This window comes from Dendrobates tinctorius, unplaced genomic scaffold (assembly GCF_039654945.1).
Source record: "Dendrobates tinctorius isolate UK_male_01 unplaced genomic scaffold, ASM3965494v1 ptg000004l, whole genome shotgun sequence".
Taxonomy (NCBI): Eukaryota; Metazoa; Chordata; class Amphibia; order Anura; family Dendrobatidae; genus Dendrobates; species Dendrobates tinctorius.
In genome coordinates, this window is record NW_027361672.1 from 13,584,600 (window position 1) to 13,728,778 (window position 144,179).

The 144,179-nt window shown below is 45.9% G+C and overlaps 3 protein-coding genes across 7 annotated transcripts in view; 1 reads left to right on the forward strand and 2 right to left on the reverse strand.

The window, feature by feature from the left end:
* The window catches only part of RBFA (ribosome binding factor A), a 55,593-nt gene extending 43,697 nt beyond the window's left edge, over positions 1 to 11,896 (reverse strand). Inside the window, exons 1-2 of the mRNA XM_073566169.1 lie at positions 11,561 to 11,896; positions 11,407 to 11,446 (exon numbers count right to left, since the gene is read on the reverse strand). Of these exons, the coding sequence (XP_073422270.1) occupies positions 11,407 to 11,446; positions 11,561 to 11,736 (216 nt within the window). The 5' untranslated portion in view covers positions 11,737 to 11,896. The remainder of the gene's footprint in view (positions 1 to 11,406; positions 11,447 to 11,560) is intronic.
* Positions 11,897 to 35,316: 23,420 nt separating this feature from the next.
* LOC141082238 (probable 2-ketogluconate reductase) lies at positions 35,317 to 117,489 on the forward strand. Of its 3 annotated transcripts, XM_073566180.1 has the most exons (8): positions 35,346 to 35,834; positions 59,378 to 59,453; positions 61,256 to 61,636; positions 74,911 to 75,082; positions 103,065 to 103,243; positions 115,483 to 115,638; positions 116,836 to 116,932; positions 117,150 to 117,489. In XM_073566180.1, exons 3-8 carry the CDS (start codon positions 61,261 to 61,263, stop codon positions 117,304 to 117,306), a joined length of 1,137 nt encoding a protein of 378 aa, XP_073422281.1. In that variant the 5' UTR covers positions 35,346 to 35,834; positions 59,378 to 59,453; positions 61,256 to 61,260; the 3' UTR covers positions 117,307 to 117,489. The 3 variants fall into 3 exon arrangements, with proteins under 3 accessions (XP_073422291.1, XP_073422281.1, XP_073422285.1); XM_073566190.1 differs by lacking the exons at positions 35,346 to 35,834; positions 115,483 to 115,638 and adding an exon at positions 35,317 to 35,338; XM_073566184.1 differs by lacking the exon at positions 59,378 to 59,453.
* Positions 117,490 to 134,039: 16,550 nt separating this feature from the next.
* LOC141082258 (glyoxylate/hydroxypyruvate reductase B-like) overlaps positions 134,040 to 144,179 on the reverse strand; it is a 32,508-nt gene continuing 22,368 nt past the window's right edge. For 2 of the 3 annotated variants that reach the window (XM_073566206.1, XM_073566200.1), the window contains exon 6: positions 134,040 to 134,518. In XM_073566206.1, the coding sequence (XP_073422307.1) occupies positions 134,362 to 134,518 (157 nt within the window). In that variant the 3' untranslated portion in view covers positions 134,040 to 134,361. Of the gene's footprint in view, positions 134,519 to 141,351; positions 143,276 to 144,179 lie in introns of those variants that run through there. The other variant, XM_073566211.1, reaches the window with a different exon arrangement.

Here is a 144,179-nt window from a genome sequence, read left to right on the forward strand (position 1 = left end):
GATTAAATCCAGGAGAAGGGAAGAGATATAGGGGAAAAAAGGTTATTTGGAAGACTTGATATCGAATTGGCAGCTGAAAGATGCGTGGAGAACGTCACACCCAAGAGATCGGGAAACTAACCATGGCCTGCGCCTTAAGGTACTGTCACACTTAGCGATGTACCAGCGATCCCGACCAGCGATATGACGCGGTCAGGATCGCTGGTACATCGCTAAGTAGTCGCTAGTGAGCTGCCACATAGGCAGATCTCACCAGCGACATCGCTGGGGACGGGGATCGCTACTTACCTGTCACACCAGGCGATCCTGCGTCCTCCCGCCCGGCTCCACGCGTCGCTCGTCGTCACAGCAGGAAGCGCCGCAGGCAGCTGACAACGAGAAACAGTCCTGAACGTTCTCGCGCGATCAGCGATAACCAGCGGGGGAGCGGGTCGTAGGTAAGTATCAGACACAGAGATATCGCTAGCAATATCGCTATAACGTCACAAGTTATAGCGATATTGCTAGCGATATCTCTTAGTGTGACATGCCCTTTAGTGTCTGGTAAAAAGCATTTCTGACTTACGGAGTCTACTTGAAGGCCCAGGAACGTCTGACAGGTTACTGGTTGCAGCCTGGACTTTTCCCAGTTGATCAGCCAGCCTAGTGTCTGTAGGGATGAGACAATATCAACTATTCTTTTTTCACATTGGGAGACAGCGTTTCCTACTATGAGCAGGTTGTCCAAGTAAGGGACCACTAGGGTGTCATTCAGCCTCATATATGGCATCACCTCCAACATCAATTTGGTAAACACTCGAGGAGCCATAGATAGTCCGAAAGGCATCGCCGTAAATTGGAAATGTTGAATTCGACCTCTGAACACGAATGCTACTCGCAGGAACTTCTGGTGCCCTTGGGGTATGGGGAGATGGTAATAGGCGTCTTTTAGGTCCAAGACTGCCATATAGCACCTGGGAAACAAAAGTTTTATTCCTGAACGTATTGACTCCATTTTAAACGGCCTCAGCCTCAAGAATGTATTAAGCTTTTTCAAATTAATTATTGTCCTAAAGGAACCATCTGGCTTAGGGATTAAAAACAGGGGAGAATAGAAGCCCATTCCTCTTTTGCCCTCTGGGACGTCTATCAGAACACGTTTGGTTAACAGTGCTGAAATCTCCATCTCCAATGCTTCCTGCTGTGTTTGGGACTTCATAGAAGTCAACAGGAAGGAGTTCGGTGGGTGCAGAACAAATTCTAGTTCTAGGCCTGATGAAACGATCTTAATGGCCCAGGGGTTGGATCTAATTTTTTCCGATTGGCGGCTGAATTTCAGCAGCCTGCTACCTACCGGTGAACTGGTGCTATCGAAATCTGTCCCCTGGTCTGAAGGGACGTTTCCCAAATAGGTTGCCCCTCTGTTTGGGGTCCTTACCGCCCCAGCGGTCCTGAGGTTTGAAATTCTTTTTTTTCCCCAAATGGAGGTTTCCTGAAGGCTCTCCTGTTGAAGGGAATATATGGGTTAGGGAAACCTTTCTTCCTCTCACCCGCCTTGGTAAGGATCTCGTCCAGCTCCGTGCCAAACAGGTACTTACCCTGGCAGGGTATAGCGCAAAGTTTAGTCTTTGTTGGTGTATCTCCTCTCCATCCTTTTAACCATAAGGCCCGCCGGCCTGAATTGGTTAGCCCTGCTGCTCTAGCAGATAATCGGAGTCCGCTGAGGAGTCGGACAGGAAGGCCGCTGCCCCTTTAATCAGGGGAATAGAGGAAAGGAGCTTATCTCTAGATGCACCGCTTTTAATCTTTCCTTCTAGGCCATCCAACCATATCAACATAGACCTTGCTGTGCATGTGGCTGCTATTGCTGGCTTAAAAGCTGCCGTGCACACCTCCCAAGATCGTTTAAGGAAGGTATCTGTCTTACGATCCAATGAATCAGCTAGCATCCCTGAATCTTCCACCGGCAAGGAAGATCTGCGAGAAGTAGAGGCCACTGCCGCGTCTACTTTGGGGGCTCTCGACCAAGACGTCAACTCCTCGTCATCAAATGGATATTTACGTTTCGACGTTAAAGGGAGGAAGGCTCTCTGACCCTGCTTCTCCCACTCCCTCCTCACCAGCTCCTTTATAGCTGGAACTACTGGGAAGGCCCGGATCTTTTTCCAGGAAATGCCCGCGAACATCATCTCTTGCGGAGTTTTGGGGTCCCTTAGTTTCAGGAAGCCCCATGGTATTTCGGACGGACTTCACCAAGTTATTAATACTGTCCGTAGGGAAACATGTTTGTTCCTCCTCCTCTGAGGACAAATATTCCTGGGATCTATCCGAGTCTAGCTCCCCAGTCTCTTGACGGCAATCCAGACGCCAGTGAAGCCATTCCTCTGACAAAGGAGTGGCCCCCCAGACTACCGGAGCTGCCTAAGGCACGTAGCTCCTCTCTAATTATAGCCCAGATATCCTCCTTTTTCCCCTGAGGATTCTTCCTGCAAGATCTTTTCGATACAAGACTGACACAATCTCTTGGGGTGGCCGTCTGGGAGGGGCTGAGAACATGAGGCACACTCTCTATTTTTCGCCTTCTCCGTTCTTTTGGCCTAAAGGGTATGGACCAGAAAAAAGGCCATCAGCTGTAAGTCTGACTAAAAACACCCACCCGTGAATCTCATCAGCAAAATACCAGCTGCGGGGTTCGTGACTCAGGCTGAAGCGAGGCGTGGGACGGTCTTTTGTCTTTCCGCTTCTTCTCCAAGGCTTCATTCTGCCTAGAATGCCCGCTGGACTCTCTTTTGGAGCTGCTGCTCCTTCTCGTAGTACCGCTCTTTCTGCTGCCATGTGGGGATTCCCCTGGCTGGCTTAACGGGAGCGAAACCGGGTCATTTGTGGACGACATGGCTGCGCACCGCTCTTCTTCCTCTTGCTTCTTCTATCCTCCACTGCGCATGCGCGGCCGCCTGCTCCCGCGATACCACCGCCTTCCTGCCTCATCTGACCTCGGAAGCTGTTGCTCCACCTCTGGGTCACCTCTGCCTGGGAGCGCCGGCATCCTGCCCGCTCTGCTCGTCGCTACCCCTTCCTCAACAGCACACATGCTGCCGCAAGGTATGTCGCCCTCTTAGCGCTGCTGGCATCATCACCGCGAGCTCAGGATCTCCTGCTTTCCCCCCGGCCTCGCTGTCTCGGGGGCTACCATCCCCGGTGCCGCGCTCACGTAATGCGTCTGTCCCGCTCCATGAAAACAGTGAGCCTCGGCACTCCTAACCGCGGCCTCAACTGCATTACCAGCCATGGGGGGAACCTTCTCTCCAGTCCTGGGGCCCCTGCTGCTCATATTATGCATGCGGGCGGCTACCAGACCAGGCATCCTCTTCTGCAGGTTCCCTTCTAGGAACAGGAAACCAAACTGAGGGAGACCGCCCTATTTATCTCTCTGTAGGTTTCCTGTTCCTAGGGGCGGATTCCCTCTCTCACTGGGTGCTGTCGTGGCGAAGAGGAAAAAACAGGTTTTGTGAAGGCAAGATCAGCCATTACTAATATAAGGAAAGCCATGTTATTGCTAGACAAGTTTTGAGGGAAGCATTTGGATAAGGGAGAGGATCCAGCTGTGGTCACACTGGACGCAGAAAAAGCGTTCGATAATGTGAAGTGGCCATGGTTGGGTCAAGTATTGGATAAAATAAATCTGGTAGGTCCGTTTAGACAATTTCTGGCGGTACTACTGTATATCAGAATCCCAAAGCAAGGGTATACACGCCGGGGTTTCTCTCAGATGCCTTCAAGCTGAAAAAGGGAACGAGGCAGGGGTGCCCGCTGTCCCCCTTACTGTTTAATTTGGCGATCGAACCTATGTCGAGATATTTAAGTGATTGCAGTTCCTACAAAGGTATAAAGGTGGGAAATGAGACAGTCAAAAAGCCCTATTTGCAGATGACATAATTCTGTTCATGAACAACCCAGAGGAATATCTCCCTATGTTGCAGCTTGAAATTGAAAAGTTTGGAAAATTCTCAGGCTTTCGTTTAAAGTCTAAATGTGAGATTCTGTTCATGAGGAGTGAGGTAAAACGTGGCCAGGAGAGTAATATAATGGGTATCCCGAAAGCGACAACATCTATAAAGTACTTGGGAATTTATTTGGGGTGAACGCCAAAACAGATGATCTCAATTATAAGCCTATCATAGACAAAATAGAGAAGGAGTTGGAGAGGTGGGGAAATCTACCCCTCTTGCTGCTGGGTCGCTGCCACCTAATCAAGATGACAAGCTTTGCGAGATTACTCTACCCTATGCAAACTATCCCAATGTTAATTCGTCACGCAGATGTTCTCAGATTAAACAGGGCCTTTTCTAAATTCATTTGGAGGGGTAAAAGAGCGAGATTGGCTATAAGAACTCTAATGCACACGAGGGAGGGGGGAGTGGGATTGCCAAATATTAGGGAATATAATTTATGATGTTTAATGAGGAACGTAATAGACTGGATTAAGAAAACGGGGCGATATAGTGACTACAAATTGGAAACTTCAATGATTTATACTGTAGGAACAAGAGGAGTGCAAATAAGGTCTTATCCGATAATAAAATACATATAAATATATACCGTATTTTTCGCTTTATAAGACGCTCCGGATTATAAGACGCACCCCAAATTTTGAGGAGAAAAATAGGGAAAAAACTTTTTTTTTAATAAAATGGTGGTGCATCTTATAATCCAGGCGTCTTATTGCTTACCAGGGGTGGTGATGGAGGAGGCCGGAGTGGAACATTGCTGCTGGGATGAGGGGGTGTTTTGATGTGCAGCGTGCCGCTGCCTGATACTGCCGCCGCCCTCTGTCCCCTGATGCTTGCCACCACCGCCACGCTCTGTCCCCCGGTTCCTGCTTGCCACCACCGCCACACTCTGTCCCCCAGTGCTTGCCACCACCGCCACACTCTGTCCCCCAGTTCCTGCTTGCCACCACCGCCACACTATGTCCCCCAGTGCTTGCCACCACTGCCACACTTTGTCCCCCGGTTCTTACCGCCACGCTCTCCCCCGGTTCTTACTGCCACCACCGCGCTCCTGTCCCCCGGTTCTTACTGCCACCACCGCGCTCCTGTCCCCCGGTTCTTACTGCCACCACCGCGCTCCTGTCCCCCGGTTCTTACTGCCACCACCGCGCTCCTGTCCCCCTGTGTTTGCCGCCATCGCCGCGCTCTGTCCCGTTCTGAGGGTACTTGCCGCGGCACTCTGTGCCCTGATGCTGCCGCTGCGCTCTCCGCCGGTTCTTACCGCCACGCTCCTGTCCCCCGGTGGTTTCTGCCGCCGCCGCGCTCTGTCCCGTTCAGCGTGGGGTGTCTCTGCCGCTCCATGCCTGCTTTCCTGTGGCTTTCTTCCTAGAAAATGGCCGCCGCGCATGCGCAGATGGACATCTCGGCACTGAAATCTCGGGAGATGAGATTTCAGCGCTGAAATCTCATCTCCCGAGATTTCAGTGCCGAGATGTCCATCTGCGCATGCGCGGCGGCCATTTTCCAGGAAGAAAGCCACAGGAAAGCAGGCATGGAGCGGCAGAGACACCCCACGCTGAACGGGACAGAGCGCGGCGGCAGAAACCACCGGGGGACAGGAGCGCGGCGGTGGCGGTAAGAACCGGCGGACAGCGCAGCGGCAGCATCAGGGCACAGAGTGCCGCGGCAAGTACCCTCAGCGGCAGCGCAAAGTTATATCCTCTTTGTAAGACGCACCCCCTTTTTCCCCCTCAATTTTGGGGGAAAAAAAGTGCGTCTTACAAAGCGGAAAATACGGTAGATCCACTCACCCCTTGCAGGAAAGATAAAGCATGTAAATGATCAGCTGCTGCACATCCAAGGGCCAGACCAGTGACCACCGATGTATAAAACCATATGGAACTTTTTTTTATGGACTTTGCACGCTGCCGAACAATAGACACAATTCCAGTTATAATGAAGGATCGTTTTATTCCCAACGCGTTTCGAAGTAATAGTTACTTCTTCCTCAGGGGATGTCTGTCATCCCCTGAGGAAGAAGTAACTATTACTTCGAAACGCGTTGGAAATAAAACAATAATCCTTCATTATAACTGGAATTGTGTCTATTGTTCGGCAGCGCACAAAGTCCATAAAAAAAGTTCCATATGGTTTTACAAATTGGAAATGGAATTTTGTGGTTTGTGGGACCTGACAGCGCTGCTACATACGCCGCTGTCACACATACCGCCAAACATTAAATATTAGGTAATATGTAAAGATACCATTGCCACATGGAAGGCAGTAAGAAAAAAAAACTAAAAATGTCATGGAGAGTGTCAAAACACCTGAATCCTTGGGCATTTCCTGCCTTTAGATTAGGAAAAGAAAATAAATTATACACAGAGTGGTTGGGGAAAGGTATACAGACGTTATGGGACTTACTACATCTACAAGAAGGCCGCTGGTTGATGGGATTGGAAGTGATAGACAAATTTGAGCTGTCGAGATTTCATTTGATGTTATATAGTCAATTAAAGCATTATGTATTAGACCTCCTTCAGGATGTGAGGAAGGAAATCGATTCAGAAATATGGGAAGGGCAGAATATTTCACAAATGGGAAAAACATACACATGATGAAGAACTTGAGCATAAGATTCTGCAGGGCTGGGAATTGGTAAGAAAGCATATCATCAATGAACAATGGAGAGAGAGTTAGTTCAGAATAATGCATAAAACAATATGTGGCTTCAATATCCCTCCGACTCCGCAGAATCCCGATAGGCAGACAAGTTGCCCAAAATGTACAATGCCCAAAACAGACACAGAACATGGATTGTGGTCATGTCCCAGGACACAAGAACTCTGGTTAAAAGTGCAGGATATGTATCTGAAGATATGTGGTATATGGATAGACGTAGATCCATTGTGTTGGCTGTTTCACTTTACGACGGGTAAAACAAGAGGGGGGACGGCTACATGACTTATTTCACACCATTGCAATGGTGACAAAACGTCTAATTCTGCAACACTGGCTAGCTAGAACACTCCCAGGGATAAAAGAGATCAAGGAAGGTTTAACATCGGTCTTATTTTTGGAAAAGAGAGAAGCAGAAAGAAATAAAGATAAAATAACAAAAAAAATTTTTTAAAAAAATGGAGAGTGTTTATAGAAACGTCACTGACCACCAGAGAAATTCAAGACTTAATGAGCGCCTTTGTGGATTCGGAGTGGTATCTATTAGAGGATTTGAGTGGTAATCTGGGTAAACTGAAATGTGTTATATGAGCTATATGGAGGATAAGGTGGAGCTGGAGATAAGGTGTCTGACTTCAGTCAATGTAATCTATAAAAATGTGGACGTAAGGGGGTCTGATAATTTTATATTTGTTAAGTTTATTTTTGCTTCTATCCAGGCTTAGGTGATAAGCATGTTTAAATATGTTCTTTGTAACAATTCAATGCAACGTTTATAACTTGTAATATGCAACTTCATTACAAAATCAATAAAAATGATGTTTAAAAAAAAAAAGCCAATTTTTTATCATGTAAAAAAATCCTTTCAGGATTTATTCCACCTTTAATGTCACCTATATTGTGAAATTCTGTCAGATTTAAAATTACATCCTACAACTTGGCGAGGTGAGGTCTCCACAGATTGGATTTGTTTGTCTGGCACAGTGTTCCCCAACTCCAGTCCTCAAGAGCCACCAACAAGTCAGGGTTTAAGGATTTCCTTAGTATCGCCCAGGTGGGGGAATTATTGCCTGTGCAGGTGAGCAGCTCCCACCTCTGTAATTTTAAGGGAAATTCTGAAAACATGACCTGTTGGTGGCTCTTGAGGACTGGAGTTGGGGAACAGTGGTCTAGCACATTGCACAGTTCACTCGAATTGAGATCTGAAGTTTGGAGGCCAAGTCCACGCCGTTACATTTTTGTCTTGTTTCTCAAATTATTCCAATGCAATTTTTGCAGTATAGAAGGAGCGTTATCTTTCTGAAATGTACCACTGCCATTAGAAAATACTACTGCCATAAAGGAGTGTACTTAACAGTTTATAGGTGGTTAGCATGTCAAAAATATCTATATGAACGTCAGGACCCAAAGGTTTCCCAATAAAATATTTCCCATAGTATCGCACTGCCCTACCTAGCTTGCATTCTTCGTATACCTCTCACCCGGTAAGTAACACACGCACCCAGTCATCCATCAGATGTTAAAAATATAAAAAGAAGGGTGACCTATCAAACTAGTCTGCCTTCTCCTATGGCGCCATGGTTTAGATCTTAAGCTAGGGGGTCCATTGTAGAAGCTTTCATCAGTACACTGTTATCAGCATGGGCAGTCTGATCAGTTTGTGTACTATATATTAGTAAGGCCTGTTTCACACACCCGTTTGTGTCCATCAGTCAAAATCTGCTGTTTTGCAAAAAAAACGGATCCGCCATTTTTCTTGGCGGATCCGTTTTTTTCCCCCATTGAGTTGCATTACAGGCGGATCTTGACGGATGGCCATCCGTTGGATCCGTTTTTTTGCGGATCCACCAAAATTATGACGTCCGCCGACATGCCCGAAAGGACCATGCAACGTTTTTTCGGTCGGCAGGATCCGCACTTCTCGCTGCGCATGCCCGAAAGACCTCACTCAGCCGGAAATTTAACCCTAAACTCTGTTCTGGCGGCTGAAAAATTCTCTCTCTCCCCCCAGGCAGCGGTTCCTTTAAAAATTCTTCCTTTGACAGATCGTTAAAATAACGGTCCAGTGCCAAACGTTGTGGTCAGTACAGGAACGGATGCGCTATCCGCCATATTAGCGGATTTTGACTGACCAAAAAAAAAAAAACTGATGTGTGAAAACAGGCCTTAAGGTGATCTTTGAAAATAGAAATAGAGTTAAAGGAACGTATATATAAATAAAACACCTAAATAATTTTACTAAGCAAATTATGAAACTTTCTAACCGCATTCTTGTTACACTGACCGAGACCTAGACTATTACTAGTAGGACATATGCTTGTGGGCATGTGCAGTAGGCCCACAGGATGGCCTGGCAGTTCATGGTATACGCCATCTCCTGGTCACAGCAGCAGAGCTTCTTCTGCACATGCTCATAGGCATTCAACTTAACATTCTAGGACAGGTTTCTGTCAGTGTCATGATGGCAGACAGTTAAAGGGAATCTGTCACCCCTTTTTTGAGATTTCATATAATGATATCATTCAATTGTGTCACATAAGGATTCTCTTAGTACTTTTTCTTCCCCCTGACCCCGCACCTTTCATGCATAAATACCTTTTTTATATCGGTTCAGATGTATGTAAACTGCCGCTGTCCGGTCCGATGGGCGGGGCTTATTCACCTGCTCCCCCCTCCCTGTCTTGCTCTACTCAAGAAGAAATGCGTAGAGCAAGACAGGGAGGGGGGAGCAGGTGAATAAGCCCCGCCCATCAGACCGGACCGCAGCAGTTTACATACATCTGAACCGATATAAAAAAGGTACCGTATTTTTCAGGACCATAAGACGCACTTTTTTCCCCAAAAATTTTGGGGGAAAGTGGGGGGTGCGTCTTATGGTCGCAATATACTTACATCCGACCATGGCTGGTGCGGGAGCCGCAGGGCTCTGTGGTGCGGTGGTGGCAGCAGGCTGTTCTCCGATGCAGGGGTAGCGGCTCTCTGTGCTCCGTGGGGGGCTCCGCCGGCACTTCTTCGAAGCCCGGAGGCCCCCGCACATCCGTAGCTGGCTGCTGCCATGTTGTGGTGGCCTCCAGGAACATGGACGCCGGGAAGATGGCCGCCGGTCCGGGGACGGCGCATGCGCAGGTTCAGATCTCGTCCCGAGATCTCGGGAGACGAGATTCAAATCTCGGCAACAAGATCTCGGGACGAGATCTGAACCTGCACATGCGCCGTCCCCGGACCGGCGGCCATCTTCCCGGCGTCCATGTTCCCGGAGGCCACCGCAACATGGCAGCAGCCAGCAACGGATGTGCGGGGGCCTCCGGGCTTCGAGAAAATGCCGGCGGAGCCGCTGCCCCTGCACTGGAGCACAGCCTGCCGCCACCCTCACCCTACAGAGCTCCGCTGCCCCAGCCCAGCACAGCTGCCCCAGCCTTGACCACTGAATGACCCCTGTGACCACTCCTCCACCTGTGCCGGATCCCTTTCCAGGTAAGCTGAATTGGGACTGTAAGACGGACCCCCATTTGACACATTTTTTTCCCTATTTTCCTTCTGAAAATTGGGGTGTATCTTATGGTCCGATGCGTCTTATACTCCGAAAAATACGGTATTTATGCATGAAAGGTGCGGGGTCAGGGGGAAGCAAAAGTACTAAGAGAATCCTTATGTGACACACAATTGAGTGATATCATTATATGATATCTCAAAAAAGGGGTGACAGATTACCTTTAATTCTACAGTGATTACTTCCTGAGAAAAAAAAAATGAATGTGTTTTGCTTATTGAAGATATTTAGGACTTTACTTATAATGCCATTTCCTTTAATTATTTTTTCCCTATTCCTAGAGAACCACGTTAATGGGAATCTGTCACCAGGGTTTTTTGCAACCTAACTTAGAGCAGCACGATATAGAGACCGAGAGCCTGATTCCAGTGATGTGTCACTTACTGGAGTTTTGATAATCTCCCGCTGATAAAACAGTGATTTTATCAATAGAGGACTAGTATACCTGACATGTAATACTTCATATTCACAAGCTCTGTATAACCCCAGCCCCACCACTGATAAGCAGATTTCTGCCTATGCACAGTGTGTACACAGAAAGCTGCCAGTCAGTGGTGTGGGCGGGTTTATACGAAGAACTGGTAGATCTGCAGCAGATAAATTAGTGATTTTGCCAGAATTGCAGTAAAAACCCAGTAAGCAATACATAGATGGAATCAGGGTCTCTGCCCCTACATCATGCTGACAGCAAAATCCTGGTATCAAATTCACTTTAAGTGGAATAACCTATCTGCATTCTGCTCACCCCGCATACATTTTGATTACATAAGATGGATACATTACAAACAGGGATGGCTTTTTTTTTTTTTTTTTTAGCGCATTCTCGAGACTTGTACCTAGGAAGCTCCCACACCTCAGGGTCACAGTCAACTTATAGTTTGAGCAATGGTCACTCTCCATCCATTGGTTCTATACCTGTGACGTCGCTATATACTGGCATGGAGAAATGTGATGCTGAATCCATCACCTTTAAGGAATGTTTGCCGCTGCTGCCCACCACCTTCATCCAGGTATATGCAGTCATAATCTGGCTTCAATGTACAGTGCAGCTTATTATTTATAGAGACCATTTTCAGTAGAACTTCATATAACCATGTACTGAATACAGAGGCTGGGGGCACAGGTGACTACTGAGGCAGCAGCCATGATGGGGCCAGGCTCAGAGCACTGTTCTGGAGGAACCTTTGGTAGCCTTGGTCCAATACTTACAGGCCTGCTTAGGGATGGACTGTCATACCAGGGCTTCTTTCTGTGGATACGAAAAGACCAAAAATCAGCAGATTACAATAATGACCCCTCTGCATTCGGTAAATAATGCCACCCGTAGTAACTCTCTGTCACCAGCAGGTGGCGCTCCGCTTACTTAGATTTGGCAGTGAATTTATGGAGCAGGGACTTGGCGGAGAGTGCTGGAGACACATGAACATATCTGTGCTGCTCCGGACTGGCGGCTAAGCGGGGGCACAGTGACCTGGCAACAATCGGAAACGTGGTGGCACGGAAGGACATAGACAAAACTGCGGCGGCGGACGTCCTCATGGCGCTGCAGCCTTCCTGTAGATAGGCAATCAGCTGCTATGGCTCCTCAGACCTAACTAGTAGATACAAAATAATATCGCTTGTGTCCAGCAGATGGAGCAATGAAGCGTCGCGTTATGTGGCCGCCCCCAGCGGGTCACGTGACAGCATGGGACTAGTTCCAGGGCAGAACAGAATAGTGATGGGAAGTTCGGCTCTTTTTAGTGATCCGGCTCATTCGGTTCCGCTCACCATAAAGAGCCGGCTCTTTTGGCGCTTTAAACGGCTCTTTTTAAAATAGAAATCCGTTTTCCACAGCCCTCGTTCTAGGTATTTGCCTGTAAAGTGAGGGTCTCATTCTCCACCTGTATAAGGATCTAGTGACGCAGTGTAGACTCTGTGTGCACACGCTGCGGATTCTGCTGCGTTTCCGCAGCGGTTTTGGCCGCTGCGGACCCGCAGCAGTTTTAGCTGCGGTGTACAGTACCATTCAAATGAATGGTAAAAAAAAAAAGCTGTGCTGACGTTGCGGAAAAATCCGCGCGGATTTGCTGCGGTTTTGAAACCGCAGAAAGAAGTGACATGTCAATTCTTTCTGCGGAATCCGCAGCGGGTTCCTATCTCCACCATTGTGGAGATGGTGAATCCGCAGGACCAAACCGCAGTCAAAACCGCAGATAATCCGCAGGTCTTTTGACCTGCGGATTATCTGCGGTTTTTGCAAAATCCGTGCGGATTAATCCGCAGCGGATTCCGCAGCGTGTGCACGTACCCTTAGGCTATGTGCCCACGCTAGCGTTTTTAAATGCTCAGGAAACTGATCCTCTTCCCAGAAAACGCGCTTTTTTTTTCCGCGCGATTCTTGGGCGTTTTTTGCACAAAAGAAGCGCGTTTTCTGGGAACATTGGGGAAGGCTAAAAACGCTCAGCAATGCGGAAAATAATGAGCATGCTGCATTTTTAGCTGCTAAGCGATCCCTGAGCGTTTAAAAACGCATGCATTGGCACAAAAAGCCAAAAAAGCATGCTAATTAATTTGAAGCATCTTTTAAGCGTTTCTGCAGCGTCTGATCCGGCTCAAACGCTGCAGAAACGATTAAAAAAACGCAACGTGGGCACACAGCCTCATTCAGAATTGCTGCTTCCTCAGATTGTCACCACTTGTGATCAGGCCCCGGCTCCTCGCTCCGGTCTCTCCTGTACAGTGAGGCCTCATTATACCACTGTATAAGGATCTAGTGACGCAGTGTAGACTGTTATCCAGCACTGCTGTGTCCTCAGATTGTCAGCTCTTGTGATCAGGCCTCTGCTCCTCGCTCCAGTCTCTCCTGTACAGTGAAGCCTCATTATACCCCTGTATAAGGATCTCGTGATGCAGTGTAGACTGTTATCCAGCACTGCTGTGTCCTCAGATTGTCAGCTCTTGTGATCAGGCCTCTGCTCCTCGCTCCGGTCTCTCCTGTACAGTGAGGGCTCATTATACCCCTGTATAAGGAGCTAGTGATGCAGTGTAGACTGTTGTTCAGCATTGCTGTGTCCTCAGATTGTCAGCTCTTGTGATCAGGCCCCGGCTCCTCGCTCCGGTCTCTCCTGTACAGTGAGGCCTCATTATACCCCTGTATAAGGATCTAGTGACGCAGTGTAGACTGTTATCCAGCACTGCTGTGTCCTCAGATTGTCAGCTCTTGTGATCAGGCCTCTGCTCCTCGCTCCAGTCTCTCCTGTACAGTGAAGCCTCATTATACCCCTGTATAAGGATCTAGTGATGCAGTGTAGACTGTTATCCAGCATTGTTGTGTCCTCAGATTGTCAGCTCTTGTGATCAGGCCTCTGCTCCTCGCTCCGGTCTCTCCTGTACAGTGAGGGCTCATTATACCCCTGTATAAGGATCTAGTGATGCAGTGTAGACTGTTATTCAGCATTGCTGTGTCCTCAGATTGTCAGCTCTTGTGATCAGGCCTCTGCTCCTCGCTCCGGTCTCTCCTGTACAGTGAGGGCTCATTATACCCCTGTATAAGGAGCTAGTGATGCAGTGTAGACTGTTGTTCAGCATTGCTGTGTCCTCAGATTGTCAGCTCTTGTGATCAGGCCCCGGCTCCTCGCTCCGGTCTCTCCTGTACAGTGAGGGCTCATTATACCCCTGTATAAGGATCTAGTGACGCAGTGTAGACTGTTATCCAGCATTGCTGTGTCCTCAGATTGTCAGCTCTTGTGATCAGGCCCCGTCTCCTCGCTCCGCTCTCTCCTGTACAGTGAGGCTTCATTATACCCCTGTATAAGGATCTAGTGATGCAGTGTAGACTGTTATCCAGCATTGCTGTGTCCTCAGATTGTCAGCTCTTGTGATCAGGCTCCTGCTCCTCGCTCCGGTCTCTCCTGTACAGTGAGGGCTCATTATACCCCTGTATAAGGATCTAGTGACGCAGTGTAGACTGTTATTCAGCATTGCTGTGTCCTCAGATTGTCAGCTCTTGTGATCAGGCCCCGGCTCCTCGCTCCGCTCTCTCCTGTACATTGAGGCTTCATTATACCCCTGTATAAGGATCTAGTGATGCAGTGTAGACTGTTATCCAGCATTGCTGTGTCCTCAGATTGTCAGCTCTTGTGATCAGGCTCCTGCTCCTCGCTCCGGTCTCTCCTGTACAGTGAGGGCTCATTCTCCACCTGTATAAGGATCTAGTGATGCAGTGTAGACTGTTATCCAGCATTGCTGTGTCCTCAGATTGTCAGCTCTTGTGATCAGGCCCCGGCTCCTCGCTCCGGTCTCTCCTGTACAGTGAGGGCTCATTATACCCCTGTATAAGGATCTAGTGACGCAGTGTAGACTGTTATCCAGCACTGCTGTGTCCTCAGATTGTCAGCTCTTGTGATCAGGCCTCTGCTCCTCGCTCCAGTCTCTCCTGTACAGTGAAGCCTCATTATAACCCTGTATAAGGATCTAGTGATGCAGTGTAGACTGTTATCCAGCATTGTTGTGTCCTCAGATTGTCAGCTCTTGTGATCAGGCCTCTGCTCCTCGCTCCGGTCTCTCCTGTACAGTGAGGGCTCATTATACCCCTGTATAAGGATCTAGTGATGCAGTGTAGACTGTTATTCAGCATTGCTGTGTCCTCAGATTGTCAGCTCTTGTGATCAGGCCTCTGCTCCTCGCTCCGGTCTCTCCTGTACAGTGAGGGCTCATTATACCCCTGTATAAGGAGCTAGTGATGCAGTGTAGACTGTTGTTCAGCATTGCTGTGTCCTCAGATTGTCAGCTCTTGTGATCAGGCCCCGGCTCCTCGCTCCGGTCTCTCCTGTACAGTGAGGCCTCATTATACCCCTGTATAAGGAGCTAGTGACGCAGTGTAGACTGTTATTCAGCATTGCTGTTTCCTCAGATTGTCAGCTCCTGTGATCAGGCACCTGCTCCTTGCTCCGGTCTCTCCTGTACAGTGAGGCCTCATTCTCCACCTGTATAAAGAGCTAGTGACGCAGTGTAGACTGTTATTCAGCATTGCTGTGTCCTCAGATTGTCAGCTCTTGTGATCAGGCCCCCGCTCCTCGCTCCGGTCTCTCCTGCACAGTGAGGCCTCATTATACCCCTGTATAAGGATCTAGTGACACAGTGTAGACTGTTATTCAGCATTGCTGTGTCCTCAGATTGTCAGCTCTTGTGATCAGGCCCCGGCTCCTCGCTCCGGTCTCTCCTGTACAGTGAGGCCTCATTATACCCCTGTATAAGGATCTAGTGACACAGTGTAGACTGTTATTCAGCATTGCTGTGTCCTCAGATTGTCAGCTCTTGTGATCAGGCCTCTGCTTCTCGCTCCGTGCTCTCCTGTACAGTGAGGCCTCGTTATACCCCTGTATAAGGATCTAGTGACGCAGTGTAGACAGTTATCCAGCATTGCTGTGTCCTCAGATTGTCAGCTCTTGTGATCAGACCCCTGCTCCTCGCTCTGGTCTCTCCTGTACAGTGAAGCCTCATTATACCCCTGTATAAGGATCTAATGATGCAGTGTAGACTGTTATCCAGCATTGCTGCTTCCTCAGATTGTCAGCTCTTGTGATCAGGCCTCTGCTCCTCGCTCCAGTCTCTCCTGTACAGTGAGGCCTCATTATACCCCTGTATAAGGATCTAGTGATGCAGTGTAGACTGTTATCCAGCACTGCTGTGTCCTCAGATTGTCAGCTCCTGTGATCAGACCCCTGCTCCTCGCTCCGGTCTCTCCTGTACAGTGAGGCCTCATTATACCCCTGTATAAGGATCTAATGACGTAGTGTAGACTGTTATCCAGCATTGTTGTGTCCTCAGATTGTCAGCTCCTCGCTCCGCTCTCTCCTGTACAGTGAGGCCTTATTATACCCCTGTATAAGGATCTAGTGACGCAGTGTAGACTCTCCTGTACAGTGAGGCCTCATTATACCCCTGTATAAGGATCTAGTGACGCAGTGTAGACTGTTATCCAGCATTGCTGTGTCCTCAGATTGTCAGCTCTTTTGATCAGGCTCCTGCTCCTCGCTCCACTCTCTCCTGTACAGTGAGGCCTCATTATACCCCTGTATAAGGATCTAGTGATGCAGTGCAGACTGTTATCCAGCATTGCTGTGTCCTCAGATTGTCAGCTCTTGTGATCAGGCTCCTGCTCCTCGCTCCACTCTCTCCTGTACAGTGAGGCCTCATTATACCCCTGTATAAGGATCTAGTGACGCAGTGTAGACTGTTATCCAGCATTGCTGTGTCCTCAGATTGTCAGCTCTTGTGATCAGGCTCCTGCTCCTCGCTCCACTCTCTCCTGTACAGTGAGGCCTCATTATACCCCTGTATAAGGATCTAGTGATGCAGTGCAGACTGTTATCCAGCATTGCTGTGTCCTCAGATTGTCAGCTCTTGTGATCAGGCTCCTGCTCCTCGCTCCACTCTCTCCTGTACAGTGAGGCCTCATTATACCCCTGTATAAGGATCTAGTGACGCAGTGTAGACTGTTATCCAGCATTGCTGTGTCCTCAGATTGTCAGCTCTTGTGATCAGGCTCCTGCTCCTCGCTCCACTCTCTCCTGTACAGTGAGGCCTCATTATACCCCTGTATAAGGATCTAGTGATACAGTGTAGACTGTTATCCAGCACTGCTGTGTCCTCAGATTGTCAGCTCTTGTGATCAGGCCCCTGCTCCTCGCTCCGGTCTCTCCTGTACAGTGAGGCCTCATTATACCCCTGTATAAGGATCTAGTGACGCAGTGTAGACTCTCCTGTACAGTGAGGCCTCATTATACCCCTGTATAAGGATCTAGTGACGCAGTGTAGACTGTTATCCAGCATTGCTGTGTCCTCAGATTGTCAGCTCTTGTGATCAGGCTCCTGCTCCTCGCTCCACTCTCTCCTGTACAGTGAGGCCTCATTATACCCCTGTATAAGGATCTAGTGATGCAGTGTAGACTGTTATCCAGCATTGCTGTGTCCTCAGATTGTCAGCTCTTGTGATCAGGCTCCTGCTCCTCGCTCTACTCTCTCCTGTACAGTGAGGCCTCATTATACCCCTGTATAAGGATCTAGTGACGCAGTGTAGACTGTTATCCAGCATTGCTGTGTCCTCAGATTGTCAGCTCTTGTGATCAGGCTCCTGCTCCTCGCTCCACTCTCTCCTGTACAGTGAGGCCTCATTATACCCCTGTATAAGGATCTAGTGACGCAGTGTAGACTGTTATCCAGCATTGCTGTTTCCTCAGATTGTCAGCTCCTGTGATCAGGCACCTGCTCCTTGCTCCGGTCTCTCCTGTACAGTGAGGCCTCATTCTCCACCTGTATAAGGAGCTAGTGACGCAGTGTAGACTGTTATTCAGCATTGCTGTGTCCTCAGATTGTCAGCTCTTCTGATCAGGCCCCCGCTCCTCGCTCCGGTCTCTCCTGCACAGTGAGGCCTCATTATACCCCTGTATAAGGATCTAGTGACACAGTGTAGACTGTTATTCAGCATTGCTGTGTCCTCAGATTGTCAGCTCTTGTGATCAGGCCCCGGCTCCTCGCTCCGCTCTCTCCTGTACAGTGAAGCCTCATTATACCCCTGTATAAGGATCTAGTGACGCAGTGTAGACTGTTATCCAGCATTGCTGTGTCCTCAGATTGTCAGCTCTTGTGATCAGACCCCTGCTCCTCGCTCCGGTCTCTCCTGTACAGTGAGGCCTCATTATACCCCTGTATAAGGATCTAGTGACGCAGTGTAGACTGTTATCCAGCATTGCTGTGTCCTCAGATTGTCAGCTCTTGTGATCAGGCCCCTGCTCCTCGCTCCACTCTCTCCTGTACAGTGAGGCCTCATTATACCCCTGTATAAGGATCTAGTGATACAGTGTAGACTGTTATCCAGCACTGCTGTGTCCTCAGATTGTCAGCTCTTGTGATCAGGCTCCTGCTCCTCGCTCCACTCTCTCCTGTACAGTGAGGCCTCATTATACCCCTGTATAAGGATCTAGTGATACAGTGTAGACTGTTATCCAGCACTGCTGTGTCCTCAGATTGTCAGCTCTTGTGATCAGGCCCCTGCTCCTCGCTCCGGTCTCTCCTGTACAGTGAGGCCTCATTATACCCCTGTATAAGGATCTAGTGACGCAGTGTAGACTCTCCTGTACAGTGAGGCCTCATTATACCCCTGTATAAGGATCTAGTGACGCAGTGTAGACTGTTATCCAGCATTGCTGTGTCCTCAGATTGTCAGCTCTTGTGATCAGGCTCCTGCTCCTCGCTCCACTCTCTCCTGTACAGTGAGGCCTCATTATACCCCTGTATAAGGATCTAGTGATGCAGTGTAGACTGTTATCCAGCATTGCTGTGTCCTCAGATTGTCAGCTCTTGTGATCAGGCTCCTGCTCCTCGCTCTACTCTCTCCTGTACAGTGAGGCCTCATTATACCCCTGTATAAGGATCTAGTGACGCAGTGTAGACTGTTATCCAGCATTGCTGTGTCCTCAGATTGTCAGCTCTTGTGATCAGGCTCCTGCTCCTCGCTCCACTCTCTCCTGTACAGTGAGGCCTCATTATACCCCTGTATAAGGATCTAGTGACGCAGTGTAGACTGTTATCCAGCATTGCTGTTTCCTCAGATTGTCAGCTCCTGTGATCAGGCACCTGCTCCTTGCTCCGGTCTCTCCTGTACAGTGAGGCCTCATTCTCCACCTGTATAAGGAGCTAGTGACGCAGTGTAGACTGTTATTCAGCATTGCTGTGTCCTCAGATTGTCAGCTCTTCTGATCAGGCCCCCGCTCCTCGCTCCGGTCTCTCCTGCACAGTGAGGCCTCATTATACCCCTGTATAAGGATCTAGTGACACAGTGTAGACTGTTATTCAGCATTGCTGTGTCCTCAGATTGTCAGCTCTTGTGATCAGGCCCCGGCTCCTCGCTCCGCTCTCTCCTGTACAGTGAAGCCTCATTATACCCCTGTATAAGGATCTAGTGACGCAGTGTAGACTGTTATCCAGCATTGCTGTGTCCTCAGATTGTCAGCTCTTGTGATCAGGCCCCGGCTCCTCGCTCCGCTCTCTCCTGTACAGTGAGGCCTCATTAAACCCCTGTATAAGGATCTAGTGATGCAGTGTAGACTGTTATCCAGCATTGCTGTGTCCTCAGATTGTCAGCTCTTGTGATCAGACCCCTGCTCCTCGCTCCGGTCTCTCCTGTACAGTGAGGCCTCATTATACCCCTGTATAAGGATCTAGTGATGCAGTGTAGACTGTTATCCAGCATTGCTGTGTCCTCAGATTGTCAGCTCTTGTGATCAGACCCCTGCTCCTCGCTCCGGTCTCTCCTGTACAGTGGGGCCTCATTATACCCCTGTATAAGGATCTAGTGACGTAGTGTAGACTGTTATCCAGCATTGTTGTGTCCTCAGATTGTCAGCTCCTCGCTCCGCTCTCTCCTGTACAGTGAGGCCTTATTATACCCCTGTATAAGGATCTAGTGATACAGTGTAGACTGTTATCCAGCATTGCTGTTTCCTCAGATTGTCACCTCTTGTGATCAGGCCCCGGCTCCTCGCTCCGGTCTCTCCTGTACAGTGAAGCCTCATTATACCCCTGTATAAGGATCTAGTGACGCAGTGTAGACTGTTATCCAGCATTGCTGTTTCCTCAGATTGTCAGCTCTTGTGATCAGGCTCCTGCTCCTCGCTCCACTCTCTCCTGTACAGTGAAGCCTCATTATACCCCTGTATAAGGATCTAGTGATGCAGTGTAGACTGTTATCCAGCATTGCTGTGTCCTCAGATTGTCAGCTCTTGTGATCACGCCCCTGCTCCTCGCTCCGGTCTCTCCTGTACAGTGAGGTCTCATTATACCCCTGTATAAGGAGCTAGTGACGCAGTGTAGACTGTTATTCAGCATTGTTGTGTCCTCAGATTGTCAGCTCTTGTGATCAGGCCCCTGCTCCTCGCTCCGGTCTCTCCTGTACTGTGAGGCCTCATTATACCCCTGTATAAGGAGCTAGTGACGCAGTGTAGACTGTTATTTAGCATTGTTGTGTCCTCAGATTGTCAGCTCTTGTGATCACGCCCCTGCTCCTCGCTCCTGTCTCTCCTGTACAGTGAGGCCTCATTATACCCCTGTATAAGGATCTAGTGACGTAGTGTAGACTGTTATCCAGCATTGCTGAGTCCTCAGATTGTCAGCTCTTGTGATCAGGCCCCGGCTCCTCGCTCCGCTCTCTCCTGTACAGTGAAGCCTCATTATACCCCTGTATAAGGATCTAGTGATGCAGTGTAGACTGTTATCCAGCATTGCTGTGTCCTCAGATTGTCAGCTCTTGTGATCAGGCCCCTGCTCCTCGCTCCGGTCTGCTGTACAGTGAGGCCTCATAATACCCCTGTATAAGGATCTAGTGATGCAGTGTAGACTCTCCTGTACAGTGAGGCCTCATTATACCCCTGTATAAGGATCTAGTGACGCAGTGTAGACTGTTATCCAGCATTGCTGTGTCCTCAGATTGTCAGCTCTTGTGATCAGGCTCCTGCTCCTCGCTCCACTCTCTCCTGTACAGTGAGGCCTCATTATACCCCTGTATAAGGATCTAGTGATGCAGTGTAGACTGTTATCCAGCATTGCTGTGTCCTCAGATTGTCAGCTCTTGTGATCAGGCCCCTGCTCCTCGCTCCCGTCTCTCCTGTACAGTGAGGCCTCATTATACCCCTGTATAAGGATCTAGTGACGCAGTGTAGACTGTTATTCAGCATTGCTGTTTCCTCAGATTGTCAGCTCCTGTGATCAGGCACCTGCTCCTTGCTCCGGTCTCTCCTGTACAGTGAGGCCTCATTCTCCACCTGTATAAGGAGCTAGTGACGCAGTGTAGACTGTTATTCAGCATTGCTGTGTCCTCAGATTGTCAGCTCTTGTGATCAGGCCCCCGCTCCTCGCTCCGGTCTCTCCTGCACAGTGAGGCCTCATTATACCCCTGTATAAGGATCTAGTGACACAGTGTAGACTGTTTTTCAGCATTGCTGTGTCCTCAGATTGTCAGCTCTTGTGATCAGGCCCCGGCTCCTCGCTCCGGTCTCTCCTGTACAGTGAGGCCTCATTATACCCCTGTATAAGGATCTAGTGACGCAGTGTAGACTGTTATTCAGCATTGCTGTGTCCTCAGATTGTCAGCTCTTGTGATCAGGCCCCGGCTCTTTGCTCCGCTCTCTCCTGTACAGTGAGGCTTCATTATACCCCTCTATAAGGATCTAGTGATGCAGTGTAGACTGTTATCCAGCATTGCTGTGTCCTCAGATTGTCAGCTCTTGTGATCAGACCCCTGCTCCTCGCTCTGGTCTCTCCTGTACAGTGAAGCCTCATTATACCCCTGTATAAGGATCTAGTGATGCAGTGTAGACTGTTATCCAGCATTGCTGTGTCCTCAGATTGTCAGCTCTTGTGATCAGGCCCCTGCTCCTCGCTCCGGTCTCTCCTGTACAGTGAGGCCTCAAAATACACCTGTGTAAGGATCTAGTGATGCAGTGTAGACTGTTATAAGCATTGCTGTGTCCTCAGATTGTCAGCTCTTGTGATCAGACCCCTGCTCCTCGCTCCGGTCTCTCCTGTACAGTGAGGCCTCATTATACCCCTGTATAAGGATCTAGTGACGTAGTGTAGACTGTTATCCAGCATTGCTGTGTCCTCAGATTGTCAGCTCTTGTGATCAGACCCCTGCTCCTCGCTCCGGTCTCTCCTGTACAGTGAGGCCTCATTATACCCCTGTATAAGGATCTAGTGATGCAGTGTAGACTGTTATCCAGCATTGCTGTGTCCTCAGATTGTCAGCTCTTGTGATCAGGCCCCTGCTCCTCGCTCCAGTCTCTCCTGTACAGTGAGGCCTCATAATACCCCTGTATAAGGATCTAGTGACGCAGTGTAGACTCTCCTGTACAGTGAGGCCTCATTATACCCCTGTATAAGGATCTAGTGACGCAGTGTAGACTGTTATTCAGCATTGCTGTGTCCTCAGATTATCAGCTCTTGTGATCAGGCCCCGGCTCCTTGCTCCGGTCTCTCCTGTACAGTGAGGCCTCGTTATACCCCTGTATAAGGATCTAGTGACACAGTGTAGACTGTTATTCAGCATTGTTGTCTCCTCAGATTGTCAGCTCTTGTGATCAGGCCCCGGCTCCTCGCTCCGGTCTCTCCTGTACAGTGAGGCCTCATTATACCCCTGTATAAGGAGCTAGTGACGCAGTGTAGACTGTTATTCAGCATTGCTGTGTCCTCAGATTGTCAGCTCTTGTGATCAGGCCCCGGCTCCTCGGTCCGGTCTCTACTGTACAGTGAGGCCTCATTATACCCCTGTATAAGGATCTAGTGACGCAATGTAGACTGTTATTCAGAATTGCTGTTTCCTCAGATTGTCAGCTCTTGTGATCAGGCCCCTGCTCCTCGCTCCGCTCTCTACTGTACAGTGAGGCCTCATTATACACCTGTATAAGGATCTAGTGACGCAGTGTAGACTGTTATTCAGCATTGCTGTTTCCTCAGATTGTCAGCTCTTGTGATCAGGCCCCTGCTCCTCGCTCCGGTCTCTCCTGTACAGTGAGGCCTCATTATACCCCTGTATAAGGATCTAGTGACGCAGTGTAGACTGTTATTCAGCATTGCTGTTTCCTCAGATTGTCAGCTCTTGTGATCAGGCCCCTGCTCCTCGCTCCGCTCTCTCCTGTACAGTGAGGCCTCATTCTCCACCTGTATAAGGATCTAGTGATGCAGTGTAGACTGTTACTCAGCATTGCTGTGTCCTCAGATTATCAGCTCTTGTGATCAGGCCCCTGCTCCTCGCTCCACTCTCTCCTGTACAGTGAGGCCTCGTTATACCCCTGTATAAGGATCTAGTGACGCAGTGTAGACTGTTATTCAGCATTGCTGTTTCCTCAGATTGTCAGCTCTTGTGATCAGGCCCCTGCTCCTCCTCGGTTGTTGTCTTAACATGTATTGTGGCATCTTTTGTTCATGTCCTTTGTGAACTAGTAAGTGCTATGATATGTGTTGGTGCACCTGATGCATCCTGACCCTGATGCAAGCGCAGGTCCGTGCGTCCACATGATCAGTATAGGGATCTAATCTGGATCAGGATGCATCAGGATTGCTACACATCACAACGCACCGTACCAAAACACTAGTGTGAGCGCAGCCCCACTCGTACAGCCCCTAACCAGGTGCCCCCATGTTATATACATGCCCTCAATACATTTTATTATCACTAACACACTGTAACACAGGTTACAAGCCCTTCTAGTGAGGCAGGAAAGATCTCTTTATGACAGATCAGCATGCAGACATAGTCTATATTATGGTTTCATCACTTTCCCATACAGCACATCCCTCGCTTCCGAGCATGCTCAGTGCCACAAAACGGATCCCTGCCCCGGAAGCACATGGATCCGTGTTGTCCTGGATCCGTGGTCCATAGAGCTCCATTTTAATTCCAGACGTGTAGCTGCGGATCCGTGCGTCTCCCTGTGCCTACGTATTTTTCAGATGACACAAAACTGCAACAAGTTGCGTTTTTGTGCATCTGATAAAATATGCAGACACAGCGATCCATGGGAAAACGGTGACTTCTGGATGCACAGTCCCATCCTCCACCACTGCAAGTCAATGGAGACGAAAACGGATCCGTGCGCATCCAAAATATGCAAGTGTGAAGCAATCTTAACCCTATATAATGATTGGGGCTGGCCTGAGATCTCTCCACAGGTTTTGCCTAAAATCACTTTATATTACTTACGCTACCCTTAGGGCTCATACTCACTAGTGAGAGACTCGGACGATTTTTGTGCGAGTCTCTCGCATGAAAACCTGGCACTGCCGCCGGCACTGGGACTGGATCGTGCGGCTGCATAGAAGTACATGTAGCCACACGCTCCGGTCCGAGTGCTGGTGGCAGTGCCAGGTTTTCATGCGTGAGACTCGCACGAGAATCACGTGCGTCTCTCACAAGTGAGTATGAGCCTTTAGCAGCAACAACTGACGTCGTCTATCCTCCTCCCTGTAGTGTTGTCCTGAATCCAAACGCATGCCAAAATCGGCATGATGCGTTACTTCATGACGCACCCTTGAACGCGGTCTGCAGCATTTGTGGGTGCGTCATGAAGTAACGCATCATGCCGATTTTGGCATGCGTTTGGATGCGTTAGTAGCATTGCAGCCAATGGGTGCGTTAACACATCCGTTACATAGCGTTAGTGCCACTATGTAACGATCCCGTTGAACGCAGGGCCATTAACGCAATGTGAACCTGGCCTAATACTATGAGAAAATGATATATCAAACAATGTGCGGAGTCTCTCCTCCTACACATACTTTCACATCTCCTCCCCCAGATGAGTCACAGTCAGGCTTCACTAAGGCCTGTTTCACGCATCCGCTTTCCTGGTCAGTCTAAATCCGCCAAAATAGCGGAAAACGGATCCGCAGGCGGACTGACAGGAACGGGTGTGACTGGATCGGCGGATGTACGGATCCGGCGAAGGTGAACATTTTAGGGAACCACGCCTGTGAATAAATACTACCGGCGATGTAGCGTTCTCCGGGAGCGGGCATGGTGACGTGGGACCTGTCATCGGGATGGCGCGGGGAGCTCGTGGTCACGGCAGGATCAGCTGTGAGGTCGCGGGATCAGCTGTGAGGGCGCGGGAGCAGCGGTGATGTCGCGGGAGCAGAGGTGATCTCGCGGGCACGGTGGGATCAGCTGTGAGGTCACGGGAGTAGCGGTGATCTCGCGGGCACGGCGGGATCAGCTGTGAGGTCGCGGGAGTAGGAGAGAGAGACTCAGAGGTGCCAGGATATAGGGTTAAATCACCAGAGAAAGTGAACATGCGGATCCGATCAAGAAAAAAACGTTGCAGGGTCCGTTCACTGCTGTCGGCGGATGCCAAAAATTTGGCGGATCCGCACAATATCGGAGCCAACGGATCACCATCCGTCAAGATCTGCCGATAATTAAAGTCTATGGGGAAAAAAACGGATCCGCCAACAAAAATGGCGGATCCGTTTTTTTTTCAAATCGGCGGATCTTGACTGATGGTAACAAACGGATGTATGAAACAGGCCTAAGCTGCCAGGCGCCAGAAAAAAAAAACTCGGCTCGTTCACCCTCAAAAGCTAAGTTTTCTGCTCTACTTTTTGCATTTGTGTTTTGGTTTTGTTTTGCCTTGTTTGGCTGGAGTCACACTAACCTGTGCAAAATACGCTCCGTATTTTACATGCGTAATACGGATCAATGACCACTAAATAGTGCTCCGTATGTCATCCGTAATCAAGGTGTGGTCGCGTATTTTGCGCATGTAAGCATCCGTATGTAATCCGTATGGCATCCGTATGGCGAGATTTTCTCGCAGGCTTGCAAAATGGACATATAATGGAGCCCTATGACAGGGTTTCTAAAAGACACCTGGTGTGTATTTCTCGCAAGTCACATGTGTGGTCCGTGTGTAATCCGTATTTTGTGCGCACCCATAGACTTGCATTGGCGTACTACGGGCGTAGTACGCTGACAATCGCAGCATGCTGCGATTGGCACGGACCGTAGAATACAGACGAGAAATATACAGCTGATGGGAACTGCCTCATAGAGAATCATTTGTCCGTGTCTAATGCGTGCTTTTTGCGCCTCTCACTCAGCCGCATTCCTCGCCAGTGTGACCCCGGCCTTTTTCTGGATTTCTGCCTTTCCCTGCTGGGTGAGCTGAATTCCTTTTTGCTCTGTCTTCAGATAATACCTGAGTACTGATATAGTCTTTTTGAAGCCTAGCGTCTTCAGGGCTTTTTTCCCTATCAGTCTGTTGGCTCTTGTTTTTGAGAGGGTTTTGGCGGATTGCAGACAGCAGCTTTTCTTTTCTGTCCTATTTAGTTAGCTTGGGCCCCATCATTTGCTCAGCCTATCTTTCTATCTGTGTGTGTTTTTCCATCTTGCTTCACCGTCATTATATGTTGGGGGCTGCCTATTGCTTTGGGGTCTGCTCTGGGGCAGTTTAGATTTCCCTTTCTGTCTTTAGGCTATGTAGTTCTCCGGCTGTGATCGAGGGGTCTAGGGCACCATAGGAACCCCCCACGGCTACTGCTAGTTGTTGTTGTTAGGTTCAGGGGTCTGCAATCCGATAGCTGCCAACTTCTCTGGTTTTCTGGACTTAGCTAGTATTTCTGTTTTTGCCTCCTACGGTGACTCATTCATAACACTGTACCTCATTTAGAAGCAGATAGCCGGGGATTTTGCATATGTATTACTCACACTACACACTTTTTTGCCATTTTTTGGTCAAAATGTGGGACACCTCTTAAAGGGAACCTGTTATGATTGAGTCACCGTAGGAGGCAAAAACAGAAATGCTAGCTAAGTCCAGGAAACCAGAGAAGTTGGCAGCTATCGGATTGCAGACCCCTGAACTTATCAACACAACTAGCAGTAGCCGTGGGGGGTTCCTACGATGCCCTAGCCCCCTCGATCACAGCCGGAGAAATAAATAGGCCTAAAGAAAGAAAGGGGAAATCTAAACTGCCCCAGAGCAGACCCCAAAGCAATAGGCAGCCCCCCACAAATAATGACGGGGAAGCAAGAAGAAAACACTAACACAGACAGAAAGATAGGCTGAGCAAAGACGGGGCCCAAACTAACTACATAGGAAAGGACAGGAAGGCTGCTGTCTGCAATCCGTGAAAAACCCTATGAAAAAGAGCCAACAGACTGACAGTGAAAAAGGTCCTGAAGACGCTAGGCTTCAAAAAGCTATGTCAGTACTCAGGCATATACTGAAGACAGAGCTATAGGCACAAGGGGAATCAGCTCACCCCAGCAGGGAATAGCAGAATCCAGAAAAGCAAGGAAAACAAAAACAAAACACAAATGCAACAGGCAAAGCAAAAAACTTAGCTTTAGGAGAGCAGGAATCAGACTGGTGTCCTAGAAGTCCACAGAGAAATCACCCGCAGGGCAGAAGGGCATTGTCCGCCTTATATCCAGTCAGAGACTCCACTCAGCCAGTCATCATCATTAGTCTCAGATGCCTGATAATCAGGCTCACTACCCTTCCTTACCAGAAGAGGGAGTTCCTCGGGCCTCAGTGTTGAAGGGAAAAATGAACTCACAACAGTACCTCCCCCTTGAGGAGGGGTCACCGAACCCTCAACCACGCCACCAGGGCGATCAGGGTGAGCCCGATGAAAGGCACGCACCAATCTTTTGGCATGAATATCAGAGGCAGGGACCCAGGAATTATCCTCCAGACCATAACCCTTCCACTTAACCAAATACTTGAGTCTCCGTCTAGCCAGACGGGAATCCAGTACTTTCTCTACCTCATATTCCATGTTACCTTCAACCAATACAGGATCTGGAGGTGCCACCCCCGGAAAAACAGGTTCAACAAACCACTTCAACAAAGACTTATGGAACACATTATGGATTTTAAATGTGACAGGAAGAGCCAAAAGAAAAGAGACCGGATTAATAATCTCCAAAATCTTGTAAGGTCCAATAAATCTAGGCTTAAACTTAGGAGAAGCCACCTTCATAGCAATATTTTTTGATGATAACCACACCAACCTTAAACTGGGGACCAATGGTCCTATGTCGATTGGAAAACCGCTGGGCCTTTTCCTGGGAGAGAGATAACTTATCCACCACTTGGTCCCAGATCTGGTGCATTCTCTCCACCACAGTGTCAACACCTGGGCAGGAAGAGGGCTCCACCTGCCCTGAAGTAAATCGAGGATGAAACCCAAAGTTACAAAAAAAAGGTGGCATCAAAGTGGCAGAACTAGCTCTATTATTTAAAGCAAATTCGGCCAAGGGCAAAAATGAAACCCAATCATCCTGATCAGCGAAAATAAAACATCTCAAATATGACTCCAAGGTCTGGTTTGTTCTCTCTGTCTGCCCATTGGTCTGAGGGTGAAACGCAGAGGAGAAGGACAACTGAATTCCCAGCTTGGAACAGAAAGTTCTCCAAAATCTAGACACAAACTGAACTCCTCTGTCAGATACAATGTTCTCAGGAATCCCGTGCAAGCGAACCACCTGTTGAAAAAACAGGGGCACCAACTCAGAAGAGGACGGCAACTTCGGGAGTGGTACAAGATGAACCATCTTAGAGAACCTATCACAAATCACCCAAATAACAGCCATCCTTTGAGAGACAGGCATATCAGAGATGAAATCCATTGAAATATGGGTCCATGGCCTCTTGGGGACAGGCAAAGGCATCAACAACCCACTAGAGCGAGAACACGATTTAGACCGGGAGCAAGTCCCACAGGACTGCACAAAATTCCTGACATCACGAGACAAGGAGGGCCACCAAAAGGACCGACTCACCAGATCTCTAGTACCAAAAATACCTGGATGACCAGCCAAAGCAGAGCAATGAACTTCAGACATCACTCTCTTCTTCCACTGGTCAGGAACATACAACTTTCCACTGGGACAACGCTCAGGTTTGCCCTCCTGGAACTCCTCCAGAGCACGTCTCAAATCGGGCGAGATGGCAGAAAGAACCACCCCTTCGCCTAAGATGGTAGCAGGCTTGGTCACCACAGGAGAATCAGCAAAGAAGCTCCTAGAGAGGGCATCAGCCTTGACATTCTTAGTTCCAGGAAGAAAAGAAACCACAAAATCAAAACGTGTAAAAAACAAGGCCCACCTAGCCTGTCTAGGGTTCAAGCGCTTAGCCGACTCTAGGTAAATCAAATTCTTGTGGTCAGTGAGGACCACGACTTGATGCTTAGCTCCCTCCAACCAATGTCTCCACTCCTCAAATGCCCATTTCATGGCCAACAGTTCCCGATTCCCCACATCATAGTTACGTTCAGATGGAGAGAACTTTCGGGAAAAGAAAGCACAGGGATTCATTTTAGATGTTACAGGATCCTTTTGGGACAAAACAGCTCCTGCACCAATCTCAGAAGCATCCACCTCTACCTGGAACGGAAGTGAGACATCAGGCTGCTGCAAAACCGGGGCGGAGGTGAATCTTCGCTTCAGCTCCTGAAAGGAAGAAACAGCCTCCGGAGACCAATTTAACACATCAGCACCCTTCTTAGTCAAATCAGTCAATGGCTTGGCAATACTAGAAAATGTTGCTATAAATTTCCGATAAAAATTAGCAAAACCCAAAAACTTCTGGAGGGCCTTCAAAGAAGTGGGCTGAACCCAATCGTAAATGGCCTGTACCTTGGCCGGGTCCATTTCAATAGTGGACGGAGACAAAATAAATCCCAAAAAAGAAATCCTCTGTACTCCAAAAAGGCATTTAGATCCTTTGACATACAGGGAATTCTCCCTCAAGATCCGGAACACAGTCCGAATATGTTCCACATGAGAATCCCAATCCTTGGAGAAAATCAAAATATCATCCAGATAGATAATCAAAAATTTATCCACAAAATCTCGGAAAATATCGTTCATGAAACACTGGAAGACAGAAGGGGCATTAGTGAGCCCAAAAGGCATCACCAGGTACTCAAAATGTCCCTCCGGAGTATTAAACGCCGTCTTCCATTCATCCCCATGCTTAATGCGAATAAGATTATACGCCCCCCTGAGGTCAAGCTTGGTAAACCAGCAAGCACCTTTAACTCTGGAGAATAGATCCGAAATCAGGGGTAACGGATACTGATATTTAACAGTAATTTTGTTGAGGGCACGATAATCTATACAAGGTCTTAATGATCCATCCTTTTTGGCTACAAAAAAAAACCCGGCACCTAAGGGTGACGAGGATGGTCTAATGTGACCCTTCTCCAACGCCTCCTTAATATAGGATCGCATAGCCTCGTGCTCGGGTACAAATAAATTGAAGAGCCGACCCTTGGGAAATTTACACCCCGGGCTCAGCTCAATTGCACAGTCATAACTCCTATGAGGATTCAGAGACGCAGACTCATTCTCACTAATTACATCATAAAAGTCCGCCAAATAATCAGGAACATCATGCGACTGAGGAGAGGTGGAAAACACCGGAGTCTCATTAAAGGCACACCGACAACCCCAACTCACCACAGACACAGATTTCCAATCCAAAACTGGATTATGAATTTGTAACCAGGGAAACCCCAAAACAATGGTATCATGCAGATTATGCAACACCAAAAACCTGCAATTTTCTTGATGGTCTGGGGCGACCCGCATTACCACCTGGGTCCAAAACTGAGGTTTATTTTTAGCCAAAGGAGTAGCATCAATCCCCCTCAAAGGGATAGGCGTCTGCAGAGGTGTCATCGGAAATCCACAACGTTTAGCAAAATCCAAGTCCATTAGATTTAGGGCTGCCCCTGAATCCACAAAAGCCTTGGCGGAAAATGTGGACAGGGAGCAGATCAGAGTAATAGCAAGAAGAAACTTAGGTTGAACACCACCAACAGAAAACGTGTGTGCAAAGCGTTTCTCTCGTTTAGGACAGACAGAAATAATATGCGAGGCATCTCCACAGAAAAAACACAACTTATTACGCCTTCTGAACTCCTGACGCTGCTCTCTGGACAAAACTCTATCACATTGCATAGGTTCAGACATTTGTTCAACAGTTGGCAACACCTCTCGTGCAGTTTTGCGTTCGCGCAAACGCCGATCAACCTGAATGGCTAATGACATAGAATCGTCCAGACCAGCGGGAACAGGAAATCCCACCATAGTATCTTTTACGGCTTCTGACAAACCCTTCCGAAAGAGAGCAGCCAAGGCATTATCATTCCAGGTAGTAAGTACTGCCCACTTTCGGAATTTTTGACAGTACAATTCTGCAGAATCTCGACCCTGGTTCAATGCCAGCAGGGTCTTTTCAGCCTGATCAATGGCATTAGGTTCGTCATACAACAACCCCAAGGCTTGAAAGAATGCGTTCACATTAGTCAGAATAGGATCATCTGGTTTCAAAGAAAACGCTCAATCCTGGGGATCGCCACGCAGCAAAGAGATGAGAATTTTAACCTGCTGCGCGGAGCTCCCTGACGAGTTGGGCTTCAAGGCAAAAAATAGTTTACAATTATTTTTGAAATTCAAAAATTTAGATCGATCCCCAAAAAATACATCAGGTGTAGGAATCTTTGGTTCAGCAGCATGTGCTTCCGCAGCGAGCTGCTCCACACGATCAGACAATTGCTTTATCTCCATTGAGAGAGAAAAAAATTCCCCCTACGGCCTCAGAGATATAGAGGAAAAAATATACACACTTTTTTTTTACAATTCTTTCCTGCTATTGAGTACCCTAGGATCTGTGGTACGGCGGGTGATTCTGTTATGATTGAGTCACCGTAGGAGGCAAAAACAGAAATGCTAGCTAAGTCCAGGAAACCAGAGAAGTTGGCAGCTATCGGATTGCAGACCCCTGAACTTATCAACACAACTAGCAGTAGCCGTGGGGGGTTCCTACGATGCCCTAGACCCCTCGATCACAGCCGGAGAAATAAATAGGCCTAAAGAAAGAAAGGGGAAATCTAAACTGCCCCAGAGCAGACCCCAAAGCAATAGGCAGCCCCCCACAAATAATGACGGTGAAGCAAGAAGAAAACACTAACACAGACAGAAAGATAGGCTGAGCAAAGACGGGGCCCAAACTAACTACATAGGAAAGGACAGGAAGGCTGCTGTCTGCAATCCGTGAAAAACCCTATGAAAAAGAGCCAACAGACTGACAGTGAAAAAGGCCCTGAAGACGCTAGGCTTCAAAAAGCTATGTCAGTACTCAGGCATATACTGAAGACAGAGCTATAGGCACAAGGGGAATCAGCTCACCCCAGTAGGGAATGGCAGAATCCAGAAAAGCAAGGAAAACAAAAACAAAACACAAATGCAACAGGCAAAGCAAAAAAGCTTTAGGAGAGCAGGAATCAGACTGGTGTCCTAGAAGTCCACAGAGAAATCACCCGCAGGGCAGAAGGGCGTTGTCCGCCTTATATCCAGTCAGAGACTCCACTCAGCCAGTCATCATCATTAGTCTCAGATGCCTGATAATCAGGCTCACTACCCTTCCTTACCAGAAGAGGGAGTTCCTCGGGCCTCAGTGTTGAAGGGAAAAATGAACTCACAACAGGAACCTGTCTGCAGGATTGTGCATAGTAACCTAGACAGAGTGTCGAGTCTGCCAACCAAACCGATCAATTCGGAGGCATCTGGTGCCATTGGCTTCAGTCACGTTCAGATCTTCATAGTTTTAGTTTTTGGCACCCAGTCCAGAAGAGCAAACTTTTTTCCTAAAACAATATATATATATAGCAATTCAGCCAATGTTTTCATTGTCTTTCATTTCTTTAGTTGTTTTCTGTGTGGTAATAATACAAAGTTACATTTATTCTTATATACACTGCTCAAAAAAATAAAGGGAACACTTAAGCAACAGAATATAACTCCAAGTAAATCAAACTTCTGTGAAATCAAACTGTCCACTTAGGAAGCAGCACTGATTGACAATCAATTTCACATGCCGCTGTGCAAATGGAATAGACAACAGATGGGAATTATTGGCAATTATCAAGACACCCTCAATAAAGGAGTGGTTCTGCAGGTGGGGACCACAGACCACATCTCAGTGCCAATGCCTTCTGGCTGTTGTTTTGGTCACTTTTGAATGTTGGTTGTGCTTTCATGCTCATGGTTGCATGAGGCGGACTCTACAACCCACACAAGTGGCTCAGGTAGAGCAGCTCATCCAGGATGGCACATCAATGCGAGCTGTGTCAAGAAGGTTTGCTGTGTCTGTCAGCGCAGTGTCCAGAGGCTGGAGGCCCTACCAGGAGACAGGCCAGTACACCAGGAGATGTGGAGGGGGCCGTAGGAGGGAAACAACCCAGCAGCTACCTCCGCCTTTGTGCAAGGAGGAACAGGAGGATCACTGCCGGAGCCCTGCAAAATGACCTCCAGCAGGTCACAAATGTGCATGTCTCTGCAGAAACGGTTAGAAACCGACTCCATGAGGATGACCTGAGTACCCAATGTCCACAGATGGGAGTTGTTCTCACAGCCCAACACCATGCAGGACGCTTGGCATCTGCCACAGAACACCTGGATTGGCAAATTCGCCACTGGCGCCCTGTGCTCTTCACAGATGAAAGCAGGGTCACACTGAGCACATGTGACAGAGTCTGAAGACGCCGTGGAAAGCGATCTGCTGCCTGCAATGACCGGTTTGGCAGTGGGTCAGTAATGGTGTGGGGTGGCATTTCTTTGGAGGGCTGCACAGCCCTCCATGTGCTCGCCAGAGGTAGCCTGACTGCCATTAGGTACGGAGATGAGATCCTCAGACCCCTTGTGAGACCATATGCTGGTGCGGTTGGCCCTGGGTTCCTCCTAATGCAGGATAATGCCAGACCTCATGTGTCTGGAGTGTGTCAGCAGTTCCTGCAAGATGAAGGCATTGAAGCTATGTACTGGCTCGCCCGTTCCCCAGACCTGAATCTGATTGAGCACATCTGGGACATCATGTCTCGCTCCATCCACCAACGTCACGTTGCACCACAGACTGTCCATGAATTGGTGGATGCTTTATAGTCCAGGTCTGGGAGGAGATCCCTCAGGAGACCATCCGCTGCCTCATCAGGAGCATGCCCAGGTGTGGTAGGGAGGTCATACAGGCACATGGAGGCCACACACACTACTGAGCATCATTTCCTTGTCTTCAAGCATTTCTACTGGAATTGGATCAGCCTGTAATTGGATTTTCCACTTTGATTTTGAGCATCCTTACAAATCCAGACCTCCATGGGATATTAATTTTGATTTACATTGATCATTCTTATGTTTTATTGTTCTCAATGAATGCCACTATGTAATGAATAAAGATTTGCAACTGGAATGTTTCATTCAGTGATATCTAGGTATTTTAGTGTTCCCTTTATTTTTTTGAGCAGCGTATATTATATTGGTAAATACCTTTACCCAATAAAGATATGTGTTATGGAAAATGAGGCTTTTTTGTGCTGCCGAGCCAAAACCTCGTTCTTGGGCCAACATAGCTATATAATGGCTTGTTTTTTTCTTGCAGGATTATGTAAAAAAGGGTTTTCCACCCCAGAGGAGGTTGTCTGGGACTTTAACATTGATATGATGGCCTATCCTTAGGCTAGGGTTACACTAGAGTACATTCTCTCATCTGAGAAAATAAAGCTGACTATGCAAATCATCTGATCAGAGAGTCAGCAAATAATGCTCTGATTCTCTCAGATATGGAGAAAAAAAGTCCATCTCCATTCTGTCAGTCCGTGGAAATCAGACTGCACTCAGAGGTCATCCAGCTGCAGCTAGATGTTTTCCACGCATTCGTTGACTTGCATGGCGTGATCTGAATATCGGATCCAATTTGGGAATGTTGATTTTTTCTCCTTGTTCTAAGCTGGTCCGAAAATTGGATGTGAGCACGGAATAACATTGGTCCAAGTGCGATCTGATATTTTGTCTGATCACACTCAGAAAATATGGTGAAGTGCACAAGCCCTTAGGATAAGTCATCATGTGTGATTGGTAAGGGTGCGACACCTGGCTCCCTCACCGATCAGCTGTTCCCAGTGCCAGCAGAGGCCGAAATGCTCAATTGCAGAGCTTCATAGTGTGAGACAGTGACCGGCGTTGTTGTTTATGGCCGGTATGTGTCGCAGAGGCAGAGGTCCTCTGCGCTGGAAACCTGAAATGTTGCTCTGGGACCTGTAGTGCCACGAGCTTTGCTTTACTAATATAAGGGACTGAGCTTACACCTCCCATCAAGAGGTGTTTCTCACAAATAATGAGACTGTGGTGTGGTCACATGATCTCTGTGTTTGGAAGGTCCCGCAAGAGGACTGGATTTCTGAACAGCACATGGGGAGTAGTGATGCGCAGTCCGGCTCTTTTTGGTGATCCAGCTCTCATGGCTCCGCTCACCAAAAAGAGCTGGCTCTTTTTCGGCTCTTTTTGGATCCTAAATGGATCCCTATTGCATGTGTTCGGACGTCCTAAACTCCGCCCACTTGCTAGGAACCAATTAGATTGCTGAGAGGGCGGAGTTTCGTTCTGGTGGGTGGGGTTACGTCTGCCGAACACCGGGATTTTACGCCCAGTGAGAGCCATTCAAGGATTTTAGTGGTTCTCACTGGGGTGCCGGCTCCCACCAGTCACAGCTGGGAGCCGGCTCTTTGTGTCGGATCGTTCGTGAACGACACATCACTAATGGTGAGGCCATGTACTTGCAGAGCCTGTGACGGCTAAGGCTGTGTGCACACGCTGCGGAAAAGGTGCGGATTCTGTACAATCCGCAGGTGAAACCGCAGGTCAAAAGACCTGCGGTTTTACCTGCGGATTGCTCTGCGGTTTTGCCCTGCGGTTTTTCATCTCAATGGAGGAGATGGCAAACCGCAGGAGAATCCGCAGAAAGAATTGACATGTCAATTCTTTCTGCGGATTGAAAACCGCAGATAATCCGCGCGGAAAATTCCGCACCGTCTGCACTGCGGTTTTTGATTCCCATAGGGAATCATTGTACTGTACACCGCAGCAAAATCCGCATCGTGTGCACACAGCCTTACTGTTGTGGGAGGTACCGTCCGGATCTGGAACTGTCAGGTGGGACTTGGCAGAGCAAGTCATCATACGGGACAGTGAAGTAAGGCGGCTTCCCTGGCAGCCGGGACTGACAAGGAGTCAGCGTGAGCAGCGGAGCTCCTGGAAGGTAACCTCAGACAAGGGGGTTGTAAGAGAGGTGTATCTGCTACGTGAACAGACTGGTGTCCTGTTGTGTTCGTGGCGTGTAACGAAATGGACTGTACTCTATACAGTTTATACTGTATTTAAATTACCCGGAGGGTCTGTTTAAGGGTATGTGCACACGTTTGCCTGCATTATTTTCCGCACAGAATCTGCACCTCTTGTCAGAAAACACAGGTGCATTTTTTATGCAGATTTTCATGCGTTTTTTAATGTGGATTGTATATGTTTTTGTAAGCTAAATAAAGATATGTTATTTAACAGATAAAAAACAGACTGATCTATCTATAGATCCATCTATCTGTCCCATATCTATCTATAGATAGATACATATGGGATAGATAGATCTATACATAAATAAAAGGGAAAAAAATGTCTATCAAAATTAAACATTTTGTTCATTAATAAACATGGGCCTTGCTATTATATATCTATCCATAGATATATCCATAGATAGATAGATAGATCTATATAGGTATATCCATAGATATATCTATAGATATATCTATGGATAGATATACATAGATAAATATATAATCGCAAGGCCGATGTTTATTAATGAACAATATGTTTAATTTTGATTAAAAAAAACAGGAAAAAAAATGGTGTGCGCTCCCGCGCAATTTTCTGCGCCAGAGAGGGAAAGCCAACTGCCGGGGGCCAATATTTGTAGCCTGGGAAGGGGGGTAATACCTATGGCCCCTTCACAGGCTATGAATATCAGCCCGCATCTGTCTGCATAGCCTTTACTGGCTATTAAAATAGGGGGACCCCCCCAAAAAAAAATGATGTGGGATCCCCCTATATTTTATAGCCAGAAAGGCTACACAGGCAGCTGCGGGATGATATTCATAGCCTAGGAAGGGGCCATGGATATTGGACCCTCCATGGCTACAAATACCAGCCCGTAGCTGCCCCAGAAATGGCGCATCTGTACGATGCGCCAATTCTGGCACTTAGCCTCTCTTATCCCACTGCCGTGTAGCGGTGGCATATGGGGTAATAAGAGGTTAATGTCACCTTGCTATTGTAAGGTGACATTAAGCCCGGTTAATAATGGAGAGGCATCAATAAGATACCGATCCATTATTAATCTTTTAGTATCAAAGGGTTAAAGAAAAAGACACAGCCAGAAAAAAGTATTTTAATACTACACATTTTGTCATTATTTTTATTAAACGCCTACATCCAAGCGAAGCCATCGTCTCCTGTAAAAAAAAAAATTAAAAAAACAAACCAACACAAATACTCCCTGTCCGACGCAGTGCCTCTTTAAAAACGAGTGTCCCACGACGATCTTCCCTATAGAGCTGTCACATCAGCAGATGTGACCACTCTATAGGGCCTCCGATGACACACTGACCAGAGATAACCCTCCTGCAGTGTGTCATCGGAGTAAGGCCGGGGTCACACTAACCGACGCAAAATACGGTCAGTATTTTACATGCGTAATACGGATGAATGGCCCCTAAACAGTGCTCCGTATGTCATCCGTAATCAAGGTGTGGTCGCGTATTTTGCGCATGTAAGCATCCGTATGTAATCCGTATGGCATCCGTATGGCGAGATTTTCTCGCAGGCTTGCAAAATGAACATATAATGGAGCCCTATGACAGGGTTTCTAACGGAAACCAAAGAATAGATATAGACACATAGAATGCGCATATATACAGTGGGGCAAAAAAGTATTTAGTCAGTCAGCAATAGTGCAAGTTCCACCACTTAAAAAGATGAGAGGCGTCTGTAATTTACATCATAGGTAGACCTCAACTATGGGAGACAAACTGAGAAAAAAAAATCCAGAAAATCACATTGTCTGTTTTTTTTTCCTTTTATTTGCATATTATGGTGGAAAATAAGTATTTGGTCAGAAACAAAATTTCATCTCAATACTTTGTGATATATCCTTTGTTGGCAATGACAGAGGTCAAACGTTTTCTGTAAGTCTTCACAAGGTTGCCACACACTGTTGTTGGTATGTTGGCCCATTCCTCCATGCAGATCTCCTCTAGAGCAGTGATGTTTTTGGCTTTTCGCTTGGCAACACGGACCTTCAACTCCCTCCAAAGGTTTTCTATAGGGTTGAGATCTGGAGACTGGCTAGGCCACTCCAGGACCTTGAAATGCTTCTTACGAAGCCACTCCTTCATTGCCCTGGCGGTGTGCTTTGGATTATTGTCATGTTGAAAGACCCAGCCACGTTTCATCTTCAATGCCCTTGCTGATGGAAGGAGGTTTGCACTCAAAATCTCACGATACATGGCCCCATTCATTCTTTCATGTACCCGGATCAGTCGTCCTGGCCCCTTTGCAGAGAAACAGCCCCAAAGCATGATGTTTCCACCACCATGCTTTACAGTAGGTATGGTGTTTGATGGATGCAACTCAGTATTCTTTTTCCTCCAAACACGACAAGTTGTGTTTCTACCAAACCGTTCCAGTTTGGTTTCATCAGACCATAGGACATTCTCCCAAAACTCCTCTGGATCATCCAAATGCTCTCTAGCAAACTTCAGACGGGCCCGGACATGTACAGGCTTAAGCAGTGGGACACGTCTGGCACTGCAGGATCTGAGTCCATGGTGGCGTAGTGTGTTACTTATGGTAGGCCTTGTTACATTGGTCCCAGCTCTCTGCAGTTCATTCACTAGGTCCCCCCGCGTGGTTCTGGGATTTTTGCTCACCGTTCTTGTGATCATTCTGACCCCACGGGGTGGGATTTTGCGTGGAGCACCAGATCGAGGGAGATTATCAGTGGTCTTGTATGTCTTCCATTTTCTAATTATTGCTCCCACAGTTGATTTCTTCACTCCAAACTGGTTGGCTAATGCAGATTCAGTCTTCCCAGCCTGGTGCAGGGCTACAATTTTGTTTCTGGTGTCCTTTGACAGCTCTTTGGTCTTCACCATAGTGGAGTTTGGAGTCAGACTGTTTGAGGGTGTGCACAGGTGTCTTTTTATACTGATAACAAGTTTAAACAGGTGCCATTACTACAGGTAATGAGTGGAGGAAAGAGGAGACTCTTAAAGAAGAAGTTACAGGTCTGTGAGAGCCAGAAATCTTGATTGCTTGTTTCTGACCAAATACTTATTTTCCACCATAATATGCAAATAAAATGAAAAAAAAACAGACAATGTGATTTTCTGGATTTTTTTTTCTCAGTTTGTCTCCCATAGTTGAGGTCTACCTATGATGTAAATTACAGACGCCTCTCATCTTTTTAAGTGGTGGAACTTGCACTATTGCTGACTGACTAAATACTTTTTTGCCCCACTGTATATGTATTCTATGTGTTTATATCTAGTCTTTCGTTTCTTTATTAAACCTGTCAGTATGAGTTTACTGTATAGCGCACTGAATTGCCGGCTTTTCTAAAAGACACCGGGTGCGTATTTCTCGCAAGTCACATGTGTGGTCCGTGTGTAATCCGTATTTTTTGCGCACCCATTGACTTGCATTGGCGTACTACGGCCGTAGTACGCTGACAATCGCAGCATGCTGCGATTGGCACGGAGCGTAGAATACGGATGAGAAATATACGGCTGGTGCGAGGGACCCCATAGAGAATCATTGGTCCGTGTCTAATGCGTGCTTTTAGCGCCTCTCACTCGACCGTATTCCTCGCCAGTGTGACCCCGGCCTTAAGCCTCTCAAGTGAACTCAAGTGACCTGTCGGCAGCAGAGTGATACAATGCAGAGGATTATCTCCGTCATTGTATCACTGGATCACCTGGAGAACGGTCGCATCAGCTGATGTGACAGCTCTCCACGGGAGATCGTCGTGTGACAATCATTATAAAGGGGATTACGTCGGATACAGGGAGTATAGTGTTTGTTTATTTTTTTACATTTTTTTTGCAGATGAGTGAGGGCTTCGGTGATTAGGTGTAGATGGTGAGCATGAACTATATGTGTACTGTATGTGTTTTGTTTTTTTTTAACTTTCAACACATTAGCCGGATGATGGGACTACTACTGTCCCATCATTGGCTAATGTGTCACTCACTGTTAGGCTAAGTGCACACGTCGCAGAAAATTTCTGCTCAAAAACCTGACTCCCTTCCCAGAAACCGCGGCGGTTTTTGAGCGGTTTTTGCGCGTTTTTGATGCTGTTTTTTCCGCAGCGGTTTAAAAACGCATGGAAGAAGCCAAAAATGCGGAAAAATACGCAAAATTAATGAGCATGCTGCGGTTTTTACCGCGATGTGTTTTATTAGCGGTAAAAACCGCATCAATGTGCACAAAAAGTGCAAAATGCATAGAGATGACTGGGAAGCTTATTTTTAGCGGTTTTATAGACAAAACCGCGGTAAAAAAAATGCTAAAAAAGCTGTGTGTGAACACAGCCTTACTGTAGCAGGCATAACCGAATGGGACTTGTAGTCCCATCGGACTATGCATACACACACACATCCCCGCAGACCCCCCAGACAGCCCCACAGACCTCCCGTATAGCCGCAGCAGACCCCCGCGGACACCGGCACACACATACACACGCACACAGTAACCGCCCACACTCTTCCCTCCTCCCGATCTGCAGCGTTTCTTTTTTACATCTGCGGTTTTGCTGTGGATTGGCCAAAATCAATGGTAGTCAGTGGGTGCTGAAACGCTGCAGATCCGCAAAAAGAATTGACATGTTGCGGAAAATAAAACGCTGCGATTCCATGCGGATTTTCCGCAGTATGTGCACAGCGTTTTTGGATTTTCCATTGATTAACATTGTGTGCACTCTGCACTGCGGATTTTATGCAATGCCGTGCTTTCAAAAACGCTGCGGAAACGTATCAAAATCCGCAAAGTGTGCACATACCCTAAGGGTATGTTTCCAGGGTCAGGATTGCATCAGGATTTGACGTAGGTAAAATCTGCACCAAATCTGCACCTGAGGTCAGAGATGAGAACTAGCCAAGTAACCAGAGATAACCCCCGGTCATTTGCACGGCTGTTCTCGCGATAAGCTAAGTTATCGCGAGAACTGCAGTGGACGCAGTGTTAGTAGACATGCGTAGTAAGCTGCGTTTACGCTGTACGTAGCGTCAAACCCGCAGCGTTTCTTGACCGTGGAAACATACCCCTAGGGTGTGTGCACACGCTGCGGATTAATCCGCACGGATTTTGCAAAAACCGCAGATAAACCGCAGGTCAAAATTTTTACAATTCTGACCACAGTCACTTTGAGGTTTTAACTCTGTAACGCTTTAATGGATCCCGCTGATTCTGAGATTATTTTTTCGTGGCATATTGTACTTCATGTTAGTGGTAAAATTTGTTCGATAAGTCTTGTGTTTATTTATGAAAAAAACGGAAATATGGCAAAAATTGTGAAAATTTTGCAATTTTAAAACTTTAAATTTTTATGCCCTTAAATCAGAGAGATGTGTCACAAAAATTAATTAATAAATAACATTTCCCACATGTCTACTTTACATCACCACAATTTTGGAAGCAAAATTTTTTTTAGGAAGTTATAAGGGTTAAAAGTTGACCAGCGATTTCTCATTTTTACAACATAATTTACAAAACCATTTTTTTTAGGGACCACATCATATTTAAAGTCATTTTGAGGGGTGTACATGACAGAAAATACCCAAAAGTGGCACCAGTCTAAAAACTAGACCCCTCAAGGTGCTCAAAACCACATTCAATAAGTTTATTAACCCTTTAAGTGCTTCACAGGAACTAAAGCAATGTGGAAGGAAAAAATTAACATTTAACTTTTTTTTGCAAAAAATTTACTTCAGAACCAATTTCTTTTATTTTCACTAGTGTTAAAAGAGAAAATCAACCACAAAATTTGTTGTACAATTTCTCCTGGATACGCCGATACCCCATATGGGGGGGTAAACCACTTTTTCAGCACACGGCAGAGCTCGCAAGGGATGGAGCGCCGTTTGACTTTTTCAACGCAGAATTGGCTGGAATTGAGATCGGATGCCATGTTGCGTTTGGAGAGCCCTTAATGTGCCTAAACAGTGGAAACCTACAACAAGTGACCCCATTTTGGAAACTAGACCCATTAAGGAACTTATCTAGATGTGTGGTGAGCACTTTGAACCTTCAAGTGCTTCACAGAAGTTTATAACGTAGAGCCGTGAAAATAAGAAATCCATTTTTTTCCACAAAAATGATCTTTTCGCCCCAAAATTTTTATTTTTACAAGGGTAACAGGAGAAATCATACCTCCACAGTTGTTGTGTGATTTGTCCTGAGTACGCCGATACCCCATATGTGGGGGGGGGGGAACCACTATTTGGGCGCATGGGAGAGCTCGGAAGGGAAGGAGTGCCATTTTGGAATGCAGACTTTGATGGAATGGTCTGCGGGCGTCATGTTGCGTTTGCAGAGCCCCTGATGGGCCTAAATAGTGGAAACCCCCCACAAGTGACCCCATTTTGAAAATTAGACCCCCTAAGGAACTTATCTAGATGTGTGGTGAGCACTTTGAACCCCCAAGCGCTTCACAGAAGTTTATAAATGCAGAGCTGTGAAAATAAAAAGCCGTGAAAATTCTAACCCTAATCCTAGTTCGCCCTAACCCTAATTCTAACCCTAGCCCTAACCCTAGTCCAACCCTAACCCTAGCCCTAATCCTAGCCCAACCCTAATCCTAGCCCAACCCTAACCCTAGCCTAACCCTAACCCTAGCCTAACCCTAACCCTAGCCCTAACCCTAATGGAAAGCTGAAAAAAAAATACTTTCTTTATTTTGTTATGTTGGCCTAACTAAGGGGGTGATAAATGGGGGGATTATGTACTATTTTGTTTATTTTGATCACGATGATAGTTTATCATCGTGATCAAAATGAATGAATGGAATCTGCCAGCCGGAGCCAGCAGATTCCCGACGGGCGCACTGCGCATGCGCCCGCCATTTTCCCCGGATCCAAGATGGCGGCGCCCACCGGAGGATGTCGACGGGACGCGGGACCACCGGGAGGGGACAGAGGACCACGGAGAGGTACCGGGGGGGGGATCGGGGACCCTCTTTCTCTCTCCTCTGATGTGCGATCACATCAGAGGAAAGAGAAATGAAATGTAAAATCGCGGCTTTTTTTTGCGGTCGCCGTTATAGGGTTAATAACGGCGATTGCAAAAGCGAGGTCGGTGAAAACCGACCGATTCATGATCTCTGGGGTCTCGGCTACCCCCGGCAGCCGAGACCCCGGAGAAAATCCGACACTGGGGGGCGCTATTCACTTTCTCCACAGCGCCGTGAATTCACAGCGCTGTGGTTTTAGTACCCTTAATTACCGCCGTTAAAAGGCGTATCGGCGGTCGCTAAGGGGTTAAGTTAGTTTAACTAATAGGTTATATTTAGCAAAAAAAATGTTCCCGCTAATCTCTTGTCCTTAACCTGGATGTGGATCTTGATCTTGTTATACTACTTTATAGGGCATATTAATCACGTCCACTACTGCGGGGATATCTGTCCTCTGTGCATTCCATAGACCGGAAGTGACGATGGCTAGATTGCCTTTGGAAACAGGAAGATGTGGAACCTGTTGCGGGCCAGGCGTTCGGAAGTCATTTTGGTGTGCGGTCTTTCTCACTGTAGCCGCATACGCCAACACAGAAGCAGGAAATGGGTCACAGAAGGGGAGGTACCATTGCGGGTCAACAGCTCGGAAATTATATCGGCGTGCACTCCAGTAACCGGAAGTGCTGGCTATCCTTTGATAGACATACTTGCCGATACTGCTATCGCACTAAGGGGAACTGATGGAACCACGCAGGCACGGACTGGGGCTGAAATTCAGTCCAGGCATTTGAAATCACACAGGCCAATGTTGTCCCCCTCCCCATGAACCAGATGGGATATATTACTAATATTACCCTGGATGGTGGAAAAGAAGATTTACTACAAGACCAATATTTTTAATGATACCCATGGCCTGGTGGGGTAAGTAACGGAGTCAGCAACTTTCTGCTCCATCACAACTCTTAACAGTGTAGGTGTCTTGAGAACAACGATACTGTTAACAACATAGCAGACAAGGCAGCCCATGACCAGACAGGCCCTTCTGGCATTTGCCAGAATTGCCAGATGGCCAGTCTGGTCCTGGAACCACGTCATTGGTTTGAGGGTCTCAGACAGGAAATAGCAAGTATCTGACAATCACCACTCTACATATAACTAGCCCTGATCTCTGTTTCCCTCTCTGCAGAACAGGACAGAGAGTGGAGATACCCACATGTCTTTATAGCACTTAGCACTTTAATCTCTTAATACAAGCTAGTTCCCTGATGAGTTTGCCTGGATGAAACGCGTTGGGACACAACCACTAGTTAGAGTGCAGTTCCTTTCAGTCTAGGGGTAGTTGTGGACAGCCTTTGTCAGGGAGGGAGTACTGGGATTAGTTTGATTAGTTTATAACTAGCCCCATAGGGACTGACAGGGTTATTGTCTGTCCCTTCTATCTTCTGGAGGATCCAACCAGGAAAAAAAGACATTCTCCCCTGCGAAAGTATACCTAAGAATCGTTGAGAATGTTCCAAACGTTATACTGTCACACCTGACTATGATATTATGCGTTTGTCACATATTTTTGTTAGGGTCCACACACTGTTTTTTCGCCTCTAGAGGCAGGTATGCATTTTTGCTCCATTGCTCGAACAGAACAAAAGGAATTATTTTTCATTTACAATTCATCCATTATTGCACGTTGATATCTCTCTTGACATAGAGAATCTAACATTTTTTTGCCTCTAGAACATTGTATGATATTGTACATTATCCCATACACTTACAAGTATTTAATATCGTATTGTCATTATTGTCATGAATAGGTGACCTTGTTGAGTGGCATCCTTGTTCAACACCTCACACCTCATGACAGTGGTTCCTTGTAACATTGATTGATTTTCTCTTACTGCAGGAGAAACTAGATCTATTCTTTTACCCTTACGGGAGGTGGGCCCTCGGTTAGCACCTCTAGAGACATTCTCCTCAACAGAAGTTGGTCCCCCATATTTTAGAGGTGGCACTTTTTGTTAGTTTTTTATTGAACACATTAAAAGTTATGTTTTAATGCACTATTCTCACTTTTTCCTATATATTATTTATTTATTAGTTTAAAAACGCAATACATAAAAATATAAATGCTCACACATTTGCACAGAAAAAAATGATATAAAAAAAGAGCAGAAAGAAGTTGAGATAGGGACTAGTTTTGCCCATCAAAATTCTCTTCCTGACAGCGGAGGTTGGCACCCTAAGTTGAAACAGTATGGCGCTTCTCGGCACCTGCCCCTATGTAGCCCTATTACTACTCTGACTGACCAAGCTTCCTCTATAGGTGATCAGATAATATGTAATTAACATATATAAATATATGCAATACAGATACTAGTGGGTTGATGGGTATCATCAATATTTTTCAACAATCTGACTTGAATTAAAAAAAAATCCAAGAATAAACATATATAATGTCCTTGTACGATAAATAACCTTTCAGGTCATAAATGGCCAGTCAAGTGGCAGTGCAATTAAAATCACAAAACATCCAAATACTGTACCTCATAGTCATGTTTCCTCTTTTGGTCATTCAGGGATTCATCAGGGAATTCCTTGAATCAGGGCAAGAAAATGAGACCATAAGTCGTACTGCAATGAGGATAACAGCTCACAGGCCCAGGCAACATGCCTCCACATAGCCTCTTACATTCAATATGAGCCCCAATACAGCTCCCCTGTAAACAATATGAGCCCCCATACAGCCTCCTTGTATACAATATGAGCCCCCACATAGCCTCGTACATACATTATGAGTACCCTCACTGCCCCTACATACAGTATGAATCCACACGCAGCCCTTACATACAATGAGTCCACACACAGCCTCCCTACATACAGTATGATCCCCTACATAGCCCCCCATACATAAAGTATGAGCACCCACACAGCCCCCTACATACAGTATGAATCCACACATAGCTCCCTATATACAGTATGAGCCCCCAAATAACCTTCAATATACAGTATGAGCAAGCACATAGCTCCCTAGGTACAGTATGAGCCCCTGAATAGCCTCCTATATACAGTGTGAGCCACCACATAGCTCCCTATATACAGTATGTGAGGCATAGGGTTTCTGTAGCTGCACAGCAGAGATTCCGAGCCTTGCATTCGGCGGTCTCCCATTCCTCTCCGGCGGCAGAGGAGGCTGCTCAGCGGACTTGTCGATCCAGGCGCTCTGCTCAGACCAGCTCTGTAGGATTGGTTGCTGCTGCCACCTCTGGTCCAGCTATTACAATGCATGCTGGTCAGCAGCGAGCTACTCCAGGGACTAAGTCCTCCTTTCGGTCCACTGAGCATGCTCTTGCGACGATCTCTCATTGGAGATCGTAGGTCACATGCTCAGGTCCTTCTCCAGCTCGGATTGGACCCTCAGGAAGGTCCCGGAAGGACGTTGCTATAAAAGAGCCGCATGGCCATGCGCTAGTATAGACTCATATTGTATATTGTGTGAGTGATGATGAATGCATGTATCTAGTGACTGACTCATTATGACTCCCCTCCCTTGGATACGTATGGTATAGGGCTATAGAGTTAGAGTCAGTGTCTACTAGTGGCTTGGTCTGCGCCACGGTGCTTCCACATCTCAGCACCTCACTTAGCGCCATATGGTGCCGTCCAGAGCTGGGCACCTTCAGTACCGCATTACGCGGCTGCATCCACCAGTGCGATGCTGTACGCAAGTCTAGCGCATTCCTCCATTGTTCCAGGAGGTTAGTGGCGTCCACCAGAGCGGTGCAGTTCGCACATACTGCGCTTTACTTATTTCATTTGTTTTTTCCTGGCACCACTGTTGCGGTGCCAAGCACTAGTGTGACTAGGGGGACGCTAACCCAGTGTCTCAGGGGTAGAGTTCTGTGTCTATACACCAGTGCTCACATTGCTGAGCTCTGTGAGCATAAACAGGCTGCGGCATTTGTGTTTGGTGGTCGGGCGGCTCTGTGAGGTAACAGAGTCTGCCTCTGTACACACTAGGTGGAGGTAACCCTGTGTGTCCCTTTATTATACTGCCATATCATGTCTGCCATTACTGAGCAGCAGTTAACACCTCAGCACGGTGGACCCCAGGCTGCGAATGCACCTGAATACCATCTTTATTATTTGGTGAGTTCCACCAGCCCCTAACATTATACTAGCGCCAGGGTCTGGCTAGTAATTGCGGACAAACAGCGACTGCTGCAGTACATTCGGCAGCTGCAGGGCAGGTTGGTGTCTTTCGAGCGTTCAGCCTCAGCTGTGGATGTTACTGCGGTCACTGTCCAGGCAGCCACGGAGGCTGTCTCCCGTGTGACCACTGCCATCCCTGCCCCGACTTTGTCCCGCCTCCCGCTGCCCGAGAAGTTCTCGGGCGATAGTGCTTCTTGTAGGGGTTTCATGAGCCAGTGCTCTATACAGTTGGAGCTGCTGGCAGCACGATTCCCCTCCGAGCAGGCTAAGGTGGGATTTATTATTTCCCTCCTGTCGGGTAGGGCTTTGGAGTGGGCCACACCGCTGTGGGAGCGTGGTGATCATGTGGAGCAGAGTGCTTCGCAGTTCTTGGGCACTCTGAAGCAGATCTTCCTGGGACCGCGAGTCACCCATGACACCGTGCTCCGGCTGCTGGCATTGTCACAGGGCTCGTCCATGGTCAGCCACTTTGCCATCCAGTTCCGGACGCTGGCCTCGGAGTTAGAGTGGCCAGACAAGGTCCTCATTCTGGCATTCTGGAGAGGTTTGGCTGACCATGTGAAGGACGCTCTGGCCACCAGGGAGATTTGCGCTACACTGGAGGAGCTTATCGCCGTCTCCACCCGTATAGACCTTCGCTTTGCTGAGCGAAGGTTGGAGCGGTCCCAGTGTAGGCAGAGGTTTAGGTTGGCACCCAGTTTTGCCCGATCGGGCGTCCGAGTGTCAGGGGGCTTCCCATGAGGGATCCAGGCCCCGGTCCGCTCAAGCCCCTGTGATCTTTTATGAATGCCGGCAGTCCGGTCATCTTGCCAACCGGTGCCCACTGCGGCCGGGAAAACGCTCACGCCCGGTGGCCGTAGGAGGCGGATCACTGGAATCCGCGGTATTTTCCTCTAAGTTGTCCTTTAAGGGGACTCTTGGGTTTGGTTCTTCCACTCTGGCGGTGGAGGTTTGCGTGGATTCCGGAGCGGAGGGCAATTTTATGTCATCTGCATTTGCTCAACGGCACGCAATACCACGGGTTATGATGTCCAAGCCAGTCACCGTCAGAGTAGTGAACGGCGCGACTCTGCCCTCACAGATTACCCACCAAACCGCTCCTCTGTTGCTCTCGGTGTCTCCATCTCATCAGAAGACAATATCCCTCCACGTCATGCCCGAGGGTATCGACCAGGTCCTTCTAGGGGTCCCCTGGTTGCGGTATCACTCTCCCCATATAAAGTGGTCCTCGGGGAGAATTCTTGGTTGGAGTAAGTCATGTGAGGGTAGATGTCTGAGGGAGAGCGTCCAGGTTGCCTCCACCGAGGTCCCCGCAGATCTTTCCTCGCTCCCCAAACACTATCGACAGTATGCGGACGTGTTCTCCAAAAAGGCGGTGGAGACCCTTCCACCTCATCGCCCCTATGACTGTCCTATTGACCTCTTGCCTGGTGCTGAGCCTCTCCGGGGTCGAGTCTATCCCCTATCTCTCCCGGAGACAGAGGCCATGTCTCAATACATCAGGGAGAATCTGGCAAGAGGATTCATTAGGAAGTCAGTGTCACCAGCGGGGGCGGGATTCTTCTTCGTCCAATAGAAGAGTGGGGAACTACGTCCCTGCATCGATTACAGGGGTCTTAACGCCATCACCATTAAGAATAAGTATCCTCTGCCCCTGATATCGGAGCTGTTTGATAGGCTACGGGGAGCGAGAGAGTTTACCAAACTTGATCTGCGGGGGGCTTACAACCTGATTCGCATCTGTGATGGGGATGAATGGAAGACGGCATTTAACACCATGGACGGGCACTATGAATACCTGGTGATGCCCTTCGGGCTCTGCAATGCACCGGCCGTCTTCCAAGACTTTGTGAACGATATCTTCTGGGATATGCTTACCACCTTGGTAGTAGTCTATCTGGATGATATCCTCATCTACTCTCCAGATATTGACACCCACCGGAGAGATGTTTGCAAAGTTTTTGACCTCCTGCGGGCAAACTCCCTCTATGCCAAGTTGGAGAAGTGTGTGTTTGAGCAGGAGTCCTTGCCTTTCCTGGGATATATCATCTCCGCCCAGGGATTGGCCATGGATCCTGCCAAGCTACAGGCGGTGATGGATTGGCAGGAACCCCATTCTCAAAGCGGTGCAGCGCTTTATGGGGTTCATAAATTACTATCGCCAATTCATCCCCCACTTCTCGACTTTGGTAGCCCCCTTGGTAGCCCTCACCAAGAAGGGTGCAAACCACAAGTTGTGGTCGGAACCTGTCTCCAAGGCCTTCTCTATTAAATCCCATTTCGCTAGCGCTCCCATTCTACATCGCCCCGATGTAGATAAACCCTTCATTCTGGAGGTGGATGCCTCTTCCGTCGGTGCTGGAGCAGTCCTGTTCCAGAAGGACTCGCAAGGTCAGAAGCACCCATGCTTCTTCTCCAAGACCTTCACACCGGCGGAGAGGAATTATTCCATCGGGATCAGGGAGTTGCTAGCAAAGAAGTTGGCCTTTTCAGAGTGGAGACACCTCCTGGAGGGGGATCGCCACCCTTTCCAGGTGTTCACCGCCCACAAGAACTTGGTTTATCTACAAACAGCCCAGCGGCTAAATTCTCGCCAGGCCAGATGGTCCTTGTTCTTCTCCCGATTCCACTTCACCCTGCATTTTCTCTACGGGGAGAAGAACGTTCGGGCCGATGCTCTCTCCTGCTCCATGGTGTCATCGGAGGAGGAGCCTCGGCTGATAGTCCCATCTGAGAGCCTGAGGACCGTGGCTCCGGTCGTCCTTGAGTCTGTACCTCCGGGCAAGACTTTTGTCCCTGCCCGTCTGCGACTGGAGGTCCTCTCTTGGGCTCATTCGTCCAGGGTGGGTGGACATTTTGGGACGAAATGGACCTCTGAGCTTCTGGCGAGGACGTACTGGTGGCCGCATATAGCCCGTGACGTCAGGGACTATATTCAGGTGTGCGTCTCTTGCGCCCAGAATAGGTCGTCTTGGCAGCGGCCCGCTAGGCTACTTTACCCTCTGCCGGTAGCGGACAGGCCCTCGGAGAAGGTCGGTATGGACTTTGTGGTGGGACTGTCCCAGTTCAGTCGCAGCACCGTCATTTGTGTTGTCACCGACCACTTCTCCTAGATGGTGCACCTGGTACCTCTCTCCCGGTTACCTTCTGCACGGGGTCTGGCACCGTTGTTTATTAAGCACGTTTTCCGCCTGCACGGCATGCCGGAAAAGATTGTCAGCGACCGGGGCCCCCAGTTTGCGTCTCGGTTCTGGAGAGAGCTCTGTAGCCTGCTCAGCATTGAGCTAAATCTCTACTCGGCCTATCATCCCGAGACGGAGGGGTTGGTAGAGAGAGCCAACCAGACCCTGGTAACATATCTATGACATTTTGTCTCGGCCAGGCAAGATGACTGGGTATCCTTTCTGCCGTGGGCGGAGTTTGCTTTGAACAGCGCTGTAGCCGACTCTACCGGCCAGACCCCATTCCTCCTAAATTACAGCCAGCATCCGCGCGTCCCTGTGCCCATGCCCGTGTCGTCCACCGATTCCAGGGTTGCAGACTGGACGGTGGAGGCACGTGACATTTGGGATCACACGCAGGATGCTATCCAAGGAGAGAATGAGGGCCTCGCCGACACGCGCCAGCATCCTGCTCCAACCTTTGCTCCTGGCGATTTAGTGTGGCTCTCCGCCCGTAACATCAGGCTGTGGGTCGAGTCTGCAAAATTCGCACCTCGCTACATTGGCCCCTTCAAGGTCCTTGAGCAGATCAAACCTGTGGTCTACCGTCTGGCCCCGCCACCACACCTAGCTATCTCTGACACCTTCCACGTGTCCCTCCTTAAGCCTGTCCACAAGTCAGGTTCTCCGAGTCATCTGCCGGGACATCAGACCTGTCCTCGGACGAGTTTGAGGTTAATGCCATCGTGGGATGCAGGATGGTGCGTGGTAAAAAGTTTTATTTGGTGGACTGGAAGGGTCATGGTCCAGAGTCTCGGACCTGGGAGCCAGTGGAGAACATCCACGCTCCGCTTCTCATTGCGGCATTTGAGCGTAGCGAGGCTCAGAGAGGAGGGGGCCCTAGGAGGGGGGGTAATGTTAGGCGTCGGGTTTCTGAAACTGCACAGCAGAGATCCCGAGCCTTGCATTCGGCAGTCTCCCATTCCTCTCCGGCCGCAGAGGAGGCTGCTCAGCAGACTCGTCGATCCAGGCGCTCTGCTCAGACCAGCTCTGTAGGATTGGTTGCTGCTGCCACCTCTGGTCCAGCTATAGCAATGCATGCTGGTCAGCAGCGAGCTACTCCAGAGGCTGTCTTCCTTTCGGTCCACTGAGCATGCTCTTGGGACGATCTCTCATTGGAGATCGTAGGTCACATGCTCAGGTCCTTCTCCAGCTCGGATTGGACCATCAGGAAGGTCAGGAAGGTCCCGGAAGGACGCTGCTATAAAAGAGCCGCATGGCCACACGGCCATGCGCTAGTATAGACTCATATTGTATATTGTGTGAGTGATGATGGATGCATGTATCTGATGACTGACTCATTATGACTCCCCTCCCTTGGATACGTATGGTATAGGGCTATAGAGTTAGAGTCAGTGCCTACTAGTGGCTTGGTCTGCGCCACGGTGCTTCCACATCTCAGCACCTCACTTAGCGCCATATGGTGCCGTCCAGAGCTGGGCACCTTCAGTACCGCATTACGCGGCTGCATCCGCCAGTGCGATGCTGTACGCAAGTCTAGCGCATTCCTCCATTGTTCTGGGAGGTTAATGGCGTCCACCAGAGCGGTGCAGTTCGCACATACTGCGCTTTACTTATTTCATTTGTTTTTTCCTGGCACCACTGTTGCGGTGTCAAGCACTAGTGTGACTAGAGGGACTCTAACCCAGTGTCTCAGGGGTAGAGTCCTGTGTCTATACACTAGCGCTCACACTGCCGAGCTCTGTGAGCATAAACAGGCTGCGGCATTTGTGTTTGGCGGCCGGGCGGCTCTGTGAGGTAACAGAGTCTGCCTCTGTACACACTAGGTGGAGTTAACCCCGTGTGTCCCTTTATTATGCCGCCATATCACGTCCGCCATTACCGAGCAGCAGTTGGCACCTCTGCACGGTGGACCCTGGGCTGCGAATGCACCTGAATACCATCTTTATTGTTTGGTGCATTCTGCCAGCCCCTAACACTGTATGAGCCCCAATATAGCCTCCTATATACATTATGAGCCCACACATAGCTCCCTAGATACAGCATGAGTCCGCAAATAGCTCCCTATATACAGTATAAGACCCATATAGCCTTCTATATACAGTACGAACCCCATATAGCCTCCTATATACAGTATAATCCCCTATATAGCCTCCTATATACAGTGAGACCCCACGTAGCTGCCTAGATACAGCATGAGCCCACAAACAGCTACCTAGATACAATATGAGGCCTACATAGCCTTCTATATACAGTATGGACCCCCCATATATCCTCCTATGTGCAATATGAGCCCCCATATAACCTTCTATATACTGTCTGAGCACCAATATAGCCTCTTATGTGCATTATGAGCACCCATATTGCCTCTTATATACAGTGTGAGCCCCCACATCCCATATATATGTTAATAGAAAGCAAACAAACACATACAGATGTACTCACCTCACTCCCGTTCCCCTGGCTCTTTGCTCCTGTCCCGAGTCTCCACCTCTACTGGCCAGCGCGTACATGCTGACTCAATGATGCCATCGTGCTGGCACGTCACAGCAGAGGCAATAGGAGCTCCCCTGGAGCTCTGCTGACATTCTGTATCATCGGCAGCGTAGTGGCAAAGAAGCTCCCTGCCGGGATATGTGCGCCTCCAATGACAGAACACAAAGCATTTTAATGAGGGCAATCTGGTGATGGGCCCCCTGGAGCCTCGGGCCCTGGGCAGTAGCCCAGATTGCCCTCATTATAATCTGCCTGTAATTTTGTTGATGGAGCTGTGTTGTGCAGCTTCTTAACTGAGAAGTTGCAGATACCAGTGGCACCAGTTACAGCTGACCAGTGTGGGTGCCTGCCTGGTGTCACACTCCTACGGATCAGACATTGATGAACAGGAGAGCCTATCAAAGTTAAAGTCCCGGACAACCCCTTTAAACACTGAAGAAGCTTTTCTTCAAACAGTTGATTAGTTAAGGTGCCAGAGGTTGGACCACCTTCTTGCTGATAATGATGGCTTATGCTATGAATGTATTCTGATTTCTGCAAGGTTCGTATATGTTATAGTTAGCCCTACAGGACTTGGCTATATACAGTGGCAACTTTTGGGCACCCCTGATCAAAAATACTGTTATTGTAAACAGTTAAGCATGTTAAAGATTAACTGATCTCTAAAAGGCATACAGTTAAAGGCACATTTCCTTTGTATATTAGTCAAAATCAAAAGTTTGGGCACCCTGCATGGTTAGTACCTAGTTGCACACCCTTTTGTAAGTATCATAGCTTGTAAATGCTTTTTGTAGCCAGACAAGAATGTTTCAATTTTTATTTGAGGGATTTTCATCAATTCTTTCTTGGAAAATTCTTCCAGTTCTGTGAGATTCCTGGGTCGTCTTGCACTGCCATTTTGAGAACTAGCCACAGATTTTCAATTTTGTTCAGATCAGTGAACTGAGGGCCATTGTAAAACCTTCAGCTTGTGCCTTTTGAGCTAGTCTATTGTGGATTTTCACGTGTGTTTAGGATCATTATACATTTGTAGAAGCCATCCTCTTTTCAACTTCAGCTTTTTTAACAGATGGTGTTATGTTTGCATCAAGAATTTGTTGAGATTTCATTGAATCCATTCTTCCCTGTTTCCTGTGCCACTGGCTGCAATACAGCCCCAAAGCATGATTGATCCACCCCCATGCTTAATGGTTGGCGAGATTTTCTTTTCCTGAAATTCTGTGCCTTTTTTTTCCAGACATACATTTGATCATTGTGGCCAAAGAGTTCTATTTTTATCTCATCGGTTCACAGGACTTGTTTCCAAAATGCATCAGACTTGTTTAGATGTTCTTTTGCATACTTCTGATGCTGAATTTTATTGTGAGGATACAGGAGAGGATTTCTTCTGATGACTCTTTGTGAAGGTCATATTTGTGCAGGTGTCTCTGAACAGTAGAATAATGTACCACAACTCCAGAGTCTGCTAAATCTTTCTGAAGGTCTTTTGCAGTCAAATTTGGGTTCTGATTTGCCTTTCCAGCAATCCTATGAGTAGCTCTCTCTGTAATTTTGCTTGGTCTTCCAGAACTTATTTTTCCATCCACTATTCCTGTTTACTTCCATTTCTTAATTAAATTTAGAACTGAGGAAAGGGCAACTTGAAAACACTTTGCTATCTTCTTATAGCTTCCTGCTTTGTGGGCCTCCACCATTTTCACTTTGAGTGCTTGGCAGCTGCTTACAAGAACCCATGGCTCCTGTTTTTTGGCACAAGGTTAGAGGAAGCTGGGTTTTTATAAAGCTGGGAAATTTGCATCCCATGGCCTTTCCTAACAATAATAATGAACAAGCCATAATACTAACAGCACTTCACACAAGGCCATATAGTAAAAAATAGACAAAATCTTTATTAATGACACATAAATAGATAAAAACATGGCAGATACCACAAGTACAAGAGAAAAAAGGTGGGTAACCAACGGGACTACCTCAAAAACCAGTATATGCCACAAGCAAATGAGCGATTATAACCCCTCCAAAAAGTAGTTGGTATTACCACTGTTATGCACATCATATAAGGCATTACATAAAGAATTAGAATAAGACTCCATACATTTTATGTGTCCCTGCTACATAAAATGTATGGAGTCTTATACTAATTCTTTATGTAATGCCTTATATGATGTGCATAACAGTGGTAATACCAACTACTTTTTGGAGAGGTTATACTGCAATTGCTCATTTGCTTGTGGCATATACTGGTTTTTGAGGTAGTCCCGTTGGTTACCCACCTTTTTTCTCTTGTGCTTATGGTATCTGCCTTGTTTTTATCTATTTATGTGTCATTAATAAAGATTTTGTCTATTTTTTACTATATGGCCTTGTGTAAAGTGCTTTTGTAGGTTTTGTATGTTGTTTGCTTCATGGTCTTACTAAAGGGATATATTTAGATGTATATTTATTCATAATCCTAACAGGCTAATTAAGGTCTGAAAACTTGGTCAAAGTTATTTGAGCACACAAACCCCCTATGGTTCCCAAACGTTTGCATTGGCCCATTTTCTTTTTAGTAATTTGTAAAATGTAAAAAATGACAATGTATATATTTTTTGCCTAAAATAAAAAGGAAATGTGTCATCTTTAATTGTAGACCTTTTAGAAATCATTCCATCTTCAACATGCTCAACTGGTCACAATAACAGTAATTTTGACCAGAGGTGCCCAAACCTTTACATGCCACTGTAGGCAACTTTTTATATACAGTGGGGCAAAAAAGTATTTAGTCAGTCAGCAATAGTGCAAGTTCCACCACTTAAAAAGATGAGAGGCGTCTGTAATTTACATCATAGGTAGACCTCAACTATGGGAGACAAACTGAGAAAAAAAAATCCAGAAAATCACATTGTCTGTTTTTTTTTTCATTTTATTTGCATATTATGGTGGAAAATAAGTATTTGGTCAGAAACAAAATTTCATCTCAATACTTTGTGATATATCCTTTGTTGGCAATGACAGAGGTCAAACGTTTTCTGTAAGTCTTCACAAGGTTGCCACACACTGTTGTTGGTATGTTGGCCCATTCCTCCATGCAGATCTCCTCTAGAGCAGTGATGTTTTTGGCTTTTCGCTTGGCAACACGGACTTTCAACTCCCTCCAAAGGTTTTCTATAGGGTTGAGATCTGGAGACTGGCTAGGCCACTCCAGGACCTTGAAATGCTTCTTACGAAGCCACTCCTTCGTTGCCCTGGCGGTGTGCTTTGGATCATTGTCATGTTGAAAGACCCAGCCATGTTTCATCTTCAATGCCCTGGCTGATGGAAGGAGGTTTGCACTCAAAATCTCACGATACATGGCCCCATTCATTCTTTCATGTACCCGGATCAGTCGCTCTGGCCCCTTTGCAGAGAAACAGCCCCAAAGCATGATGTTTCCACCACCATGCTTTACAGTAGGTATGGTGTTTGATGGATGCAACTCAGTATTCTTTTTCCTCCAAACACGACAAGTTGTGTTTCTACCAAACAGTTCCAGTTTGGTTTCATCAGACCATAGGACATTCTCCCAAAACTCCTCTGGATCATCCAAATGCTCTCTAGCAAACTTCAGACGGGCCCGGACATGTACAGGCTTAAGCAGTGGGACACGTCTGGCACTGCAGGATCTGAGTCCATGGTGGCGTAGTGTGTTACTTATGGTAGGCCTTGTTACATTGGTCCCAGCTCTCTGCAGTTCATTCACTAGGTCCCCCCGCGTGGTTCTGGGATTTTTGCTCACCGTTCTTGTGATCATTCTGACCCCATGGGGTGGGATTTTGCGTGGAGCACCAGATCGAGGGAGATTATCAGTGGTCTTGTATGTCTTCCTTTTCTAATTATTGCTCCCACAGTTGATTTCTTCACTCCAAGCTGGTTGGCTATTGCAGATTCAGTCTTCCCAGCCTGGTGCAGGGCTACAATTTTGTTTCTGGTGTCCTTTGACAGCTCTTTGGTCTTCACCATAGTGGAGTTTGGAGTCAGACTGTTTGAGGGTGTGCACAGGTGTCTTTTTATACTGATAACAAGTTTAAACAGGTGCCATTACTACAGGTAATGAGTGGAGGAAAGAGGAGACTCTTAAAGAAGAAGTTACAGGTCTGTGAGAGCCAGAAATCTTGATTGCTTGTTTCTGACCAAATACTTATTTTCCACCATAATATGCAAATAAAATGAAAAAAAACAGACAATGTGATTTTCTGGATTTTTTTTTCTCAGTTTGTCTCCCATAGTTGAGGTCTACCTATGATGTAAATTACAGACGCCTCTCATCTTTTTAAGTGGTGGAACTTGCACTATTGCTGACTGACTAAATACTTTTTTGCCCCACTGTATACAGTATATACTCGAGTATAAGCCGACCTGAGTATAAGCCGAGGCACCTAATTTTGCCACGTTAAACTGCGTAAGCTTATTGACTTGAGTATAAGCCGGGTAAGCATTGCCCCCCTCATCCCTGTGCTGCTATGTGGCTCCCCCCGTCCTGTCCTGTGTATGTGGCTCCCCATCCTGTCCTGTGTATGTGGCTCCCCATCCTGTCCTGTGTATGTGGCTCCCATCCTGTCCTGTGTATGTGGCTCCAATCCTGTCCTGTGTATGTGGCTCCTATCTTGTCCAGTGTGGCACCCCCGTCCCAGTGCATAGCTCCACACACCCTCCTCCGTGCTGTCGCTGGTCTCCATACCTACATCTCAGTCCCGGGGCTGGCAGCTTTTTTCTGTGTTCAGCGGTCACATGATACCGCTCATTAAAGTAATGAATATGCACTCCACGCCTACAGGAGTGGAGACGCGTGCATATTCATTACTTTAATTAAGCTAGCACAGCTGTAAACAGTTTGACTGATTTGAGAAGCTATAAACCTGACTTTCCTTTGAGCTAGTTGAAAATCTGGAGCATTACATTTGTTGGTTCCATTAAACTCTCAAAATGGCCAGAAAAAAAGAACTTTCATTTGAAACTCGATAGTCTATTCTTGTTCTTAGAAATAAAGGCTATTCCATGCGAGAAATTTGAAGATTTCCTACAACGGCGTGTACTACTCCCTCTAGAGGAAAGCAAAACAGGCTCTAACCAGAGTAGAAAGAGAAGTGTGAGGCCCCGCTGCACAACTGAGCAACAAGACAAGTACATTAGAACCACACATAATGGGCCCGCAAGCCATATTTGGCACCCGAGCCACAGGTTGGGGATCCCTGGTCTAGTAATCTCCTGTCTGCGTTATGAAATGCTTAGCCAACCGCTCTGCAGCGGGGGGCTGAATAATGGGGAACATGGCCTGTGATCCTTGGCAAGTTGTGAGTGACTGGGGATGTATACAGGGATGGAGAGAAAGCTAAGAAAGCACTTATAAATTGCAGGGTACTCACCGTTCAAGTAACCTTATCAGTTTGTGACCTAAGGCAGAGTTAATATTGTTTGGCATTCCAGAGTGCTTCAATTTATTAGAAGAAATTCTGCAGTATATGACTTGTTTCTCCCCTGCAGTACACAGGGCTAGCTAATCTCAGCACATGTAACATAACTGACTGCAGGGGAGCATCAGAGTAGCACATACCAGGTGAAATGGGAAGTAATGTTAGTAAGGAGAAACTGTGCCATGATTTATCCATTTTGAGACACTATAAGAGTCTCAGGATTTTGTTTTGTAGATGAAGTGAATAAGCACACGTTGTGGCAGTGCGTGAATTGTAAAGCATACACAGATCTGTCTCTTGGGAAATGTAGTCTAGAGGCACAGTGGAAAATCAAGCAGGAAGTTCAGGATGTAAACAGTAATAAACCACAAGGATCGCTTCAAAGGTCTGAAGGGAAGGTAAAAACAAATATAAAAGAAAAACAGGGAGGTTTGGGGACTCATTACAGGGACAGCCAGATTATATTTCTTTTTTTTATACCCGGAAAACCCCTTGAATTCAGTCGACCAATATTTGCCCACTTGCTATCCAAGAGGCCTTAGAGAAATTTTAGCCTATAAGCCTTAATGTCAAGTACTGGTTATGCCCACTATTCTTTGTCATATGGTAAAAAAAGGTATACGGACATTTTCCTCCCCAAAAGGACCTATCTTGGCATATATTGTCAGTATGGATCTATCGAATAACTTTAGTGTATGCATGGGATCTTTCCGTATTCTCTCTGGGAACAGAAGCCCACATTTGTCATGCAGTTTACGACAATTTTTAACATAAACTGAACATTTATAATTGCTGTTCCATGCCTGCCAAAAGTGTAAAAATTTGGTATAGTGTAACAGACGGAAGATCAAGTTTTAGAGACATTTATTACATTTCAGCAATTTTGGGTGCAAATCTCCTCCTGCTCAACTATTGATCAGGGAATCTGTGTGAATTCACATATCATTATAATTACTCACAATTCAGAGTTACAGGAAGTTAGAAAACATGTACATTATTGGGATCGTATTTCTTTGCTTCTTGCTGACATTTTCCTTTTGAAGACTTTTTACAGTTTGACCCATTATCTATAGAGAAGAATCCAATGCCCTTAGTGTGCACAATTGCAGGTTTGATGGCATATCTATTTTCCATTCAACTGTGTGTCAATCTTTTGAACCGGTTCTTCACGAGACACATTAACTTCTTCCTTCTATATTTTCATGGTATTAAGGTTGAAGGAAGTTCATTGAGTTCAACCTTTGCCATCAAAGTCCAAGTGTGTCAGAGAAGAGAAAGTCAAGAGCGAAGTAAGTACTTGCTCCCTGGGCTCTAGCACTTTTTACAATTTATTGTAGCAATGTGCTATGTGTGCCGGCAGTTTACAATGCAGGGGTGCACACATTTTTGTTGTGTATAACCAAACTGTGCTATTTAAATGGGCCACAATAAAACTTCGTAAGTAAGGTTTAAAAAAGTAAAATATTACAATTTAGTACAGGAAAGCAGTACATAGATCAGTAACACATATATTTATGCCATGTAGAGGGTCTGGTCACAGTGTGAGAGATTGGGAAATGACCCCATTCTATGAGCCAGAGACCCTTATCTGAATAGTAGCCACTATGTTATCCCATCTGTGATACATTCTAAAGCAGGGGTCTCAAACTTAGATAAATAGAAAAAATGGGAATATGAAGGGCCACATTGTTTATGGGAGATTACATTTTCGGTGATACCATTATTTTACACCACCTTCCTCATTATAACGACGAGCTCCCTATGTGATACGTCTGAACCCTATTTTTTGGTATCTTAGAAAGAGCCTCTGATGATGTCACAAATGAGTGGTCCAAATGTGATGTTACCTAATTACCTTGATTTACACAAACACTGAAGCCGATTTTATTGGAAGATATTTAAGATACTATCTTGTTCAGGGGTGTACATGAAGTTTAGGGCTACTATGCCAGAATAGCACATGGACCACTTGTTATCCAATATCTCAGAGCAGATCTCCCCTATATGTTCTTCTAACAATCCAGCAGTGTTGGTTAATCATTAAACGAACTAAGGTATTTACATGCAATGTAACAAAGAGTAGGAAATAGGTTAATGGACAACTTATCACTGGGGGTCTAACTGCTGGGACTCTCAGCTATCCTGAGAATGGGGCTCTGCAGAGCCTTGTCTAATCAGAGTGGATGGAGGTCAAGCATGAGCACCACAACTCGATTTTTTTGTCTATAGGATTGCTGGAGCTAGCCAAGCACTCTATTTGGGGTCTCTGTGTTCAGAGCCCCAGCAATCAGTAGGTTATGCCTTATCCTATTTTGTTGTTTTTTTTCTGATCTATTTGCATGTTCTCATTTTTTTTCTGAAAAGTACTGAAAAGTGATCTCTCATCAGAATAGGAAGTGATAGTTAAATTTGGCGCTCTATGCCGACTGTAAAAATTGCCCTGTGAAGAGGTTATCTTAGCCAAAAAAGTACTTTTCATTAAAGACTTGCCAGGTTATATAAATGTTGTAAAGAACCACCTCTATAAGTCACAAATTAATATAATTAATTACAGTGTATTTAGTAGTCATAAATACTACTCTTCCCCTGTAATGGTTGTAAGATAAATAAAGAGGCAATGACAAAGTTCTACAGGAAATCGGCAGGTTTTTTTTTTGAGTGGCTCTAATATAATCCCCCCTTAGTCAGCTATAGGTATATAATAGTTCTGGTACTGCCATAAGGTGTGTCCTCTCTCATCATGGAGTTGCATATACAGGAAAAAAATGTACAAAAATTAAAAAAAATGGAAACTGCAGTCTCCTGTCTTCTATTTATGGTATTACTCTAGATATACTTATATTTGGCCAACTGTGAATGTTTCAACAAATTTACATTGAGACAGGGGTTAGGAAATTGAAAACAAACAGATCTTCCGTGTCTGGGACCCCAATGCAGCTAACAAGGTTGAAGTAAGTGGTAGGATATTGAAGTAAATCAGAGTCATGCCTGAATTTTTGGCTTAAGTAAATTTGGGCATTCAGTCATCAGTTGTTACACTTGATTCCATTGTGTTTCATAATACTAAACAATGTAATCACTTAATTTGTAGCCATAATGGAGGAACATCCGTATGCTCTGATGTCATACAGTGGAGGATCCAAGGGATTTCCACAAAAATTTGAAACTATTGTAAAGGAGCATTTCCAAATACTCTACCTGGAAGAATTTGCCAATAATAAGAATGCTTATGCTCCAAAGGTAAAGGCCCTTTTGATGTGGTGGCACCTGCCTGTAGTTGACAAAGAACTTTTGGAGTCTCTTCCCAATCTAAAAGTCATTGCAAGCTCTGGAGCAGGAGTAGATCATCTGGACCTAAAGTTGATCACAAGTTATGGTATAATAGTTACTAATACACCTCATCTTGGAGATGATGCCACTGCAGACATGGGAATGGCTTTAATGTTGTCATCTGCTAAAAATATAGTAGAAGGTAAGTTATTGCAGTTGTAAGTCAGTTTATCTTGCTTCCTTAAATAATTTAAAATAATTATGTGTCAGGGATTGCATAAATTATAAGTGAAAGATTCTGGAAATATACATTGTTGGTTTATAGAATCCTTATCACTGTCATGATCCAGACCGGGTTTTGAATCCTGTCTTTCCATGTTCCCGGTCTGGTCATTTCAGAGGTTAACTTTTCTCAGCCTCAGTCTGGTTTCAGGTTTGCTATTTAGCTCCACTCCATCCTACAGAAGGTGTCAGCTATAGTTCTGCCTTTGGCGTGTGTATGTGACTCTGGTATATCCTGATTTGTCCTCCTGTGGTCTCTGACTTGCCCTGTGTCTGTTTATTCCCTCTGTCTGTCCTGACTCAGTGTTTCCCTGTAAGTTTGTTGGATCCCTGGTTTTGACTTGGCTTGCATTTGGACCTGCTTCTGTCTTTTGTCTTTGTCTTCTGACCGTCCCTGACCCCCTGGCTTGTTTCTGACCACGTGTACTGCTGTGACCTATGGTACTTCTGCTCCTGACTGCTTCTGACTCGGCTCGTCTGACCACTCTTTTGCCACCTGTTGGCGCTAGTGCTGCTGCTCAGTATTGTTACGCTGTGTGTGCAACCTCTCTTCCCTCACCAGCACCCCCTGGTGGAAGTTGCGCTATACTGCACTGCAGTAGCATGACATTATAGCTGACCTATACATTTAAAGGGGATTTTGCTTTTTTTTTTTTTTCTCTGATCATGGATCTGCTTTGTAACTTGGTGGATCAGATATCTAATCTGACCTAAATAATGCAGGATTTGGCAGTGGAACATAGATCTCTTGCTTTCTCTCACAACCAACTACAGCGGGAGCTTACTCAGTGTCATGATCCCAGTGCAGGTTTTTGAGCTGCACATCAGGGGTTAATGTCTGGAGCTCAGTGCAGGTTTTGACCTGCACACATGGGTTTAATGATGGTGGCATCTTTCTGGTTCTGGGAGAGCTTCGTAAACCCCTGGGAAGCTTCAATCCCTGCCAGTTATACTTTTGCCTTTGGCCTAGTGTGCTGACCCCTGTGTGCCTGTGCCTGTTTGTTGTTATAGCTTGTTTATATGGTTCTGACCCGGTTCTGTTTCCCGTTGTGAGTTTGCCTGTTGATTCTGTACTGCGTTATTATCTCTGTGTGTGACTCATTGCCTGTGACCTCACTACTCTCTGCTCGCCCCTCTTGTACCTTGCAGCTATCTCTGTGTGTGACTCATTGGCTACGTTCTGACTATTCTCCCTGTCTATGCCCCTTGGTAACTTTGTCTCGCAGTTACCCTGCTAGGAGTTCTCTTGCTGCTCCTAGCTCGCTGGAGTTTAGGCCACGCCCCTAGCAGTCACGTGCTTCAGGTCCTGCGGCTCTGAAGTACGCATCTACTCGGCTGCTGCCCGCTCCACAGGTATCATTGAGCACAGTTCGCTTTACTCAGGACACGCACACTGGCTCAGTGAGCAAGTTCAGTGCGGTGTTCCTGACATTATTACTGGCCTGCAATTTTTTTTTCTCTCCTCACTTCTGCAGCATGGACCAAATGTGTGCTTTATCTGAGCAGGTGAAATGCTTGACTCAGTCACTGCAGAAGCTTAGTTTGGAACACCAAGCTCTGGCCCAGTCTCAACGGCGGGTTGAGGACTCAGTTCAGGGGGTACTTTCCTCAGGCTTCCAGCAGGTGGGGAATAGAGATGTCATTTTGGTCCTACCCGAATCCCCGGTTAAATTGCCAGATACGTTTTCTGGTAACAAAGATGATTTCAGAGCATTTAAGGAGAGCTGTAAGCTCTTTTTCTCTTTGAGACCCCGCTCCTATGGGGATGAGAAACAGAGGGTGGGGGTAGTTATGTCCCTGCTTAGGGAGTCCCCACAAGCTTGGGCATTTTCGCTTTCCTCTTCTGCCCCTGAGAGAATGTCTGTGGATGCGTTTTTTGAAGCCTTAGGGCTTATATATGATGAGCCTGATAGAGTGCGGTTGGCTGAGGACAAGGTGATGAGTGTCTGTCAGGGGGAGCACTCGGCTGGATGGTTCTGTACTGAATTCAGACGTTGGGCAGCCGAGATTTCCTGGAGTGATGCCGCACTTCAGGGGTTGTTCCACAGAGGCCTGTGTGAATGTCTGAAGGATGCTTTGGCACTCCATCCTCCGCCTGACTCCCTGGAGGATGCCATGAACCAAGCGGTTCGCATGGATCACAGACTGCGGGCTAGAGGCGTTATGCAATGGGAAACACCATTATTCTTCAGTGGAGATGAGACCCGGACTCTTCCTGTGGCAATGGAGGTGAGCGCTGTCACCTGTGAGGAAAAAGAATGAAGACGCCGCCGGGAGAAGCAGTTGTGCTTCTATTGTGGGGAATCCGGACACTGGAAGAAAGACTGCCCCTCCTGTCTGTCATCCTCCAAGATGGCGGGAAACGACTAGGTCTGGGTAGTAGTCGAGGAGGCTACCCAGACCTTCAGGTACAATTTTCCTCACGTGCAAAAATGGTGCTGCAGGTGGAACTGGAACGTGGTTATGGTCCTGTTCAGACTACTGCTTTTGTTGACTGTGGTTCTGCTGTGAATCAGATTGATACCAAAGTTATGACTCTCAATAAGATAGGGACAGTCAGGCTTCAGGATCCTGTTAAACTTGTGGCAATTGACTCGTCTCCTCTTACCCATGGCGGTATCTGTTGCAGGTCTGAACTTTTTTCTCTAAAAGTGGGTTCCACTCATGTGGAAAAACTAAGTTGTCTTGTGCTAGATAACTTGCCTGCAGGACTGGTACTGGGGGTGCCTTGGCTTCAACGCCATAATCCTACCATTGATTGGGTTACAGGGGAAATCACTCAATGGGGATGTAATGGTAAATGTGGTAACCTGGGACATCTTGTTAACACTGTTAAATCCGTGTCTGTGTCGTCTGTCAGTCTGGAAGGTATTCCGGAGTACCTGAAGGATTTCAAAGACGTTTTTTCCGAAAGTGAGGCTGAGGCGCTGCCACCACATAGACCCTACGATTGTGCCATTGATTTAGTACCCAGAGCCAAGTTACCTCAGGCTCAGTTGTTCAATTTGTCTGGGCCTGAGCGCCAAGCCATGAAAGAGTACATAGCTGAGAGTCTCCGCAAAGGGCATATCAGGCATTCTGTGTCACCTGTGGCAGCAGGATTCTTCTTTGTGAAGATGGTGGTTTGCGGCCGTGCCTCGACTTTCGAGAACTTAACAAGATAACGGTTAGGAACACTTACCCGCTTCCCCTCATCCCAGACTTATGTAACCAGTTAGCGGGGGCCCAATGGTTCTCCAAGTTAGATCTGCGGGGGGCCTACAATCTGATAAGGGTTCGGGAAGGGGACGACTGGAAAACTGCATTCCTCACCTCAGAAGGACTCTTTGAGAACCTGGTAATGCCATTTGGGTTAACTAATGCACCCGCTATTTTCCAGAATTTCATCAACGTTGTGTTTTCTGACCTGATAGGCCGTTTTGTTATTATTTATTTGGATGACATTTTGGTGTATTCCCCGGACAGTCAATCTCACTTGCAACATCTAAGGACAGTTCTCCAGAGACTCAGGGAGAACCAATTGTTCGCTAAATTGGAAAAATGTTCGTTTTTTGTAAAGGAACTGTCCTTTTTGGGATTGATTGTGTCCTGTGAGGGGTTTCGTATGGATCCTAAGAAGGTGCTGGCGATCGCTGACTGGGTTCAGCCTCGAGATCTCAAGGGGCTCCAGCGCTTTTTAGGATTTGTGAACTATTATCGAAGATTCATTAAAGGTTTCTCACAAGTGGTTAAACCACTCACGGATCTTACCCAGAAGGGAGCTGATGTAAAAAATTGGTCTGTACTCGCTAAAGAGTCCTTTTCAGTGATTAAGAAATGTTTCATGTCTGCCCCGGTGTTGGTACAACCAGACCCGTCCAAACCATTCATTGTGGAGGTGGATGCTTCTGAAGTGGGGGTGGGGGCTGTGTTGTCCCAGGGTCCGGCCACCCTTACCAATCTCAAACCCTGTGCCTTCTTCTCCAAGAAGTTCTCAGCTGAGAAAAACTATGATGTAGGCAATAGAGAACTTCTTGCGGTCAAGCTGGCGTTTGAGGAATGGAGGCACTTTTTGGAAGGGGCGGCTCACCCTATCACGGTTGTCACAGATCACAAAAATTTGGCATACCTTGAATCTGCTAAGAGGCTTACTCCTAGACAAGCCTGTTGGTCACTTTTTTTTTCACGATTTCAGTTCTCCATTACTTTTCGACCAGGGTCCAAAAATGTTAAAGCGGATGCCTTGTCCAGAAGTTTTGATCCAGTGTCTCCCCCTGAGCCGCCGTCCTCCATTCTTCCTCCAGGGGTGGTAGTAGCGGGGGTCTCAACTGAGTTGGAACAAGAAATTCTAAGGGCTCAGGCCCTAGCTCCGGCAACCAGGCCAGGGGATAAACTGTTTGTTCCAGATTTGTTGCGGCCTAGACTTCTGCAGGAGTTTCATGAGTCTAGGCTGAGTGCTCATCCAGGTATCACGGCCACTAGAGAGGCAGTAGCCAGGGGTTTTTGGTGGCCTTCACTAAGGTCTGATGTCAAGTATTTTGTTTCTGCTTGTGGCATGTGTGCCCGTTCCAAAAGCTCGCATAACTGACCGGCTGGGGAACTCATACCTTTACCGGTTCCTGATAGGCCATGGACTCTCCTTTCCATGGATTTTATTACCGGCCTTCCACCTTCCAGGGGTAATACCATGATCTGGGTGGTGGTAGATAGGTTAACTAAACAGGCCCATTTCATTCCCTTGGCAGCATTACCTTCAGCAGAAACATTGTCAGGGTTGTTTGTGCAGCATGTGGTCCGATTGCATGGGGTACCCCTGAATGTTGTGTCTGAAAGAGGTGTGTAGTTTGTGGCCAAATTTTGGAGGGCGTTCTGTATGAAATTGGGCATCTCACTCTCCTTCTCGTCGGCATATCACCCGGAGAGTAATGGTCAGACAGAACTCACCAATCAGTCTCTGGAACAAATTCTCAGGTGTCTGACCTCCGCCAGACAGGAGGATTGATGTGATGCGTTACCGTTGGCGGAATTCGCTTTTAACAATCGGGTGAGTCAGTCCACCAACATGTCCCCATTCCTGATTAACTATGGGTTTAATCCGCATTTTGGGTATTTTTCATGGGTGGATTCCGGTTGTCCAGGGGCAGAGGGGTCCGTTCAACGGTTAAAAAACCTCTGGGCTGAAGTCCGGCATAATATCTCTCGGGCACAGGGGAGATACAAATATTTTGCTGACAAAAAGAGAACTTTGGGAGACATGTTTCAGGTGGGAGAGAAGGTCTGGCTCTCCACACGTAACATCAACTTAAAGGTACCATCCGCTAAGTTGGGACCAAAGTTCATTGGTCCATACGAGATTATGGAGATAGTCAACCCAGTGGCATATAGGTTGCGTCTCCCCGCCTCTTTAAAAATATTCAATGTGTTCCATAAATCCCTGTTGAAACCCGCAGGGTCTGTCAAAGAGGACTCTGAGTCTGTTATTCCTCCATTGCTGGTGGAGGGTCAATTGGAGTATGAGGTCGGACACATTGTGGACTCTCGGCGGGTGCGACGCTCTTTGCAGTACCTGGCCAACTGGAAGGGATATGGACCAGAGGAGCGCTCATGGGTCCCTGCTCGTTCTGTACATGCAGATCGCCTCGTTCAGGCTTTCCATGCCAAGTACCCGAGGAAGCCTGGGGGTCCAGAGGCCCCCCGTTGAGAGGGGGGTACTGTCATGATCCCAGTGCAGGTTTTTGAGCTACACGTCAGGGGTTAATGTCTAGAGCTCAGTGCAGGTTTTGACCTGCACACATGGGGTTAATGATGGTGGCCTCTTTCTGGTTCTGGGAGAGCTTCTTAAACCCCTGGAAAGCTTCCATCCCTGCCAGTTATACTTTTGCCTTTGGCCTAGTGTGCTGACCCCTGTGTGCCTGTGCCTGTTTGTTGTTATAGCTTGTTTATATGGTTCTGACCCGGTTCTGTTTCCCGTTGTGTTTGCCTGTTGATTCTGTACTGCATTATTATCTCTGTATGACTCATTGCCTGTGACCTGACTACTCTCTGCGCGCCCCTCTTGTACCTTGCAGCTATCTCTATGTGTGACTCATTGGCTACGTTCTGACTATTCTCCCTGTCTATGCCCCTTGGTAACTTTTTGTCTCGCAGTTACCCTGCTAGGAGTTCTCTTGCTGCTCCTAGCTCCCTGGAGTTTAGGCCACGCCCCTAGCAGTCACGTGCTTCAGGTCCTGCGGCTCTGAAGTACGCATCTACTCGGCTGCTGCCCGCTCCACAGGTATCGTTGGGCACAGTTCGCTTTACTCAGGACACGCGCACTGGCTCAGTGAGCAAGTTCAGTGCTGTGTTCCTGACAATCAGACTGTTAAATCTTTTCAGGGTTCCATGACTAAATCAGCTCTTAGGCAATCTAACTCCACTGATGTGTCCTTAAACTCTCCTGAACCTACGGTCAGGCCTCCTGATACTTTCTCTGGAGAGAAGGAGAGGTTTCTTGCATTCAGAGAAAGTTGTAAGCTATTTTTTCCCTTAGACCCAGATCCTCTTGAGATGAGAGTCAACGGGTGGGGATAATTTAATTACTCCAGGAGGGGCCTCTAACCTGGGCTTTTTCTTTACCTGCTTCTGCCCCTGATCGAACATTTGTGGACAGGTTTTGAGGCTTTAGGACTGATTTATGATGAACCAGACTGGGTCAGGGTAGCAGAGGACATGATCATGGGTCTCTCTGAGTAAACTCACTGCTGATACGGTATTGTTCTGAGTTTAGACGGTGGTCTAATGAGGTGCCTTTGGATGACTCTGATATGAGATGCCAGTTCAGGAGAGGACTTTCTGATCATCTCAATGATGCACTAGCCCTCCATCCGCCACCCAACTCCGTTGAGGAGGCCATGACCCAGGCCATTCGTATGGACCAGAGGTTACGGGAGAGAGGAATTATCCAGCGTGAGATTCCTGTATTGCCTGCCAAGTCTGAGGTTATGCTATTCATGGAAACTATGCATTTTGCTGCCACCAACTTCAAGGTGAAAGAGAGGAAGCGAAGATGTGATGGTAAATTATGTTTTTATTGTGGAGATCCGGGACGAAGGAAGAAGGACTGCCCCTCTTGTCCATCGAGTAACAAGCTGCTGAGTCTGGGTGATTGTCGAGGAGGTCAGCCAGACTCTCAGGTCCCATTTACATCATTTAAAAAAGCTTTGTTAGAGGTGGACAGTGTGGGACTGGGGTGCCAAGGGCCCACCAGTAACATTGACTATGGGGGGCCCACTTTTCACCTGTATACAAATATTACATGACCTTGGTTCACATACTTACCCATATCTCTATATAATAAACTGGGTAGTTTGGTTAATAAATGAGATGCTGCTTTTTTCTGTACAGAGAGAATAAAGTGAATTATGACCACCAATACTGCCTATTCAGTAAGGTTGGGGGAATAGATTTGCACATGGGCCCACCGGGGGATTCCCCTGTTACCCTATGGGCCAGTCCGAGCCTGGAGGTGGAACTGTGTTATGGAGGTGGTTTTGCATATAATTCAGCTTTTGTAGACTGTGGATCTTCCATGAACTTCACTTGACTCTAGTCTTGTATCCAAGTTAAAGTTATGGACAGTTAGGCTAGAGACTCCCATCCATATCATTGCCATTGATAAGACACTATTGGATCAAAATGTTATTAAGTTTGTCTCTGAGGAGTTCCTCCTCAAGATGGGTTCCTTGCACCAGAAACAAATTTCATGTTATGTTATGAATAATCTTCCTGTGGGACTGGTGTTGGGATTCCCCTGGTTATAGAGGCATAATCCTGTTATAGATTGGGGATCTCGTGATATTGTTAAATGGGGTCCTAATTGTTCCAATGGTTGTCTTTCTGCTGTTTTTGTATCTGCCATTAGTCTGGAGGGTATTCCAGAGTACCTGAAGGACTTTGGGGATGTGTTCTCAGAAAAAGAGGCTGAGGTCTTGCCACCACATCGTCCTTATGATTGTACCATTGATCTTGTTCCGGGTTCTAAATTGCCCAAAACCCTTTGTACAATCTTTCTGTCCCATAGCGTACCACCATGAAAAACTATATCTTTGATAGTCTACGCAAAGGTCACATCCGTCCCTCTGTCTCACCTGTGGCCTCTGGATTCTATTTTGGCAAGAAAAAAGATGGTGATCCCGTGCCTCGATTTCTGGGAACTAAATAAAATTATCGTGAGAAATACCTACTCTCTCCCACTCATTCCTGATCTCTATAACCAATTGTCAGGGGTTAAGTGGTTTTCCAAACTTAATCTCAGGGGAGCACATAACCTCATCCACATTCGGGAAGGGGATGAGTGGAAAACGGCATTTCTCACCTCTGAGGGTCTGTTTGAAAATTTGGTCATGCCCTTTGGTCTCACAAACGCGCCTGTGGTGTTTCAGAACTACATGAATGATGTTTTTTCTGATTTTATCTGGCACTTTATGGTTGTATACCTGGATGATATCCTTGTTTTCTCGCCTGACAAGGAATCCCACATTGGTCATTTACGTGCTGTTCTTCATAGGTTACGGGGAAACTCTCTGTTCGCTAAACCTGAGAAATGTTTGTTTTGTGTCCAGGAACTTTCTTTTCTGTTGATCATCCTTTCTGCCAATGGGTTTCAGATGGATCCCACAAAGGTTCAGGCCATTGTTGATTGAGTGCAACCCAGAGACCTCAAGGGGCTGCAGCGTTTTCTGGGTTTCACCAATTATTATCGAAAATTCAACAAGGGGTTTTCTCAGGTGGTCAAGTCACTAACCGATCTCACTCTCAAGGGGGCTGATCTCAAAGTCTGGTCACCCTTGGCATTTGAAGCATTTACTACATTAAAGAAGTGTTTTATGTCTGCTCCTGTATTGGTTCAGCCCATCCATCAGAAGCGTTGTGGAGGTGGACGCATCGGAGGTGGGAGTGGCGGCGATGTTGTCTCAGGGACCCGTTACTTTGACCAATTTAAGATCATGTGCCTTTTTCTCCAGGAAGTTTTCTACTGCAGAGAGGAACTATGATGTTGGTAACCGGGAGATAGTGGCCATAAAATTGGCTTTTGAAGAATGGAGGCATTTTTTGAAGGGGGTGGTTCATCAGATCATGGTGATTACTGACCACAAGAACTTGTCTTGAATCTGCCAAGCGGTTAACTCCTAGACAAGCTAGATGGTCGCTTTTTTTTTCTCATTTTCATTTTTCTATCACTTTTCGGCCTGGTTCCAAAAATATCAAGGCGGATGACTTATCTCTCAGTTTTGATCCACTATCACCCCTCGAACCTCCTTCCTCCATTCTTCAGCACGGGGTGGTTGTGGCTGGGGTGTCTTCTGAATTGGAGTGTGAAATTCGGGAGGCTCAGTCTCTTGCTCCTCCATCTTTGCCTGATAATAAGCTCTTTGTCCCAGTTCAGTACCGGTTGAAGGTTCTCCGGGAGTTCCACGATTCTGCTCTCAGTGGGCACTCGGGGATCTCAGCCACACGGAAAGCCATTGCTAGGCTGTTTTGGTGGTCCTCCATTACCTCTGATGTCACTAGGTTTGTGTCTGCTTGTGATGCCTGTGCTAAGAGCTCCCATAACCAGCTCGCCGGGGAATTGGTGCCATCTTCAATTCCGTATAGACCTTGGACTCATTTGTCCATGGATTTTATCAGTATCCTTCCTATGGCAAAACTGTTATCTGGGTAGTGATTGACAGACTCAGTAAACAGGCGCATTTTGTACCTTTGACAGGATTGCCTAATGCAGAAACAATATCTAAGTTGTTTGTTGAGCACGTTGTACGGCTGCATGGCGTGCCTTTGAGTGTGGTTTCTGATAGAAGGGTCCAATTTGTGTCCAAATTTTGGAGGGCATTTTTGAAAAGATTGGGTATTTGCTTGACCTTCTCCTCTGCCTACCATTCCGAGACCAACAGTCAGACTTAGAGGACCAATCAGTCACTTGAACCGATTTTGCGGTGTCTTGCTACGTCTAAGCAGGATGATTGGTGTTCCTCGTTGCCCATGGCTGAGTTTGCATTTAACAATCGGACTAACCAGTCCACTGGCACCTCTCCGTTCTTCTGTAACTATGGGTTTCACCTCCATTTTGGAGAATTTTCTACACTGTATTCAGGATGTCCAGGGGCTGATACGGCAGTTCAACGGTTGGGGGAGGTGTGGAGGGAGTTCCAGAAGAGCACTGAGGAGGCTCAGGGCAAACATAAACATTTTGCTGATAAGCGACAGTCTGTAGGACCTAGTTTACTGGTGGGAGTTAAAATGTGGTTGCCTACCAAGAACATTCATCTAAAAGTTCCTTCTGCTAAGTTAGATCCCAGGTTTATTGGTCCTTACGAGATCATTGAGGTTGTCAATCTAGTTGCCTTTCACTTACGCCTTCCTCCGTCGCTTTGGATCCCCAATGTGTTCCATAAGTCCCTTCTTAAGTCATTTGTTGCTTCCTCTGCTGGGTCCCCATCCCCTCCTCCTCCAGTCTCTGTGGATGGTCAGACTAAGTATGAAGTGGAGCGGATTGTGGATTCTAGCATGGTCCGCAGTTCACTTCTGTATTTGATCCATTGGAGGGGTTACGGTCTTGAGGATCGATCTTGGGTCCTGGCGCGATCTGTCCATGCTGATCGATTAGTTCGGGCGTTTCATACACATTATCCTGGGAAGCCTGGGGGTCCAGTGCCCCCCCCCCCTTGAGAGGAGGGTACTGTCATGATCCGGGTTTTGAGTCTTATCTTTCCATGTTCCCGGTCAGGTCATTTCAGGGGTTAACTTTTCTCAGCCTCAGTCTGGTTTCAGGTTTGCTATTTAGCTCCACTGCATCCTGCAGATGGTGTCGGCTATAGTTCTGCCTTCGGCATGTGTATCTGACTCTGGTATATCCTGATTTGTCTTGCTGTGATCCCTGTCTTGCCCCGTGTCTGTTTATTTCCTCTGCCTGTCCTGACTCAGTGTTTCCCTGTAAGTTTGTTGACTCCCTGATTTTGACTTGGCTTGCATTCAGACCTGCTTCTGTCTTTTGTCTTATCTGCTTCTGACCGTTGCGGACCCCCTGGCATGTTTCTGACCATGTGTACTTCTGTGACCTCTGGTACTTCTGCTCCTGACTGTTTCTGACTTGGCTCTTCTGACCACTCTTTTGCCACCTGGTGACACTTGTGCTGCTGCTCAGTGTTGCTACGCTGTGTGTGCAACCTCTCTTCCCTCACCAGCACCTCCTGGTGGAGGTTGTGCTATACGGCACTGCAGTAGCATGACAATCACATTTATTGCACCAGGTCGTGGATTATGGTTATTCTTTCGAAAATAGGCTTGGCTGGCCCGATGTATGAAAAGTAGTGAAGATAATATCAATAACTATTAGTGAAGCCACATTTATCCTCTCACAATTGAAAACACATGAACACTTGTTCAAGCTAAGAGCTCATGTGTATGGGGGACTCAGGAGAACGATCTATTGTTTAAAACAGGTTTAAATGTATTTTTTTCACATTTGGTTATTTCATACCATGATCTATTAAAAAACAAAAAAAAATTAGAAATATTGCAATTTTCGGACAAGTAATAACATAGGTTGCATTTACACTGGTAGATCATAGCTACAGTGCTGTGTAAATTAATTGGGACAAAGCATTTTTTTTTTTTTTTAAGTAAAATCGGAAGTTGGTTATCAGTCAGTGATTCAAACCAGTTTTAATTGCTTTGAACAGGCACTCACACCTGTTCAAAGCAGTTAAAACTGGTTTGAATCACTGACTGGTAACCAACTTACAATTTTACTTAAAAAAATGCTTTGTCCCAATTAATTTGCACAGCACTGTATGAAACTACCACCAATTGGCTACATGCAAGTCGATCTGTGGTTGATTAATAGCGTGTTTAGACAGAATGATCATTACTTTTTTATTGTTCTGTGCATAGAATACCATTGTTCTTGGTAGCACATGTCCTGTTTACACACGATGATGTGCTACTGCGAATGATGATTTTCAACCCTACTCAAAAATCTTTAAACTAGATGAATTTTTGCGAATTTAATATTAATATTTACAGTTGTGTAAATATTTTACAAGTCTCTGATGTATCATGGAAACTTATTATACATATTGGGACCAGCACGGAGTGGTATTGATGGATTTCTAGCCAAGGGTACCATGAACACTTGGGCATACTATGCTTCACTGTTGTGGAAATTGCGGGAGGCCATCAAAACCAAGAGAAGTGGCATGCTCACTAAAGGTGTCCGCCTTCTACAAGACAATGCACCAGTTCACAACTCACATGTTGCCCAAATGGAAGCATGCTCCTGTGGCTTTGAAATTCTACCACATCCCCCCTATTTACGCAATCTTGCACCATTGGACTTCCACCTCTTTCCAACAATTAAGTTATTTTTGAAGGGCAAGGATTTTCCAGATGATGAGACTCTGATTTCCGAAGTCACAACGTGGCTTTTGGAGCAACCTGCCGACTTCTACAAGCGAGGTCTTTACAGTTGCTTAAAGAGATGGGAGAAGTGTGTGTCCCTAGGTGGCAACTATGTAGATAAGGACTAATAACTGTGCCAAGTTTCATTGCTCTCAGTCCACAGGAAGTGGGTCGGGGGAAATCTTTGATGAACGCCCCTCGTATCAGACACTGGCTGCCTAAATTCAGCCAAGTACTGCGTGTCTGACTCTGAAACACTGCAGAGTTTCAGAGAAAAGCATACTTTAATAGTCGCCAGGGAACTGTAGACTAATCAGATAGGCGGGTCCCTGGTAGCGTCCCCTTGCCTGGTGCCCTGGGGTTGACAAGTTTCTGCCCATGTGCGCAAATTTAGCAAAATAATTACAAATGTCGTCATGTATATAGCCTGCTGCCTGATATTTGGTACATGAAAGGACCTAGGCCATTTGAAATTATGGGACTCAAAAATGGCTGAGGGCAAAGCCACTGAGCTCAGTGATTAGCTACAGTAGTAAAGTGCGCTGTCTACATGATGTCACCACTGCAGCCATAACATAGAGAGCTGGCGCTGGACACGAGGAGGACGATAACCTGCTGTTTTTATTATGGTATTTTACAAGAATAAAAGCATTTGGAGGCCACTTTTCTGATAGTGGGAAAACTCCTTTACTACTTGAGTTGAGCATTGTGATCAGTGTAGGGCCATATAAAAGGTTTCATATGTATTCCCTATTCAGACAGTAAACATTTTTCTTGCAGGGAACAGAATATCACATTCACCAGACACTACATATTTTGATTTTAACAATGAGGGTGATGATATCACTGAAGCCACACTGGGCATCATCGGAATGGGAAGCATTGGATACAGCATAGCTCAGCGAGCCAAAGGTTTCAGGATGAGAATTCTCTACCACAATAGGAAGAGAAGGTAAAGTCAGTGTGGCTACCTATTTGTTGTCCATTTCATTGACTGCTTGGTATATAATAGTAATGGTAAGTAGAGATGAGCGACTTTGCCTTTTTTCGGGTCGAGTCGGTTTTCACGAAACCCGACTTTCTTAAAAGTCGGGTCGAACGAAATCAGCCGACTATATGGAAAAGTCGGAGGCCGACTGAAACACGAAACCCAATGCAAGTCAATGGGGAAGCAAAGTCGGCAGGGAGTGGAGCACAGTAAACACACCTACAGTGCCCATTTCAATGCCAACAACATCAATTCTTATTACTCAAGCTTGTCAACCTTAATTTACTTTATAATAATAGTTAAGCATTGAAAACTGGGGGTTATTTGGCTAAAGTTGTGGGGGGTAGGGCTGGCGCCAGGTTTTCGTGTGCCCTGGGCCAAAGAGTGTCAGTGCGCCCTTTTAACACACACCACAATTCATAATGCTCTGATACGGCACAGAAATATAGGTATAGTACAATGAAATATACTTCACTGCTTACATAACATGACTGATATCTATTTTAAATTCTACAGTTGTGGCCAAAAGTATTGACACCCCTGCAATTCTGTCAGATAATACTCAGTTTCTTCCTGAAAATGATTGCAAACACAAATTCTTTGGTATTATTATCTTCATTTAATTTGTCTTAAATGAAAAAACACAAAAAGAATTGTCCTAAAGCCAAATTGGATATAATTCCACACCAAACATAAAAAAGAGGGTGGACAAAAGTATTGGCACTGTTCGAAAAATCATGTGATGCTTCTCTAATTTGTGTAATTAACAGCACCTGTAACCTACCTGTGGCACCTAACAGGTGTTAGCAATAACTAAATCACACTTGCAGCCAGTTGACATTGATTAAAGTTGACTCAACCTCTGTCCTGTGTCCTTGTGTGTACCACATTGAGCATGGAGAAAAGAAAGAAGACCAAAGAACTGTTTGAGGACTTGAGAAACCAAATTGTGAGGAAGCATGAACAATCTCAAGGCTACAAGTCCATCTCCAAAGACCTGAATGTGCCTGTGTCTACAGTGCGCAGTGTCATCAAGACGTTTAAAGCCCATGGCACTGTGGCTAATCTCCCTAGATGTGGACGGAAAAGAAAAATTGACAAGAGATTTCAACGCAAGATTGTGCGGATGTTGGATAAAGAACCTCGACTAACATCCAAACAAGTTCAAGCTGCCCTGCAGTCCGAGGGTACAACAGTGTCAACCCGTACTATCCGTCGGCGTCTGAATGAAAAGGGACTGTATGGTAGGAGACCCAGGAAGACCCCACTTCTTACCCCGAGACATAAAAAAGCCAGGCTGGAGTTTGCCAAAACTTACCTGAAAAAGCCTAAAACGTTTTGGAAGAATGTTTGTTCTCTGGTCATATGAGACAAAAGTAGAGCTTTTTGGGCAAAGGCATCAACATAGAGTTTACAGGAGAAAAAAAGAGGCATTCAAAGAAAAGAACACGGTCCCTACAGTCAAACATGGCGGAGGTTCCCTGATGTTTTGGGGTTGCTTTGCTGCCTCTGGCACTGGACTGCTTGACCATGTGCATGGCATTATGAAGTCTGAAGACTACCAACAAATTTTGCAGCATAATGTAGGGACCAGGGTGAGAAAGCTGGGTCTCCCTCAGAGGTCATGGGTCTTCCAGCAGGACAATGACCCAAAACACACTTCAAAAAGCACTAGAAAATGGTTTGAGAGAAAGCACTGGAGACTTCTAAGGTGGCCAGCAATGAGTCCAGATCTAAATCCCATAGAACACCTGTGGAAAGATCTAAAAATGGCAGTTTGGAGAAGGCACCCTTCAAATATCAGGGACCTGGACCAGTTTGCCAAAGAAGAATGGTCTAAAATTCCAGCAGAGCATTGTAAGAAACTCATTGATGGTTACCGGAAGCGGTTGGTCGCAGTTATTTTGGCTAAAGGTTGTGCAACCAAGTATTAGGCTGAGGGTGCCAATACTTTTGTCTGGCCCATTTTTGGAGTTTTGTGTGAAATGATCAATGTTTTGCTTTTTGCTTCATTCTCTTTTGTGTTTTTTCATTTAAGCCAAATTAAATGAAGATAATAATACCAAAGAATTTGTGTTTGCAATAATTTTGAAGAAGAAACTGAGTATTATCTGACAGAATTGCAGGGGTGTCAATACCTCAAAAACAGACAGTATATTACTCCATTCAGTATTATGGCCACCACCTAGTGCGCCATACAGAATATTGAGCCCCATATATTTCTCCATACAGAATAATTGGTCCCATATAATGTTCCATACAGTATATGATGAGCTCCACATAATGCTACAATATATGATGTTCTCCATGGATGATGCTCCAGTGTGTTATGGGCCCCATAGATGCTGCTCCAGTGTTTGATCTGCCCTATTTAGAATGCTCCAGTATATGATGGGCATCATGGATAATGCTTCAGTGTATGATGGGCCCAAATAATGCTCCATATATAATGAGCCCCATTTCTAATGCTCCAGTGTATAATGGGCCGCGTAAATGCTGCTCCAGTGTCTGATGTCCCCCATTTGGAATGCTCCAGTATATGATGGTCCAAATGGATGATGCTCCAGTGTATGATGGGCCCCATATATCATTCTCCAGTGTATATTGCTCCCCAAAAAATGCTCCCAACATTTAAAAAAATTAAATAGCTCTCCTTGCTGGGCACTGCTCTACTCTGGACTCCTCAGCATTGCCATCTTCAAGCTCTCTGTACTTGTACTGTTTCGGTAGAGGGCATACAGACGTGATGTCATCGCGCTCTCTAACCTGAATGTCACTGTCAGGAAAGGCGGAAGATGTCACGGTGGTGGAGCAGGGAGAGGTAAGTATTGCAAGTGCTGTGGCCCTGATCAAGCATAGGGGGCCCACTCGTGGGCGACGGCACTGGCACAGCGCCCCTCATAGTACGACGGTAGGTCTGATGGCGAATGGGCCCTCCCACGGGCAGAGACACTTTATTGTACTATGAGAGGCCCTGTGCCAGTGCCGTCGCCCAAGGGTGGGGCCACACACCTGTTCAGGTCAACAGCACTTGCCCGGGTGCGCCAGGTGGTGACCCCGGTCCTAGGGGGGGTAGCCCAGTTAGGGAGGTTTAAAAAATGGCATATGTTGATGTGTAGGCTGGACTTTCAGCAGCTGCAAATGGAGGAATTGGAGAAGTACAAGGAAGAGGAGGACAAAAGCGAGCCTTTTTTCTGGCAAACTATGTGTTATCAGGGGAAGGTGGGACAAAATCCTTTGAAACCCATGCATGGTTCATTTTAATGAAGGTTAGATCATCAACATTTTGGGTCGACAGACGGGTCCTTTTTTCTGTCAGGATTGATCCAGCAGCACTGAAGACTCTTTAAGATAGCACACTACCAGCAGGGCAAGCGAGCTCCTGTAAGGCATACAGTCATATGTAAAAGTTTGGGCACCCCTATTAATGCTAACCTTTTTTCTTTATAACAATTTTGGTTTTTGCAACAGCTATTTCAGTTTCATATATCTAATAACTGATGGACTGAGTTATATTTCTGGATTCAAATGAGGTTTATTGTACTAACAGAAAATGTGCAATCTGCATTTAAACAAAATTTGACCGGTGCAAAAGTATGGGCACCCTTATCATTTTCTTGATTTGAACACTCCTAACTACTTTTTACTGACTTCCTGAAGCACTAAATTGGTTTTGTAACCTCATTGAGCTTTGAACTTCATAGCCAGGTGTATCAAATCATGAGAAAAGGTATTTAAGGTGGCCACTTACAAGTAGTTCTCCTATTTGATTCTCCTATGAAGAGTGGCATCATGGGCTCCTCAAAACAACTCTCAAATGATCTGAAAACAAAGATTATTCAACATAGCTTTTCAGGGGAAGGATACAAAAAGTTGTCTCAGAGATTTAACCTGTCAGTTTCCACTGTGAGGAACATAGTAAGGAAATGGAAGAACACAGGTACAGTTCTTGTTAAGCCCAGAAATGGCAGGCCAAGAAAAATATCAGAAAGGCAGAGAAGAAGAATGGTGAGAACAGTCAAGGACAATCCACAGACCACCTCCAAAGACCTGCAGCATCATCTTGCTGCAGATGGTGTCACTGTGCATCGGTCAACAATACAGCGCACTTTGCACAAGGAGAAGCTGTATGGGAGAGTGATGCGAAAGAAGCCGTTTCTGCAAGCACGTCACAAACAGAGTCGCCTGAGGTATGCGAAAGCACATTTGGACAAGCCAGTTACATTATGGAAGAAGGTCCTGTGGACTGATGAAACAAAGATTGAGTTGTTTGGTCATACAAAAAGGCGTTATGCATGGAGGCTGAAAAACACTTGCTACCCACAGTAAAATTTGGTGGAGGTTCCATCATGCTTTGGGGCTGTGTGGCAAATGCCGGCACCGGGAATCTTGTTAAAGTTGAGGGTCGCATGGATTCAATTCAGTATCAGCAGATTCTTGACAATAATGTGCAAGAATCAGTGACGAAGTTGAAGTTACGCAGGGGATGGATATTTCAGCAAGACAATGATCCAAAACACCGCTCCAAATCTACTCAGGCATTCATGCAGAGGAACATTTACAATGTTCTGGAATGGCCATCCCAGTCCCCAGACCTGAATATCATTGAACATCTGTGGGATGATTTGAAGCGGGCTGTCCATGCTCGGCGACCATCAAACTTAACTGAACTGGAATTGTTTTGTAAACAGGAATGGTCACAAATACCTTCATCCAGGATCCAGGAACTCATTAATAGCTACAGGAAGCGACTAGAGGCTGTTATTTTTGCAAAAGGAGGATCTACGAAATATTAATGTAACTTTTATGTTGAGGTGCCCATACTTTTGCACCGGTCAGATTTTGTTAAAATGCAGATTGCACATTTTCTGTTAGTACAATAAACCTCATTTGAATCCAGAAATATAACTGAGTCCATCAGTTATTAGATATATGAAACTGAAATAGCTGTTGCAAAAACCAAAATTGTTATAAAGAAAAAAGGTTAACATTAATAGGGGTGCCCAAACTTTTACATATGACTGTATTGTGCCAATTCAGGCCATGTGTCCAGTTTAGAGGCCCAATAATCAAAGGGGAATGACCTGTGAGGGAGAACCTCGATATGGGAGGAGTAGTTTGTAACCATAGTTAACAACTGCTGTCTTCTGTCACTTGCAATCGATTCTGTATTATCTGTCGTGTGCGCGGTACTTGAGAAATCAGACCACAACATGGTCAGGAAACCCCTGTCTCCAAGGCCAGTTCGGCTGGGTGCACCACGAACACCTCTTTCATTTTGCCCACTACGGCTCGTGGGAGAACCAGCTCCGCTGCTGTGTGTTGGGAATGCCTCAATCGGTTTACCAGAGTTGCTTGTTTGTTAGTCAATATTAGCTCTAGGTTCTCCTGTGGCATGATGTTGTGTAATTTGCCTTTATAGCGTGGATCGAGGATGCTGGCCAACCAGTAGTCATCATCCCTCATCATTTTGGCAATGCGGGGGTCCCTTTTTAGGACCTTCAAGGCATAATCACACATGTGGGCCAATGTTCCAGGTGTCAATGCTGCACTGCCAGTAGTGGGTGGAGGAGCACTTTCTGACAAATCCACATCCCTCCAGTCACGCACAAACCCTGTACCTGACCTTGGCACGCCCACATTTTCTCTTGCCCCCTGAGAAGCATCCTCCTCCCCAAAATAATCATCCCCCTCATCCTCCTCCTCATCTTCCTCTTCTTCCTCCACCTCGTCCACGACAGTTCCCTGACCAGACAATGGCTGACTGTCATCAAGGCTTCCCTTTTCCTCCTCCTCCTCCTGTTGCTCCTCAGCTGCAGACACCTGATCCTTAATGTGCGTCAAAGTTTGCATGAGCAGACGCATAAGTGGTTTGCTCATGCTTATGATGGTGTCGTCTGCACTTACCAGCTGTGTGCATTCCTCAAAACACTGAAGGAGTTTACAGAGGTCTTTCAGCTTTGACCACTGCACACCCAACAACTCCATGTCTGCCCTCAAACTGCCTGCCCGTGTATCCTCCCACAAATGCATTACAGCCTGCCTCTGTTCGCACAGCCTCTCAACCATGTGCATGGTGGAGTTCCATCTTGTAGCAACGTCTATGATTAGGCGGTGCTTGGGGGGTGGAGTGATCGCTGCAGCTTCTGCATACGACTTGAGTGTACGGGCGAGCGACGGATGTGCGAGCACAGTCTTCGCATCTTATGGAGCAGGGCTGCTAACTCTGGATAATTATTTAGGAAGCACTGCACCACCAGGTTCAAGGTGTGAGCCAGGAAAGGTATGTGTGTGAGTTTTGCAAGGGCTATGGCTGCCACAAAATTCCTTCCATTATCACTGACTACCTTGCCTGGCTCAAAATGTAGACTGCCCAGCCATGACTCAGTTTGTCGATGCAAGTAGTCGGCCAGTACCTCCACGGTGTGTCTGCTGTCGCCCAAAGACGTCATTTTTAAAACAGCCTGCTGCCGCTTACCACTAGCTGTTCGATAGTGGGACACCTCGTGTGCAACACTAACAGATGTGGATGGAGTGCTCGTGTGACTGCGCTCTGTCGTCGAGCTTTTGCTTCTGGAGGAGGAGGAGGGTCGAACGCCTACAGCCAACTGTTTCCTATACCATGGGCTAGGCAGCATTGTTCCACCGCCACTGTCCCCTGTGGAGCCTGCATCCACCACATTAACCCAGTGATGGACACGTAACGGCCATGCCTACTGGCCCATGCATCTGTTGTGAGGTGCACCTTTCCACTCACTGATTGTTTTAGTGCATGGACAATGCGGTCTTTCACATGCCGGTGGAGGGCAGGGATGGCTTTTCGAGAAAAGAAGTGCCGACTGGGTAGGTCATAGCATGGGACAGCATAGGCCACGAGCTCTCAGAAAGCTTCACTTTCAACCAAACAGAAGGGTATCATCTCTAATGAGATCAGTTTGGCAATATAGGCGTTCAAAGCCAGTGTACGCAGATGAGAGGATGAGTACTTTCTTGTCCTACTGAGAGTGTCTGGTAGAGTGAGCTGGACTTGAGAGCTGCATATGGGGGAACTAGCGTTGGACATGACGGACCGAGAAGGGGTTGGGGATGGTGAGGGTGTTCAAGGCCTAGATTCAGTGTTTCTTCACGAAAATATTGTGATTCCCTGACTGCTTTGGCCTAGCGACGACACCTCAACATTTCTTGATGGTGGTGTGCTTAGCGGTGGCTTAACAGTAGGGGAAGTGATGGAGCGTTGCCGGCTAACTTCAGTCGGAGCAGGTGCACATGTGCTACCTGAGCTTTTGTAGTCCGTCCACGCTTGCAAGTGCATGTTGGTTAAATGTCTAAGCATGCAACTGGTATTCAAATTTTGTAGATTTTTCCCTCTGCTAAAGGTCTTTCAGCACTTCTTTCAGATAACCTTTGCGTCATCAGTAGGATTTTGTTCAAAAAATTGCGACACTGCACTTTTCCTACTATGGTGCAAATTTTCAGGGCTTGCACGCTGTGCTAATTTAACCGTCTGGCCAAGCGGTCCTGCAACTCTTTTAGTTTTCTTACCAAGTTTTTTTTTTTTTCCATAAATGTGTTTATTAAACTTTTCAAAATAAGGTACAACAATCCAGAAAGATGATATACATACTATGAATACACCAGAATATACAGGCAGGTAAGATAGAACATTGTGAGGGACAAAACAAGCTTGTAATCCTAGACATCTCAAATCAGACACGTCATGTCTATTCACATTTTAGTAACCTTTGGACTAATCATTCTGAGATTGTGTAGGAAAAAAGCAGATATAGAGAAATAAAGTCAAGAAGAGGGAAAGAGAAGAGAGAAAGTGGGTAAGAAATGGGGGAAGGTGAGGGGAAACTAAACCAACCTCGGTCCCAGCTACCCTACAAAAATTATGGAAACTCAGTTAACCAGCCCGGAAACTCCGAACTCTCCTTGAATGTCTCCCAGAGGAACCACATTTGTCCCCGCTCGGTCATAGATTCGTCATCTTGAGCCATCAGCGACTCCATTCGGTTCACTCTATCCATCTCGGACACCCACTCCACCGCAGACGGAACCCTTGTCGCTCTCCAGTACCGGGGAATAATTGTTCTGGCCGCTACTAAGCAGAACCTCATAATTCCTTTCTTTATGGATGTTATAGACCCAGGAATCAATGAAAGGAGAGCTATTTGAGGGGATGGCTCACAGCGAACGCCTGTCAACAAGCGAAAGGCTCCAAAAACAGCTTCCCAAAATGGACGTAGAAGACTGCAAGACCACCATATATGAAGCATAGACCCCTCCTCATTGTCAAATCTCCAGCATAAGTTTGAAATTGCAGGATTTATTTTATGGAGGAGCACAGGACACCTATACCAACGCGTTAATATTTTATAATTTTTCTTTTGTGATCTGCAAGAGATAGAGGTCTTGTGGGTAAGGATAAAGATCTTCAGACGGTCTGCTTCAGTGAGGGTGATCCGCAGATCTCTCTCCCAAGCTGTAATAAAGCTGGGGGTGTCGATACATAACGTTTCCAGGATCAAACTGTTAAGCAAGGAGACTGTGTGGGTAGGACCCTCCGCAGCCAGCATCAAGGACTCAAATCGGGTCGATGTGTTAAAGGAAATACCCGAAAGGAAGTCCTTCAACTGAGCGAATTCAAGCCAAGATAGCGATTTGCTATGGCAGGTGTCCCGAAACCCCCCCACAGTGGAGAGCCCAGAGAGTCTGTCCGCCACCTGGCCCAGTCTCACCCGATCGGCAGATCTCCAGCATAGAAACGCAGTCCTGTCCACTGCTGGAGGGAAAGCAATGTTGTCAAAGAGGGGGCCCAGTCTACTCGGAATGTTACAAAGTCTCAGTCTCCCCCGATTTCTATCCCAAAATCTCAACACTATCTGCGTAAGAGGTGGAAAGTCTGAGATCGAGGGCCTAAAAGTGGCACCACACCATGGTATCCAGTATAGAGAGCAAGGAGAGAGTTGTTTTTCTAAAATCACCCACTGTTTATGTAAGTCGCTATATTTCCAGTCAACTATTCTAGTCAGGAGAACGGCATGATAATATCTTTTGAAGCTAGGAAGATCTGTGCCCCCCTGTGTCTTGGGTCTGGTCAAAACCGAGAGCCTAATTCGGGGTCTATGAGCTCCCCAGACAAAACTATTAATAGCAGATTGTAACTGATTAAAGAAATAGTCAGGAATTGCTATTGGGACTGTTTGAAAAAGATAAAGAAAGCGAGGGAGAATGTCCATTTTGATGACGTTTATACGACCAAGCCATTAGAGCTGAGATCTATTGTATTTTTTAAGATCCGATAGAGTTTTGTGTAAAAGTGGGACATAGTTTAGGGAAAAAAGGTCCACTTCGTTACTGGGGATCCAAACTCCCAAGTATTTTATAGGTTTCTCTTTCCATTTAAAAGGGAATGAAGCCCGGAGTCTCTGGACCAGGTCCTCAGAGAGTGATATATTAAGGGCCTCTGTCTTTGAATAATTAACTTTAAAGTTAGATACTTCTCCAAACCGTTGGAACTCTCTCATCAGCACTGGGAAGGCAATGGTCGGGTTAGTGATATAGATCAATAGGTCATCTGCATAGATAGACAATTCAACATGATTCCGACCAACCTGAAGGCCCTTGATATCAGCAGCATTCCTCAGTGCAATTGCAAGATGCTCCATTGCAATAATATAAAGTAAGGGCGAAAGAGGGCACCCCTGACGTTTGCCATTAGCTATTTGTAAGGGGGATGACAAAGTATCATTAACTCTAAGTCGGGCTGTGGGGCCTTGATATAGTGCCAGAATCCTACCCAGCATGTCAGGTCCCAAACCAAGCTGTGTCAAGGCAGATCTCATAACGGTCCATCCTAGACGATCAAACGCCTTTTCCGCATCAATGGACAATAGACATGCTGGAATTTTATGTTTACGCATATGAGAGGCAAGGAGCAATGTTTTTACAGTATTATCTCTAGCCTCCCTGCGTTGTACAAAACCAGCCTGATCCGTGTGAATGGAGCCAGGGAGTAGAGGGCTTAGTCTTTTTGCAATTGCTTTGGCGTATACTTTTACATCAACATTAATTAGGGAGATAGGCCGATAATTAGCGCATAATAAGGGGTCCTTCCCTGGCTTGGGAATAACGACAATCGTGGCAGCTAAAGGGCAATTCTCAGAGATAGAGTTGAAGAGTTTCGTCATAAATGGAGATAAATTTGATGCAAATATCTTATAAAAGTTAGCTGGGAATCCATCCGGACCGGGGCTTTTGCCATTTGCCGGAGACCTGATTGTATCCAGTATCTCCTGTTCCGAGAACGGGGTCTCAAGAGCCATTACGTCCTCAGATGGAAGAGGAGGATTCGGAGTGCTATTTACATAGTTATCCACTCCTTCCTGGAAGTCGGACACAGCCATGTCTGCCAAAGGTCCTCTAAGGTTGTAAAGGTTATAATAACCCCTAAATGAGTCTGCAATCTCCAAGAGGGAGTGGAGGGATTTACCTGACCCAGACTTAGTGGTAGGTATATAGGTACTAGGAATTTGTGGGTGTAAAAATCGTGCTAAGGCCCTACCAGGCTTGTCAGAGTATTCATATAGGTATCTGCGGAAGCGGTCTGTCTGTCTTGCTGTTGCTGTATCTAGCAATAAGCTTAAGTCAGTTCTAGCTTTCAACAGGTCAGTCATGACTTGTGGATTTTGTGACCTTTTGTGTTCCAACTCCAAAGCTTGGATGTGCGTTAACAAATTAGGAATGGCAGAAGCCCTTTCTCTCTTTAATCGTGCCCCCTGTTGGATGAATACTCCCCGTATAACTCCTTTTAAGGCCTCCCACTGATATGACAAAGCTGTGGGGTCATCTTTGTGAATATTGAAAAAATCTGTGATTGCCATCCTGATTGCCTCCTGACAAGAGGGATTTTTGAGAAGCACCGGGTGTAAGGACCAAGTCCATTCGTCATTCGTTCGATGTGAGTTCTGGAACGTCAAGGATAGTAAGACTGAGGCATGGTCTGACCAAATCATCGTGTCAATTTGTGTCGTCAGGTGAAACGAGAGCAGCCCGTGACTAATTAAAAAATAATCTATCCTACTATACGAATCATGTACCACAGAATAGAAAGTATAGTCACGTGTAGTGGTGTGGATCAGTCTCCAAACGTCAACCAGTCTATATTCCGTTAGCTTAGATTTCAGATTCTCCAACTGGGAGGGGGAGACGGCCGACCTACCCGAAGATGAGTCCAGGACTCGATCCAATGTAAAATTGAAGTCTCCTCCGACAATTACCGCACCCTCTGCGAATGCCGAGAGGTCGCATAGGTAAGCTTTACAAGTTCTGATTTGATCCTGGTTAGGGAGATAAAAATTAGCAATGGTAAATACATTTCTGATAATTTTAATCTTTAAAAGCAAATATCTTCCTTGCGTATCAGATTTAGAGGCAATTACCTGAGCCTGTAGCGACTTGTGTAAGGCAATACTAACTCCTTTGGATTTTGAGTCTGGGTTGCCGCTATGGAACCAGCGTGAGTAAAATTTATGGTTAAGTGAAGGTATCCGAACTGATCTAAAGTGGGTCTCCTGCAGAAGCAGCACATGAACCCGTTTCTTGTGCATGTGATAAAGAACCTGCAAGCATTTTTCAAGAGTATTAAACCCTCTGATGTTCAAGGAACAAAGGTTCAAGGTGGCCGTCGTAAACTAGTACAAGAATCAGTAGTAGGACTAGGTGGTGGTAGGAGGGGAAGAGGTGTTGTGTAAAGAAGAGAAAGCACTTAAGAAAAAGGATTTAGAAGGAAGTTCTGAGGGAAGAATAGAAGAGAGCAGAATATAATGTATGAAGAAATATAAACAAAAATTTCAGATGGAGCAGAATATTTCGTCTTATTAGACCACAGGTAGCTACTCCTATGGGCTAAGAATTAAGCAGAGAAATTCTCTGAAGGAAGTGTCAAAGACACACCCTAACTTGGGAGGTGACTGGACTCTAAAACAGAGTGAGCAGCCAGGCCCCCACAGCAAGTTAATTATACATGTTAAACAACCAAACAGATTCAGTGCCCCAGGCCTCAAGGCTATACTGACTATGTATTGGATCCAAACAAATACCCCACAAACACAACAAAATACCAGAGGCAACTCGGAGGTGACGAGGATCCCTGCAGACTATTTTTCTAGTTATAGTAAACCACTATAATGCATAATAAGGCTCCACCCCGGGGACACAAGGCCCCCCGTTAGAAAACCACCAATATTCCCCAACCCAAGGAAAAGGACAGTGGAGAGAGCAGGTGATTAATATAGGACAAACTCCTCAGTGCTCAGGCGTCACCCGAGGGACCACCGGAATCATGGTTTAGATTTCTTCTCCTCTTCTTCCCACGTTCCGATGGTACTCTCCCACCTCCTCGAACTCCCCCGAACCCAAAAGAGAAAAAATGGGGCCACTCCCCCAGGTTGACCGGTGGCAACCCCAGAGCCGATGAGAAATCCAGGAGATCCGACGGGGATCTCAGGATCACAGTGCCAGTGTCCCCCCGAGCTTGTAGCTGAAAAGGGTATCCCCACGTGTTTTTCGCGCGCAGAGCCTCCAGGAGAGGTCGCAGGGCCCTTCTCTTAGCCAGAGTTATAGGGGAGAGGTCCGCTAGAAGTTGAATATTTATGCCATTAAAGTCTATAGCGTCGTTCTCTCTAGCTTTACGCATAATGTCCTCCTTAATTTGGAAAAAATGGATCTTGCAAATTACATCTCTCGATCTAGATGGGTCAGGGTGCCTTGGGCCCAGGGATCGATGAGCTCTGTCCAATTCAATACGTTCATCCGTGGATCTACTCAGCAATTAATTAAAAACATGCTGTAGGGCTGAATTCAGGTCCCGTGGGGCCACCGACTCTGGGAGACCACGCAGTCTGTTTCTCCTATTTCTGTTTTCAGAGTCTTCTAGCATGTCCATAACTAGATCAAAATTTTGTGAATGCTGATCTAAAAGTTGCTGCTGAGTATGAAGCTGGGAAGATAGCTCATCCACTTTAGCCTCTAACACAGTGATGGCAGAATTTATGTTGGAAACGTCCTCTTTGAGGGAGACAATTTCCCCCTTGCATACTGCCTCCAAAAGCTGGATGTAACCTTCCATGTCAGTCTTGGTGGGGATGGCACTTAAATGGGCACGTAGTTCCCCTACATTCATAGTCAGGGAGGAGGAATCCCCAGAACCCGTAGGGGTCTCAGGGCCATCCTGGTTAGCCTCACCGCTGATCCCCACTATGCCAGTTGTTATGAATGAGTCACCGTAGGAGGCAAAAACAGAAATACTAGCTAAGTCCAGAAAACCAGAGAAGTTGGCAGCTATCAGATTACAGACCCCTGAACCTATCAACAACAACTAGCAGTTGCTGTGGGGGGTTCCTACGGTGCCCTAGACCCCTCGATCACAGCCGGAGAACTACATAGACCTAAAGACAGAAAGGGAAATCTAAACTGCCCCAGAGCAGACCCCAAAGCAATAGGCAGCCCCCAACATATAATGACGGTAAAGCAAGATGAGAAAACACTCACACAGATAGAAAGATAGGCTGTGCAAAAGATGGGGGCCCAAGCTAACTACATAGGACAGGATAGAAAAGCTGCTGTCTGTAATCCGCCAAAACCCTATCAAAACAAGAGCCAACAGCTGATAGGGAAAAAAGCCCTGAAGACGCTAGGCTTCAAAAAGACTATATCAGCACTCAGGTATCTTCTGAAGAAAGAGAAAAAAGGAATTCAGCACACCCCAGCAGGGAATGGCAGAAATCCAGAAAAACAAGGAAAAACAAAACCAAAACACAAATGCAAAAGGCAGAGCAGAAAACTTAGATTTTGAGGAGCAGGAATCAGACTGGTCTCCTAGAATCCCTCAGAGAGATCACCAGCAAGGCAGAAGGGCGTCGGCTGCCTTATATCCAGTCAGCAATTCCCGTCACCCAGTCATCATCATCCTGCCCAGAAGCTTGGTAATCAGCCTCACTACCTTCCTTCACCAGAAGAGGGAGTTCATCAGACCTCAATGGTGAAGGGAAAAATGAACTCACAACAGTACCTCCCCCTTGAGGAGGAGTCACCGAACCCTCATCCACGCCACCAGGGCGATCAGGGTGAGCCCGATGAAAGGCTCGCACCAATCTTTTGGCATGAATATCAGAAGCAGAGACCCAGGAATTATCCTCCTGACCATAACCCTTCCACTTAACCAAATACTGGAGTCTCCATCTAGCCAGACGGGAATCCAGTATCTTCTCTACCTCATATTCCATGTTACCTTCAACCAATACAGGGTCCGGAGGTGCCACCCCAGGAACTACTGGTTCAACAAACCTCTTCAACAAGGACTTATGAAACACATTATGGATTTTAAATGTGACAGGAAGAGCCAAACGAAAAGAGACCGGATAATCTCCAAAATCTTGTAAGGTCCAATAAATCTAGGCTTAAACTTAGGAGAAGCCACCTTCATAGCGATATTTTTTGATGATAACCAAACCATATCACCAACCTTAAACTGGGGACCAATGGTCCTATGTCGGTTGGAAAACCGCTGGGCCTTTTCCTGGGAGAGAGAACTTATCCACCACTTGGTCCCAGATCTGGTGCATTCTCTCCACCACAGTGTCAACACCTGGGCAGGCAGAAGGCTCCAGCTGCCCTGAAGAAAATCGAGGATGAAACCCAAAGTTACAAAAAAAAGGTGACATCATAGTGGCAGAACTAGCTTTATTATTTAAAGCAAATTCGGCCAAGGGCAAAAATGAAACCCAATCATCCTGATCAGCGGAAATAAAATATCTCAAATACGACTCCAAGGTCTGGTTTGTTCTCTCCGTCTGCCCATTGGTCTGAGGGTGAAACGCAGAGGAGAAGGACAACTGAATTCCCAGCTTGGAACAGAAAGTCCTCCAAAATCTAGACACAAACTGAACTCCTCTGTCAGATACAATGTTCTCAGGAATCCCGTGCAAGCGAACCACCTGTTGCAAAAAGAGGGGCACCAACTCAGAGGAAGATGGCAACTTAGGGAGTGGTACAAGATGAACCATCTTAGAAAACCTATCACAAATCACCCAAATAACAGTCATTCTCTGAGAGACAGGCATATCAGAGATGAAATCCATTGAAATATGGGTCCATGGCCTCCTGGGGACCGGCAAAGGCATCAACAACCCACTAGAGCGAGAACAAGGTTTAGACCGGGAGCAAGTCCCACAGGACTGCACAAAATTCCTGACATCACGAGACAAGGCGGGCCGGGCCACCAAAAAGAGCGACTCACCAGATCCCTAGTACCAAAAATACCTGGATGACCAGCCAATGCAGAGCAATGAACTTCAGGAGGTTTGTCCTCCTGAAACTCTTCCAGAGCACGTCTCAAATCGGGTGAGATGGCAGAAAGAACTACCCCCTCACCTAAGATGGTAGCAGGCTTGGTCACAACAGGAGAATCAGGAAAGAAACTCCTAGAGATGGCGTCTGACTTGACATTCTTAGTGCCCGGAAGAAAAGAGACCACATAATCAAAACGTGTGAAAAACAAGGCCCACCTAGCCTGTCTAGGATTCAAGCGTTTGGACCACTCCAGGTAAATCAAATTCTCGTGGTCAGTAAGGACAACGACTTGATGTTTAGCTCCCTCCAACCAATGTCTACACTCCTCAAATGCCCATTTCATGGCCAACAGTTCCCGATTCCCCACATCATAGTTGCGTTCGGATGGGGAGAACTTTCGGGAAAAGAGAGCACAGGGATTCATTTTAGATGTTACAGGATCTTTTTGGGACAAAACAGCTCCTGCACCAATCTCAGAAGCGTCCACCTCTACCTGAAACGGGAGTGAGACATCAGGTTGCCGCAAAACCGGAGCAGAAGTGAACCTTTGCTTCAGCTCCTGAAAGGAAGAAACAGCCTCCGGAGACCAATTCAGCACATCAGCACCCTTCTTAGTCAAATCAGTCAATGGTTTGGCAATACCAGAAAAATTAGCTATAAATTTACTATAAAAATTAGCAAAACCCAAAAATTTCTGGAGGGCCTTCAAAGAAGTGGGCTGAACCCAATCATAAATGGCCTGTACCTTGGCCGGGTCCATTTCAATAGTTGACGGAGACAAAATAAATCCCAAAAATGAAATCCTCTGTACACCAAAAAGGCATTTTGATCCCTTGACATACAGGGAATTCTCCCTCAAAATCCGGAACACAGTCCGAACATGTTCCACATGAGAGTCTCAATCCTTGGAAAAGATCAAAATATCATCCAGATAGATGATCAAAAATTTATCCACCAAGTCTCGGAAAATATTATTCATGAAGCACTGGAAGACAGAAGGGGCATTGGTGAGCCCAAAAGGCATCACCAGGTACTCAAAATGTCCCTCCGGAGTATTAAACGCCGTCTTCCATTCATCCCCATGCTTAATGCGATTAAGATTATACGCCCCCCGAGGTCAAGCTTTGTAAACCAGCAAGCACCTTTAACTCTGGAGAATAGATCAGAAATCAGGGGTAACGGATACTGATATTTAACAGTAATTTTGTTGAGGGAACGATAGTCAATGCAAGGCCTTAATGACCCATCTTTCTTAGCCACGAAAAAAAACCCAGCACCTAAGGGTGAAGAGGAAGGTCTAATATGACCCTTCTCCAACGACTCCTTAATATAGGATCGCATAGCCTCGTGCTCGGGTACAGATAAATTGAAAAGTCGACCCTTGGGAAATTTACACCCAGGGCTCAGCTCAATTGCACAGTCATAACTCCTATGAGGAGGCAAAGATGCAGACTCACTCTCACTAAATACATCATAATAATCAGCCAAATAGTCAGGAACATCATGCGACTGGGGAGAGGTGGAGAAAACAGGAGCATCACCAAGGGCACACCGACAACCCCAACTCACCACAGACACAGATTTCCAATCCAAAACTGGTTTATGGATTTGCAACCAGGGAAACCCCAGAACAATAGTATCATGCAAATTATGCAACACCAAAAATCTGCAATTCTCCTGATGGTCTGGGGCGACCCGCATTACCACCTGGGTCCAAAACTGAGGTTTATTCTTCGCCAAAGGACTAGCATCAATACCCCTCAAAGGGATAGGCATCCGCAGAGGTGTCATAGGAATCCACAACGTTTAGCAAAATCCAAGTCCATCAGGTTCACAGTTGCTCCCGAATCCACAAAAGCCTTAGCGGAAAATGTGGACAGGGAGCAGATCAGAGTAATTGCCAGAAGAAACTTAGGTTGAACACCACCCACAGCAAATGTGTGTGCAAAACGTTTCTCTCATTTAGGGCAGACAGAAATAATATGCGAGGCATCTCCACAGAAGAAACACAGCTTATTACGCCTTCTGAACTCCTGACGTTGCGCCCTAGACAAAACTCTATCACATTGCATAGGTTCAGACATTTGTTCAACAGGTGGCAACACCTCTCGTGCGGTTTTGCGTTCACGCAAACGCCGATCAATCTGAATGGCTAATGACATAGAATCATCAAGACCAGAGGGAACAGGAAATCCCACCATAATATCTTTTACGGCTTCTGACAAACCCTTCCGAAAGAGAGCTGCCAAGGCATTATCATTCAAGGTAGTAAGGACCGCCCACTTTCGGAATTTTTGACAGTACAATTCTGCAGAATCTCGACCCTGGCTCAATGCCAACAGGGTCTTTTCAGCCTGATCAATAGCATTAGGTTCGTCATACAACAACCCCAAGGCTTGAAAAAATGCGTTCACATTAGTCAGAATAGGATCATCTGGTTTCAAAGAAAACGCCCAATCCTGGGGATCGCCTCGCAGCAAAGAGATGAAAATTTTAACCTGCTGCGCGGAGCTCCCCGACGAGTTAGGCTTCAAGCCAAAAAATAATTTACAATTATTCTTAAAATTCAAAAATTTAGACCGATCCCCAAAAAACACATCAGGAGTAGGGATCTTTGGTTCAGCAGCATGTGAATGAGCAAGATAGGCGGAAATTCCCCGCACTTCAGCAGTGAGCTGCTCCACACGATCAGACAATTGCTTCATCTCCATTGAGAAGGAAAAAAAAATTCCCCCTACGGCCTCAGAGACATAGAGGAAAAAATAAAAAAAAAAAAAAAAAAATTCTGACAAACTCTTTTTTTTTTTTACAATTCTCTCCTGCTATTGAGTACCCTAGGATCTGCGGTATGGCTGGTGATTCTGTTATGAATAAGTCACCGAAGGAGGGAAAAACAAAAATACAAGCTAAGTCCAGAAAACCGGAGAGGTTGGTAGCTATCGGATTGCAGACCCCTGATCCTATCCACAACAACTAACAGTAGCCGTGGGGGGTTTCTACGATGCCCTAGACCCCTCGATCACAGCCGGAGAACTAAATAGGCCTAAAGAAAGAAAGGGGAAATCTAAACTGCCCCAGAGCAGACCCCAAAGCAATAGGCAGCCCCCAACATATAATGACGGTGAAGCAAGATGAAAACACTAACACAGATAGAAAGATAGGTTGAGCAAACGATGGGGCCCAAGCTAACTAAAAAGGACAGGATAGAAAAGCTGCTGTCTGCAATCCGTAAAAAACCCTACCAAAAAATGTCCCAACCGTCTGATAGGAAAAACAGGCCCTGAAGTCGCTAGGACTTCAAAAAGACTATATCAGCACTCGGGTAAATTCTGAAGACAGAGCAAAGAGACAAACTGATCAGAGACAAAAATGGAACTCAGCACACCCACGACCGGGGATGGCTGAACTCCAAAAAACAAGGTAAACAAAACAAAACTAATAAGTTCAATAGCAGAGCAAAAACTTATCTTTGGGAAGCAGGAATCAGACTGGTCTCCAAGAATCCAGCAGAGAAATCACCAGCGACTCAGAAGGGCGTCGGCTGCCTTATATCCAGTCAGAATTTCCTGTTACCCAGTCATCATCTACCAGATCAGGTGTTTGGTAATCAGCCTCACTACCTTCCTTCACCAGAAGAGGGAGTTCATCAGACATCGACGGTGAAGGGGAAAATGAACTCACAACACAATACTGTTTGAGAATCGGACAGCTCAATGCGGTGTATGGAGAAATGGCAATGTCCGTATATGTATTTACGGTGTTACCACGGCTGGTCAGGAGACAAATCTCCAGGAGTGGACCCTCTGGACAGTGGCACCGAGGGGCCCCGGGCGAGCTGCCAGGTAGAGCCGACCCCTTTACAGGGATCGTTGGGAGCAGGCCCAGGGTTTCAGGTACCACGATAGCCGGTACCGAGAGAGGCGGCTCAGGATGGACTGGAGTAGGAGTGCAGGACTGAAGCGTAGACAACAGAGCGGGATCACTGGAGACTGGACCGGAGTAGGACTGCAGGACTGGAGCATAGACAACAGAATGGAGCAGGAACACGGGAGGCACTACTGGAGTAGGACTGGAGTGTGGATAGCAGAATGGAGCAGGAACACCGGAGGCAGAACTGGAGTAGAACTGTAGGACTGGAGTGTGGATAGCAGGATGGAGCAGGAACACCGGAGGCAGGACTGGAGTAGGACTGAAGTGTGGATAACAGGATGGAGCAGGAACACCGGAGGCAGGACTGGAGTAGGACTGAAGGACTGGAGTGTGGAAAGCAGGGTGGAGCAGGAACACCGGAGCTAGGACTGGAGTAGGACTGAAGGAATGGAGCGTGGATAGCAGGACGGAACAGGAACACAGGAGGCAGGACTGGAGTATAGATAGCTGGACCCACGGAGCACCGGACTGCGGGGCTACTGCAGGGACCACAGAAGACAGAACTGCGAGACTGCAGAGAGCACACGAGGAAGCAGGGCCCAGTGTGCTAGCAAACACAACGATCGGGCGCCTCCCTCAGGGGGGAACGGCCTGATATGGCCCTGTCAGGTCTGCCATTGGTCCGTAGGTGCTTCTGGGTCAGGGCATTACCGGAGCACAAGTAACAAGAGGGAGGCGCGGCCGCGGCCTAAGGCGCATGCGCATTGCATGCAGAGACCCCGTCGGCAGCGAGCCTGTCAGAAGGGACCGCCGTGACTGTCAGGCAGCGGGGGGCTGTGGAGTGGGAGCGGAGGCCGGTTGAGTATGCGGAGGCGGCGTGACAGTACCCCCTCCCCTGAGATTAGCAAAAAATCTCTTGAGGATACGGGGAGCATTGATATTCTCCTGAGGTTCCCAGGATCTCTCCTCAGGACCAAAGCCCTTTCAGTCAATAAGAAAAAGAGTCCTACCTCTAACCTTGTTCATGGCGATGATGTCCTCCACCTCAAAGACATCATCGGCACCAACCGGCTGAGAACCAGGATCAGACACGGAATGGAAGCGATTCAGTACCACAGGTTTCAGGAGTGAGATGTGGAAGGTGTTCGGGACCCGGAGCGAAGCAGGCAACCTCAATTTGTAGGCGACTTCGTTGATACGTCCAAGAATTTCAAACGGACCGATGTAGCGTGGACCCAACTTGTAAGAAGGCAGTTTCAACCGGATAAATTTGGACGAGAGCCAGACTTTGTCCCCAATACGATATGGTGGGGAATCCAATCTCTTCTTGTCGGCATAATTCTTCATCCAAGCTGCAGCCCTCTTGAGTGACGTGTTGGTCTCTGCCCAGATCTTGAAAAATTCAGAGGACAAGGCGTTGGCTGCGGGTACCTCGGTGGCAGGGGTCATCAGAAGGGGAACACCAGGATGTCTGCCAAACACAATGAAAAACGGAGACTTGGTCGAGGACTCGTCAGCATGGTTGTTATAGGCGAACTCTGCCCAGGGGAGTAAGTTAACCCAGTCGTTCTGGTGGGAGTTGGAGAAATTACGTAGGTACCCAGTCAACGTCTGGTTGGTACGCTCCACCTGCCCGTTGGACTGTGGATGGTAGGCAGAGGAGAAGTCGAGGGAAATGTTCAGGAGCTTACAAAGTGCCCGCCAGAACTTGGAGGTGAACTGAACCCTTCGATCAGACACAATGCATTGAGGTAGTCCATGGAGTCTGAAAATCTGATGGATGAAAACTTTGGCCAACTCAGGAGCCGAGGGGAGACCAGGCAGAGGGACGAAGAGGGCCATCTTGGAGAAACGATCCACCACCACCAAGATGACTGTACAGCCAGAAGAACGGGGTAGGTCGGTGATGAAATCCATGGCAATCTTTTCCCAAGGAACTGCAGGGACAGGCAACGGAAGCAACAAGCCAGACGGAGGTCGTCATGGCACTTTGTTTTTTGCACAGGAGGGACAAGAGGCCACGAAATCGAGCACATCTTGGCGAAGCGTGGGCCACCAGTAGTGATGCGTGATAAGGGCAAGGGTCTTCTTAGTTCCGGCATGGCCGACCAGTCTGGAGGAGTGCCCCCATAGAAGGACCTTTAGCTTGAGGTTCTCAGGCACAAGAGTCTTGCCATGAGGTGGAGGAAGCCAGTTCATTGGAGCCACTGTGATGATTCTAGTGGGGTCAATGATATGCGAAGGTTCCTCCACTGTTTCATGTGGCTGGAAGACCGTGGACAGAGTGTCGGCTTTGGTATTCTTGTTGCCGGGGCGAAAACGGAGGTCAAAGTCAAATCGGGCAAAAAATAAGGACCATCTGGCCTGACGAGGGTTGAGTCTCTGGGCAGACTGGAGATAGTCCAGATTCTTGTGATCCGAGAAGATTACAAAGGGATGAATAGCCCCCTCCAGGAGATGACACCATTCGTCTAAGGCCAACTTTATAGCCAGGAGTTCCCGGTCGCCGATCAAGTAGTTACACTCGGATGGAGAGAAGGCCTTAGAGAAGAAGCCACAGGGGTGCAGACGACCGGAGGCGGATCTCTGGGACAATACTGCCCCGGTACCTGTCAAGGAAGCGTCCACTTCGAGTACAAGGGGTCGGTTGCTCTCGGGACGATGCAGCGCCGGGACCGTGGAGAAAGCCTGTTTTAGGGTCTGAAAAGCCTCCTCCGCCTCCGGAGTCCAATCATTGGGAGTAGTCCCTTTACGGGTGAGAGCAGAAATAGGTCTGGTTATTGTGGAAAAGTGAGAGATAAATTGCTGGTAATAATTGGGGAATCTGAGAAACCGTTGAATCGCCCTTACTCCGACGGGGCGAGGCCATTTGAGAATGGCAGTCAACTTCTCGGGATCCATCCTTAATCCAGCGTCGGAGATAATGTATCCCAGAAATGGCAGAGAGGTCTGTTCAAAGAGACATTTCTCTATCTTAGCATACAGGTGATTCTCCCGAAGACGCTGTAACACCAGACGGACACTCTTTCTGTGGGAAGAGAGATCCGGAGAGAAGACGAGGATGTCGTCCAAGTACACGACCACAGGAGGCCCCGGAAGATCTCGTTAACGAACTCTTGAAACACCGCAGGAGCATTGCAGAGACCAAAGGGCATGACCAGATACTCGTAATGGCCGTCTCGAGTGTTGAAAGCCGTCTTCCACTCGTCACCTGCGTGGATACGGACCAGATTATAGGCTCCCCTGAGGTCTAGCTTGGAGAACACCCGAGCCCCTCTGAGGCGGTCAAACAGCGCTGGAATGAGTGGAAGAGGGTACCTGTTCTTGATGGTAATCTCATTCAAGCCCCTATAGTCAATGCACGGCCGTAGAGATCCGTTCATTTTCTTGACGAAGAAAAACCCGGCTCCCGCGGGTGAGGAGGTTTTCCGTATAAAGCCTTTGACAATGTTCTCCCGGATGTACTCGGACATGGCTACGGTCTCTGCGGGAGACAGGGGGTAGATTCTGCTCCTTGGGGGGGGGGGGTTGAACCGGGGACTAGTTCAATTGGGCAGTCAAAAGGCCGGTGTGGAGGAAGAACCTCTGCTTCCCTCTTATCAAAGACATCAGCGTATGAACTGTAGGCTGAAGGAAGACCCGGAAGGTCTGGAGGTGGCCGAGGAGCGTCCGCTAGACGGACAGGAGTCAGACAGCAAGGTTGGCATGGGTGCCCCCAGCGGAGTGTCTCCCCTGAAGACCAGTCGAGAACAAGCTGATGAGTCTTTAACCATGGAAGACCGAGTAGAATCGCATGGGAGAGCTTGGGCAGAACGTAAAAGACTATCTTCTCTCTATGTAAGGCTCCAACTTGCAACTCCACTTCCTCAGTGACCAAGGTGACGGTCTCCTGTAGCGGTTTGCCATCCACTGTGGCAATCAGGCGAGGATTACATAGGGTAACCACGGGAATCTGGTATTTGTCCACCTCTTCACGCCGGATGAAGTTACCTGCCGAGCCCGAATCCACATAGGCCACCTTGGACCCACGTCTCCCCCCTGAAACCAAAATAACAAATATAGTAAGAGGTTGAGAGGAATCATTAGCACCTAGGGGGAGGCCTCTCTTACCTGACCTAGGTGGAGGAGTTTCCCTGTTTTTCAGGACAGGTACAGACAAAGTGTGACGAGCCTCCGCAATAGAGGCATAGACCTTGTGCCCGCCTCTCTGTCCGACGCAACTCGGCCAACTTGAGGCGATCTACCTGCATGGATTCGACCGAGGAGGGAGACGAGGACCCGGGAGGACGGGGACTGATAGACCGGGTGGAAAAGGACGCTGGCCTGGTGGACCTCCTGTCTCTCGCTGACTCCCGGGCACGCTCCTGGAAGCGTAGGTCAATGCGGGTGGCCAGCGAGATAAGGTCCTCCAAGGTGGTCGGGGTATCCCGACCCGCAAGTTCGTCCTTTTTTCTGCTCGAAAGGCCGCGCCAGAATGCCCCTACCAAAGCCGCGTTGTTCCAGCCGAGCTCAGAGGCGAGAGTGCGAAAGCGGATCGCGTAATGCCCAACCGTGAGAGAACCCTGATGTAGGTTAAAAAGAGACTCGGTGAGAGAGGCTAACCGACCCGGCTCGTCGAAAACCCTGCAAAATGTATCCAAGAAGGGATTTTGCTGAGGCAACCATTCAAAATGGAGGATACACTGATTTAAGAACCCCCTGCAGAGTTTGGGATCACCAGTAAAGCGCGGCGGCTTGGCGAGGCGGGGCGCCGGGAGAGCTGTCGACACGGGGGAGGAGTCGTGATCGCGGTGGCAGACCGGAGGACCGACAAGCGGTTATCGAAGGAGGCCAAGTAACTCAGAATTTGGGCTTGAGTATCTCGTTGCTGACCCAGCTACTGTTGAAGACTGGCCAGTTGAGTGGCATTTCCAGGATCAGCCACCTGCAGGGCCGACAAACGGGTGTCCATAGATTTCATGACTGGCATGATGCGTCCCTGATTCTCCCGCAAAAAGAGCAACTCCTTTTGGGTAGCAGCAGTAGTACCTGCGGAGTCCATGGCCTGATCGTAGAGTTGCCACGGCTGGTCAGGAGACAAATCTCCAGGAGTGGACCCTCTGGACCGTGGCACCGAGGGGCCCCGGGCGAGCTGCCAGGTGGAGCCGACCCCTATACAGGGATCGTTAGGAGCAGGCCCAGGGGTTCAGGTACCACAATAGCCGGTACCAAGAGGGGCGGCTCAGGACGGACTGGAGTAGGAGTGCGGGACTGAAGCGTAGACAACAGAGCGGGATCACTGGAGACTGGACCGGAGTAGGACTGCAGGACTGGAGCATAGACAACAGGACGGAGCAGGAACACGGGAGGCAGGACTGGAGTAGGAATGGAGTATGGATAGCAGGATGGAGCAGGAACACCGGAGGCAGTACTGGAGTAGGACTGAAGTGTGGATAACAGGATGGAGCAGTGTGCACACAGCAATGCAGCTATCAGGGAGCCTTATAAGGCAGCCTAATAACCACCAGAGCTGCTGCACACAAATATATCCTCCCCTGTCAGTGCACACTATACTGTTGTGTTGTACAGTGAAAATCGCTATCAGTAGAAGCACTTTTTTTTTTCCTGCCTAAACACTCTTCCTATTGAGAACGAGCAGCAGCAACCTCTCCCTATTCTAAGATCGGCAGAAGTAAGATGACGGTCAGCGGTCACGGCCTTTTATAGCCACTGTGACGCCACACAAAGCCAGGCAATGACTTGAATGCCTTTCTCTAAGATGGTGGGGGCCGCTGCCTATGTAGTCGCGTTGCCCACAGTGTGCGTCCTTGCTGATTGGCTGAGAAAAGGAAGCATTGTGGGAAACGCGACTTTGGCGCTCAAGTCGGCGACCTCATGGCCGACCTCACACTATGGTCGGGTTTCGATCGGCGAAACCCGACTTTAGCCAAAGTCGGCGAATTCTGAATTTGGCCTACCCGTTTCGCTCAACTCTAATGGTAAGCTATTAAGACTCAGATCTAACCAGATACAACCACCTGAACCTGTAAATATGCCACCACTTCCTCCTGGAGGTAAGTAGTGGTTTGAGCTTCCAATTTCGGGTCTCTGAATAAAGGTCATTAACTGATCTTTCCAACTAAACTCTATTAAGTTGTATGTGCAGATGAAATGTTAGAGGGACCCCAGACCCTTAATTTTTTTAATTAGCAAGATCTCTGACATTTTCCCATGCTGATTATAATGGTATGGCATAGGGTAGGAGCAATCTGCCAGAACATTATGAAACCACGTTGAATTATTTACACACATTTTCTGATAAAATCATCTGTTTACATCTCATCCAGTGTGAAATTTGATAAAAAAGGGAAATTTATGTCTGTTTTTCAATTCAATTTTTTTCATGACCTTCAAGCATTTCTAAAATAAATTTTATATTGTTTTCCCCTCTCTGCAACAATTAATTTTTATATAACAGACACGTTCGTTTTTTTTTTTACAGGGAGGGACTATACAGCGCTATTCGGATTGTCAGCGGCTGTTCTTTTATTTTTAATTTATTAATTTTAGAAAAGAATTAAACACATTATAGATGTGATCATGCTGCAGCGCAGGCGATGCCACCGGCGCCTGCCTGCAGAAGGGGATTTGTTTTTCAATATATATACATAATAATCATTATATACATGGAAGGCAGGTCACTGATGGATCAGTTACCTGTCAAAAGCCATATCGATGAATACCTAATCAGAGCACCACATGAAGACCACCCCCAACAGGCCTGCCCCAAAGCACAAGCATATCATTAGCTCAAAACTGAAAATAAAGATTAAGCAACAACCACAAGACAGATTTCATCAACCAAGGTATCATTTTAATCAGTAAAACGGCGAGAATCTGACTGTATGTTACTCAGCATAATCCTGCCGACAGGTTCCCCATAATCCATGATTATTCCATGTCCCAGGACATTTTCTGTGGCGTGCAAGTAACGAGAAAAGGTATGCAGGGGAAAGAAACATTGATTGGTGATGGTTGGAGGAAGGTGCTGTGGTCAGATGAGACCAAAATTTAACTTTTTTGCCACCAAGATAAATGCTATGTCTAACGCCAAACCAACACAGCTCATCACCCCAAGAACACTAACCCCACAGTGAAACATGGTGATGGCAGCATCATGTTGTGGGGATATTTTTTGCAGCAGGGACAGGGAAAATGGTCCAAGTCGAGGGGTAGATGGATGGTGCGAAATACAGGGATATTCATGGACAAACCTGTTTCAGTCTGTCAGTGATTTGAGACTGGGACAGAGGTTCACCTTCCAACAAGACAATGACCCAAAGCATACTGCTAAAGCAACACTTAAGTGGTTTAAGTTGAAATGTGTAAATTTTTTGGTGTGGCCTAGTCAAAGCCCAGACGTTAAAGAAGTTGTCCACCACCTGGACAACTCCTTGTCATACCCCACGCTTGATCCCGATAAAATAGAAAGGCTTAAACTCACCTCTCGAACCAGCGCTGTTCTGATGGTGTCAGCAATCGCTCTTCCCGGTACTCCCATGCAGTTGTTATGACTCGTGAGCCCGGCGCCCAATCAGTAATCAGCACTGGTGTCACTGTCCTCACCTTCTGTTGAATTCAACATGAAGAGAAAGTCAGTGATCAGCTGCAGCCCAGACTTCCTTTTCGTGTTCAATTCATACGAAGGTGGGGACATTGCTGACAGCGTGGATTAGGCGCCGGGGTCACATGTCACAACAACCGCATGAGAGCCCCAGGGATTGTGAGTGTCAACACCTTGGGAACAGCGTCAGCACAGGAGGTGACTATAGGCTTTTTATTTTACTGGGGCCAATCATGGCTATGAGAAGAGGTTGTCCTAGTAGTGGAAAACCCCTTTAATCCAATTGAGAATCTGTCATCAGACTTGAAGATTGCTGTTCACAAGAGAAAACCATCTGGAGCAGTTTTACCTTGGGGAATGGGCAAAAATCACAGTGGCAAGATGTGGAAAGCTCATAGAGACTTATCCAAAGCGACTTAGAGCTGTAATTTCTGCAAAAGGAGGCTCTACAAAGTACTGACTTTAGGTGGGTGAATTTGTTGTTTGCTTCACAATAAAAAAGAAAAAATGTTAAAAGTTGTAGACACGATCTTTACTTAGACTGATACAAACCCTAAAAAAACTCAGTGACATGGCTATGAGGTAGAAAAACACAAAAAATACCAAGGTGGGGTTGATATTTTTGCAAGCCACTCTATGTAATTTTACGTTATCGATATTGTGGTGTATTTGTTTGCTAAAACTTTAGTGATACAGTCATGTGCGGATAACATGCATTTTTACTTAAAAATACATGTTTTACCTGCTGATTTTCCTCATCCCATTTATGTCTATGCAGAAAATCTGCAAATATAATGCTTATTTAGCAAAATGGAAATTGACAAGTTGAAGATTTTAAAAACTCATCCCTAGTCAGTTTATGCTGTGTAAAATAAAAAGCACAGCGGGCATGAGATTTCTATAAATCCCATTCACTTTTCAGGAAATGTAATACACAGTGTCAAAAATGCACCAAGTACTCATCACTGAAACTTAGCCCTACAGGCAGAAGATTCTGGAAGATCCTGAGACCTGGTAGCCCACTTTGAACTGCTTATTACATCAATGTGATGGAATGTAGTTTTTACTAACACACTTTGGCAAAGGTACTAATATAAATGTACTACTATACGTTTTCAGAACTGTGGAAGAAGAAGTGGCAGTAGGTGCTGAATACTGTAGTACCATGGCTGATTTGCTTCGGCAGTCTGATTTTGTAATGATAGTTGTCACGCTGAACTCAGACACCCACAATCTGATCGGACGGGAGGAACTTAAGCTAATGAAGCCCACATCCCATCTTATTAACATCAGTAGAGGTATGAACATTTCTATTCATAAGAATATATATAAAATGCATGCAAAAGTCACGCATTCTCCTACCTAAGAATCATCTTTACATAAAATATAAGGTGAATCAAACCTTCAAATTTGAAGCTACATAGTCATGTTTAAAGTGAGTCTGTCAACTCCGACATCGATTCCTTTTCAAAATATGCACAGGTCATTGTAGGTAACCTTACGCTAGGTGGAGCATACAGATTTCCACAACCCGTGTTTTGTGAACTGTAGCAGACTATGCATTTCAAATTGCTTCTTCATCATTCTTCTCACCAAGATGAAGGAGTAATCCGAAACACGTAGTGTGTTACAGTTCACCTGACACTTGTGATGGATAGCTGCTTGTTTTCATAGCATAAAATAAAAAAATAAATTCTTTAATGGATTTCTGTTTCTGTACACCTGTTTTATTATGATTGCCACCATTGCTGGATGTCTCTTAATCCTCCATGAACAGATCCTTTAGCACCAACAAGCAGCATACCGGTGAGCTGACTAGCTGCACCTTTTTTAAGTAAACATAAGTTTTGGTTGACAGATTCCCTTTAATGACTTCACTTTGACAAAGCAAAAGGAGGTGACCAGATTGATATGTAGTTTTTGGGAAAACAGTCTAACATGTATTTAATTCATCTAAACGTCTCTTCTTTCTATGGTTGGGAGTCCACTGGGTGGTCTCAAAGGTGATATCTGTATGCACAGTCATGCACAATGAATAGATCCCATCCTACACATGCAAGGCATTGAAAAATCAGGGTGGAAATAGGGTTGTCTATGAACAGAATACCATGACTGCTATGTTTCAGAAAAAGAGTAATCCATGACCATGATTGTGTGTAGTATGTTAGCTAAGCACTATTAACTTCAATGGGGCTGAAGTGCAATTCCATATACAATCTATGGCCAGGGGTGGTGCTATTTCTGAAATTTCAGTACTTTCTAAACTACTACTCTCACTGTAATCTATAACTGTGGCCTATTTAGAACTATAAAGGGAATCTGTCAGTAGGATCAACCCTACTAAACCATCTATAGGGGCTTTTTTTGTTTAAGATAAGCTCTGGAGACAGATTCTCATGTTCTCATGTAGCTCTGTGTCCCACCCATCGTTCTTACCAGCTTATTTGCATATAAGAAAAACATAGAGTTCTCTGGAATAAGACATCAGATTGCAGATATCAAGGTTTCATTTTATTCACGTTTCTATGATCTACATGCCCATATACCACCCTAATGAGATTCAACATTCGGCGGATACCATCCTTGGTTTCCCGGCCAGCCACTAAACCTACCTGGTCAGGAGAGATGAGAGGGGATTATCAAATGAAGGCGGGAGGCTAGCAATTTGGTATATATCTTTAAATCACAATTCAATAAAGCAATGGGTCTAAAATTCCCAGGACTATCAGGGGTCTTACCTGGCTTAGGGAGAGTGGTAATAGTAGCTTCCAAATTAGGGGCAGCAACTTTGCCTGAATCCCGCCAACTTGAAAACAACCTCAATAGATATGGGGCCAGAAGTTCCTGAAAAGTGCGATTAATATTCATTTGAAAGTCCATCCGGACCAGGCGCGGTGTGTAGCTTACTGCTTTTAATAGTTTTTTTTAATCTCCTCTTCTGTAAATGGGGCGTTTAACAATAATAATTGTTCTTGGGATACACGCGGTAAATTAACTGATTGCAGATATGAATCGATTGCTACCTGAGTGGGTTGACGGGTCTGCGGGTCAGAATGTAAGTTATATAAATGGGAGTAGTACTTTACAAATGTCTCCGCGATGTCAATCGGATTCCTAACCAGACACCCATTCTGATCTTGTAAACCATCTATTCTGGATTTAGCCTCTCGTTTACGTACCCTACATGCCAGTATTGCTCCTGCCCTATCTCCAGTGGCGTAAAAGTGAGTTTTAAGCTTACGTAAATTACGGGCATAGGCAGAAAGCAAAACCTCCCGCAACTGAAAGCGAACCCCGTATATCTCATCCGACAGCACCTGCGAGGGTGAGATTTTATTCAGTGATTCCAACTGGTCAAGTCTAGCTAAGAGGTCATCCCGTATCCCTCTATTACGCTTCAGTATGGAGGCTTGTTGTATGAGATATCCCCGTATAACCACTTTATGCGCAGCCCATAGCGTTTCATCTGAAACTTCCCCATTATCGTTAACATGGAAGTAGTGAGTCAACTCAGTATAGATACCACAATGAGATGGGTCTTTTCTTCACCCATGAGGTGGGTGGTGATCAGATTACCTTCTTAGATGTAAATATCTCCATTTCCCCAGATGGCTCTCTAAAAACCTGCCTGCATCGAAAATCAACCTCAACCAATAGTCTTCTGAGGTGGGAGAGTTATCATCCCCCCCCTTTAAAACAAGGTATACCGAAGGGTCAGTTCCTCAGAGTTCGGAGGAACTGTTCTGATTGGAGTGATTTTGAATCACAGTCAAAAGACCTATGGGGGAGGTTTAGAAGCAGGGGGTACCCAACAAGGGTGATTGAACCTGCTTATAAACATGCAAAACAAGTAAGTAGGGTGTCCTTGCTGGCCCCGAGGGTTAAGGAGGATTCAAATACAATCACTAGATTAATAGGAACCTATGACGATCAATCTGAAAAAGTCCTGGATATTCTTGAGAAGTACTGGTCTATCCTTAAAATGGATAATGATATCAGTGATTGTATTACCCCAGGTCCGTCAGTTACATTTAGGAAGGGCAGGTCAATTAAGGATCGGGTGGTGAGTAGCTATCTGGAACCTCAGAAGAGAGAGGAAACGTGGCTACGGAATAGAGCAACAGGCACTTTTAAGTGTGGGCACTGTACTTTTTGTAAATATATATCTGTATCTCATACTTTTAGTAGTGCATACACGAAAAGGGTGTATGAAATGAAAAGCTTTGCAAACTGTAAAACCACTGGAGTTGTATATCTGTGTACCTGTACCTGCCCCCTTGACTATGTGGGGAAAACAAAGCGTGAATTACGTGTCCGCATAGGTGAACATCTGGGGGATATTAGACATGGGAGAGATACCCCCCTGGCCCGTCATGTCAATATGATACATGGAGGTGATGACAAACAAATTAATTTTCGTGTTATTGAGAGAGTGCAGCCCGCAGTCAGACAGGGAGATTGGGATAAAAGAATTCTACAGCGTGAGACACGCTGGATTTTTTGGCTTGAATCTCAGAGCCCGAAAGGCCTAAACGAACAGTTAAACTTTAGTAGTTATTTATAATTAATGTGGTCCTTTCACCTCCCCAGCCTGCTGTTTTGAGTGATGATTGGGTCAGTATATTATTACTTATTATTATTATTATTTATGTTTTTTATCTTTTGTGAGGATACATTTGTTTTACTCCATGCCATTGAGGAGTGTATTCACTATCTTTGGAATGTGCCTGGTGCTCTGATTAACAAAATTATTTATCCTTTATATATGAAAGGTGACATGCACTAACTAGCGGTAAATCTTATAATCAACTATGTTATCTTAATAAGAAAGGACCTTCTGCACATTGTCTGTGGAGGGTAATTTGTATTTGTGAGCGTTTTGTTAGTGAATGAGGACGTATTATGTCTGTGATTCATTTGTCCTCTGGCACTATTGAGTGAAGCTCTGTTTCTGGGAGTGCAGTTTATTCGGGTGCGCGTCACCCACGTCATTCAAGCATTAGCTGCATTGAACAGCATCCCTGAGCACTGTTGGTCCCTCCTCAATATTGTTCCCTTCCGGTTTTTTGGAACGCATGATGCGCTCCATTATACCACCATCTTGGTTTCACAGTGACCGGAAGTGGGCGTTCTATACTAACGCGGAATCTTTAAACAACGGCGGTGAACGCGCCTGGAGCAAGCCGCACATTGCATTTCTCTTTCGGCCAGGGGTAATGAGACCCCATTTCCTGACCCCTGATGAACCCTCATAGGACCAAGAGGGGGAAACGCGTCGGGCTTTCATCTGTATCAATTGGCTGATAAGTACACAATTTTTTGCACATGATATTTTGGCAGATTCCTCTTGTAGTGGGGAGATTAACCCTATTTGAGCTATTATACTCGTTTGGTCTACACTTTGTATGCATTACTATTGGAATGGAAATTACAATTGAGGTGAATTTGTTAGCCTCATTTTTTCATCTATAACCTAGATAAGACAGCACAATTATTATGCAATCTTTTTGATGAGCAGATAGTGTATCGGAGGTGGATTGTGTCTCTTAGTGAAATAGGGTGTTAAAATACCTCTATTTCTAAAATAATGGGCGCTGCATGTGCAACACAAGATTTTTCTGCCTTTAATGTGCAATTTTTGACTGTTAATTGTGCTATTTATTGAATTTTCTTGTAGTCTTTTTTTACTGACTATATTATCTGATATTTGGGTCTGTTTTTTGCAGCTTATTAGTATTTTTGTAACTACGAGATAAGCTTTACTTAAAGCTGCATTTTTTTTGATACTCCCTATTTTTTCCTTTCTTCTTTTTATTACGAGATAAGTTTACATTGTGGGGTATCTATACTATCAGAATTACTACGAGATAAGTTCACAGCACATCAGTATTATCTATGAGACTATTTATGTCTCTTTAAACAATTTTTTCGGTATTGTATGTGTGTGTGTACAATTTTTTTTTTGTGTCCTTTTTTGTATATTTAGGGAGGTTTAGGGATTACTAGGGATACCGACGTTGAGCGGGGGCGCCATATCGTCAACAACTAGGGTGCCAACCTCCGCGGCTAGGAAGGGCTGAAATAGGGTGGACTAGGGCGATTTAGCCTGTGGCCCTTAATTTGGTATAACTGATTAGTAACAAAAATAGCATTTCAGCTAATCATTATAACTGTTTGTCCCATATCCCTCCCCTCCTTTTTTAGTCATTTCAACTAATGTTTTTAGTGATTGAATTAAAAGCTATATTTTAGGGATTTGTTTTTGTATCTGGTGTTTCAAATAGATACCACACGTCACCTTCTCATTTAGTAAAAGAGACGGGTTCAGACGCCACCGAAAAGCAGGGTTCGCATGATGTTTTAACGCTAACTGTAACACAATGGGAGCATGGTCAGACCAGGTAATTAGTCCTATGCTGGAGGAGACGCACCTAGGAAGAACTGAAGTATCCTCCAGAATATGGTCTATCCGAGTATATGTACGGTGTCGGAAGGAATAAAAGGTATAATCTTTTTCACTCGCGTGGGAGTACCTCCAGAAATCGTGTAGATGATATTCTTTGGCTATGCCTTTCAACTCCCCCCTAGGTCGAATGCCACCTCTTGAGTAGTCTAGATCCCTGTCCATGGGAACATTAAAGTCTCCACAGTATATCTTTTCACCCTGCGCCAGACCATCCACTCTATGTAGTACTTTGCGGATAAATGTCTGTTGCGAATGATTTGGGGTGTAGATGACTGTGATAGTGTGCAACTCGCCATTCAATGTGCATATGAGGGACAGAAATCTGCCCGCAGGATCCGCTACCTTCCGACTACAATTGATGGCTAATGTATTTTTAAAGATGATGCACACCCCAACCTTTTTAGTGTTATTATTAGCAAAGTAAATATTAGAGAACTGTGGGTGACGCAGCCTAAAATTATCAGCTTCTATCAGATGCGTCTCCTGCAGGCAGATAATCTCTGCACCTGATTTTTTTCACCTCTTTCCATAGGATGGACCTCTTAAGGTACTGTCACACTAAGCGATATCGCTAGCAATATCGCTATAACTTGTGACGTTATAGCGATATTGCTAGCGATATCGCTGTGTGTGATACTTACCTACAACCCGCTCCCCCGCTGGTTATCGCTGATCGCGCGAGAACATCCTGGACCGTTTCTCGTCGTCAGCTTCCTGCTGGGCTGACGAGTGACGCGTGGAGCCGGGCGGGAGGACGCAGGATCGCCTGGTGTGACAGGTAAGTAGCGACCCCCATCCCCAGCGATGTCGCTGGTGAGATCTGCCTGTGTGGCAGCTCACTAGCGACCACTTAACGATGTACCAGCGATCCTGACCGCGTCATATCGCTGCTCGGGATCGCTGGTACATCGCTAAGTGTGACAGTACCTTAACAGGGGGAATTCAACCCCCTAACATTTAAAGACATAATGGTAACACTCATAATTATACATTGTAAAACTTGCTATCACACATACATCTTCATGAACCCACATCATCCGCATCTGGGCTTGTGTGTTGGCAACACAGAGAACCACAGTAACCACATTAAAAAGACCCATCTCGGAGGTGCACCTAAAAAACAGGAGACAAGGGAAACAAAACACAGAGAAAAGAAAATTCTAAACACAAAGTCATGCAGCCACTAGGCCAAAGGCCAGGCTAGTCAGGCAGTGAAACGCCTGAGTGGTCAGTCTTAGACCGCAGGTAAATGCCAGCTCAGGGCAGTTCCAAGGTTCACTTCCAAAAAGATGGAAAATAACCGAGAGTTATCTTGGACGGGGTGCTGGACCAAAAAGAAAAAGAAAACGGTGACAAAATCCGTAGCACCCTCACAGCAGAGTCCTGCATCCGGACGGCATCTCATCCTCCTCTTCAAGTGTGAATCCAGTCCTGAACAATTTTCTTTCCCATCGGGTTCTGGCGGGGAGCAAATGAAATCTTCCAATCGGTTAGCTTGTTCTCAGCCTGTTTGGGAGATTGGCAGACCACACCACGACCTTCATAAGATATTATCAGCCTGACAGGATTGAATCCCCATTTGTATCGGATATGAACATCACGTAGTGCTTTACAAACATGAGCGAATTGTCGCCTCCTTGCCAGCGTGGACGCTGATAAATCTGGGAACACCTGTAAGCCTTGGTATTCAGCAGGGAGCTCAGGGGGTTTCCTCATCCCCTGCATGAAGGCATCTTTGGTAGTATAGAAGTGGACGCACGCCAAAGTGTCTCTGGGCAAGGCTGGGTCCACATGCCGGGGTTTGGGGAGTCTATGTATCCTGTCAATCAGGAAATCCCTGGGGAGCAAGGTTGGGAGTACAGTTTGCATGAATTTAAGCAAAAAGTCAGCCAGATCCTTATCTGGAATGTCCTCCGGTATGCCCCTGACACGCACATTATTCCTCCGTGATCTATCTTCCAGATCATACATCTTATCCTGTACCATAGCCATATCCTGTCTCAAAGCTTCGTTCTCATCCACTAGTGCATTTATAGTCTTGGCATATTCAGCCATCTTGCTCTCGACATGAGCAGCTCTCTCCCCCAGGGACGAGACTTCCCCTCTAATCTCTTGCAGCATGGACTGCATATCTTTCTTTAGGGAAGCACCAATGGAGGCCAGAAAGTCTCTCATGTCTCCTTTAGTAATAGGAGACAGGTTGCTGTGAGTCTCAGAAGCCTCCCTCCCCCCAGAGCCACCCGATGAGTGGGAGGAAGCTGAGGGGGAAGCCGCAGCCATTTTACCTGCAACATGTGCAGTTTGTCCTCGGGGGAAGAAGTCCGGGAGCTTCAGCGGAGAACTGCGTTTCTGCGCTCTCCCTCGGGTCATCATGTGCCCAGGACCTTCCAGGAGCCGTTGCTGTGCACAGGGAGGAGGAGAGGTAATATAGAGTGCTGTTATTAGCCGGTTTAAGTCCGGAGAAGCAGGAGCCTGTGAGTTATGTGGCCTCTCTGGTCTGCATGCAGGCCACGCCCCCTACATGCCCATATAGATGGCTAAGGAGGGTTGATCTTACTGACAGATTCTCTTTAATTGCACCCACTAGCCTACTCTGCGTGATATAGGTGCAGAGGTTGGGAATTTCCTTAGTTTAGCTAGATGTCTGAGGCGTACAATATATCAATCTGATGAGTTGAGCAGAGGGATATAATAAGAGGGGCAAGGTGGAGAGACCCCCCCATCACACACCCCTCCTTATTTTTTTCCCCTTCCTTTATGCTCTCTTCTTTTTCTTTGTTTTGGTTTAGAGAAGATGTGTCATAGGAATAAACTCTCACCTTCATGTGATGGACTCTAGAGCTTTTAATATCTCTGTATAAATATAGCAATTAAGGGTCACGATATTTGTATCTCTTCCATTGATAAGGTGAAAGATTGTACCAATGGCAGATTTTGTTTGACGATATCTTCTTGTTCTTGATATTGTTAAAGTGAAAAATTTCAATAAAAAATTATATTAAAAAAATATACAGTACAGACCAAAAGTTTGGACACACTTTCTCATTCAAAGAGTTTTCTTTATTTTCATGACTATGAAAATTGTAGATTCACTCTGAAGGCATAAAAACTATGAATTAACACATGTGGAATTATATAATTAACAAAAAAGTGTGAAACAACTGAAAATATGTGTTATATTCTAGGTTCTTCAAAGTAGCCACCTTTTGATTTGATTACTGCTTTGCACGCTCTTGGCATTCTCTTGATGAGCTTCAAGACGTAGTCACCGGAAATGGTTTTCACTTCATAGGTGTGCCCTGTCAGATTTAATAAGTGGGATTTCTTGCCTTATAAATGGGGTTGGGACCATCAGTTGTGTTGTGCAGAAGTCTGGAGGATACACAGCTGATAGTCCTACTGAATAGACTGTTAGAATTTGTATTATGGCAAGAAAAAAGCAGCTAAGTAAAGAAAAATGAGTGGCCATCATTACTTTAAGAAATGAAGGTCAGTCAGTCCGAAAAATTGGGAAAACTTTGAAAGTATCCCCAAGTGCAGTTGCAAAAACCATCAAGCGCTACGAAGAAACTGACTCACATGAGGACCGGCCCAGGAAAGGAAGACCAAGAGTCACCTCTGCTGCAGAGGATAAGTTCATCCGAGTCACCAGCCTCAGAAATTGCAGGTTAACATCAGCTCAGATTAGAGACCAGGTCAATGCCACACAGAGGTCTAGCAGCAGACACATCTCTACAACAACTGTTAAGAGGAGACTTTGTGCAGCAGGCCGTCATGGGAAAATAGCTGCTAGGAAACCACTGCTAAGGACAGGCAACAAGCAGAAGAGACTTGTTTGGGCTAAAAAACACAAGGAATGGTCATTAGACCAGTGGAAATCTGTGCTTTGGTCTGAGTCCAAATTTGAGATGTTTGGTTCCAACGACCGTGTCTTTGTGCGACGCAGAAAAGGTGAACGGATGGACTCTACATGCCTGGTTCCCACCATGAAGCAAGGAGGAGGAGATGTGATGGTGTGGGGGTGCTTTGCTGGTGACACTGTTGGGGATTTATTCAAAATTGAAGGCATACTGAATCAGCATGGCTACCACAGCATCTTGCAGCGGCATGCTATTCCATCTGGTTTGCGTTTAGTTGGACCATCATTTATTTTTCAACAGGACAATGACCCCAAACACACCTCCAGGCTGTGTAAGGGCTATTTAACCAAGAAGGAGAGTGATGGGGTGCTACGCCAGATGACCTGGCCTCCACAGTCACCAGACCTAAATTCAATCGAGATGGTTTGGGGTGAGCTGGACCACAGAGTGAAGGCAAAAGGGCCAGCAAGTGCTAAGCATCTCTGGGAACTCCTGCAAGACTGTTGGAAGACCATTTCCCTTGACTACCTCTTGAATCTCATCAAGAGAATGCCAAGAGTGTGTAAAGCAGTAATCAAAGCAAAAGGTGGCTACTTTGAAGAACCTAGAATATAAGACATATTTTCAGTTGTTTCACACTTTTTTGTCACTTATATAATTCCACATGTGTTAATTTCATAGTTTTGATACCTTCAGAGTGAATCTACAATTTTCATAGTCATGAAAATAAAGAAAACTCCTTGAATGAGAAGGTGTGTCCAAACTTTTGGTCTGTACAGTATATCACTCTACAAAGTCATACAGTTTAATGGCGAAATATACAATAAACCATAAATAACGGCCATATAAAGGAACAATGCAAACATGAAAGGGGTTATCTGGTACTTGATATTTATGTATGAGCTATCTTTAAGCTAGGTCATCAACACCTGATCAGTGGACTTGCGACATCAGGCAGCCCCAACGACAGCTGTTACCGGTGTCAACGGTGGTCAGATGTGCTCAGTTGCGGAATAGCACAGCTTCATCAACTGTATAACGGCTGGAGTCAGGCATTGCACATTCGCTCCTATTTGAAAGAATAGGGGTGGATCTGCAATACCACACTGTGGCCACTATACAGCTGACGGAGCTATGCTTGATGACATATCTTAAGGATAGGTTATCTATATAAAATTAAACCCCTTAAATATAAATTGAGGAAATGCTTGACAATTAAAAGGGTGGTGTGTTACAGATCTATTCAGGGAAGAAGCAACATCTTAAAGTCGTAGTAGTGAAAAATGTCTCTACTTCTCTTAAAAGAAATTATACAGTACCCAGGTATCTTCAGCCTCTTCACTACACTGAGTGCACAATTATTAGGAAAGTGAGTATTTTCACTAGAGATTAGCGAATTTGTTTGGATTTTGTCCCCAAATCTAATTTTGATATATTTGTGCCATATTCGAACACTATTCATGCCGAATGTATGTTTGATGATCGGTTCCGAACATATTCGGTAATTTCTACTCCCATTGACTCTAATGACGTTCGGCTGTGTTCGACGAATATTGCAAAAATAATATTCAACGCCGATCGTATTCGGAACCAAATCCGAACAAATTTGCTCAACTCTAATTTTCACCATGTCATTGTTTTTATGCAGATTTTGCAACTCCAAACTGTACAAACTTTCATGCTTATTGGATGAAGCAGATCAGGTGAAGTGCATTTGTGTAATGAGGGAGGGTGAGGCCTAAGCATACAACACCATTTAGCCAGGTGTGTAGAATTATTAGACAACTTGGTTTCCTCAGGCAAAATGGGCCAAAAAAAAGAGATTAGACTCACTATGAAAAGTCAAAAATTGTTAAAATTCTTACAGAGGGATGCAGCGCTTTTGAAATTGCTAAGATGTTGGGATGTGATTACAGAACTATCAAAAGTTTTGCTGCAAATAGTCAACAAGGTTGCATAAAACTTGTTGAGAAAAAAGATGCACATTACCTGACAAAGATTTGAGATGAATCAAGCAAGAAGCAACCAGGAAAACATTATCCTCCAGTGCTGTCAAATTCCAAAACTTCAACCTACCTGGAGTGTCAAGAAGTACAAGGTGTTCAGTGCTCAAAGACCTGGCCAAGGAAAGGAGGGTTGAAACCCAATCACCACTAAACAATAAACAGAAGTTGAAACGTCAAGGTTGGGCCAAGAAATTACTGAAGGCATATTTTTTCAAAGGTTTTATGGATTGAAGAGATGAGAATGAGTCTTGACGGACCAGATGGATGGGCCTCACACTGGATCAGTAACTGGCACAGACCTCCACTTCGACTCAAATGTTAGCATGGTAGAGGTGCTATGTGCTGATATTATTAGAGATTAAGCTAGCTGGATCTTTCTAGGATTAAGGTTGAATCAAAATCAACTCCCAAACCTAATGCCAGCCTTTAGATTATACTTTCTTCAAAGTGTGGTACAGGAAAAAGACTGTCTTTCAAGAAAACCACAATTTTTATTCAGGACAATGTTCCATCCCATGCATCAAAGTGATCCTCTGCTTGGCCAGATAGTAAAGGTCTTAAAGATGAAAGAATAATGACATGGCCTCTTCATCACCAGATATAAACCATATTGAGAACTTGTGGGCTCTACTAAATGGGAGATTTACAGTGAAGAAAAAAAGTGCGCCTTTCTGAACAGTGTCTGGGAGGCTGTGGTTGGTGATGCCCAAAAAGTTGATCGCCAACAGACACTGCCAGACTCCATGGATGGAAGACTTATGACTGTTATTGAGAAGGGTGGCTATATTGATTACTAATATATTTTTTAAAACGTCAGAAATTAATTTTGTACATTTTGAGTGTGATGGTTGTGGACAGTGTTCCTTCCCTGTCCTCTCAGGGTTAATTTTGTATGGCCTCCTTTTGGTTTGGGGAGGACTATATTTACCCACCTTCATCTGGGGATCCTTGTCAGTTATACATCTGTTCTGGCTCTGTGTCTGACCCCCTGGTGTGCTTGCATACTGTGTTGTCCGTTTGCCTTCTCTTGTGTATGATCCGGTCCGTTTTCTCGTTCTGTGCATTGCTTTGCGATTCTATGCTTACTGTCTGTTTCTGGCTCTGACCTTTGGCTTGGTACTCTTACTAATCTCCTGTCTGCCCTGTTTGTACTGCACCGCTATCTTCGGCTACCTGACCTTCTGCTTCATCCTGACCACTCTCAGCGTCTCGCTCTTTGGCACTTCATCGACCTCCTGGCTTGACTTTGGCACGTTCAGACCACTCTCCAGTTTCTCCGGTCACCGCCGCTACTCGGCGTTTGGCTCCGCCTCCGGCCACTCCCCCAGTGGTCACATGTTTCAGGTCCTGCGCTCCGGCAGGTAAGCTCACCGCAGCGCTCCCCTCTCACCCCCTGTCCTTCTGTATTTCGTGCACAGACTCCTGCTGTAAGTCTGCAGAAAGGTTCTTGATATTGAGTTGTTAGGTTATTATTCTAAATGAAAGAAACAATGGAAAAGAGGGCACAGCCTAATAGTTGGGATCAGCCTGTAGCATGTTTAAGATAAACCATGTAACCAGACAAGAAAGAAACATGCTAGAAACACAGGGATCACCATAACTTTATTTATTTTTTGGTGAGCACTGTGTTTTATAGCATGTTTCTTTCTTGTTCGGTTACATATTATTATTCTCACTTTAACAGATGAAAATCAACAATTGAGATGGGAAAATGTATGTTTTTAATTTAGTTTATTAAAGGGAACCTGTCAGCAGGATTGTGCTGAGTAACCTACAGGCAGTGTCAGGTTGGAACCGTTATACTGATTACAATAAAACCTTGGTTGATGAAATCTCTCTTGTGGTTTTTGTTTAATCTTTATTTTCAGTTTTGAGTTAATGATATGCTTGAGCTCCGGGGCGGCCTGTGGGGGGGTTTTCATGTGGTGCTCTACTTACATATTCATGTGTATGGCTTATGACAGATCACTGATCCCTCAGTGACCTGCCCCCTATTTTACATAATGAATATTATATTTATTTTTTTTTTTAAAAAAGCCACCTTCTGCAGGCAGGTGCGGCGCTACAACATGATTGCATCTATAATGTGTATCTAATTATTGTTTTTGATGGTACACATAAATTTAAAAAAAATCAGTCTGAAAATGGCACTGGATGCGCCTGTGCAGTAGCAACTATTGGCTATCCGATAGCTGATTCTTGTTCAGGTGACAGCGGCGCCATCTTGCTAGAGAAATAAAATTGCTTCCTCCAAGATGGCAGCGGCGGTGCCTGAGCAGTAGCATTTATCGGAACGCCAATAGCTGCTACTGCGCAGGCGGCGCCATCTTGCTAGAGAAAAAAATTGTCTCCACTAAGATGGCGCCTAGAAGTAGGATCTATCGGCGACAACAGAAAGAAAAAGGACTGGACAGTGGGTAGAGAACAGTGGGTTTCCGAAGAGGTGAGAGATTAGGTATTAGGTGTTTTTTTTATTTTACATTCATAACTAGGCGTTGTATGTAAATCAAATGTTCGCAAGTTGGGGACAGCCTGTATATTCTTAAATTATTTTTCAGGTCAGGTGATTGACCAAGATGCGCTGGTAGATGCTTTGAACAATGGAATAATTAAGGCTGCCGCTTTAGATGTCACATACCCAGAACCATTGCCAAGGTAAGATTCCTAAACCAACCAAATCTACACGGACCACACAAACAACAATGAAGGAAAATGATGATAATTCATGAATTTAGCCCTTTTGTAAATATATTACAACTTTTCACTTTGGGAATTTACAGTAAAACCAATGATACTGTTTGATATAGTTTAAAAAAAAGTTTTATAACTGTTACAAATTATAGTTTAAAGATTTTACTTTTTTTTTCTCCAGAGATCATCCATTGCTGACAGCAAAGAATATTATTGTGACACCGCATAGTGGAAATGCAACAGATAAGACAAGGAGAAGAATTGCTGAAAAAATTGTAAAAAATGCATCTGACATCCTTAAAGGTTTACCCATATCAGACATAGTGGCAGCTCCATGACATGTATGTTCAGTAATGCTGATCATAGTATTACAGCACTGCTTGACAGTTCCACATGTACCTTTTCTATCAAAAGAACATATTTCAGCTGATAATTCTGCTTTCTCCATTTCCACTTCTACCCCTTTAAGTTGGCATTAACCATTGAGAGACTCATGATTAAAATCAAAAATATTTTGTACACTTAATGAGTTAAAGTACTGTAATTTAAAAGCAATCTCTTATTTTATTAATTCTCAAAATACAATTGAATGATTATCAACAACAAAAGAACTGCAAACTCCGTCAAAGTAAAAGGTTTTACTTACCACACATGGACAATATTTTGACCCTTCAGGGGTCAAGTTTACCCTTTTCTATCAAAATCCTCATTGGAAAATCATACGAGAGCCTCAACCAGAACTATTTAGTTGGCTTGTGTCTTGCACTTCCTAATGGCCTGTATTCTGACTTCATAACTAAGCTGCATGTGTAGGGCGCTGTGAGACACCGTTTCTCACACACAGTTTTCACTCGATTGTAGGAGGAACCATACCAAAATTCCAGAAGATTTATTTTCCAGCTGAAGTCTTGATAATACGCACACATACAGCAGGTAAAAAAGACTTCAGAAACAGGACTGTATACACAAGAGCTTCTATGATAGCTGATAGACAGTGAATGAAGAAAAAAGGAGGGGTTACTAACAGCAGAGCTACATCAGAGAGACAGAGAGCGAGGAAGGACAAACTTCAAAAGAAAGAAAACCTTATTGTATAGCAATGAATCTGTCACGATCCGTTTTCAGATCTCTCAGAGTCTGGACTCTCTTATATAAACCTTTTTCCTTTCTGGCCCCCGGAGGCCGCTGGTGTTACTACATGTTTAGTTAGTCAGCAGGTGGTGACTACTCCCTCTCCCCTTTATAAGGCCACCTGCTGCTGCAGATCACTGTTGGTAATTCTGATAATTTGCTAACCAACCTTGGTGAAGACTGGACCTACCTGGTGGAGAGGGGGTTCAGCTTATCTGGAGCAGTGGTGATGCTGCTGGATGCTGATCGGGTGCCTTTCTCTGCTGCTTGGAGCATTGGCAGAAGACAAAGCTAAGTTTTGTTTTTTTAGCTGCTTTAGCCCCGTGGTGTCTGTTTTATCTTTTCCTTTTGTGTTATTGGTGCAGTTCACTTTATTCCCTGTCTCACCTCCTGGGGAGAGGGTTGCAGGTTTAGCTTAGGGCTAAACAGGAGATAGGGACAGGTCGGGGACTTGGGCCTCACTACCATCAAGTGTACCCCCAAGTTAAGGAAAGTCAGGGCACCTCCTTAGCTTGAGGGGCAGTTCAGGGGCCCAGGTTCCACGTCTCCTGCTTTTTCCCTACTGCCCAGTGACATTATTACCAACCGTCCCCTTCTCCAGTGGGGGCAGCAGAGGTGCTGCCAGGGAGTAGGGGGTGTTAGGAGTGGCGGAAGGCACTAAATAAAAAATAAAGAAAGTGCCTTCGCCACTCGGGGTCCACCGTGCGGTGGATGGAAAAACCGCTGCTAAAGAGGCAGAGCACTGTGGCGGTAATGTGCACGGGGTTTAACTGCACCCAGTGCACTAAAGCAAACTCTGCTAAAGTCACAGAACTGCAAGCCTAAAGCATACAAAACCGCTGAGTCTGTTCTAGGTCACAGACTCCAGCGGAGCAGACACGGTATTAAAAGTCACAGGAGTAGCCTTAGACGTCAGAACCACTCCGTCTAGACCTACCGTGAAGTAAGTTGCGTGGCGTCGCAACTGCGAATGCCCAGCAGAACTGCTACCACAGTGCGGCGTGAAGCCGCAAGGAAAGCACCGCTAACACGCAAGCGCGATGCAGGACGCTAGCTGCTGGAACAGATGGAGCTAGAGCGCGCTGGCGCTAGCGCTGCTACTGACTAAATCCCACACACTCACACAGACGTATTATCAGAGGGAAGGGGTTTCTTAATAAGTCAGTCACCAGTCCAAGCATCCATCACCATACACAGCAGCAGTATGAAAATACTAGCGCATGGCGGAACGGCCATGCGTACTTTTTATAGCGTACGGGACCTGCCGGAAATCTCCAGGTCTCCAAAAGGAGCCAATAGGATCCAGAGCGGGACCTGAGCACCTGACTCCCGAACTCCAATGGGAGCTCGTCCCGTGAGCATGCTCAGATGACGGAACAAAGGACTTAGCCTCTGGAGATAAATGTGAGAATCTGGATTCCTGCCTAGGCATGGTAGAAACCAGATTCCTAACAGGGGGAAGTCTCAACCCTCGCCATTAGCCAACCCTCAGTTGCGGAGTCCTCGTAGGAGGCGGGGTCGGAGGAGGGTGGTGGTTCCCTCTGTGAATTGCGGGGGTGTGAGTGTGGTGACACAGGGGGACGCCTCTGTTGTCAGTTCCTGGAAGAGTTCACCGTCTTGTGGAAAACGTGTGCATGGCAATAAACATTCAAATCCGGACCTGTGTGTGAACGAGTATGTATGGGTGTCCACCAAAAACATCCGGTGGAAGTGTGCTGCTGGGATCTGGAGTTCTCGGGTGATCGGGCCGTATCAGGTGTCGGCCATCCTCCGCCCAGGGACTTACCAGCTGGAGTTACCCTCAGTTATGCCCATTCACAACTCGTTCCCCAGGTCGGCGCTCTGGAGATTTGTGGCGCCTCCGGAGCATACGTTGCCACCTCCATCAGCCCACGTTTGCCATGAACCTGTGAGTCAGGTGGTCGCTGAGGTGAACTTTGGTGGATCTAGGCGCCCTCACCGTAGGTGTTTTTCTGGTGAGGTGCAGTGTTGAGGGTCCAGAGGCCCCTCATTGAAGGAGGGGTACTGTCACGATCCATTTTCAGATCTGTGTCAGAGTCTGGACTCTCTTATATAAACCTTTTTCGTTGCTGGCCCTCGGGGATTAATATGAGTTTTTGTCCCCGGTGGCCGCTGGTGTTACTACAACTGTAGTTGGTCGGCTGCTGGGTTCCCCCCCCCCCCGGTGGCCGCTGGTGTTACTACATGTTTAGTTAGTCAGCAGGTGCTGACTACTCCCCCTCCCCTTTATAAGGCCACCTGCTGCTGCAGATCACTATTGGTAATACTGGTCATTTGCTAACCAACCTTTGTGAAGACCGGACCTACCTGTTCAGGGACCCAGGTTCCACGTCTCCTGCTTTTTCCCTACTGCCCCATGACAGAATCACCAATATATAACAACACAATTATAATGCAATACTGTCTGTATACTGCAGCATGGCCTTATATAAAGAAGACATGACTGGGGAGCAAGAGCAATAAGTAATTAACTGAGGCTGCTGTCATTGCTATGGAGGAACTGGAGCATGTAACACCCTTCACCATGTGCCAACTGTACCTGTTCCTGCTCTCCTAGTAAGTCACCTAACAGGCTCCCATAACTAGATCACATACTGAAAATGTGTGGTCACTCCCATGCAAAAGATGCACAGAGCCCTTGCTAAAGTGATACTTCCTCTGCAGATATTTTACACTTTCAAAGTGAACCTGTCCATACACATTAGAAGAAAGGCTCAATTGGGCTTACTATGAGCAAAGATTTGAAAAAGATTCTAAATGAATATAAAATCTCCAAAAATAAAGATGTACATTCCATGTTTGTATGGTACATTTCTGTGTACGAGCTTGGCAGCTGATTGCAAAAATGGTGAATTATGTCAACCCTGCAACACCTAGCGCAGCCACTACTAACTGTGTGGTGTACAAGTAGATGGAGCAATGTAAATATTGAACAAGGCAAGCAATATTTTGATCTCAGAAAGCGCCTTTAATTACACATTCATCTCTATATAGCCTTAACAGGAAAGTGTTACCCATTTATGTTTCTAATGATTTTCAAAATATATAGATAGCTAGATACATTACGTAGCAAAGCCAAGTAGGTTTGGGTTAAATCCTAGTAATTGTTAAAATTAGGTGCACCTAGCTAGCTTGGCATATAACCAGACTAGGTGTTCACCTGGGGAAAGCTGAGCAGAGTGAATTGTGTTGGAGCTCAAGAAAGAGACAAGCCAGACTCTATCTTTGAGAAGAGTTTGGTCAGGCCGTGTGCACCAAACTGCAAGTATCATTGGTTGCTATGGACAATAGCTGATTTGTTTGACCGGACCAGGACTAGCCCAACTGTGTATGAGAAGCTGGAGTCTATTTTGTTTAGTTAGTACCTGAGCAAAGATATGGATTTTGTTTTTATGGTTTTGTTTTCAGTGCTGTGCAACCTGTGGAAATAAATGTCACGATGTTCGGACACAAGAATCAGGTGCCGCTTGCCCTAGTGTGTTGGCAAGCAGGGTAATATTTTGTGGTTGATGTCAGCTGTGTAATGTCCACTGACATCAAGCCCAGAGGTTAGTAATGGGTAGGAGTCTATAAGACACTCCCATTACTAACCCTGTAAGTAAAAAGAAAAAAAAAAACACAGAAAAAAATCATTATGTGAAAAAAACTTCTCAATAATTCCCCCCCCCCCCTTTATTTAAAATAGATAAAAAAATAAAATACACAAATCCACCAAAGTCCGAATGGAGGTTCCACGACGAGCCCAGTCTTCTTCATCCAATTTATGGAGTTCCAGTCATAGAACGGTGCTCCATAGACCTGAGCAGCAGCCACTGCCACACCATGAACTGAGGTGACATCAGTAAGGTTAGCTCAGCTCACAGGCGCCGGTTCTCACGAGGGCAACGGGAGTTCCAGACTGATGAGCAGTGGATCATCAGTCCAGTACTCACATTGCCCTCATGAGAACCGGCCGCTGTGAACTGAGGTGACCTCAGTACTGTTATCTCAGTTCACAGCAGCCGATTCTCATGAGGGCAGTGCCGGACTAATGAGCGACTGGCATTCCGGCACTTGCCGTGAGATCTGGCTGCTGTGGACAGAGGTAATGTTAATGACATCACCTCATGTGAGGGACAAGGGAGACCCCATTTTGGATTATAGGTTCAGGACATCTCAATCCACTCCTGGAATGTGCTTCCCACCCTTGACATTCCCCTGGATCAATGTTTTTCTTTAATAAAACTCCAGGAACAAGCTCTTTGAAGCTCTGTGACTAGCAATTAGCACAAGGGGGTGAGTTCTAGTGCAGGCACGCCAAACTGGATTCCTTTTGTCTAACTCACACGCTACAGGTCACAGCAAGGCTCTGAGGTATTGAATCTGGGAAATGACCAATAATAACAGAATGCAATATCTCTGAGCCTAGCCGAGCACATTCTCGGAACCAGCATTCCTTCTCTCACACGCCCGTGCCCGGCAGCCACCTGTAGCACTCTGTATTATGGAGTTATGAAGCGTAACTACCAGGGATTACATACGCTAGGCATATTTGGTCTCCCTGCACAGGTACAATCCAGCGGAACCCAGTGGCGGTGCTGCCGACCCATTTGGAGCTGCTGGCGGAAAAGTTATGGGCCATCCACAGTTCTGCCTGGAAAATCATTCTCAGAGATGGGAGGAGAGAGGCTGCACAAGCCCAGGGGTGGGCACAGAATGTGGGAGGGAACAGCCTAGGAGATAAGAGGCAGCTGCTCATTTTGAGCTTAGTTTTTCTACTGGCAGGAAGATCCGTTAGCTGATGCAGCCAGGAAAACCACATAGCTAAGATTTGGACCTGTGATCCATCAGTGCCTCCCTGTGGTAACATGCTACATAACACAGTAATTGCAACCTATCTATACCCTATCCTTGTACTACACTCCTGACTGTATACCTGTATATTGTTGTTGTAAATATATACCTGTATGCTGCTCTTTTATCTTAATGCATGAGTCCCCATGTCTGCACGCTCCGTTGGTTATTATACGCTACCTGGGTTGGTTTCTGACCTGATAAAAGCCTGCTGTCGGATGGGGCTTATTTTGAACGAGGAACTGGTGGCAGCCAACCGTACTGTTCTAGTGAGGAACTCTGGCAGTGACAAATGGGAGGTTTATATATATCCCCAGCCTGGACTGGTGATATGCAGTGCCTTGCGAAAGTATTCGGCTCCCTGGAACTTTTCAACCTTTTCCCACATATCATGCTTCAAACATAAAGATACCAAATGTAAATTTTTGGTAAAGAATCAACAAGTGGGACACAATTGTGAAGTTGAACGAAATTTATTGGTTGTTTAAAATTTTTGTGGAAATTCAAAAACTGAAAAGTGGAGCGTGCAATATTATTTGGCCCCTTTACTTTCAGTGCAGCAAACTCACTCCAGAAGTTCATTGTGGATCTCTGAATGATCCAATGTTGTCCTAAGTGACTAATGATAAATATAATACACCTGTGTGTAATCAAGTCTTCGTATAAATGCACCTGCTCTGTGATATTCTCAAGGTTCTGTTTGATGCACAGAGAGCATCATGAAAACCAAGAAACACAACAGGCAGGTCTGTGATACTGTTGTGGAGAAGTTTAAAGCCGGATTTGGATACAAAATTATTTCCAAAACTTTAAACATTCCAAGGAGCACTGTGCAAGCGGTCATATTGAAATGGAAGGAGTATCATGCCACTGCAAATCTACTAAGACCCGGCAGTCCCTCTAAACTTTCATCTCAAACAAGGAGAAGACTGATCAGAGATGCAGCCAAGAGGCTCATGATCACTCTGGATGAACTGCAGTGATCTACAGCTGAGGTGGGACAGTCTGTCCATAGGACAACAATCAGTCGTACACTGCACAAATCTGGGTTTTATGGAAGAGTGGCAAAAGGAAAGCCATTTCTCAAAAATAACCATAAAAAGTGTTGTTTAAAGTTTGCAACAAGCCACCTGGGAGACACACCAAACATGTGGAAGAAGGTGCTCTGGTCAGATGAAACCAAAATCGAACTTTTTGGCAACAATGCCAAACGATGTATTTGGCGTAAAGGCAACACAGCTCATCACCCTGAACACACCATCCCCACTGTCAAACAAGGTGGTGGCAGCAGCATGGTTTGGGCCTGCTTTACTTCAGCAGGGACAGGGAAGATGGTTAAAATTGATGGGAAGTTGGATGGAGCCAAATACAGGACCATTCTTGAAGAAAACCTGTTGGAGTCTGCAAAGGACCTGAGACTGGGATGGAGATTTGTCTTCCAACAAGACAATGATCCCAAACATAAAGCAAAATCTACAATGGAATGTTTCACAAATAAACGTATCCAGGTGTTAGAATGGCCAAGTCAAAGTCCAGACCTGAAGCCAATTGAGAATCCGTTGAAAGAGCTGAAAACTGCTGTTCACAAACAATCTCATCAAACCTCACTGTGTTCGAACTGTTTGCCAAGGAAGAATGGGCAAGAATTTCAGTCTCTTGATGTTCTAAACTGATAGAGACATACCCCAAAGCGACTTGCAGCTGTAATCGCAGCAAAAGGTGGAGCAACAAAATATTAAGTTAAAGGGGCTGAATAATATTGCAAGCTCCACTTTTCAGTTTTTGAATTTCCACAAAAATTTAAAATAACCAAAAAATTTCATTCATCTTCACGATTGTGTACCACTTGTTGTTGATTCTTCACCAAAAATTTACATTTGGTATCTTTATGTTTGAAGCATGATATGTGGGAAAAGTTTGAAAAGTTCCAGGGGGCTAAATACTTTCGCAAGGCACTGTATATCACCCCTCACTGGGAGTGCCGCATTAACGCGTACCTTTTCGGCAACTATTTGCCCTTGGTGCATTTCCCTGACTGACCTGGGGCAAGTGGTGGTGCCAGAGAGCCGATCCCTGTTGTGTCCTTCTCTTCCCTCCCTCGAGGGGAGCGAAGTCGACTCCCCCTTCCCCTGTGTGATTCGTCACACCTCAGTTCACAGCGGCTGGGTTCTCAAGGAGCACAGTGCAAGACCCAGCAATAGATTCTGCTCCAGTCTAGGGAGCTGCATTCTCTTAACAGGGCTCTATAAACTACATGAAGAAAACTGGGATCATGGTGGGACCTCCATTTAGACTATGTCGAAGTGGTGTGTATTTTTTAGTAATGAGGGTGCCCCATTACTAACCTCTGGGCTTGATGTCAGAGGACATTACACAGATGACATCAACCTCAAAATATTTTCCCTTTTTCCAATGCATCAGTGCAAGCAGCAAGAGCTGGACAAAGCACCAAAATTGGCGCATCTAATGGATTCACCTTTTCTGGGGTGCCTAAGGGATGATATTTTTTAGGTTGGGGAGGGCCAAATATCCATGGGCCTTCCCAGCCTGGGAATACCAGCCCCTAGGTGTCTGCTTTAGCTTGGCTGGTTATCAAAAATGGGAGGGGACCCCACGTCGTTTTTTAAAATTATTTATTTAAATATTTTAAAAAGAAGCCTTGTGTGGGCCTCTTTATTTTTGACAAGCAGTCTACAGACCAGATAGCTGTGGGCTACAGCCCATGGCCGTCTGTTTTAAAAGGTGCTTGTTATCAAAAATAGAGAGGATCCTACAAAATATAATGCAACCCCCTCATAAGGTATAATGCAGCCCCCCATAGAATATAATGTAGCACCCCATAGGATATAATGCAGCCCCTCATATAGTATAATGCAGCTCCTCCACAGGATATAATGTAGCCCCCTCAGAGAATTATACAGCCCCTCACAAAATACACTGTAGCCCCCTCATAGGGCATAATGCAGCCCCCCTCATATAGTATAATGTAGCCCCCAGAATATAATGTACCCCCTGAGAGACTAATGCGGCCCCCACAGAATATAATGCAGCCCCCTCATATAGTATAATGCAGCCCCCTCATATAGTATAATGCAACCCCCTCCACCTTCATCATTGTTCTCCCCCTCCACCCCATCATTGTCCTCATCATCACCTCCATCAATGCTTTCTCACCCACCACCCCTATCATTGCCCTTTCCACCACCTCCATCATTAATTTCTCCCCCACCACCCCATCATTGCCCATTCCACCTCCATCATTGCATCCTCCCCATCACCATCATTGTCCTTTCCACCACAACCATCATTGCCTTCTACCCCACCCCATCATTGCCCTTTCCACCACCTCTATCATTGCCCTCTACATCTCCTCCATCATTGTCTTCTCCCCACCACCCCATCATTGCCCATTCCAACACCTCCATCATTGTCTTCCCTTCACCACCCCATCATTGCCCTTTCCACCACCACCAACATTGCCTTCTCCCCCACCTCCCCATCACTGCTCTCTGCATCACCCACATCATTGCACTCTCCAATACACACACACAGCACCTCTCACACACACAGAACCGCACCACTCACACACAGCACCGCACCACTCACACACAAATACGCACGAAGGCAGACAGACACACAGCACCCCTCACCTCTCCGCATGTTCCCCGCAGCTGCAGCACATCCCGGCAGCATCTTTGTCGCCAGCAGCTCTCTGAAACAGAAGCGCGCTGAATGATGATGTCATCCAGCTGCTCTGCTGCGTCAGACAGGAGCGCCGGGCAGGAAACAGGATGACATTGGATCCCTGCAGGGATCGCTCCCTGCCCCCCGATTGCCCTCAGTGTTAGCCGCCCTGCAGTGGCCCACCTCCGGGGCCCCGATGCAGCCACATCTGCTTTACATGTGGTACGTCCGCCCCTGCAGCCAGTGCTAGCCTCAGCCTGCGGCTGACACTGCCCGCCATTAAAGTGAAATGAATATTCAATCCTCTCCATGCCCATGGGGGCGTGGGGAAGTGTGAATATTCATTTGTCTTTAGCAGCGGGGACAGGCTCCTGTCTCCAGCTGCTGCTATGCTGGCACCGGGCGGGCCACCTTGATTTACGGGCCTCATAGCAGCTGGCCAGGGGCCCCTGGATCAGTAAGGGCAGCAGGTGTAAGTGCCTGGTCTGACCCAGGACATAGCCATTACACAGTACACAGGAGGGACACATTTATAAGATTATCTCAACACAGGAACATTTTGTAACACATCCAATTGTGCAACTTGTTATTATTCCAAGTTCTATTGATTAAATTGTACTTTGTTTGTAGGACAACCCTTTTAATGGTCAGTACCATTTTCAAGCTGGCTCCTGGAGGCTGCAGTTTAATATGGAAGTGGTAACTTTCTGTAAAGTTTTCATTTCATTATAGTCCCACTAAATTCATTATACCAAGCACAAAACAAATGTCCTCAGTATACCTCAGTCAGAAATGTTTGAGTTAGCGGGCCCTTATGGACGCTGAGTATACTCCAGAGGAGATAGATAACGCTATGACAGATATGGCTTCTGGGAAGGCCCCTGGACCTGATGGGTTACCTATTGCATTATATAGGAAGTACCGGGATATATTGACGCCACTCCAAGTAAAGGTCTATCGGGGAATATGGGAGAGGAATTCTATGCCGGAGTCCTTTTACGGGGCTAATATCATAGTGCTTCGGAAGGAGGGGAAGGACCCTTTAGAATATGGATCCTATCCTCCCATTTCATTAGTGAATGTGGACTATAACATTTTTACCAAGATTCTAGCTACTAGGCTGAATTCCATTATATTGAATCTCATACACGGGCTTTATGCCGGGCAAAAGCACATCCATTAACATCAGAAGAGTCCAGTCAATAGTCCAATATAGCTCCTTGGTACCAGACAACAGATGGGCACTGGCATAGTTAGATTACTCCCTAAATTTGGCTACTCGCTCCAGCACAGTGCGGTAGCGGTGCCCAAGTCCTTTTTTGTTAATCTTAATTCTCTGGTCACGTCCTTTATTTGGGGGAAAACTAGGCCCAAACTTAAATTGTCCACTTTACAAAGACCAAAGAAGGGAGGTGGGGCGGCGCTTACTACTTAGCTGGGCAGGCTAAAGCTTTAAATAAATGGATGCTGGGTAACTGCCTCCCTAATTCTAAAAGCCACCTGCTTCACGCTGCACAAGCGGATTGCCCATTAGGTTTCCTTGAGTTGGAAAAAACTAATGCTCCACGTCTGCTGCCCCTGCTCCGGCTGGCTCGATTAATATGGAGGCAAATTAAGAAGGTAATAGGGTTTAAAGATGTTGTAGCTGAAATGCCCCTGTGGAGTAATAACTATTTTTCGGAGCTACTGAATCACCAATATGCCGTTTTTTGGGCTCAGTATGGCGTTTCTTCAGTGGGAGACTTGTATGACCACGGGACCTTAAAGTCTTTTGAACAGTTACAAGCCACGCATGATATTCCAAGATCTCAATTTTTTCGCTATCTGCAGCTGAGATCGGCTCTTCAGTCGCATATGAGGGATGGGGGTGTGGACCGTACTATTTCGTCTTTACCTCTGATAGGAATTCTTAACTCGCAGGGTCCCCAGGGTCTCATATCCTCCTTGTACACATATATGCTGTCAGTAGGGGCAGAATCGGCCATAAGCTCTATAAGGATGAAGTGGGAACGTCTTATCCCTGATGCGCAAAGAGAGGAGTGGGAGGAGATTCTGGAGTCTCTGATTGGAGTATCACCATCTATCAATAACAGAATGATACAAATGTATATAATAAATCAATCATATTTGACTCCGTTGCGACTTTTTAGGATGGGTCGGCTTCAATCATCAGAATGTATGCGATGTCACTCGCCAGATGCTGATTTTATCCATATGGTGTGGCAATGTCCCATTATCCTACACTACTGGAAAGAGGTGACCACACTACTGACGTCCTTGATGCAGGCCCCTGTCCCTCTAGAGCCATTGATTTGCTTGTTTGGGGTATGGGAGGAGATCTGGGATCGATATGCTGGGGTCTTCTTGTGCGAGACGCTGTTTATGGCGCGGAAAGTGCTGGCACTGAGGTGGATGGGGGGCTCAGATCTTTCCTTTAGATTTTGGATCAAGTTGGTGAATTCGGTTGTTCCATATGAACGCACGTTATATCACAATATGGGATGCCCGGGGAAATTTGAAAGGATCTGGGAGAGGTGGAATTCCTCTCACCTTACCCTACAAAACTGAGACATCACGCACGACACAACGTGATCTAGGAACCAAGCTGCGGAAATAGTAGATGTTAGTTGAGATAGTGGTAGATGTAGCTTAGGAGTTCTAGTTAGCTCTTACTGTTACATGACAAGGTTTGTGAAATTTAAATTAAAGTGATATATGTATGGGGAAATACATAAACAGTTATCCTTTAAATATGTTTGGATGGAAATGTACACATTACCTTGTTTATTTGTGAGAGTGTGCAATTTCTTTGTATTCTGTTATCACAACTCATTGTGTATGATGTGCATTCTTTGTACTCTGGTGTTTAATAAACGAATTTAAAAAAATAGAAATGTTTGAGTCGACAGTATAAAACTAGTGTTGAACACTGTTAAAAGCATTCTCTTCATGGTATACACAGTATCAATATGATTATCTATCACCATTTTGTAACCACAATTCAGCGGCCAGCATTGTCCTCTCCCCTCATCACCACGAGAGTATTTGTTCCTGTTCTTATTTTTAATTTTTAAACTTTGTGTTTTCTTATTAAATTTATACAGAGAAAAAAGTTACAATATAAATTGAAGGAGAGGAAATAACAGAAGAAGCCATCAACTTACTACTACTCAAATCCTGAAAGATCAATAAAACAAAATGAACGTTAAGAAGCAGGATGAGAAAACACATGGCCAAAATCGCCCAGACTAAGAAGAGTCATTTTTTCTTTTCCATAGTAGAAGGAGACACGCTCTTGCAGTCATGATTAAGTGTCTCAATATCGAATTTCTAAAGGTTTTCATAGGAATTTGACAGTGATGGAGAAGAATGAGAGCCGGGTCAGGTCTATAATCAGATCTATGATTTTGCTTATCACTTGCTGCACTTTTTGCCAAAACGGAGAGAGAAGCCTGCAGGATCAGAAAATGTGTAAGAGATCACCCTCCTCCTCCCCACATCTCCAACATATAGGACTTGCTTCTGGAAAGATTGAGTGTAGTTGAGTTGGTACCCTATACAACCAAGAGAGCAATTTGTAACAGGCCTCATGAAAAAGGGAGCGGATAGGTGATTTAAGCATAATGGTGAACATATGCTTCCACTACCAAGTGTGTCTTAGCAGTCCCGAGTCTGGTCAAACTATTTCAAAAGGCATCTTATCATTATCATAAAAAGATCTAGGAAGGAATGAGTGGAAAAAGTGTGAAAGCTGACCAACTCTTCAGGGTTCCAGAGGGGAGGAAGTCGAGTGACAGAGAAGATCTTCCTTTGAGGGCCAAATATATTCAGCTCCAAAATGAGACACACTAAGGCTAGTTTCACACTAGCGTATGGAGGAGCTGCGGAGGGATGCAGACTTCCTCCGGTCAGCTCTACCTTCATCGGCTTGCGGCCTGCGTACCCTATTTTTAGCATTAGGTACGCAGGCCGTGCCGATGTATGCTTCGTTTTGACGGTGCAGCGACCGCACCAAAATGCAACATGTTGCGTTCAGCGCAGGTCGCCACACCGTCAAAACGACGCATGCGGCGACGCAAGCCTATAGATGGATCATTTGCCACCATATTCCCCACTTCCAGCACACTGCCACTTGTTTTTTTCCAGCAAAATGAGATGCTCTGGAACTCCTAAAGATCCGGCTTGTCCATACTCATGAAAATGTTGCAGTTGAGGATTCAGATGATATACCTAGTGTTTAGGGTTGCCCTCCTGTACCCTTAGACCTTGAAACATGCTACCTACTTGTAAAAAAGTGATATAGGTATCCACACAGTTTCATTATGTAAGATAAAGAATAGTTGTAGCATGATAATTATTTTTATTAGATTTTCTCTATCAATTACTGATAACGATGTCTGCATCATGTATGTAAGGGGTCCAAATTAAGGAAATATGTACTTTTGGTCAAGCACTAACTATTATCTCTAGGTATTTAAACAAATTTGCTATTTATATCTGTGCATGCTCTATTGCGAAGGAGAAGGGCAGAGGATCCACTGGGAGAATTAATTTGTCCCAGCATATAAAAAGACTCGATCAGGAGCAGAATTAATTTATCACAGAGAATACTGGCTTCATGGCCATCACTACATGCCCTGGAAAGAGCAGCATGTCATCAGTGTGAAGTGACAGGGGATTCTCCAGGAAACCACATATAAACCCTTGTATTCCTATTGAACAGCTGATACCACAAGGCTTCATTGTGAAAACGAAGAGACGGAGCGACAGCAGGCAAATGAATTAGATAAATCAATAGCAGTTGAGGATTTACAAATCATCTTAACAAATTACACAAACACAGATCCGAACCTGATTTCTCCCCCAAAAAGTTCACAATGAATTCCATTATTATTGACAGCACAGAGTGAAAGAAGCAGCTGCATTCCGGAATCACCCAAACTCATCAGTAGATTGAGCATCAGGCCTCTGAGATTGACTGCTATGGATTTGTGATAACCTGAATCAACCTGTTAAGCCCCCGTCACACACAGCGAGATCGCTGCTGAGTCACAAGTTTTGTGACGCAACAGCGATCTCACCAGCGATATCGCTGTGTGTGACACCTATCAGCGACCGGCCCCCCTGCCGGGTATCGTTGATCATGCTCAGAAGCCCTGGACTTTTTTTTGATCGTTGGTCTCCCGCTGGCCAACACGCATCGCTGCGTGTGGCAGGCGGGTGTTGTGAATTTGTTTCTGGCCTACCTCTGGTTACTAGGGAAGGTAGTGGAGCTGGTTATATTGACAGAGGGGTCGCGAGTAGAGTGATTTTGGTCGGATCGGGTTTCATGAAACAAAATTTGTTTCAGATGAAACTGGTCCGACTAGGGCAAAAAAAGTCTGAGTTTCGTCCTAAACCCGACCCCAATGCAAGTCAATGGGGAATAAAAGTCGGCATTGAGTGGATGAATGTCATCCACTCAATGCCGACTTTTATTCCCCATTGACTTGCATTGGGGTCGGGTTTAGGACGAAACTCAGACTTTTTTTGCCCTAGTCGGACCAGTTTCATCTGAAACAAATTTTGCTTCATGAGGAGGATGACTAGAGATCTGGAGTTTCTGAATGGATATAAGACAGCCGACTCCCTCTATCCCTGGTGATTTTTTCCTGCCTCCTGAGGTCTTAGTTTCCAGCTCAGTCCCTGCATGCTCAGCTAAGTGTTCTTTTGCTATGGTTCACATTTGATCTGGTTTTGTCTATTTCAGTTTTGTGTGGTCAGCCAGCTTCGGCTGGGGCTGTGCTGAATTTCCATCCTTATGTTACTGCTTGTGCCAGTTCGATTTTGTCCATTAGATTGGTCTCTTTTTGCTCTGCTTTCAGAATATACCAGAGTGCGGATATAGTGGGCGAAGTCTAGTGACTTCAGTATTTTTTCTATCAGACGTGTTTGGCATTATTTGCAGGGTTTTTTGCGTGATAGCAGAGAGTCTTTCCTTTCCTGTCCTGTCTAGTTAGTGTGGGCCCCATCGTTTTCTCAGTATATTTTCCTACCTGCGTTTGTGTTTTCATCTTGCCTCACCGACAATATATGTTTGGGGGCTATCTATTCCTTTGGGGTCTGCTCTGGGGCAGTTTAGATTTCCCCTTTCTTGCTTTAGGCTTATTTAGTTTTCTGGCTGTGTCGAGGCGTCTAGGATCATCGTAGGTACGCTCCAAGGCTACTGCGAGTTGTGTGGATAGGATCAGGGGTCTGCAATCCGCTTAGTTACCAACCTCTCTGGTTTTCTGTGGCTTAGCTTGGTCTTGCTTTCCTCCTCAGTGACTCAATCATAACAGGCGGGAAAGCAACGATCAGCAAGCTCCCAGCTCGTATCCAAGGTAAACAGCGGGTTTCTAAGCCCCACGCGGCGCTTAGAAATCTGCAGTGTACCTTAGATACCAGCGCGCTGGTGCAGGGAGCTGGTAGCCAAGGTAAACAGCGGGTTTCTAAGCCCCGCGCGGCGCTTAGAAACCTGCAGTGTACCTTAGATACCAGCGCGCTGGTGCAGGGAGCTGGTAACCGAGGTAAACAGCGGGTTTCTAAGCGCAGCGCTTAGAAACCCACTATTTACCTTGGATACGAGATCCCTGCACCAGTGCGCTGGTATCTAAGGTACACAGCGACGCGCGCGATCGTCGTCACTGGTGCTGATCGCTATGTGATGATGATCGCAAGTTCATATCATTGTCGGGATCGCTAGCGAGTCGCTATGTGTGACAGGGCTCTTAGCCAGAACTGTATCTATCAGTTTGATGTCTACTGGTATCAGTGAGAACGATCTATAAGAGGTGCGGTCTTTCCCTGGTTTCAATAAAAGGACTTTAATTGCCTCCATCATGGAGTCCAGGAGACATCCCAACTCTGCCACTTCCTGGAAAAATTTCAACAAACGTGGCAATAACATCTTACTATATACTTTGTGCAGTTGTCCTAAAAGGCCGATCAAGCCTTTTTATTTTTGAATGACTGTAATGTCTTCTCTGTTACTACCTACTTCCTCTAGTGTAAATGGTTGCACTTAACTAACTCTAGACCCAGATAATAACTGGGACAGAAATTCCACGCAAACAGTGAATTACCTTAGAGGAATGTAAATGGGGATAGAATCTTTGCAAGACAATTCATTGTCTATCTCCCATTATTTTCCCATCCTCTACTGCTTATGTCATTATGTGCGTCAGTCCACGTTGTATTTTATTGATGGTTCCTAATAAGTGACCTGCGCTGCCCCCCTCTACACCTGGCACCCACGTCGATCAGCTGTACCCAGCTCCGGCCAGTAGTGATTAGTTGCGCAGCAGAACACAACAGCTCCATGAACTGTGTAGTTGCTGCAGTGGAAAACTGCAGATCCGCCCCTAAGGATTGACCACCAATATAACATTTTGGACAACCCATTTAATTATGAAAAAGTTCATTAGAAACGTCACAACATTTAAATGAAAACAACAAAAATGAATGTTTTCTTATTTTTACATTAAAAAAAAAAATCACAAGAAATGTATTATCTGGGCTACATATTCATCTTTTTAACTATACAACTTTAATTTTAAGGTAACGGCTTGGAGTGTAGAAGATCAATTCTAACTATGAGGAGTATGTGAATGAAATCAGCAAGATATTAAATGTGCCTATGCTGACCTATGTTGCATTCACGATATTCTTGTAATCTAATGATGCATATAAGAGATCTTCAAATGTTAGTTCTCAGTAACGCCATAGGAAACAGGAAGGTTGTTTACAGCATCAATCATACTTTGTACCATATGCTCCATCATTAACCATCTGGATTGGAAGGTTGCACTCCCCATGTGGGGTGTTACAATAGCATTTCTGAGGTTTAGAAGTGGGTGATCTCTAGAAGGAATGCAAAGGAAACAAGTTAAAAAAACAAGCTGACAAAATCTAAAAAGATCTCCAGTAGAAACAAAAAAGAAACCTTGCTGACAAGGGGAATTTTATTTGACTTTTCATTTGTGGCAGTCACTACCAAAGCGTGACATATACTTTACTCAGCGTTTATTTTGTGTTTCAAAGTTTTTTTCTTAGTTAATATGTAAAGTGAACATTTTGTGCTGCGCTAGTAACTTTACGGTACATTTCGAGTTTCAGCAGTAGTGTCATAGGTAGAAAAGATCTGCATACAAGGCTATTCTTCCCATAAAAACTATGTAGTATGTCTGTGAAAGGTCTGTGCTTACATGCGGCCGGGACGTGCTATACTTCTGAGACCATGGCCCCCATTGCTGAGCTGTGATGACAGCGGCAGAGTACGTGACCGCTATGGCCATCACAAAGAGCAGCAGCACCATTGAAAGCTCAACACTAAAGATCGGGAAACCACTAAATGAGTATTGTATCTTTTCATTTTTTTGTTACAACCCCAATTCCAAAAAACTTGGGACACTGTGTAAAATGTAAAGAAAACAAGTAATGATTTGGAAATCTCTTATAGCAATATTTTATAATGGTCTGGAAACATGTGGGAAGTGAGATCAGTTGCTGGAGTTTTGGGGAGAGGACAGTTGTCCCATTCTTGTCTGATGTAGGATTTTGACTGCTTGACGATCTTTTTCTTCTAAGCCTGATTTTTCATTTCACAATGCGCCAAATGTTTTCTACTGGTGTAAGATCTGGACTGCAGGCAGACAATTCATCAGCAAAACTCTTCTTTTGGACGGCGTGTTGTGAAGGCTATAGTATTTAGTTTAGCATTACCTTGATGAGATATGTAAGGCCTCACCTAGAATAGACGTTATCTGGATGTGAGTATATGTTGTTCTAAAATCTCTATATAATGTAAGGGTACCGTTACACCTAGCGATGCACCAGCGATATGACGCGGTCAGGATCGCTGGTGCATCGCTAGGTGGTCGCTAGTGAGCTGCCACACAGGCAGATCTCACCAGCGACATCGCTGGGGACGGGGATTGCTACTTACCTGTCAGACGCGGCGATCCTGCGTCCTCCCGCCCGGCTCCACGCATCCCTCGTCGTCACAGCAGGAAGTGACCGACGAGTAATGGTCCAGCAGCTTCTCGCGCGATCAGCGATAACCAGCGGGGGAGCCGGTCGGAGGTAAGTATGACATGCAGCAATATCGCTGCAACGTCACAAAATCAGTGACTTTACAGCGATATTGCTAGCGATATCGCAGTGTGTAACGGGGGCTTTAGGCATTGTTACTGCCTTTTAAGATAAGATGTCTAATCTATCCATGTCATAGACCCATACCATCAGTGCAGGCTTTAGAACTGTGCACAGATAACAAGCTGGATGGTCCCTCTCCTCTTCAGTTCCATAGGACATGGTGTTCAGGGTTTCCATAAAGAATTTATAATTTTGATTCTTCTGACCACAGGACAGTTTTCCCTTTTGCTTCAGTCAATTTTAAATGAGCTTTGGCCTAGAGTTTCTGGGTTGTGTTGACAGTAGTCTTCTTCTTTGCAAGACTCTGAGACTGCTTCTCTAACATGCTCTTTTAATACACAGTCACGTGTTGAAATTTAACTGTCCAGCTGTTTTTCATAAGTACCATTTACTTTTCCAGCATTTTGTGAACTCCAATAATTTGTGAGATGTGTTGATGCCATCAGTTTCTATATGACTTAAAGGGGTTGTCCACTACTAGAACAACCCCTTCTTAAAGTAAATGTTCAGCCCTGCTAAAATAATAAAGCCTTTACTCACCTCACGTGCCGACTCCGTTCTAGCCTTGTCGGCATTCGTGGTGCCGGGGCTATGATGCAGTGGAATGACATGTGATGCTCGGCGCCCAATCATCACTGTCTCTTTCTTCAGACATATTGAACATGAAGAGGAGGTCTGAGATGAGCTGCAGCCCTGACTTCCTCTTCATGTTCTGTTAGTAAGAAGGCAGAGACAGTGATGCCAACATCAAGTTTAATAACACAGTATCACAGCCCCGGGGAGAGTGAGTGCCGATCCTGCAGGAATGGCTCCGGCACAGGAGGTGAGTATAGGTTTTATTATTTTATCGGGGCTGAACATGTACTTTAAGAAGGGGTTGTCCTAGTAGTGGACAACCCCTTTCATTTTTTCAAGTGAAATGTTAATACCTAACTTTCACCTTCTGATCTGCATTCTATGTTGTATTGTGAATGAAAAATAGTTAGAACAGATTTCCAAATTATTGCGTTCTTTACATAGCGGCTCAACTTTTTTGGAATTGGGGTTGGAAATTGCCAGCTATTTAAAACATTTCATATGTTGGATAACCATTTTATTAAACCATGTTAACAGGAATTTCTATTCACTGTAAAACCACAGTAAGCAAATCAAGTAAGACATTGACTACTTATACTGTAAAACATAAAAAAAATGATGCCAGCCACATGCACATTATAAAAACCTCTTTTATTCAGCCTCTAATTGCAGCTCACAAATCCTTTAAGCATCCAGAATTGTCTACTGTTAAAAATTGCCATCAATACAGATATTAATGTAAAATGAGGGTTTATTCACAACGCAAGGTTATAAAACACTTATTACTTTTTAAGTCATGTCACATATATATATATATATATATATATATATATATATATATATACACTCACTGGCCACTTTATTAGGTACACCTGTCCAACTGTGTGTTAAGACTTAATTTCTAATCAGCCAATCACATGGCGGCAACTCAGTGCATTTAGGCATGTAGACATGGTCAAGACAATCTCCTGCAGTTCAAACCGAGCATCAGTATGGGGAAGAAAGGTGATTTGAGTGCCTTTGAACGTGGCATGATTGTTGGTGCCAGAAGGGCTGGTCTGAGTATTTCAGAAACTGCTGATCTACTGGGATTTTCACGCACAACCATCTCTAGGGTTTACAGAGAATGGTCCGAAAAAGAAAAAAAATCCAGTGAGCGGCAGTTCTGTGGCCGGAAATGCCTTGTTGATGCCAGAGGTCAGAGGAGAATGGGCAGACTGGTTCGAGCTGATAGAAAGGCAACAGTGACTCAAATTGCCACCCGTTACAACCAAGGTAGGCAGAAGAGCATCTCTGAACGCACAGTGCGTCGAACTTTGAGGCAGATGGGCTACAGCAGCAGAAGACCACACTGGGTACCACTCCTCTCAGCTAAGAACAGGAAACTGAGGCTACAATTTGCACAAGCTCATCGAAATTGGACAGTAGAAGATTGGAAAAACGTTGCCTGGTCTGATGAGTCTCGATTTCTGCTGCGACATTCGGATGGTAGGGTCAGAATTTGGCGTAAACAACATGAAAGCATGGATCCATCCTGCCTTGTATCAACGGTTCAGGCTGGTGGTGGTGGTGTCATGGTGTGGGGAATTTTTTCTTGGCACTCTTTGGGCCCCTTGGTACCAATTGAGCATCGTTGCAACGCCACAGCCTACCTGAGTATTGTTGCTGACCATGTCCATCCCTTTATGACCACAATGTACCCAACATCTGATGGCTACTTTCAGCAGGATAATGCGCCATGTCAAAAAGCTCGAATCATCTCAGATTGGTTTCTTGAACATGACAATGAGTTCACTGTACTCAAATGGCCTCCTCAGTCACCAGATCTCAATCCAATAGAGCATCTTTGGGATGTGGTGGAACGGGAGATTCGCATCAAGGATGTGCAGCCGACAAATCTGCGCCAACTGTGTGATGCCATCATGTCAATATGGTCCAAAATCTCTGAGGAATGCTTCCAGCACCTTGTTGAATCTCTGCCACGAAGAATTGAGGCAGTTCTGAAGGCAAAAGGGGGTCCAACCCCTTACTAGCATGGTGTACCTAATAAAGTGGCCAGTGAGTGTATATATATATATATACATACACACATACACACATAAAGCGGTTGGTAATACAGCACTAGAAAAATATAGATGCTGACCTCCACACTTGTCCATAGGTTGGGTGTGGTGTACAAGACTAGGAAAAAAAAGATAGCCGCTTACATCCCCATCGCTCCACAGGTTGGTTGTGGTATTGAAGTTTAGCTCCATTGAAAACTAAGCCGAGTTACAATGCCAGGATTGACCTGTACACTGTTTTCTAATCCTGTACAATACCGTTAAAGCATCATTTTTTTTATTTATTTCAGCATTGGAGTGGAGCTAATAACCTAAGTTCCCTGTCCCTAGTCTTATACTTATCTGTCGCTGTCTTCAATTCTCCCTGGCACCACTCTGGTTCCTTGCTGCCATGTTGTAACCGCGGCTGGAAAGCATAAAAGACTAGGGATAGGGAACTTTGATTAGTAGCACCACTCCAACGATGCACTAAGAAAACACGCTGGAGTGGTGCTTTCAGTGAAAACAAATGCCCAAGTCAGTAGTTGCATATAGAACCTACAGCATAAGAAGTCAACACTACGAATCCTTTAAAAGTAATATTCATTGAGTATACAAATATATATCTAATATGTGTAACGTTAAAAGCACAGGTGCCTCACAACAGAGGGACACAATATAGACCTGTATGACAGATACAGTTGTGGACAAAAGTATTGACACCCCTGCAATTCTGTCAGATAATACTCAGTTTCTTCCTTAAAATGATTGCAAACACAAAATTCTTTGGTATTATTATCTTCATTTAATTTGTCTTAAATGAAAAAACACAAAAAGAATTGTCCTAAAGCCAAATTGGATATAATTCCACACCAAACATAAAAAAGAGGGTGGACAAAAGTATTGGCACTGTTCGAAAAATCATGTGAAGCTTCTCTAATTTGTGTTATTAACAGCACCTGTAACTTACCTGTGGCACCTAACAGGTGTTGGTAATAACTAAATCACACTTGCAGCCAGTTGACTCAACCTCTGTCCTGTGTCCTTGCTCCATTGAGCATGGAGAAAAGAAAAAAGAAGACCAAAGAACTGTCTGAGGACATGAGGAACCAAATTGTGAGGAAGCATGAGCAATCTCAAGGCTACAAGTCCATCTCCAAAGACCAGAATGTTCCTGTGTCTACCGTACGCAGTGTCATCAAGAAGTTTAAAGCCCATGGCACTGTGGCTAACCTCCCTACATGTGGACGGAAAAGAAAAATTGACAAGAGATTTCAACGCAAGATTGTGCGGATGTTGGATAAAGAACCTCGACTAACATCCAAACAAGTTCAAGCTGCCCTGCAGTCCGAGGGTACAACAGTGTCAACCCGTTCTATCCGTCGGCATCTGAATGAAAAGGGACTGTATGGTACGAGACCCAGGAAGACCCCACTTCTTACCCCAAGACATAAAAAAGCCAGGCTGGAGTTTGCCAAAACTTACCTGAAAAAGCCTAAAACGTTTTGGAAGAATGTTCTCTGGTCAGATGAGATAAAAGTAGAGCTTTTTGGGCAAAGGCATCAACAAAGAGTTTACAGGAGAAAAAAAAAGGCATTCAAAGAAAAAAACATGGTCCCTACAGTCAAACATGGTGGAGGTTCCCTGATGTTTTGGGGTTGCTTTGCTGCCTCTGGCACTGGACTGCTTGACCGTGTGCATGGCATTATGAAGTCAGAAGACTACCAACAAATTTTGCAGCATAATGTAGGGCCCAGTGTGAGAAAGCTGGGACTCCCTCAGAGGTCATGGGTCTTCCAGCAGGACAATGACCCAAAGCACACTTCAAAAAGCACTAGAAAATGATTTGAGAGAAAGCACTGGAGACTTCTAAGGTGGCCAGCAATGAGTCCAGACCTGAATCCCATAGAACACCTGTGGAGAGAAAGCACTGGAGACTTCTAAGGTGGCCAGCAATGAGTCCAGACCTGAATCCCATAGAACACCTGTGGAGAGATCTAAAAATGGCAGTTTGGAGAAGGCACCCTTCAAATATCAGGGACCTGGAGCAGTTTGCTTAAGAAGAATGGTCTAAAATTCCAGCAGAGCATTATAAGAAACTCATTGATGGTTACCGGAAGCGGTTGGTCGCAGTTATTTTGGCTAAAGGTTGTGCAACCAAGTATTAGGCTGAGGGTGCCAATACTTTTGTCTGGCCCATTTTTGGAGTTTTGTGTGAAATGATCAATGTTCTGCTTTTTGCTTCATTCTCCTTTGTGTTTTTTCATTTAAGACAAATTAAATGAAGATAATAATACCAAAGAATTTGTGTTTGCAATCATTTTCAGGAAGAAACCTAGTATTATCTGACAGAATTGCAGGGGTGTCAATACCTTTGGCCACAACTGTAGAGCATAATATTACATGATGGGGACTAGTGTAAGCATTCCACTCCACATCTTATGCATTTAAAAGAACTACTTGTGTCTGAAGTATAAACATCATGTACAAACCCATGATAGTTTTAGAAACAGAGATAGTACCTTTTTATAAGAAAGTAACAGCATCACAAGTGTGGGACAGTCTGGCTCCAGACAGAATGAGGCATCCAGCGGTAAGAGGAGTGTGTATGGCGCCGGAGATTGCAGTACGCGTACACACAATGTATACCGCGATCTCCGGCGCCATACTTAAATGACCGGGAAGAGCATTGCCGCGGCGCTTCTCTTCTGCCGGAGACCGGGGCAGGAGTGCGCGTGGGAATTGCGCATGCGCATAGCGCTATCAGGCGCCATTTTACTGAAGACAAATTTGCAGTGTCTTCAGCAATATGGCGCCGGACAGCGCGGTATGGGCATTTGCGCACTCCGGCGCCACACCCCTCCCCCGGCCTCCAGCAGAGCGGGACAGCGCTGGAGCACAGGAAAGAAGGGTGAGTATAAATTGTTTGTTTTTTTTTTTTTTTTTTGCATGTGTGCAGTTTAATAGGGATGAGGGGTAGCAGGTATACAACGAAAGGGGGGGTGAGGGGACCATGCATACCAGGAAAGGGGGTGAGGGGGACCATGCATGCCAGGATTGGGGGGTGAGGGGACCATGCATACCAGGATAGGGGGGGTGAGAGGACCATGCATACCAGGATTGGGGGGTGAGGGGTAGCATGCATACCAGGACTGGGGGGTGAGGGGTAGCATGCATCCTACGATAGGCATGAGGGGGGGACCATGCATACTAGGATTGGGGGGTGAGGGGACAATGCATACTAGGATTGGGGGGTGAAGGGACAATGCATACTAGGATTGGGGGGTGAAGGGACAATGCATACCAGGATTGGGGGGGTGAGGAGACCATGCATACCAGGATTGGAGGGGTGAGGAGACCATGCATACCAGGATTGGAGGGTGAGGAGACCATACATACCAGGATTGGAGGGTGAAGGAACCATGAATACCAGGATATGGATGAGGGGGTACCATGCATACCAGGATAGGGATGAGGGGGTACCATGCATACCAGAATTGGGGGGTGAGGGGACCATGCATACCAGGATAGGAATGAGGGGGTACCATGCATACTAGAATTGGGGGGGGGGGGGGACCATACATACCAGAATAGGGATGAGTGGGCCATGCATACCATTATAGGGATGAGGGGGTCATGTATACCATTATAGGGATGAGGGGGCCGTGCATAGAAGGATATGTAAAAACATGCAAAACACAAGCCGCGGAGACACCATCACGTTTCTCAACGCAAGCAATGACTAGCCAGGTCTTTCCCCGGGAAGGAACAACCACGGGAAAAGCAGTCTCCAATGAAGGAAACCACCTATGCCAAAACATGGTATCCATCCACAGACAGCTGTTCCTGGGTATTGCCCCTCATCAGTGTGGAGTAGGAAACTGGCCAGTAGGAGCAATGCCTAGTAGAAGACTGTGAAAAATGAGGATGAATGAACTCATGGAGATCAACATCAATGTTGATCTCCATGAGTTCATTCATCCTCATTTTTCACATGCATAGCAGGATAGGGATGAGGGTTACCATACATACCAGGATAGGAGAGGGGCAGCACATACCAGGATGGGAGACCATATAGCAATAAAAATGCTCGCCACCCGGGCGTAGAACGGGTTCAATAGCTAGTACTCAAATATTAGTGTATGTCGTTTACTGATCAAAATCCTGCTGACAGGTTCGCTTTAGGGATTCCCAGTGTTCACTACGTTTGTGCTTGGTTCTATGTGAAACTACTGATCTGTGCATTTGGTTTCATTAAGTATTATGACGTGCAATCCAGCATATGTTACAAGAGGACATTTTTTTGTTGATGTCATTGTTTTAAGTGCATAGAATAGATTTAAGGTTGTAAAGGAAGCACAAATGCACATTACAAATTGAAAAACTGAGTAATGGAGGCCTCTCTATACTTGTGGTATAGAGATATCACTGATGTAAAACTAGGGAGTTGGGGACATAAAAAAAATATGTATAAAAATATTTTCAGAAATGTATTTCCTTTTATGAGAAACAAAAGTTTAGGATTTCGCATTGACCTCTATGTGAAGCCTTCTACTACATATGAGTTGCTTTGTTAGGTTAATGGGCAGAAAGGTTTAGTGTCTATTCACACACTGCATACATGTATTCACTGGCAAATGCAGGATAAATAGAGGACAATATAAATCGTCAAAACTACAAAAAGTTGAGTTATCAGGCGGTAACTTCATTGGACACTGGGAGACCATTAACAGAATCCATCATACTTTGAACCATGTCTTCCATCATAAGGTGCAGAGTGCCACGGGTTGCAGTCCCCATGTGGGGCGCTAAAACAACATTGCTCATTTTAAGCAATGGGTGATCTCTGGGGAAAAAGATGAATTTAATTATAGAGACACAATTCTCCAATCTGAAGAAAGTTTTTAAAGAGGACCAATGAAATAAAAAAAAAATAAAAATACTAAAATGTACAAGTAATTAATATATTTTCCAAAAGTGAAGTAAATGACCCAGCTAACAGCAGGTGTAAATCTTCTTGGTAAAAAAAAAAACCCATGGCACCTCCTATAATCCTTGGCAGCATATAGCAAGAGCCATGAGATTTCACAGCTGTAACTAAAAACAGCGCTAAAAAGCATCCCCAGCAGCTAATATTATAGTCATGGTATCTAATGGATAGGTGCTAGGACATGCCTGTATTCTCATTCCTGAAAGTTCTGATCCATCGGTAGACGTTAGTCATTTTTTCTCTTTTACGGTATCATTTTTTTTATATCTATTATTTAAAAAAAAATGGTTATAGGCCCTCTGTAACCAAATCCTCACCAGAAGTAGAGCGCAGTTAAGAGCTAGAAGTGCTTACAGAGTTATTCCAATATCAGGAAGTTATCACCTATCCACAGAATACATGATAACTTGCCGATTACCCGGAATCTGACTGCAGGGCCCCACTGATGAGGACAGGGCTCTAAACTTTTCTATTGGAATACTTGTCTATCTCCAGCAGTCCCATAGACGATGATTTAGTCCAAGGAAGCAATTCAGCGCCCTGTTCTCAGCATCAGGGGAGTCCAGGTTGTCGGACTGCAAGCAATAAGCACGTTATAACCCTTCGATATCTCAACTGCACCATGTGGCCTTAACTAAAGATCTTGGAGAAATGATTAACAGAGATTCACTTACAATCATTGATCAGGAACAGCGTTCATAGGAATGCTTCTCTCCTGATTTCCAGTATAAACAGGCTGCCAATCACCCAACAAATTTGC

What these genes read in the sequence shown, in the direction of transcription:
- LOC141082238 (XM_073566180.1), top strand. Translation starts at nt 61,261, where the DNA reads ATGGAGGAACATCCGTATGCTCTGATGTCATACAGTGGAGGATCCAAG. An exon ending in CAGGTCCTGCGCTCCGGCAG is followed by an intron (nt 115,639 to 116,835) that starts GTAAGCTCACCG and finishes ATTATTTTTCAG; the next exon opens with GTCAGGTGATTGACCAAGAT. An exon ending in TACCCAGAACCATTGCCAAG is followed by an intron (nt 116,933 to 117,149) that starts GTAAGATTCCTA and finishes TTTTTTCTCCAG; the next exon opens with AGATCATCCATTGCTGACAG.